This window comes from Plecotus auritus (genome assembly GCF_963455305.1).
Source record: "Plecotus auritus genome assembly, chromosome: 8".
NCBI classification, from domain to species: Eukaryota; Metazoa; Chordata; class Mammalia; order Chiroptera; family Vespertilionidae; genus Plecotus; species Plecotus auritus.
In genome coordinates this window covers 100,624,495-100,767,357 of record NC_137782.1, presented here as the reverse complement: position 1 = coordinate 100,767,357, position 142,863 = coordinate 100,624,495, and positions in this window count along the sequence as shown.

Genomic DNA, 142,863 nt, shown 5'->3' with positions numbered 1-142,863 from the left:
TAATCCAGGCCTCATGGAAACACAAGGATGTCTATAGGAGTGCTGGGGGCTTACTGCTGGCCACCATCCCACCGGGAAAGAGGCAGGCTGTGAGCAGAAGGTTACCTGGGGCTTTGGGTGTTAGGACCTTAAGCCAACTTCCAGAGATTTGGAAATCACCATAGTTCTTATGAGCTACGCGCCTCCCAGTGTGGCTCATTGTTGAGGTGAACCAGGGCCGAGGGAAAAACGGGAAATAGTCACATGAACAAGGATTCGGACTCGATAACCCGTTTAAACTGTTCATATCGGCAATAGGTATGTGCCAGGTGGACAGTCAGAAGGACTGAGGTGACTAAGGATATGGTCAGGCCCAGGTGAACAGCCTGAATTGCTCTGGTAATTAAAGGGCTGGGGATCAGGGACAGGCAGGAAGTGCTGACGTCCTCAAGGGGGAGGGGCCACCTGTAGATGCTTAAGTGCTCAGGTGGTTATGGTTCTGGTCCCAGGGGACAAGCTGGAAGTGCTCACATCACTAAGAGGGAGGGGCCACATCGAGAGGCTGAAGTAGTCAGGTGGTTATGGGATTGTGGCCCGGTTTCCAGCTGGAAGTGCTGACGTCATCATGGGCGGGAGCTACATGGACAGTCCCAGGTGATCTGGAGGTTAAGATTTTGGGGCCTAGGACCATCTGAGACTGCTGACATCATCAAGGTGTAGCGACATGTGGACAGACAGATGTGGTAACAAGGCCGATTGGTTGCGCTTCTCCCAGGAATTACCAGACATCCTCAGGTTGACCAGGTCTGCCTCCCATGTCAACAACTGAAAGTGTTCAAGTGTAAAGGCTTTTAGAGCCAAGAGAATACATTGGAGGATCCCTAGATGTTGGAAATTGCCGAACTTCTTGTGATCCAAACTCTGGAAGGCAGCGAGAAGGGAGCTCACCTCACAAAAAAACAGTTCACCAGGAATTAAGGAAAAGCGGGGCCTCAGTTAGGTACGAAATTTAATTGACTGTGGAGGGGGCTAGTCTATTCTTTCAGTTTAGAAAGGGTTTTTAGGGCCTCAACACTGCTGTTTTCCGGATTTCAATACCCATATGCAGGGCTGTCAGAGTCGCAGGTTACTGCAGGGTGAGATGCCCCCATGTTGGTGAGCATGGATAATCCAGGTCTCATGGAAACACAAGGATGTCTATAGGAGTGCTGGGGGCTTACTGCTGGCCACCATCCCACCGGGAAAGAGGCAGGCTGTGAGCAGAAAGTTACCTGGGGCTGTGGTTGTTAGTCCCTTAAACCAACTTCCAGAGATTTGGAAATCACCATAGTTCTTATGAGCTCCGCGCCTCCCAGTATGGCTCATTGGTGAGGTGAACCAGGGCCGAGGGAAAAAAGGGAAATAGTCACATGAACAAGGATTCGGACCCGGTAACCCGTTTAAAGTGTTCATATCGGCAATAGCGAGGTGCCAGGTGGACAGACAGAAGGGCTGAGGTGACCAAGGATATGGTCAGGCCCAGGTGAACAGCCTGAAGAGGTCTGGTAATTAAAGGGCTGGGGATCAGGGACAGGCAGGAAGTGCTGACGTCCTCACGGGGGAGGGGCCACGTGTAGATGTTTAAGTGTTCAGGTGGTTATCGTTTTCGGCCTGGGGGACATGCGGAAGTGCTGAAGTCACTAAGAGGGAGGGCCACATCGAGAGGCTGAAGTGGTTAGGTGGTTATGGCATTGGGGTCAGGTTACCAGCTGGAATTGCTGATGTCATCAGGGCGGGGGCTACGTGGACAGCCCCAGGTGATCTGGAGGTTAAGGTTTTGGGTCCTAGGACCAGCTGAGACTGCTGACGTCATCAAGGGGTGGCGACATGTGGACAGACAGAAGTGGTAACCAGGCCGGTTGGTTGGGCTTTTTTAAGGAAATACCAGAAATTTTCAGGTTGACCAGGTCTGCCTCCCATGTCAACAAGTGGAAGTGGTCAAGTGTAAAGGCTTTTAGAGCCAGTAGAATATATTGGAGGATCCCAAGAAGTCGGAAAGTGCCGAACTTCTTGTGGTCCATACTCTGGAAGGCAGCGAGAAGGTAGCTCTCCTCACGGAAAGACAGTTCCCCAGGAATTAAGCAAAAAGCTGGCCCTCAGTTCGCTACGAAATTTAAGTGACCGTGGAGGGAGCTGGTCTATTCTCCCAGTTTGGAAAGAGTTTTCAGGGCCTCAACACTGCTGTTTTCTGGATTTCAAACCCCATATGCAGGGCTGTCAGTGTCGCAGGTTACTGCATGGTGAGTTGCCCCCATGTTGGTGAGCATGGATAATCCAGGCCTCATGGAAACACAAGGATGTCTATAGGAGTGCTGGGGGCTTACTGCTGGCCACCATCCCACCGGGAAAGAGGCAGGCTGTGAGCAGAAGGTTACCTGGGGCTTTGGGTGTTAGGCCCTTAAGCCAACTTCCAGAGATTTGGAAATCACCATAGTTCTTATGAGCTACGCGCCTCCCAGTGTGGCTCATTGTTGAGGTGAACCAGGGCCGAGGGAAAAACGGGAAATAGTCACATGAACAAGGATTCGGACTCGATAACCCGTTTAAACTGTTCATATCGGCAATAGGTATGTGCCAGGTGGACAGTCAGAAGGACTGAGGTGACTAAGGATATGGTCAGGCCCAGGTGAACAGCCTGAATTGCTCTGGTAATTAAAGGGCTGTGGATCAGGGACAGGCAGGAAGTGCTGACGTCCTCAAGGGGGAGGGGCCACCTGTAGATGCTTAAGTGCTCAGGTGGTTATGGTTCTGGTCCCAGGGGACAAGCTGGAAGTGCTCACATCACTAAGAGGGAGGGGCCACATCGAGAGGCTGAAGTAGTCAGGTGGTTATGGGATTGTGGCCCGGTTTCCAGCTGGAAGTGCTGACGTCATCATGGGCGGGGGCTACATGGACAGTCCCAGGTGATCTGGAGGTTAAGATTTTGGGGCCTAGGACCAGCTGAGACTGCTGACATCATCAAGGTGTAGCGACATGTGGACAGACAGAAGTGGTAACAAGGCCGATTGGTTGCGCTTCTCCCAGGAATTACCAGAAATCCTCAGGTTGACCAGGTCTGCCTCCCATGTCAACAACTGAAAGTGTTCAAGTGTAAAGGCTTTTAGAGCCAAGAGAATACATTGGAGGATCCCTAGATGTTGGAAATTGCCGAACTTCTTGTTGTCCAAACTCTGGAAGGCAGCGAGAAGGGAGCTCACCTCACAAAAAAACAGTTCACCAGGAATTAAGGAAAAGCGGGGCCTCAGTTAGGTACGAAATTTAATTGACTGTGGAGGGGGCTAGTCTATTCTTTCAGTTTAGAAAGGGTTTTTAGGGCCTCAACACTGCTGTTTTCCGGATTTCAAACCCCATATGCAGGGCTGTCAGAGTCGCAGGTTACTTCAGGGTGAGATGCCCCCATGTTGGTGAGCATGGATAATCCAGGTCTCATGGAAACACAAGGATGTCTATAGCAGTGCTGGGGGCTTACTGCTGGCCACCATCCCACCGGGAAAGAGGCAGGCTGTGAGCAGAAGGTTACCTGGGGCTGTGGTTGTTAGTCCCTTAAGCCAACTTCCAGAGATTTGGAAATCACCATAGTTCTTATGAGCTATGCGCCTCCCAGGATGGCTCATTGGTGAGGTGAACCAGGGCCGAGGGAAAAAAGGGAAATAGTCACATGAACAAGGATTCCGACCCGGTAACCCGTTTAAAGTGTTCATATCGGCAATAGCGAGGTGCCAGGTGGACAGACAGAAGGGCTGAGGTGACCAAGGATATGGTCAGGCCCAGGTGAACAGCCTGAAGAGGTCTGGTAATTAAAGGGCTGGGGATCAGGGACAGGCAGGAAGTGATGAAGTCCTCACGGGGGAGGGGCCACGTGTAGATGTTTAAGTGTTCAGGTGGTTATCGTTTTCGGCCTGGGGGACATGCGGAAGTGCTGAAGTCACTAAGAGGGAGGGCCACATCGAGAGGCTGAATGGTTAGGTGGTTATGGCATTGGGGTCAGGTTACCAGCTGGAATTGCTGACGTCATCAGGGCGGGGGCTACGTGGACAGCCCCAGGTGATCTGGAGGTTAAGGTTTTGGGTCCTAGGACCAGCTGAGACTGCTGACGTCATCAAGGGGTGGCGACATGTGGACAGACAGAAGTGGTAACCAGGCCGGTTGGTTGGGCTTTTTTAAGGAAATACCAGAAATTTTCAGGTTGACCAGGTCTGCCTCCCATGTCAACAAGTGGAAGTGGTCAAGTGTAAAGGCTTTTAGAGCCAGTAGAATATATTGGAGGATCCCAAGAAGTCGGAAAGTTCCGAACTTCTTGTGGTCCATACTCTGGAAGGCAGCGAGAAGGTAGCTCTCCTCACGGAAAGACAGTTCCCCAGGAATTAAGCAAAAAGCTGGCCCTCAGTTCGCTACGAAATTTAAGTGACCGTGGAGGGAGCTGGTCTATTCTCCCAGTTTGGAAAGAGTTTTCAGGGCCTCAACACTGCTGTTTTCTGGATTTCAAACCCCATTTGCAGGGCTGTCAGTGTCGCAGGTTACTGCATGGTGAGTTGCCCCCATGTTGGTGAGCATGGATAATCCAGGCCTCATGGAAACACAAGGATGTCTATAGGAGTGCTGGGGGCTTACTGCTGGCCACCATCCCACCGGGAAAGAGGCAGGCTGTGAGCAGAAGGTTACCTGGGGCTTTGGGTGTTAGGCCCTTAAGCCAACTTCCAGAGATTTGGAAATCACCATAGTTCTTATGAGCTACGCGCCTCCCAGTGTGGCTCATTGTTGAGGTGAACCAGGGCCGAGGGAAAAACGGGAAATAGTCACATGAACAAGGATTCGGACTCGATAACCCGTTTAAACTGTTCATATCGGCAATAGGTATGTGCCAGGTGGACAGTCAGAAGGACTGAGGTGACTAAGGATATGGTCAGGCCCAGGTGAACAGCCTGAATTGCTCTGGTAATTAAAGGGCTGGGGATCAGGGACAGGCAGGAAGTGCTGACGTCCTCAAGGGGGAGGGGCCACCTGTAGATGCTTAAGTGCTCAGGTGGTTATGGTTCTGGTCTCAGGGGACAAGCTGGAAGTGCTCACATCACTAAGAGGGAGGGGCCACATCGAGAGGCTGAAGTAGTCAGGTGGTTATGGGATTGTGGCCCGGTTTCCAGCTGGAAGTGCTGACGTCATCATGGGCGGGGGCTACATGGACAGTCCCAGGTGATCTGGAGGTTAAGATTTTGGGGCCTAGGACCAGCTGAGACTGCTGACATCATCAAGGTGTAGCGACATGTGGACAGACAGAAGTGGTAACAAGGCCGATTGGTTGCGCTTCTCCCAGGAATTACCAGAAATCCTCAGGTTGACCAGGTCTGCCTCCCATGTCAACAACTGAAAGTGTTCAAGTGTAAAGGCTTTTAGAGCCAAGAGAATACATTGGAGGATCCCTAGATGTTGGAAATTGCCGAACTTCTTGTGGTCCAAACTCTGGAAGGCAGCGAGAAGGGAGCTCACCTCACAAAAAAACAGTTCACCAGGAATTAAGGAAAAGCGGGGCCTCAGTTAGGTACGAAATTTAATTGACTGTGGAGGGGGCTAGTCTATTCTTTCAGTTTAGAAAGGGTTTTTAGGGCCTCAACACTGCTGTTTTCCGGATTTCAAACCCCATATGCAGGGCTGTCAGAGTCGCAGGTTACTGCAGGGTGAGATGCCCCCATGTTGGTGAGCATGGATAATCCAGGTCTCATGGAAACACAAGGATGTCTATAGGAGTGCTGGGGGCTTACTGCTGGCCACCATCCCACCGGGAAAGAGGCAGGCTGTAAGCAGAAGGTTACCTGGGGCTGTGGTTGTTAGTCCCTTAAGCCAACTTCCAGAGATTTGGAAATCACCATAGTTCTTATGAGCTACGCGCCTCCCAGGATGGCTCATTGGTGAGGTGAACCAGGGCCGAGGGAAAAAAGGGAAATAGTCACATGAACAAGGATTCCGACCCGGTAACCCGTTTAAAGTGTTCATATCGGCAATAGCGAGGTGCCAGGTGGACAGACAGAAGGGCTGAGGTGACCAAGGATATGGTCAGGCCCAGGTGAACAGCCTGAAGAGGTCTGGTAATTAAAGGGCTGGGGATCAGGGACAGGCCGGAAGTGCTGACGTCCTCACGGGGGAGGGGCCACGTGTAGATGTTTAAGTGTTCAGGTGGTTATCGTTTTCGGCCTGGGGGACATGCGGAAGTGCTGAAGTCACTAAGAGGGAGGGCCACATCGAGAGGCTGAAGTGGTTAGGTGGTTATGGCATTGGGGTCAGGTTACCAGCTGGAATTGCTGACGTCATCAGGGCGGGGGCTACGTGGACAGCCCCAGGTGATCTGGAGGTTAAGGTTTTGGGTCCTAGGACCAGCTGAGACTGCTGACGTCATCAAGGGGTGGCGACATGTGGACAGACAGAAGTGGTAACCAGGCCGGTTAGTTGGGCTTTTTTAAGGAAATACCAGAAATTTTCAGGTTGACCAGGTCTGCCTCCCATGTCAACAAGTGGAAGTGGTCAAGTGTAAAGGCTTTTAGAGCCAGTAGAATATATTGGAGGATCCCAAGAAGTCGGAAAGTTCCGAACTTCTTGTGGTCGATACTCTGGAAGGCAGCGAGAAGGTAGCTCTCCTCACGGAAAGACAGTTCCCCAGGAATTAAGCAAAAAGCTGGCCCTCAGTTCGCTACGAAATTTAAGTGACCGTGGAGGGAGCTAGTCTATTCTCCCAGTTTGGAAAGAGTTTTCAGGGCCTCAACACTGCTGTTTTCTGGATTTCAAACCCCATATGCAGGGCTGTCCGTGTCGCAGGTTACTGCATGGTGAGTTGCCCCCATGTTGGTGAGCATGGATAATCCAGGCCTCATGGAAACACAAGGATGTCTATAGGAGTGCTGGTGGCTTACTGCTGGCCACCATCACACCGGGAAAGAGGCAGGCTGTGAGCAGAAGGTTACCTGGGGCTTTGGGTGTTAGGCCCTTAAGCCAACTTCCAGAGATTTGGAAATCACCATAGTTCTTATGAGCTACGTGCCTCCCAGTGTGGCTCATTGTTGAGGTGAACCAGGGCCGAGGGAAAAACGGGAAATAGTCACATGAACAAGGATTCGGACTCGATAACCCGTTTAAACTGTTCATATCGGCAATAGGTATGTGCCAGGTGGACAGTCAGAAGGACTGAGGTGACTAAGGATATGGTCAGGCCCAGGTGAACAGCCTGAATTGCTCTGGTAATTAAAGGGCTGGGGATCAGGGACAGGCAGGAAGTGCTGACGTCCTCAAGGGGGAGGGGCCACCTGTAGATGCTTAAGTGCTCAGGTGGTTATGGTTCTGGTCCCAGGGGACAAGCTGGAAGTGCTCACATCACTAAGAGGGAGGGGCCACATCGAGAGGCTGAAGTAGTCAGGTGGTTATGGGATTGTGGCCCGGTTTCCAGCTGGAAGTGCTGACGTCATCATGGGCGGGGGCTACATGGACAGTCCCAGGTGATCTGGAGGTTAAGATTTTGGGGCCTAGGACCAGCTGAGACTGCTGACATCATCAAGGTGTAGCGACATGTGGACAGACAGAAGTGGTAACAAGGCCGATTGGTTGCGCTTCTCCCAGGAATTACCAGAAATCCTCAGGTTGACCAGGTCTGCCTCCCATGTCAACAACTGAAAGTGTTCAAGTGTAAAGGCTTTTAGAGCCAAGAGAATACATTGGAGGATCCCTAGATGTTGGAAATTGCTGAACTTCTTGTGGTCCAAACTCTGGAAGGCAGCGAGAAGGGAGCTCACCTCACAAAAAAACAGTTCACCAGGAATTAAGGAAAAGCGGGGCCTCAGTTAGGTACGAAATTTAATTGACTGTGGAGGGGGCTAGTCTATTCTTTCAGTTTAGAAAGGGTTTTTAGGGCCTCAACACTGCTGTTTTCCGGATTTCAAACCCCATATGCAGGGCTGTCAGAGTCGCAGGTTACTGCAGGGTGAGATGCCCCCATGTTGGTGAGCATGGATAATCCAGGTCTCATGGAAACAATAAGGATGTCTATAGGAGTGCTGGGGGCTTACTGCTGGCCACCATCCCACCGGGAAAGAGGCAGGCTGTGAGCAGAAGGTTACCTGGGGCTGTGGTTGTTAGTCCCTTAAGCCAACTTCCAGAGATTTGGAAATCACCATAGTTCTTATGAGCTACGCGCCTCCCAGTATGGCTCATTGGTGAGGTGAACCAGGGCCGAGGGAAAAAAGGGAAATAGTCACATGAACAAGGATTCGGACCCGGTAACCCGTTTAAAGTTTTCATATCAGCAATAGCATGGTGCCAGGTGGACAGACAGAAGGGCTGAGGTGACCAAGGATATGGTCAGGCCCAGGTGAACAGCCTGAAGAGGTCTGGTAATTAAAGGGCTGGGGATCAGGGACAGGCAGGAAGTGCTGACGTCCTCACGGGGGAGGGGCCACGTGTAGATGTTTAAGTGTTCAGGTGGTTATCGTTTTCGGCCTGGGGGACATGCGGAAGTGCTGAAGTCACTAAGAGGGAGGGCCTCATCGAGAGGCTGAAGTGGTTAGGTGGTTATGGCATTGGGTTCAGGTTACCAGCTGGAATTGCTGACGTCATCAGGGCGGGGGCTACGTGGACAGCCCCAGGTGATCTGGAGGTTAAGGTTTTGGGTCCTAGGACCAGCTGAGACTGCTGACGTCATCAAGGGGTGGCGACATGTGGACAGACAGAAGTGGTAACCAGGCCGGTTGGTTGGGCTTTTTTAAGGAAATACCAGAAATTTTCAGGTTGACCAGGTCTGCCTCCCATGTCAACAAGTGGAAGTGGTCAAGTGTAAAGGCTTTTAGAGCCAGTAGAATATATTGGAGGATCCCAAGAAGTCGGAAAGTTCCGAACTTCTTGTGGTCCATACTCTGGAAGGCAGCGAGAAGGTAGATCTCCTCACGGAAAGACAGTTCCCCAGGAATGAAGCAAAAAGCTGGCCCTCAGTTCGCTACGAAATTTAAGTGACCGTGGAGGGAGCTGGTCTATTCTCCCAGTTTGGAAAGAGTTTTCAGGGCCTCAACACTGCTGTTTTCTGGATTTCAAACCCCATATGCAGGGCTGTCAGTGTCACAGGTTACTGCATGGTGAGTTGCCCCCATGTTGGTGAGCATGGATAATCCAGGCCTCATGGAAACACAAGGATGTCTATAGGAGTGCTGGGGGCTTACTGCTGGCCACCATCCCACCGGGAAAGAGGCAGGCTGTGAGCAGAAGGTTACCTGGGGCTTTGGGTGTTAGGCCCTTAAGCCAACATCCAGAGATTTGGAAATCACCATAGTTCTTATGAGCTACGCGCCTCCCAGTGTGGCTCATTGTTGAGGTGAACCAGGGCCGAGGGAAAAACGGGAAATAGTCACATGAACAAGGATTCGGACTCGATAACCCGTTTAAACTGTTCATATCGGCAATAGGTATGTGCCAGGTGGACAGTCAGAAGGACTGAGGTGACTAAGGATATGGTCAGGCCCAGGTGAACAGCCTGAATTGCTCTGGTAATTAAAGGGCTGGGGATCAGGGACAGGCAGGAAGTGCTGACGTCCTCAAGGGGGAGGGGCCACCTGTAGATGCTTAAGTGCTCAGGTGGTTATGGTTCTGGTCCCAGGGGACAAGCTGGAAGTGCTCACGTCACTAAGAGGGAGGGGCCACATCGAGAGGCTGAAGTAGTCAGGTGGTTATGGGATTGTGGCCCGGTTTCCAGCTGGAAGTGCTGACGTCATCAAGGGCGGGGGCTACATGGACAGTCCCAGGTGATCTGGAGGTTAAGGTTTTGGGGCCTAGGACCAGCTGAGACTGCTGACATCATCAAGGGGTAGCGACATGTGGACAGACAGAAGTGGTAACGAGGCCGATTGGTTGTGCTTCTCCCAGGAATTACCAGAAATCCTCAGGTTGACCAGGTCTGCCTCACATGTCAACAACTGAAAGTGTTCAAGTGTAAAGGCTTTTAGAGCCAAGAGAATACATTGGAGGATCCCTAGATGTCGGAAATTGCTGAACTTCTTGTGGTCCAAACTCTGGAAGGCAGCGAGAAGGTAGCTCACCTCACAAAAAAAAAGTTCACCAGGAATTAAGGAAAAGCGGGGCCTCAGTTAGCTACGAAATTTAAGTGACCGTGGAGGGGGCTAGTGTATTCTTTCAGTTTAGAAATGGTTTTCAGGGCCTCAACACTGCTGTTTTCCGGATTTCAAACCCCATATGCAGGGCTGTGAGAGTCGCAGGTTACTGCAGGGTGAGATGCCCCCATGTTGGTGAGCATGGATAATCCAGGTCTCATGGAAACACAAGGATGTCTATAGGAGTGCTGGGGGCTTACTGCTGGCCACCATCCCACCGGGAAAGAGGTAGGCTGTGAGCAGAAGGTTACCTGGGGCTATGGGTGTTAGGCCCTTAAGCCAACTTCCAGAGATTTGGAAATCACCATAGTTCTTATGAGCTACGCGCCTCCCAGTATGGCTCATTGGTGAGGTGAACCAGGGCCAAGGGAAAAAAGGGAAATAGTCACATGAACAAGGATTCGAACCCGGTAACCCGTTTAAAGTGTTCATATCGGCAATAGCGAGGTGCCAGGTGGACAGACAGAAGGGCTGAGGTGACCAAGGATATGGTCAGGCCCAGGTGAACATCCTGAAGAGGTCTGGTAATTAAAGGGCTGGGGATCAGGGACAGGCAGGAAGTGCTGACGTCCTCACGGGGGAGGGGCCACGTGTAGATGTTTAAGTGTTCAGGTGGTTATCGTTTTCGGCCTGGGGGACATGCGGAAGTGCTGAAGTCACTAAGAGGGAGGGCCACATCGAGAGGCTGAAGTGGTTAGGTGGTTATGGCATTGGGGTCAGGTTACCAGCTGGAATTGCTGACGTCATCAGGGCGGGGGCTACGTGGACAGCCCCAGGTGATCTGGAGGTTAAGGTTTTGGGTCCTAGGACCAGCTGAGACTGCTGACGTCATCAAGGGGTGGCGACATGTGGACAGACAGAAGTGGTAACCAGGCCGGTTGGTTGGGCTTTTTTAAGGAAATACCAGAAATTTTCAGGTTGACCAGGTCTGCCTCCCATGTCAACAAGTGGAAGTGGTCAAGTGTAAAGGCTTTTAGAGCCAGTAGAATATATTGGAGGATCCCAAGAAGTCGGAAAGTTCCGAACTTCTTGTGGTCCATACTCTGGAAGGCAGCGAGAAGGTAGCTCTCCTCACGGAAAGACAGTTCCCCAGGAATTAAGCAAAAAGCTGGCCCTCAGTTCGCTACGAAATTTAAGTGACCGTGGAGGGAGCTGGTCTATTCTCCCAGTTTGGAAAGAGTTTTCAGGGCCTCAACACTGCTGTTTTCTGGATTTCAAACCCCATATGCAGGGCTGTCCGTGTCGCAGGTTACTGCATGGTGAGTTGCCCCCATGTTGGTGAGCATGGATAATCCAGGCCTCATGGAAACACAAGGATGTCTATAGGAGTGCTGGGAGCTTACTGCTGGCCACCATCACACCGGGAAAGAGGCAGGCTGTGAGCAGAAGGTTACCTGGGGCTTTGGGTGTTAGGCCCTTAAGCCAACTTCCAGAGATTTGGAAATCACCATAGTTCTTATGAGCTACGCGCCTCCCAGTGTGGCTCATTGTTGAGGTGAACCAGGGCCGAGGGAAAAACGGGAAATAGTCACATGAACAAGGATTCGGACTCGATAACCCGTTTAAACTGTTCATATCGGCAATAGGTATGTGCCAGGTGGACAGTCAGAAGGACTGAGGTGACTAAGGATATGGTCAGGCCCAGGTGAACAGCCTGAATTGCTCTGGTAATTAAAGGGCTGGGGATCAGGGACAGGCAGGAAGTGCTGACGTCCTCAAGGGGGAGGGGCCACCTGTAGATGCTTAAGTGCTCAGGTGGTTATGGTTCTGGTCCCCGGGGACAAGCTGGAAGTGCTCACATCACTAAGAGGGAGGGGCCACATCGAGAGGCTGAAGTAGTCAGGTGGTTATGGGATTGTGGCCCGGTTTCCAGCTGGAAGTGCTGACGTCATCAAGGGCGGGGGCTACATGGACAGTCCCAGGTGATCTGGAGGTTAAGATTTTGGGGCCTAGGACCAGCTGAGACTGCTGACATCATCAAGGTGTAGCGACATGTGGACAGACAGAAGTGGTAACAAGGCCGATTGGTTGCGCTTCTCCCAGGAATTACCAGAAATCCTCAGGTTGACCAGGTCTGCCTCCCATGTCAACAACTGAAAGTGTTCAAGTGTAAAGGCTTTTAGAGCCAAGAGAATACATTGGAGGATCCCTAGATGTTGGAAATTGCCGAACTTCTTGTGGTCCAAACTCTGGAAGGCAGCGAGAAGGGAGCTCACCTCACAAAAAAACAGTTCACCAGGAATTAAGGAAAAGCGGGGCCTCAGTTAGGTACGAAATTTAATTGACTGTGGAGGGGGCTAGTCTATTCTTTCAGTTTAGAAAGGGTTTTTAGGGCCTCAACACTGCTGTTTTCCGGATTTCAAACCCCATATGCAGGGCTGTCAGAGTCGCAGGTTACTGCAGGGTGAGATGCCCCCATGTTGGTGAGCATGGATAATCCAGGTCTCATGGAAACACAAGGATGTCTATAGGAGTGCTGGGGGCTTACTGCTGGCCACCATCCCACCGGGAAAGAGGCAGGCTGTGAGCAGAAGGTTACCTGGGGCTGTGGTTGTTAGTCCCTTAAGCCAACTTCCAGAGATTTGGAAATCACCATAGTTCTTATGAGCTACGCGCCTCCCAGTATGGCTCATTGGTGAGGTGAACCAGGGCCAAGGGAAAAAAGGGAAATAGTCACATGAACAAGGATTCGGACCCGGTAACCCGTTTAAAGTTTTCATATCGGCAATAGCATGGTGCCAGGTGGACAGACAGAAGGGCTGAGGTGACCAAGGATATGGTCAGGCCCAGGTGAACAGCCTGAAGAGGTCTGGTAATTAAAGGGCTGGGGATCAGGGACAGGCAGGAAGTGCTGACGTCCTCACGGGGGAGGGGCCACGTGTAGATGTTTAAGTGTTCAGGTGGTTATCGTTTTCGGCCTGGGGGACATGCGGAAGTGCTGAAGTCACTAAGAGGGAGGGCCTCATCGAGAGGCTGAAGTGGTTAGGTGGTTATGGCATTGGGGTCAGGTTACCAGCTGGAATTGCTGATGTCATCAGGGCGGGGGCTACGTGGACAGCCCCAGGTGATCTGGAGGTTAAGGTTTTGGGTCCTAGGACCAGCTGAGACTGCTGACGTCATCAAGGGGTGGCGACATGTGGACAGACAGAAGTGGTAACCAGGCCGGTTGGTTGGGCTTTTTTAAGGAAATACCAGAAATTTTCAGGTTGACCAGGTCTGCCTCCCATGTCAACAAGTGGAAGTGGTCAAGTGTAAAGGCTTTTAGAGCCAGTAGAATATATTGGAGGATCCCAAGAAGTCGGAAAGTTCCGAACTTCTTGTGGTCCATACTCTGGAAGGCAGCGAGAAGGTAGCTCTCCTCACGGAAAGACAGTTCCCCAGGAATGAAGCAAAAAGCTGGCCCTCAGTTCGCTACGAAATTTAAGTGACCGTGGAGGGAGCTGGTCTATTCTCCCAGTTTGGAAAGAGTTTTCAGGGCCTCAACACTGCTGTTTTCTGGATTTCAAACCCCATATGCAGGGCTGTCAGTGTCGCAGGTTACTGCATGGTGAGTTGCCCCCATGTTGGTGAGCATGGATAATCCAGGCCTCATGGAAACACAAGGATGTCTATAGGAGTGCTGGGGGCTTACTGCTGGCCACCATCCCACCGGGAAAGAGGCAGGCTGTGAGCAGAAGGTTACCTGGGGCTTTGGGTGTTAGGCCCTTAAGCCAACATCCAGAGATTTGGAAATCACCATAGTTCTTATGAGCTACGCGCCTCCCAGTGTGGCTCATTGTTGAGGTGAACGAGGGCCGAGGGAAAAACGGGAAATAGTCACATGAACAAGGATTCGGACTCGATAACCCGTTTAAACTGTTCATATCGGCAATAGGTATGTGCCAGGTGGACAGTCAGAAGGACTGAGGTGACTAAGGATATGGTCAGGCCCAGGTGAACAGCCTGAATTGCTCTGGTAATTAAAGGGCTGGGGATCAGGGACAGGCAGGAAGTGCTGACGTCCTCAAGGGGGAGGGGCCACCTGTAGATGCTTAAGTGCTCAGGTGGTTATGGTTCTGGTCCCAGGGGACAAGCTGGAAGTGCTCACATCACTAAGAGGGAGGGGCCACATCGAGAGGCTGAAGTAGTCAGGTGGTTATGGGATTGTGGCCCGGTTTCCAGCTGGAAGTGCTGACGTCATCAAGGGCGGGGGCTACATGGACAGTCCCAGGTGATCTGGAGGTTAAGATTTTGGGGCCTAGGACCAGCTAAGACTGCTGACATCATCAAGGTGTAGCGACATGTGGACAGACAGAAGTGGTAACAAGGCCGATTGGTTGCGCTTCTCCCAGGAATTACCAGAAATCCTCAGGTTGACCAGGTCTGCCTCCCATGTCAACATCTGAAAGTGTTCAAGTGTAAAGGCTTTTAGAGCCAAGAGAATACATTGGAGGATCCCTAGATGTTGGAAATTGCCGAACTTCTTGTGGTCCAAACTCTGGAAGGCAGCGAGAAGGGAGCTCACCTCACAAAAAAACAGTTCACAAGGAATTAAGGAAAAGCGGGGCCTCAGTTAGGTACGAAATTTAATTGACTGTGGAGGGGGCTAGTCTATTCTTTCAGTTTAGAAAGGGTTTTTAGGGCCTCAACACTGCTGTTTTCCGGATTTCAAACCCCATATGCAGGGCTGTCAGAGTCGCAGGTTACTGCAGGGTGAGATGCCCCCATGTTGGTGAGCATGGATAATCCAGGTCTCATGGAAACACAAGGATGTCTATAGGAGTGCTGGGGGCTTACTGCTGGCCACCATCCCACCGGGAAAGAGGCAGGCTGTGAGCAGAAGGTTACCTGGGGCTGTGGTTGTTAGTCCCTTAAGCCAACTTCCAGAGATTTGGAAATCACCATAGTTCTTATGAGCTACGCGCCTCCCAGTATGGCTCATTGGTGAGGTGAACCAGGGCCGAGGGAAAAAAGGGAAATAGTCACATGAACAAGGATTCGGACCCGGTAACCCGTTTAAAGTTTTCATATCGGCAATAGCATGGTGCCAGGTGGACAGACAGAAGGGCTGAGGTGACCAAGGATATGGTCAGGCCCAGGTGAACAGCCTGAAGAGGTCTGGTAATTAAAGGGCTGGGGATCAGGGACAGGCAGGAAGTGCTGACGTCCTCACGGGGGAGGGGCCACGTGTAGATGTTTAAGTGTTCAGGTGGTTACCGTTTTCGGCCTGGGGGACATGCGGAAGTGCTGAAGTCACTAAGAGGGAGGGCCTCATCGAGAGGCTGAAGTGGTTAGGTGGTTATGGCATTGGGGTCAGGTTACCAGCTGGAATTGCTGACGTCATCAGGGCGGGGGCTACGTGGACAGCCCCAGGTGATCTGGAGGTTAAGGTTTTGGGTCCTAGGACCAGCTGAGACTGCTGACGTCATCAAGGGGTGGCGACATGTGGACAGACAGAAGTGGTAACCAGGCCGGTTGGTTGGGCTTTTTTAAGGAAATACCAGAAATTTTCAGGTTGACCAGGTCTGCCTCCCATGTCAACAAGTGGAAGTGGTCAAGTGTAAAGGCTTTTAGAGCCAGTAGAATATATTGGAGGATCCCAAGAAGTCGGAAAGTTCCGAACTTCTTGTGGTCCATACTCTGGAAGGCAGCGAGAAGGTAGCTCTCCTCACGGAAAGACAGTTCCCCAGGAATGAAGCAAAAAGCTGGCCCTCAGTTCGCTACGAAATTTAAGTGACCGTGGAGGGAGCTGGTCTATTCTCCCAGTTTGGAAAGAGTTTTCAGGGCCTCAACACTGCTGTTTTCTGGATTTCAAACCCCATATGCAGGGCTGTCAGTGTCGCAGGTTACTGCATGGTGAGTTGCCCCCATGTTGGTGAGCATGGATAATCCAGGCCTCATGGAAACACAAGGATGTCTATAGGAGTGCTGGGGGCTTACTGCTGGCCACCATCCCACCGGGAAAGAGGCAGGCTGTGAGCAGAAGGTTACCTGGGGCTTTGGGTGTTAGGCCCTTAAGCCAACATCCAGAGATTTGGAAATCACCATAGTTCTTATGAGCTACGCGCCTCCCAGTGTGGCTCATTGTTGAGGTGAACGAGGGCCGAGGGAAAAACGGGAAATAGTCACATGAACAAGGATTCAGACTCGATAACCCGTTTAAACTGTTCATATCGGCAATAGGTATGTGCCAGGTGGACAGTCAGAAGGACTGAGGTGACTAAGGATATGGTCAGGCCCAGGTGAACAGCCTGAATTGCTCTGGTAATTAAAGGGCTGGGGATCAGGGACAGGCAGGAAGTGCTGACGTCCTCAAGGGGGAGGGGCCACCTGTAGATGCTTAAGTGCTCAGGTGGTTATGGTTCTGGTCCCAGGGGACAAGCTGGAAGTGCTCACATCACTAAGAGGGAGGGGCCACATCGAGAGGCTGAAGTAGTCAGGTGGTTATGGGATTAGGGCCCGGTTTCCAGCTGGAAGTGCTGACGTCATCAAGGGCGGGGGCTACATGGACAGTCCCAGGTGATCTGGAGGTTAAGATTTTGGGGCCTAGGACCAGCTGAGACTGCTGACATCATCAAGGTGTAGCGATATGTGGACAGACAGAAGTGGTAACAAGGCCGATTGGTTGCGCTTCTCCCAGGAATTACCAGAAATCCTCAGGTTGAACAGGTCTGCCTCCCATGTCAACAACTGAAAGTGTTCAAGTGTAAAGGCTTTTAGAGCCAAGAGAATACATTGGAGGATCCCTAGATGTTGGAAATTGCCGAACTTCTTGTGGTCCAAACTCTGGAAGGCAGCGAGAAGGGAGCTCACCTCACAAAAAAACAGTTCACCAGGAATTAAGGAAAAGCGGGGCCTCAGTTAGCTACCTAATTTAATTGACCGTGGAGGGGGCTAGTCTATTCTTTCAGTTTAGAAAGGGTTTTTAGGGCCTCAACACTGCTGTTTTCCGGATTTCAAACCCCATATGCAGGGCTGTCAGAGTCGCAGGTTACTGCAGGGTGAGATGCCCCCATGTTGGTGAGCATGGATAATCCAGGTCTCATGGAAACACAAGGATGTCTATAGGAGTGCTGGGGGCTTACTGCTGGCCACCATCCCACCGGGAAAGAGGCAGGCTGTGAGCAGAAGGTTACCTGGGGCTGTGGTTGTTAGTCCCTTAAGCCAACTTCCAGAGATTTGGAAATCACCATAGTTCTTATGAGCTACGCGCCTCCCAGTATGGCTCATTGGTGAGGTGAACCAGGGCCGAGGGAAAAAAGGGAAATAGTCACATGAACAAGGATTCGGACCCGGTAACCCGTTTAAAGTGTTCATATCGGCAATAGCGAGGTGCCAGGTGGACAGACAGAAGGGCTGAGGTGACCAAGGATATGGTCAGGCCCAGGTGAACAGCCTGAAGAGGTCTGGTAATTAAAGGGCTGGGGATCAGGGACAGGCAGGAAGTGCTGATGTCCTCACGGGGGAGGGGCCACGTGTAGATGTTTAAGTGTTCAGGTGGTTATCTTTTTCGGCCTGGGGGACATGCGGAAGTGCTGAAGTCACTAAGAGGGAGGGCCTCATCGAGAGGCTGAAGTGGTTAGGTGGTTATGGCATTGGGTTCAGGTTACCAGCTGGAATTGCTGACGTCATCAGGGCGGGGGCTACGTGGACAGCCCCAGGTGATCTGGAGGTTAAGGTTTTGGGTCCTAGGACCAGCTGAGACTGCTGACGTCATCAAGGGGTGGCGACATGTGGACAGACAGAAGTGGTAACCAGGCCGGTTGGTTGGGCTTTTTTAAGGAAATACCAGAAATTTTCAGGTTGAACAGGTCTGCCTCCCATGTCAACAAGTGGAAGTGGTCAAGTGTAAAGGCTTTTAGAGCCAGTAGAATATATTGGAGGATCCCAAGAAGTCGGAAAGTTCCGAACTTCTTGTGGTCCATACTCTGGAAGGCAGCGAGAAGGTAGATCTCCTCACGGAAAGACAGTTCCCCAGGAATTAAGCAAAAAGCTGGCCCTCAGTTCGCTACGAAATTTAAGTGACCGTGGAGGGAGCTGGTCTATTCTCCCAGTTTGGAAAGAGTTTTCAGGGCCTCAACACTGCTGTTTTCTGGATTTCAAACCCCATATGCAGGGCTGTCAGTGTCGCAGGTTACTGCATGGTGAGTTGCCCCCATGTTGGTGAGCATGGATAATCCAGGCCTCATGGAAACACAAGGATGTCTATAGGAGTGCTGGGGGCTTACTGCTGGCCACCATCACACCGGGAAAGAGGCAGGCTGTGAGCAGAAGGTTACCTGGGGCTTTGGGTGTTAGGCCCTTAAGCCAACTTCCAGAGATTTGGAAATCACCATAGTTCTTATGAGCTACGCGCCTCCCAGTGTGGCTCATTGTTGAGGTGAACCAGGGCCGAGGGAAAAACGGGAAATAGTCACATGAACAAGGATTCGGACTCGATAACCCGTTTAAACTGTTCATATCGGCAATAGGTATGTGCCAGGTGGACAGTCAGAAGGACTGAGGTGACTAAGGATATGGTCAGGCCCAGGTGAACAGCCTGAATTGCTCTGGTAATTAAAGGGCTGGGGATCAGGGACAGGCAGGAAGTGCTGACGTCCTCAAGGGGGAGGGGCCACCTGTAGATGCTTAAGTGCTCAGGTGGTTATGGTTCTGGTCCCAGGGGACAAGCTGGAAGTGCTCACATCACTAAGAGGGAGGGGCCACATCGAGAGGCTGAAGTAGTCAGGTGGTTATGGGATTGTGGCCCGGTTTCCAGCTGGAAGTGCTGACGTCATCAAGGGCGGGGGCTACATGGACAGTCCCAGGTGATCTGGAGGTTAAGATTTTGGGGCCTAGGACCAGCTGAGACTGCTGACATCATCAAGGTGTAGCGACATGTGGACAGACAGAAGTGGTAACGAGGCCGATTGGTTGTGCTTCTCCCAGGAATTACCAGAAATCCTCAGGTTGACCAGGTCTGCCTCCCATGTCAACAACTGAAAGTGTTCAAGTGTAAAGGCTTTTAGAGCCAAGAGAATACATTGGAGGATCCCTAGATGATGGAAATTGCCGAACTTCTTGTGGTCCAAACTCTGGAAGGCAGCGAGAAGGGAGCTCACCTCACAAAAAAACAGTTCACAAGGAATTAAGGAAAAGCGGGGCCTCAGTTAGGTACGAAATTTAATTGACTGTGGAGGGGGCTAGTCTATTCTTTCAGTTTAGAAAGGGTTTTTAGGGCCTCAACACTGCTGTTTTCCGGATTTCAAACCCCATATGCAGGGCTGTCAGAGTCGCAGGTTACTGCAGGGTGAGATGCCCCCATGTTGGTGAGCATGGATAATCCAGGTCTCATGGAAACACAAGGATGTCTATAGGAGTGCTGGGGGCTTACTGCTGGCCACCATCCCACCGGGAAAGAGGCAGGCTGTGAGCAGAAGGTTACCTGGGGCTGTGGTTGTTAGTCCCTTAAGCCAACTTCCAGAGATTTGGAAATCACCATAGTTCTTATGAGCTACGCGCCTCCCAGTATGGCTCATTGGTGAGGTGAACCAGGGCCGAGGGAAAAAAGGGAAATAGTCACATGAACAAGGATTCGGACCCGGTAACCCGTTTAAAGTTTTCATATCGGCAATAGCATGGTGCCAGGTGGACAGACAGAAGGGCTGAGGTGACCAAGGATATGGTCAGGCCCAGGTGAACAGCCTGAAGAGGTCTGGTAATTAAAGGGCTGGGGATCAGGGACAGGCAGGAAGTGCTGATGTCCTCACGGGGGAGGGGCCACGTGTAGATGTTTAAGTGTTCAGGTGGTTATCGTTTTCGGCCTGGGGGACATGCGGAAGTGCTGAAGTCACTAAGAGGGAGGGCCTCATCGAGAGGCTGAAGTGGTTAGGTGGTTATGGCATTGGGGTCAGGTTACCAGCTGGAATTGCTGATGTCATCAGGGAGGGGGCTACGTGGACAGCCCCAGGTGATCTGGAGGTTAAGGTTTTGGGTCCTAGGACCAGCTGAGACTGCTGACGTCATCAAGGGGTGGCGACATGTGGACAGACAGAAGTGGTAACCAGGCCGGTTGGTTGGGCTTTTTTAAGGAAATACCAGAAATTTTCAGGTTGACCAGGTCTGCCTCCCATGTCAACAAGTGGAAGTGGTCAAGTGTAAAGGCTTTTAGAGCCAGTAGAATATATTGGAGGATCCCAAGAAGTCGGAAAGTTCCGAACTTCTTGTGGTCCATACTCTGGAAGGCAGCGAGAAGGTAGCTCTCCTCACGGAAAGACAGTTCCCCAGGAATGAAGCAAAAAGCTGGCCCTCAGTTCGCTACGAAATTTAAGTGACCGTGGAGGGAGCTGGTCTATTCTCCCAGTTTGGAAAGAGTTTTCAGGGCCTCAACACTGCTGTTTTCTGGATTTCAAACCCCATATGCAGGGCTGTCAGTGTCGCAGGTTACTGCATGGTGAGTTCCCCCATGTTGGTGAGCATGGATAATCCAGGCCTCATGGAAACACAAGGATGTCTATAGGAGTGCTGGGGGCTTACTGCTGGCCACCATCACACCGGGAAAGAGGCAGGCTGTGAGCAGAAGGTTACCTGGGGCTTTGGGTGTTAGGCCCTTAAGCCAACTTCCAGAGATTTGGAAATCACCATAGTTCTTATGAGCTACGCGCCTCCCAGTGTGGCTCATTGTTGAGGTGAACCAGGGCCGAGGGAAAAACGGGAAATAGTCACATGAACAAGGATTCGGACTCGATAACCCGTTTAAACTGTTCATATCGGCAATAGGTATGTGCCAGGTGGACAGTCAGAAGGACTGAGGTGACTAAGGATATGGTCAGGCCCAGGTGAACAGCCTGAATTGCTCTGGTAATTAAAGGGCTGGGGATCAGGGACAGGCAGGAAGTGCTGACGTCCTCAAGGGGGAGGGGCCACCTGTAGATGCTTAAGTGCTCAGGTGGTTATGGTTCTGGTCCCAGGGGACAAGCTGGAAGTGCTCACATCACTAAGAGGGAGGGGCCACATCGAGAGGCTGAAGTAGTCAGGTGGTTATGGGATTGTGGCCCGGTTTCCAGCTGGAAGTGCTGACGTCATCAAGGGCGGGGGCTACATGGACAGTCCCAGGTGATCTGGAGGTTAAGATTTTGGGGCCTAGGACCAGCTGAGACTGCTGACATCATCAAGGTGTAGCGACATGTGGACAGACAGAAGTGGTAACAAGGCCGATTGGTTGCGCTTCTCCCAGGAATTACCAGAAATCCTCAGGTTGACCAGGTCTGCCTCCCATGTCAACAACTGAAAGTGTTCAAGTGTAAAGGCTTTTAGAGCCAAGAGAATACATTGGAGGATCCCTAGATGTTGGAAATTGCCGAACTTCTTGTGGTCCAAACTCTGGAAGGCAGCGAGAAGGGAGCTCACCTCACAAAAAAACAGTTCACAAGGAATTAAGGAAAAGCGGGGCCTCAGTTAGGTACGAAATTTAATTGACCGTGGAGGGGGCTAGTCTATTCTTTCAGTTTAGAAAGGGTTTTTAGGGCCTCAACACTGCTGTTTTCCGGATTTCAAACCCCATATGCAGGGCTGTCAGAGTCGCAGGTTACTGCAGGGTGAGATGCCCCCATGTTGGTGAGCATGGATAATCCAGGTCTCATGGAAACACAAGGATGTCTATAGGAGTGCTGGGGGCTTACTGCTGGCCACCATCCCACCGGGAAAGAGGCAGGCTGTGAGCAGAAGGTTACCTGGGGCTGTGGTTGTTAGTCCCTTAAGCCAACTTCCAGAGATTTGGAAATCACCATAGTTCTTATGAGCTACGCGCCTCCCAGTATGGCTCATTGGTGAGGTGAACCAGGGCCGAGGGAAAAAAGGGAAATAGTCACATGAACAAGGATTCGGACCCGGTAATCCGTTTAAAGTTTTCATATCGGCAATAGCATGGTGCCAGGTGGACAGACAGAAGGGCTGAGGTGACCAAGGATATGGTCAGGCCCAGGTGAACAGCCTGAAGAGGTCTGGTAATTAAAGGGCTGGGGATCAGGGACAGGCAGGAAGTGCTGACGTCCTCACGGGGGAGGGGCCACGTGTAGATGTTTAAGTGTTCAGGTGGTTATCGTTTTCGGCCTGGGGGACATGCGGAAGTGCTGAAGTCACTAAGAGGGAGGGCCTCATCGAGAGGCTGAAGTGGTTAGGTGGTTATGGCATTGGGGTCAGGTTACCAGCTGGAATTGCTGATGTCATCAGGGCGGGGGCTACGTGGACAGCCCCAGGTGATCTGGAGGTTAAGGTTTTGGGTCCTAGGACCAGCTGAGACTGCTGACGTCATCAAGGGGTGGCGACATGTGGACAGACAGAAGTGGTAACCAGGCCGGTTGGTTGGGCTTTTTTAAGGAAATACCAGAAATTTTCAGGTTGACCAGGTCTGCCTCCCATGTCAACAAGTGGAAGTGGTCAAGTGTAAAGGCTTTTAGAGCCAGTAGAATATATTGGAGGATCCCAAGAAGTCGGAAAGTTCCGAACTTCTTGTGGTCCATACTCTGGAAGGCAGCGAGAAGGTAGCTCTCCTCACGGAAAGACAGTTCCCCAGGAATGAAGCAAAAAGCTGGCCCTCAGTTCGCTACGAAATTTAAGTGACCGTGGAGGGAGCTGGTCTATTCTCCCAGTTTGGAAAGAGTTTTCAGGGCCTCAACACTGCTGTTTTCTGGATTTCAAACCCCATATGCAGGGCTGTCAGTGTCGCAGGTTACTGCATGGTGAGTTGCCCCCATGTTGGTGAGCATGGATAATCCAGGCCTCATGGAAACACAAGGATGTCTATAGGAGTGCTGGGGGCTTACTGCTGGCCACCATCCCACCGGGAAAGAGGCAGGCTGTGAGCAGAAGGTTACCTGGGGCTTTGGGTGTTAGGCCCTTAAGCCAACATCCAGAGATTTGGAAATCACCATAGTTCTTATGAGCTACGCGCCTCCCAGTGTGGCTCATTGTTGAGGTGAACGAGGGCCGAGGGAAAAACGGGAAATAGTCACATGAACAAGGATTCGGACTCGATAACCCGTTTAAACTGTTCATATCGGCAATAGGTATTTGCCAGGTGGACAGTCAGAAGGACTGAGGTGACTAAGGATATGGTCAGGCCCAGGTGAACAGCCTGAATTGCTCTGGTAATTAAAGGGCTGGGGATCAGGGACAGGCAGGAAGTGCTGACGTCCTCAAGGGGGAGGGGCCACCTGTAGATGCTTAAGTGCTCAGGTGGTTATGGTTCTGGTCCCAGGGGACAAGCTGGAAGTGCTCACATCACTAAGAGGGAGGGGCCACATCGAGAGGCTGAAGTAGTCAGGTGGTTATGGGATTAGGGCCCGGTTTCCAGCTGGAAGTGCTGACGTCATCAAGGGCGGGGGCTACATGGACAGTCCCAGGTGATCTGGAGGTTAAGATTTTGGGGCCTAGGACCAGCTGAGACTGCTGACATCATCAAGGTGTAGCGATATGTGGACAGACAGAAGTGGTAACAAGGCCGATTGGTTGCGCTTCTCCCAGGAATTACCAGAAATCCTCAGGTTGACCAGGTCTGCCTCCCATGTCAACAACTGAAAGTGTTCAAGTGTAAAGGCTTTTAGAGCCAAGAGAATACATTGGAGGATCCCTAGATGTTGGAAATTGCCGAACTTCTTGTGGTCCAAACTCTGGAAGGCAGCGAGAAGGGAGCTCACCTCACAAAAAAACAGTTCACCAGGAATTAAGGAAAAGCGGGGCCTCAGTTAGGTACGAAATTTAATTGACTGTGGAGGGGGCTAGTCTATTCTTTCAGTTTGGAAAGGGTTTTTAGGGCCTCAACACTGCTGTTTTCCGGATTTCAAACCCCATATGCAGGGCTGTCAGAGTCGCAGGTTACTGCAGGGTGAGATGCCCCCATGTTGGTGAGCATGGATAATCCAGGTCTCATGGAAACACAAGGATGTCTATAGGAGTGCTGGGGGCTTACTGCTGGCCACCATCCCACCGGGAAAGAGGCAGGCTGTGAGCAGAAGGTTACCTGGGGCTGTGGTTGTTAGTCCCTTAAGCCAACTTCCAGAGATTTGGAAATCACCATAGTTCTTATGAGCTACGCGCCTCCCAGTATGGCTCATTGGTGAGGTGAACCAGGGCCGAGGGAAAAAAGGGAAATAGTCACATGAACAAGGATTCGGACCCGGTAACCCGTTTAAAGTGTTCATATCGGCAATAGCGAGCTGCCAGGTGGACAGACAGAAGGGCTGAGGTGACCAAGGATATGGTCAGGCCCAGGTGAACAGCCTGAAGAGGTCTGGTAATTAAAGGGCTGGGGATCAGGGACAGGCAGGAAGTGCTGACGTCCTCACGGGGGAGGGGCCACGTGTAGATGTTTAAGTGTTCAGGTGGTTATAGTTTTCGGCCTGGGGGACATGCGGAAGTGCTGAATTCACTAAGAGAGAGGGCCACATCGAGAGGCTGAAGTGGTTAGGTGGTTATGGCATTGGGGTCAGGTTACCAGCTGGAATTGCTGACGTCATCAGGGCCTGGGCTACGTGGACAGCCCCAGGTGATATGGAGGTTAAGGTTGTGGGGCCTAGGACCAGCTGAGACTGCTGACTTCATCAAGGGGTGGCGACATGTGGACAGACAGAAGTGGTAACCAGGCCGGTTGGTTGGGCTTTTTTAAGGAAATACCAGAAATTTTCAGGTTGACCAGGTCTGCCTCCCATGTCAACAAGTGGAAGTGGTCAAGTGTAAAGGCTTTTAGAGCCAGTAGAATATATTGGAGGATCCCAAGAAGTCGGAAAGTTCCGAACTTCTTGTGGTCCATACTCTGGAAGGCAGCGAGAAGGTAGCTCTCCTCACGGAAAGACAGTTCCCCAGGAATTAAGCAAAAAGCTGGCCCTCAGTTCGCTACGAAATTTAAGTGACCGTGGAGGGAGCTGGTCTATTCTCCCAGTTTGGAAAGAGTTTTCAGGGCCTCAACACTGCTGTTTTCTGGATTTCAAACCCCATATGCAGGGCTGTCAGTGTCGCAGGTTACTGCATGGTGAGTTGCCCCCATGTTGGTGAGCATGGATAATCCAGGCCTCATGGAAACACAAGGATGTCTATAGGAGTGCTGGGGGCTTACTGCTGGCCACCATCCCACCGGGTAAGAGGCAGGCTGTGAGCAGAAGGTTACCTGGGGCTTTGGGTGTTAGGCCCTTAAGCCAACTTCCAGAGATTTGGAAATCACCATAGTTCTTATGAGCTACGCGCCTCCCAGTGTGGCTCATTGTTGAGGTGAACCAGGGCCGAGGGAAAAACGGGAAATAGTCACATGAACAAGGATTCGGACTCGATAAACCGTTTAAACTGTTCATATCGGCAATAGGTATGTGCCAGGTGGACAGTCAGAAGGACTGAGGTGACTAAGGATATGGTCAGGCCCAGGTGAACAGCCTGAATTTCTCTGGTAATTAAAGGGTTGGGGATCAGGGACAGGCAGGAAGTGCTGACGTCCTCAAGGGGGAGGGGCCACCTGTAGATGCTTAAGTGCTCAGGTGGTTATGGTTCTGGTCCCAGGGGACAAGCTGGAAGTGCTCACATCACTAAGAGGGAGGGGCCACATCTAGAGGCTGAATTACTCAGGTGGTTATGGGATTGTGGCCCGGTTTCCAGCTGGAAGTGCTGACGTCATCATGGGCGGGGGCTACATGGACAGTCCCAGGTGATCTGGAGGTTAAGATTTTGGGGCCTAGGACCAGCTGAGACTGCTGACATCATCAAGGTGTAGCGACATGTGGACAGACAGAAGTGGTAACAAGGCCTTTTGGTTGCGCTTCTCCCAGGAATTACCAGAAATCCTCAGGTTGACCAGGTCTGCCTCCCATGTCAACAACTGAAAGTGTTCAAGTGTAAAGGCTTTTAGAGCCAAGAGAATACATTGGAGGATCCCTAGATGTTGGAAATTGCCGAACTTCTTGTGGTCCAAACTCTGGAAGGCAGCGAGAAGGTAGCTCACCTCACAAAAAAAAAGTTCACCAGGAATTAAGGAAAAGCGGGGCCTCAGTTAGCTACCTAATTTAATTGACCGTGGAGGGGGCTAGTCTATTCTTTCAGTTTAGAAATGGTTTTCAGGGCCTCAACACTGCTGTTTTCCGGATTTCAAACCCCATATGCAGGGCTGTCAGAGTCGCAGGTTACTGCAGGGTGAGATGCCCCCATGTTGGTGAGCATGGAAAATCCACGTCTCATGGAAACACAAGGATGTCTATAGGAGTGCTAGGGGCTTACTGCTGGCCACCATCCCACCGGGAAAGCGGCAGGCTGTGAGCAGAAGGTTACCTGGGGCTGTGGGTGTTAGGCCCTTAAGCCAACTTCCAGAGATTTGGAAATCACCATAGTTCTTATGAGCTATGCGCCTCCCAGTATGGCTCATTGGTGAGGTGAACCAGGGCCAAGGGAAAAAAGGGAAATAGTCACCTGAACAAGGATTCGAACCCGGTAACCCGTTTAAAGTGTTCATATCGGCAATAGGTATGTGCCAGGTGGACAGTCAGAAGGACTGAGGTGACTAAGGATATGGTCAGGCCCAGGTGAACAGCCTGAATTGCTCTGGTAATTAAAGGGCTGGGGATCAGGGACAGGCAGGAAGTGCTGACGTCCTCAAGGGGGAGGGGCCACCTGTAGATGCTTAAGTGCTCAGGTGGTTATGGTTCTGGTCCCAGGGGACAAGCTGGAAGTGCTCACATCACTAAGAGGGAGGGGCCACATCGAGAGGCTGAAGTAGTCAGGTGGTTATGGGATTGTGGCCCGGTTTCCAGCTGGAAGTGCTGACGTCATCAAGGGCGGGGGCTACATGGACAGTCCCAGGTGATCTGGAGGTTAAGATTTTGGGGCCTAGGACCAGCTGAGACTGCTGACATCATCAAGGTGTAGCGACATGTGGACAGACAGAAGTGGTAACGAGGCCGATTGGTTGTGCTTCTCCCAGGAATTACCAGAAATCCTCAGGTTGACCAGGTCTGCCTCCCATGTCAACAACTGAAAGTGTTCAAGTGTAAAGGCTTTTAGAGCCAAGAGAATACATTGGAGGATCCCTAGATGATGGAAATTGCCGAACTTCTTGTGGTCCAAACTCTGGAAGGCAGCGAGAAGGGAGCTCACCTCACAAAAAAACAGTTCACAAGGAATTAAGGAAAAGCGGGGCCTCAGTTAGGTACGAAATTTAATTGACTGTGGAGGGGGCTAGTCTATTCTTTCAGTTTAGAAAGGGTTTTTAGGGCCTCAACACTGCTGTTTTCCGGATTTCAAACCCCATATGCAGGGCTGTCAGAGTCGCAGGTTACTGCAGGGTGAGATGCCCCCATGTTGGTGAGCATGGATAATCCAGGTCTCATGGAAACACAAGGATGTCTATAGGAGTGCTGGGGGCTTACTGCTGGCCACCATCCCACCGGGAAAGAGGCAGGCTGTGAGCAGAAGGTTACCTGGGGCTGTGGTTGTTAGTCCCTTAAGCCAACTTCCAGAGATTTGGAAATCACCATAGTTCTTATGAGCTACGCGCCTCCCAGTATGGCTCATTGGTGAGGTGAACCAGGGCCGAGGGAAAAAAGGGAAATAGTCACATGAACAAGGATTCGGACCCGGTAACCCGTTTAAAGTTTTCATATCGGCAATAGCATGGTGCCAGGTGGACAGACAGAAGGGCTGAGGTGACCAAGGATATGGTCAGGCCCAGGTGAACAGCCTGAAGAGGTCTGGTAATTAAAGGGCTGGGGATCAGGGACAGGCAGGAAGTGCTGATGTCCTCATGGGGGAGGGGCCACGTGTAGATGTTTAAGTGTTCAGGTGGTTATCGTTTTCGGCCTGGGGGACATGCGGAAGTGCTGAAGTCACTAAGAGGGAGGGCCTCATCGAGAGGCTGAAGTGGTTAGGTGGTTATGGCATTGGGGTCAGGTTACCAGCTGGAATTGCTGATGTCATCAGGGAGGGGGCTACGTGGACAGCCCCAGGTGATCTGGAGGTTAAGGTTTTGGGTCCTAGGACCAGCTGAGACTGCTGACGTCATCAAGGGGTGGCGACATGTGGACAGACAGAAGTGGTAACCAGGCCGGTTGGTTGGGCTTTTTTAAGGAAATACCAGAAATTTTCAGGTTGACCAGGTCTGCCTCCCATGTCAACAAGTGGAAGTGGTCAAGTGTAAAGGCTTTTAGAGCCAGTAGAATATATTGGAGGATCCCAAGAAGTCGGAAAGTTCCGAACTTCTTGTGGTCCATACTCTGGAAGGCAGCGAGAAGGTAGCTCTCCTCACGGAAAGACAGTTCCCCAGGAATGAAGCAAAAAGCTGGCCCTCAGTTCGCTACGAAATTTAAGTGACCGTGGAGGGAGCTGGTCTATTCTCCCAGTTTGGAAAGAGTTTTCAGGGCCTCAACACTGCTGTTTTCTGGATTTCAAACCCCATATGCAGGGCTGTCAGTGTCGCAGGTTACTGCATGGTGAGTTGCCCCCATGTTGGTGAGCATGGATAATCCAGGCCTCATGGAAACACAAGGATGTCTATAGGAGTGCTGGGGGCTTACTGCTGGCCACCATCACACCAGGAAAGAGGCAGGCTGTGAGCAGAAGGTTACCTGGGGCTTTGGGTGTTAGGCCCTTAAGCCAACTTCCAGAGATTTGGAAATCACCATAGTTCTTATGAGCTACGCGCCTCCCAGTGTGGCTCATTGTTGAGGTGAACCAGGGCCGAGGGAAAAACGGGAAATAGTCACATGAACAAGGATTCGGACTCGATAACCCGTTTAAACTGTTCATATCGGCAATAGGTATGTGCCAGGTGGACAGTCAGAAGGACTGAGGTGACTAAGGATATGGTCAGGCCCAGGTGAACAGCCTGAATTGCTCTGGTAATTAAAGGGCTGGGGATCAGGGACAGGCAGGAAGTGCTGACGTCCTCAAGGGGGAGGGGCCACCTGTAGATGCTTAAGTGCTCAGGTGGTTATGGTTCTGGTCCCAGGGGACAAGCTGGAAGTGCTCACATCACTAAGAGGGAGGGGCCACATCGAGAGGCTGAAGTAGTCAGGTGGTTATGGGATTGTGGCCCGGTTTCCAGCTGGAAGTGCTGACGTCATCAAGGGCGGGGGCTACATGGACAGTCCCAGGTGATCTGGAGGTTAAGATTTTGGGGCCTAGGACCAGCTGAGACTGCTGACATCATCAAGGTGTAGCGACATGTGGACAGACAGAAGTGGTAACAAGGCCGATTGGTTGCGCTTCTCCCAGGAATTACCAGAAATCCTCAGGTTGACCAGGTCTGCCTCCCATGTCAACAACTGAAAGTGTTCAAGTGTAAAGGCTTTTAGAGCCAAGAGAATACATTGGAGGATCCCTAGATGTTGGAAATTGCCGAACTTCTTGTGGTCCAAACTCTGGAAGGCAGCGAGAAGGGAGCTCACCTCACAAAAAAACAGTTCACAAGGAATTAAGGAAAAGCGGGGCCTCAGTTAGGTACGAAATTTAATTGACTGTGGAGGGGGCTAGTCTATTCTTTCAGTTTAGAAAGGGTTTTTAGGGCCTCAACACTGCTGTTTTCCGGATTTCAAACCCCATATGCAGGGCTGTCAGAGTCGCAGGTTACTGCAGGGTGAGATGCCCCCATGTTGGTGAGCATGGATAATCCAGGTCTCATGGAAACACAAGGATGTCTATAGGAGTGCTGGGGGCTTACTGCTGGCCACCATCCCACCGGGAAAGAGGCAGGCTGTGAGCAGAAGGTTACCTGGGGCTGTGGTTGTTAGTCCCTTAAGCCAACTTCCAGAGATTTGGAAATCACCATAGTTCTTATGAGCTACGCGCCTCCCAGTATGGCTCATTGGTGAGGTGAACCAGGGCCGAGGGAAAAAAGGGAAATAGTCACATGAACAAGGATTCGGACCCGGTAATCCGTTTAAAGTTTTCATATCGGCAATAGCATGGTGCCAGGTGGACAGACAGAAGGGCTGAGGTGACCAAGGATATGGTCAGGCCCAGGTGAACAGCCTGAAGAGGTCTGGTAATTAAAGGGCTGGGGATCAGGGACAGGCAGGAAGTGCTGACGTCCTCACAGGGGAGGGGCCACGTGTAGATGTTTAAGTGTTCAGGTGGTTATCGTTTTCGGCCTGGGGGACATGCGGAAGTGCTGAAGTCACTAAGAGGGAGGGCCTCATCGAGAGGCTGAAGTGGTTAGGTGGTTATGGCATTGGGGTCAGGTTACCAGCTGGAATTGCTGATGTCATCAGGGCGGGGGCTACGTGGACAGCCCCAGGTGATCTGGAGGTTAAGGTTTTGGGTCCTAGGACCAGCTGAGACTGCTGACGTCATCAAGGGGTGGCGACATGTGGACAGACAGAAGTGGTAACCAGGCCGGTTGGTTGGGCTTTTTTAAGGAAATACCAGAAATTTTCAGGTTGACCAGGTCTGCCTCCCATGTCAACAAGTGGAAGTGGTCAAGTGTAAAGGCTTTTAGAGCCAGTAGAATATATTGGAGGATCCCAAGAAGTCGGAAAGTTCCGAACTTCTTGTGGTCCATACTCTGGAAGGCAGCGAGAAGGTAGCTCTCCTCACGGAAAGACAGTTCCCCAGGAATGAAGCAAAAAGCTGGCCCTCAGTTCGCTACGAAATTTAAGTGACCGTGGAGGGAGCTGGTCTATTCTCCCAGTTTGGAAAGAGTTTTCAGGGCCTCAACACTGCTGTTTTCTGGATTTCAAACCCCATATGCAGGGCTGTCAGTGTCGCAGGTTACTGCATGGTGAGTTGCCCCCATGTTGGTGAGCATGGATAATCCAGGCCTCATGGAAACACAAGGATGTCTATAGGAGTGCTGGGGGCTTACTGCTGGCCACCATCCCACCGGGAAAGAGGCAGGCTGTGAGCAGAAGGTTACCTGGGGCTTTGGGTGTTAGGCCCTTAAGCCAACATCCAGAGATTTGGAAATCACCATAGTTCTTATGAGCTACGCGCCTCCCAGTGTGGCTCATTGTTGAGGTGAACGAGGGCCGAGGGAAAAACGGGAAATAGTCACATGAACAAGGATTCGGACTCGATAACCCGTTTAAACTGTTCATATCGGCAATAGGTATTTGCCAGGTGGACAGTCAGAAGGACTGAGGTGACTAAGGATATGGTCAGGCCCAGGTGAACAGCCTGAATTGCTCTGGTAATTAAAGGGCTGGGGATCAGGGACAGGCAGGAAGTGCTGACGTCCTCAAGGGGGAGGGGCCACCTGTAGATGCTTAAGTGCTCAGGTGGTTATGGTTCTGGTCCCAGGGGACAAGCTGGAAGTGCTCACATCACTTAGAGGGAGGGGCCACATCGAGAGGCTGAAGTAGTCAGGTGGTTATGGGATTAGGGCCCGGTTTCCAGCTGGAAGTGCTGACGTCATCAAGGGCGGGGGCTACATGGACAGTCCCAGGTGATCTGGAGGTTAAGATTTTGGGGCCTAGGACCAGCTGAGACTGCTGACATCATCAAGGTGTAGCGATATGTGGACAGACAGAAGTGGTAACAAGGCCGATTGGTTGCGCTTCTCCCAGGAATTACCAGAAATCCTCAGGTTGACCAGGTCTGCCTCCCATGTCAACAACTGAAAGTGTTCAAGTGTAAAGGCTTTTAGAGCCAAGAGAATACATTGGAGGATCCCTAGATGTTGGAAATTGCCGAACTTCTTGTGGTCCAAACTCTGGAAGGCAGCGAGAAGGGAGCTCACCTCACAAAAAAACAGTTCACCAGGAATTAAGGAAAAGCGGGGCCTCAGTTAGGTACGAAATTTAATTGACTGTGGAGGGGGCTAGTCTATTCTTTCAGTTTGGAAAGGGTTTTTAGGGCCTCAACACTGCTGTTTTCCGGATTTCAAACCCCATATGCAGGGCTGTCAGAGTCGCAGGTTACTGCAGGGTGAGATGCCCCCATGTTGGTGAGCATGGATAATCCAGGTCTCATGGAAACACAAGGATGTCTATAGGAGTGCTGGGGGCTTACTGCTGGCCACCATCCCACCGGGAAAGAGGCAGGCTGTGAGCAGAAGGTTACCTGGGGCTGTGGTTGTTAGTCCCTTAAGCCAACTTCCAGAGATTTGGAAATCACCATAGTTCTTATGAGCTACGCGCCTCCCAGTATGGCTCATTGGTGAGGTGAACCAGGGCCGAGGGAAAAAAGGGAAATAGTCACATGAACAAGGATTCGGACCCGGTAACCCGTTTAAAGTGTTCATATCGGCAATAGCGAGCTGCCAGGTGGACAGACAGAAGGGCTGAGGTGACCAAGGATATGGTCAGGCCCAGGTGAACAGCCTGAAGAGGTCTGGTAATTAAAGGGCTGGGGATCAGGGACAGGCAGGAAGTGCTGACGTCCTCACGGGGGAGGGGCCACGTGTAGATGTTTAAGTGTTCAGGTGGTTATCGTTTTCGGCCTGGGGGACATGCGGAAGTGCTGAATTCACTAAGAGAGAGGGCCACATCGAGAGGCTGAAGTGGTTAGGTGGTTATGGCATTGGGGTCAGGTTACCAGCTGGAATTGCTGACGTCATCAGGGCCTGGGCTACGTGGACAGCCCCAGGTGATATGGAGGTTAAGGTTGTGGGGCCTAGGACCAGCTGAGACTGCTGACGTCATCAAGGGGTGGCGACATGTGGACAGACAGAAGTGGTAACCAGGCCGGTTGGTTGGGCTTTTTTAAGGAAATACCAGAAATTTTCAGGTTGACCAGGTCTGCCTCCCATGTCAACAAGTGGAAGTGGTCAAGTGTAAAGGCTTTTAGAGCCAGTAGAATATATTGGAGGATCCCAAGAAGTCGGAAAGTTCCGAACTTCTTGTGGTCCATACTCTGGAAGGCAGCGAGAAGGTAGCTCTCCTCACGGAAAGACAGTTCCCCAGGAATTAAGCAAAAAGCTGGCCCTCAGTTCGCTACGAAATTTAAGTGACCGTGGAGGGAGCTGGTCTATTCTCCCAGTTTGGAAAGAGTTTTCAGGGCCTCAACACTGCTGTTTTCTGGATTTCAAACCCCATATGCAGGGCTGTCAGTGTCGCAGGTTACTGCATGGTGAGTTGCCCCCATGTTGGTGAGCATGGATAATCCAGGCCTCATGGAAACACAAGGATGTCTATAGGAGTGCTGGGGGCTTACTGCTGGCCACCATCCCACCGGGTAAGAGGCAGGCTGTGAGCAGAAGGTTACCTGGGGCTTTGGGTGTTAGGCCCTTAAGCCAACTTCCAGAGATTTGGAAATCACCATAGTTCTTATGAGCTACGCGCCTCCCAGTGTGGCTCATTGTTGAGGTGAACCAGGGCCGAGGGAAAAACGGGAAATAGTCACATGAACAAGGATTCGGACTCGATAAACCGTTTAAACTGTTCATATCGGCAATAGGTATGTGCCAGGTGGACAGTCAGAAGGACTGAGGTGACTAAGGATATGGTCAGGCCCAGGTGAACAGCCTGAATTTCTCTGGTAATTAAAGGGCTGGGGATCAGGGACAGGCAGGAAGTGCTGACGTCCTCAAGGGGGAGGGGCCACCTGTAGATGCTTAAGTGCTCAGGTGGTTATGGTTCTGGTCCCAGGGGACAAGCTGGAAGTGCTCACATCACTAAGAGGGAGGGGCCACATCTAGAGGCTGAATTACTCAGGTGGTTATGGGATTGTGGCCCGGTTTCCAGCTGGAAGTGCTGACGTCATCATGGGCGGGGGCTACATGGACAGTCCCAGGTGATCTGGAGGTTAAGATTTTGGGGCCTAGGACCAGCTGAGACTGCTGACATCATCAAGGTGTAGCGACATGTGGACAGACAGAAGTGGTAACAAGGCCTTTTGGTTGCGCTTCTCCCAGGAATTACCAGAAATCCTCAGGTTGACCAGGTCTGCCTCCCATGTCAACAACTGAAAGTGTTCAAGTGTAAAGGCTTTTAGAGCCAAGAGAATACATTGGAGGATCCCTAGATGTTGGAAATTGCCGAACTTCTTGTGGTCCAAACTCTGGAAGGCAGCGAGAAGGTAGCTCACCTCACAAAAAAAAAGTTCACCAGGAATTAAGGAAAAGCGGGGCCTCAGTTAGCTACCTAATTTAATTGACCGTGGAGGGGGCTAGTCTATTCTTTCAGTTTAGAAATGGTTTTCAGGGCCTCAACACTGCTGTTTTCCGGATTTCAAACCCCATATGCAGGGCTGTCAGAGTCGCAGGTTACTGCAGGGTGAGATGCCCCCATGTTGGTGAGCATGGAAAATCCACGTCTCATGGAAACACAAGGATGTCTATAGGAGTGCTGGGGGCTTACTGCTGGCCACCATCCCACCGGGAAAGCGGCAGGCTGTGAGCAGAAGGTTACCTGGGGCTGTGGGTGTTAGGCCCTTAAGCCAACTTCCAGAGATTTGGAAATCACCATAGTTCTTATGAGCTATGCGCCTCCCAGTATGGCTCATTGGTGAGGTGAACCAGGGCCAAGGGAAAAAAGGGAAATAGTCACCTGAACAAGGATTCGAACCCGGTAACCCGTTTAAAGTGTTCATATCGGCAATAGCGAGGTGCCAGGTGGACAGATAGAAGGGCTGAGGTGACCAAGGATATGGTCAGGCCCAGGTGAACAGCCTGAAGAGGTCTGGTAATTAAAGGGCTGGGGATCGGGGACAGGCAGGAAGTGCTGACGTCCTCACGGGGGAGGGGCCACGTGTAGATGTTTAAGTGTTCAGGTGGTTATCGTTTTCGGCCTGGGAGACATGCGGAAGTGCTGAAGTCACTAAGAGGGAGGGCCACATCCAGAGGCTGAAGTGGTTAGGTGGTTATGGCATTGGGGTCAGGTTACCAGCTGGAATTGCTGACGTCATTAGGGCGGGGGCTACGTGGACAGCCCCAGGTGATCTGGAGGTTAAGGTTTTGGGTCCTAGGACCAGCTGAGACTGCTGACGTCATCAAGGGGTGGCGACATGTGGACAGTCAGAAGTGGTAACCAGGCCGGTTGGTTGGGCTTTTTTAAGGAAATACCAGAAATTTTCAGGTTGACCAGGTCTGCCTCCCATGTCAACAAGTGGAAATGGTCAAGTGTAAAGGCTTTTAGAGCCAGTAGAATATATTGGAGGATCCCAAGAAGTCGGAAAGTTCCGAACTTCTTGTGGTCCATACTCTGGAAGGCAGCGAGAAGGTAGCTCTCCTCACGGAAAGACAGTTCCCCAGGAATTAAGCAAAAAGCTGGCCCTCAGTTCGCTACGAAATTTAAGTGACCGTGGAGGGAGCTGGTCTATTCTCCCAGTTTGGAAAGAGTTTTCAGGGCCTCAACACTGCTGTTTTCTGGATTTCAAACCCCATATGCAGGGCTGTCAGTGTCGCAGGTTACTGCAGGGTGAGTTGCCCCCATGTTGGTGAGCATGGATAATCCAGGCCTCATGGAAACACAAGGATGTCTATAGGAGTGCTGGGGGCTTACTGCTGGCCACCATCCCACCGGGAAAGAGGTAGGCTGTGAGCAGAAGGTTACCTGGGGCTGTGTGTGTTAGGCCCTTAAGCCAACTTCCAGAGTTTTGGAAATCACCATAGTTCTTATGAGCGACGCGCCTCCCAGAATGGCTCAATAGTGAGGTGATCCAGGGCCGAGGGAAAAACGGGAATTATTCACATGAACAAGGATGCGGACCCGGTAACCCTTTTTAAAGTGTTCATATAGGCAATATGGAGGTGCCAGGTGGACAGTCAGAAGGGCTGAGGTGACCAAGGAATTGGTCAGACCCAGGTGAACAGCCTGAAGTGCTCTGGTAATTAAAGGGCTGGTGATCAGGACAGGCAAGAACTACTGACATCCTCCAGCATAGGGGCCACGTGTAGAGGCTTAAGTGCTCCTGTGGTTATGGTTTTTGCCCGGGGGACACTCCGGAAGTGCTGATGTCACTAACAGGAAGGGGCCACATGGAAAGTCTGAAGTGGTCAGGTGTTTATGGGATTGGGGCCCGTTTACCGGCCAGAAGTGCTGACGTCATTAAGGGCGGGGGCTATGTGGACAGTCCCAGGTGTTCTGGTGGTTAAGATTTTGGTCCCTATTACCAGCTGAGTCTCATGACGTCATCAAGGGGTGCCAACATGTGCACAAACATAAGTGGTAACGAGGCCGATTGGTTGGGCTTCTCCCAGCAAATACCAGAAATCCTCAGATTGAGCAGGTCTGCCTCCCATGTCAACAACTGGAATTGGTCAAGTGTAAAGGCTTTCAGAGCCAGGAGAATACATTGGAGGATCCCAAGAAGTCGGAAACTGCTGAAATTCTTGTGGTCCATACTCTGGAAGGCAGCGAGAAGTTGCTCTGCTCACTGAAAGAAAGTTACCCAGGAATTACGCAAAAAGCTAACCCTCAGTTCGCTACGAAATTTAAGTGACCGTGGAGGGAGCTGGTCTATTCTCCCAGTTTGGAAAGGGTTTTCAGGGCATCAACACTGCTGTTTTCCGGATTTCAAACCTCATATGCAGAACTGTCAGAATCGCTGGTCACTGCAGGGTGAGATTCCCCCATGTTGGTGAGCATGGATAATCCCGGTCTCATGGAAACACAAGGATGTCTATAGGAGTGCTGGGGGCTTACTGCTGGCCACCATCCCACCGGGAAAGAGGCAGGCTGTGAGCAGAAGGTTACCTGGGGCTGTGGGTGTTAGGCCCATTAAGCCAACTTCCAGAGATTTGGAAATCACCATAGTTTTTATGAGCTACGCGCCTCCCAGTATGGCTCATTGGTGTGGTGAACCAGGGCCGAGTGAAAAAAGGGAAATAGTCACATGAACAAGGATTCGGACCTGGTAACCCGTTTAAAGTGTTCATATCGGCAATAGCGAGGTGCCAGGTGCACAGACAGAAGGGCTGAGGTGACTAAGGATATGGTCAGGCCCAGATGTACAGCCTGAAGAGGTCTGGTAATTAAAGGGCTGGGGATCAGGGACAGGCAGGAAGTGCTGATGTCCTCAAGGGGGAGGGGCCACCTGTAGATGCTTAAGTGCTCAGGTGGTTATGGTTCTGGTCCCAGGGGACAAGCTGGAAGTGCTCACATCACTAAGAGGGAGGGGCCACATCAAGAGGCTGAAGTAGTCAGGTGGTTATGGGATTGTGGCCCGGTTTCCAGCTGGAAGTTCTGACGTCATCAAGGGCGGGGGCTACATGGACAGTCCCAGGTGATCTGGAGGTTAAGATTTTGGGGCCTAGGACCAGCTGAGACTGCTGACATCATCAAGGGGTGGCGACATGTGGACAGACAGAAGTGGTAACGAGGCCGATTGGTTGCGCTTCTCCAAGGAATTACCAGAAATCCTCAGGTTGACCAGGTCTGCCTCCCATGTCAACAACTGAAAGTGTTCATGTGTAAAGGCTTTTAGAGCCAAGAGAATACATTGGAGGATCCCTAGATGTCGGAAATTGCCGAACTTCTTGTGGTCCAAACTCTGGAAGGCAGCGAGAAGGTAGCTCACCTCACAAAAAAAAGTTCACCAGGAATTAAGGAAAAGCGGGGCCTCAGTTAGCTACGAAATTTAATTGACCGTGGAGGGGGCTAGTCTATTCTTTCAGTTTAGAAAGGGTTTTAAGGGCCTAAACACTGCTGTTTTCCGGATTTCAAACCCCATATGCAGGGCTGTTAGAGTCGCAGGTTACTGCAGGTTGAGATGCCCCCATGTTGGTGAGCATGGATAATCCAGGTCTCATGGAAACACAAGGATGTCTATAGGAGTGCTGGGGGCTTACTGCTGGCCACCATCCCACCGGGAAAGAGGCAGGCTGTGAGCAGAAAGTTACCTGGGGCTGTGGGTGTTAGGCCCTTAAGCCAACTTCCAGAGATTTGGAAATCACCATAGTTCTTATGAGCTACGCGCCTCCCAGCATGCTTCATTGGTGAGGTGAACGAGGGCCAAGGGAAAAAAGGGAAATAGTCACCTGAACAAGGATTCGGACCCAGTAACGCATTTAAAGTGTTCATATAGGCAATAGCGAGGTGCCAGGTGGACAGACAGAAGGGCTGAGGTGACCAAGGATATGTTCAGGCCCAGGTGAACAGCCTGAATTGCTCTGGTAATTAAAGGGCTGGGGATCAGGGACAGGCAGGAAGTGCTGACGTTCTCACGGAGGAGGGGCCACGTGTAGATGCTTAAGTGCTCAGGTGGTTATGGTTCTGGTCCCAGGGGACAAGCTGGAAGTGCTCACATCACTAAGAGGGAGGGGCCACATGGAAAGGCTGAAGTGGTCAGGTGGTTATGGGATTAGGGCCCCGTTTCCAGCTGGAAGTGCTGACATCATCAAGGGCGGCGGCTACATGGACAGTCCCAGGTGATCTGGAGGTTAAGATTTTCGGGCCTAGGACCAGCTGAGACTGCTGACATCATCAAGGGGTAGCGACATGTGGACAGACAGAAGTGGTAACGAGGCCGATTGGTTGCGCTTCTCCCAGGAATTACCAGAAATCCTCAGGTTGACCAGGTCTGCCTCCCATGTCAACAAGTGGAAGTGGTCAAGTGTAAAGGCTTTTAGAGCCAGTAGAATATATTGGAGGATCCCAAGAAGTCGGAAAGTTCCGAACTTCTTGTGGTCCATACTCTGGAAGGCAGCGAGAAGGTAGCTCTCCTCACGGAAAGACAGTTCCCCAGGAATTAAGCAAAACCTGGCCCTCAGTTCGCTACGAAATTTACGTGACCGTGGAGGGAGCTGGTCTATTCTCCCAGTTTGGAAAGCGTTTTCAGGGCCTCAACACTGCTGTTTTCCTGATTTCAAACCCCATATGCAGGGCTGTCAGTGTCGCAGGTTACTGCATGGTGAGTTGCCCCCATGTTGGTGAGCATGGATAATCCAGGCCTCATGGAAACACAAGGATGTCTATAGGAGTGCTGGGGGCTTACTGCTGGCCACCATCCCACCGGGAAAGAGGCAGGCTGTGAGCAGAAGGTTACCTGGGGCTGTGGGTTTTAGGCCCTTAAGCCAACTTCCAGAGATTTGGAAATCACCATAGTTCTTATGAGCTACGCGCCTCCCAGTGTTGCTCATTGTTGAAGTGAACCAGGGCCAAGAGAAAAATGGGAAAATATCACATGCACAAGGATTCGGACTCGATAACCCGTTTAAACTGTTCATATCGGCAATAGGGATGTGCCAGGTGGACAGTCAGAAAGCCTGATGTGACTAAGGATATGGTCAGGCCCAGGTGAACAGCCTGAATTGCTCTGGTAATTAAAGGGCTGGGGATCAGGGACAGGCAGGAAGTGCTGACGTCCTCAAGGGGGAGGGGCCACCTGTAGATGCTTAAGTGCTCAGGTGGTTATGGTTCTGGTCCCAGGGGACAAGCTGGAAGTGCTCACATCACTAAGAGGGAGGGGCCACATCGAGAGGCTGAAGTAGTCAGGTGGTTATGGGATTGTGGCCCGGTTTCCAGCTGGAAGTGCTGACGTCATCAAGGGCGGGGGCTACATGGACAGTCCCAGGTGATCTGGAGTTTAAGATTTTGGGGCCTAGGACCAGCTGAGACTGCTGACATCATCAAGGTGTAGCGACATGTGGACAGACAGAAGTGGTAACAAGGCCGATTGGTTGCGCTTCTCCCAGGAATTACCAGAAATCCTCAGGTTGACCAGGTCTGCCTCCCATGTCAACAACTGAAAGTGTTCAAGTGTAAAGGCTTTTAGAGCCAAGAGAATACATTGGAGGATCCCTAGATGTTGGAAATTGCCGAACTTCTTGTGGTCCAAACTCTGGAAGGCAGCGAGAAGGTAGCTCACCTCACAAAAAAAAAGTTCACCAGGAATTAAGGAAAAGCGGGGCCTCAGTTAGCTACGAAATTTAATTGACCGTGTAGGGGGCTAGTCTATTCTTTCAGTTTAGAAATGGTTTTCAGGGCCTCAACACTGCTGTTTTCCGTATTTCAAACCCCATATGCAGGGCTGTCAGAGTCGCAGGTTACTGCAGGGTGAGATGCCCCCATGTTGGTGAGCATGGATAATCCACGTCTCATGGAAACACAAGGATGTCTATAGGAGTGCTGGGGGCTTACTGCTGGCCACCATCCCACCGGGAAAGAGGCAGGCTGTGAGCAGAAGGTTACCTGGGGCTATGGGTGTTAGGCCCTTAAGCCAACTTCCAGAGATTTGGAAATCACCATAGTTCTTATGAGCTATGCGCCTCCCAGTATGGCTCATTGGTGAGGTGAACCAGGGCCGAGGGAAAAAAGGGAAATAGTCACATGAACAAGGATTCGAACCCGGTAACCCGTTTAAAGTGTTCATATCGGCAATAGCGAGGTGCCAGGTGGACAGACAGAAGGGCTGAGGTGATCAAGGATATGGTCAGGCCCAGGTGAACAGCCTGAAGAGGTCTGGTAATTAAAGGGCTGGGGATCAGGGACAGGCAGGAAGTGCTGACGTCCTCACGGGGGAGGGGCCACGTGTAGATGTTTAAGTGTTCAGGTGGTTATCGTTTTGGGCCTGGGGGACATGCGGAAGTGCTGAAGTCACTAAGAGGGAGGGCCACATCCAGAGGCTGAAGTGGTTAGGTGGTTATGGCATTGGGGTCAGGTTACCAGCTGGAATTGCTGACGTCATCAGGGCGGGGGCTACGTGGACAGCCCCAGGTGATCTGGAGGTTAAGGTTTTGGGTCCTAGGACCAGCTGAGACTGCTGACGTCATCAAGGGGTGGCGACATGTGAACAGACAGAAGTGGTAACCAGGCCGGTTGGTTGGGCTTTTTTAAGGAAATACCAGAAATTTTCAGGTTGACCAGGTCTGCCTCCCATGTCAACAAGTGGAAGTGGTCAAGTGTAAAGGCTTTTAGAGCCAGTAGAATATATTGGAGGATCCCAAGAAGTCGGAAAGTTCCGAACTTCTTGTGGTCCATACTCTGGAAGGCAGCGAGAAGGTAGCTCTCCTCACGGAAAGACAGTTCCCCAGGAATTAAGCAAAAAGCTGGCCCTCAGTTCGCTACGAAATTTAAGTGACCGTGGAGGGAGCTGGTCTATTCTCCCAGTTTGGAAAGAGTTTTCAGGGCCTCAGCACTGCTGTTTTCTGGATTTCAAACCCCATATGCAGGGCTGTCAGTGTCGCAGGTTACTGCATGGTGAGTTGCCCCCATGTTGGTGAGCATAAATAATCCAGGCCTCATGGAAACACAAGGATGTCTATAGGAGTGCTGGGGGCTTACTGCTGGCCACCATCCCACCGGGAAAGAGGCAGGCTGTGAGCAGAAGGTTACCTGGGGCTTTGGGTGTTAGGCCCTTAAGCCAACTTCCAGAGATTTGGAAATCACCATAGTTCTTATGAGCTACGCGCCTCCCAGTGTGGCTCATTGTTGAGGTGAACCAGGGCCGAGGGAAAAACGGGAAATAGTCACATGAACAAGGATTCGGACTCGATAACCCGTTTAAACTGTTCATATCGGCAATAGGTATGTGCCAGGTGGACAGTCAGAAGGACTGAGGTGACTAAGGATATGGTCAGGCCCAGGTGAACAGCCTGAATTGCTCTGGTAATTAAAGGGCTGGGGATCAGGGACAGGCAGGAAGTGCTGACGTCCTCAAGGGGGAGGGGCCACCTGTAGATGCTTAAGTGCTCAGGTGGTTATGGTTCTGGTCCCAGGGGACAAGCTGGAAGTGCTCACATCACTAAGAGGGAGGGGCCACATCGAGAGGCTGAAGTAGTCAGGTGGTTATGGGATTGTGGCCCGGTTTCCAGCTGGAAGTGCTGACGTCATCAAGGGCGGGGGCTACATGGACAGTCCCAGGTGATCTGGAGGTTAAGATTTTGGGGCCTAGGACCAGCTGAGACTGCTGACATCATCAAGGTGTAGCGACATGTGGACAGACAGAAGTGGTAACAAGGCCGATTGGTTGCGCTTCTCCCAGGAATTACCAGAAATCCTCAGGTTGACCAGGTCTGCCTCCCATGTCAACAACTGAAAGTGTTCAAGTGTAAAGGCTTTTAGAGCCAAGAGAATACATTGGAGGATCCCTAGATGTTGGAAATTGCCGAACTTCTTGTGGTCCAAACTCTGGAAGGCAGCGAGAAGGGAGCTCACCTCACAAAAAAACAGTTCACCAGGAATTAAGGAAAAGCGGGGCCTCAGTTAGGTACGAAATTTAATTGACTGTGGAGGGGGCTAGTCTATTCTTTCAGTTTAGAAAGGGTTTTTAGGGCCTCAACACTGCTGTTTTCCGGATTTCAAACCCCATATGCAGGGCTGTCAGAGTCGCAGGTTACTGCAGGGTGAGATGCCCCCATGTTGGTGAGCATGGATAATCCAGGTCTCATGGAAACACAAGGATGTCTATAGGAGTGCTGGGGGCTTACTGCTGGCCACCATCCCAACGGGAAAGAGGCAGGCTGTGAGCAGAAGGTTACCTGGGGCTGTGGTTGTTAGTCCCTTAAGCCAACTTCCAGAGATTTGGAAATCACCATAGTTCTTATGAGCTACGCGCCTCCCAGTATGGCTCATTGGTGAGGTGAACCAGGGCCGAGGGAAAAAAGGGAAATAGTCACATGAACAAGGATTCGGACCCGGTAACCCGTTTAAAGTGTTCATATCGGCAATAGCGAGGTGCCAGGTGGACAGACAGAAGGGCTGAGGTGACCAAGGATATGGTCAGGCCCAGGTGAACAGCCTGAAGAGGTCTGGTAATTGAAGGGCTGGGGATCAGGGACAGGCAGGAAGTGCTGACGTCCTCACGGGGGAGGGGCCACGTGTAGATGTTTAAGTGTTCAGGTGGTTATCGTTTTCGGCCTGGGGGACATGCGGAAGTGCTGAAGTCACTAAGAGGGAGGGCCACATCGAGAGGCTGAAGTGGTTAGGTGGTTATGGCATTGGGGTCAGGTTACCAGCTGGAATTGCTGACGTCATCAGGGCGGGGGCTACGTGGACAGCCCCAGGTGATCTGGAGGTTAAGGTTTTGGGTCCTAGGACCAGCTGAGACTGCTGACGTCATCAAGGGGTGGCGACATGTGGACAGACAGAAGTGGTAACCAGGCCGGTTGGTTGGGCTTTTTTAAGGAAATACCAGAAATTTTCAGGTTGACCAGGTCTGCCTCCCATGTCAACAAGTGGAAGTGGTCAAGTGTAAAGGCTTTTAGAGCCAGTAGAATATATTGGAGGATCCCAAGAAGTCGGAAAGTTCCGAACTTCTTGTGGTCCATACTCTGGAAGGCAGCGAGAAGGTAGCTCTCCTCACGGAAAGACAGTTCCCCAGGAATTAAGCAAAAAGCTGGCCCTCAGTTCGCTACGAAATTTAAGTGACCGTGGAGGGAGCTGGTCTATTCTCCCAGTTTGGAAAGAGTTTTCAGGGCCTCAACACTGCTGTTTTCTGGATTTCAAACCCCATATGCAGGGCTGTCAGTGTCGCAGGTTACTGCATGGTGAGTTGCCCCCATGTTGGTGAGCATGGATAATCCAGGCCTCATGGAAACACAAGGATGTCTATAGGAGTGCTGGGGGCTTACTGCTGGCCACCATCCCACCGGGAAAGAGGCAGGCTGTGAGCAGAAGGTTACCTGGGGCTTTGGGTGTTAGGCCCTTAAGCCAACTTCCAGAGATTTGGAAATCACCATAGTTCTTATGAGCTACGCGCCTCCCAGTGTGGCTCATTGTTGAGGTGAACCAGGGCCGAGGGAAAAACGGGAAATAGTCACATGAACAAGGATTCGGACTCGATAACCCGTTTAAACTGTTCATATCGGCAATAGGTATGTGCCAGGTGGACAGTCAGAAGGACTGAGGTGACTAAGGATATGGTCAGGCCCAGGTGAACAGCCTGAATTGCTCTGGTAATTAAAGGGCTGGGGATCAGGGACAGGCAGGAAGTGCTGACGTCCTCAAGGGGGAGGGGCCACCTGTAGATGCTTAAGTGCTCAGGTGGTTATGGTTCTGGTCCCAGGGGACAAGCTGGAAGTGCTCACATCACTAAGAGGGAGGGGCCACATCGAGAGGCTGAAGTAGTCAGGTGGTTATGGGATTGTGGCCCGGTTTCCAGCTGGAAGTGCTGACGTCATCATGGGCGGGGGCTACATGGACAGTCCCAGGTGATCTGGAGGTTAAGATTTTGGGGCCTAGGACCAGCTGAGACTGCTGACATCATCAAGGTGTAGCGACATGTGGACAGACAGAAGTGGTAACAAGGCCGATTGGTTGCGCTTCTCCCAGGAATTACCAGAAATCCTCAGGTTGACCAGGTCTGCCTCCCATGTCAACAACTGAAAGTGTTCAAGTGTAAAGGCTTTTAGAGCCAAGAGAATACATTGGAGGATCCCTAGATGTTGGAAATTGCCGAACTTCTTGTGGTCCAAACTCTGGAAGGCAGCGAGAAGGGAGCTCACCTCACAAAAAAACAGTTCACCAGGAATTAAGGAAAAGCGGGGCCTCAGTTAGGTACGAAATTTAATTGACTGTGGAGGGGGCTAGTCTATTCTTTCAGTTTAGAAAGGGTTTTTAGGGCCTCAACACTGCTGTTTTCCGGATTTCAAACCCCATATGCAGGGCTGTCAGAGTCGCAGGTTACTGCAGGGTGAGATGCCCCCATGTTGGTGAGCATGGATAATCCAGGTCTCATGGAAACACAAGGATGTCTATAGGAGTGCTGGGGGCTTACTGCTGGCCACCATCCCACCGGGAAAGAGGCAGGCTGTGAGCAGAAGGTTACCTGGGGCTGTGGTTGTTAGTCCCATAAGCCAACTTCCAGAGATTTGGAAATCACCATAGTTCTTATGAGCTACGCGCCTCCCAGTATGGCTCATTGGTGAGGTGAACCAGGGCCGAGGGAAAAAAGGGAAATAGTCACATGAACAAGGATTCGGACCCGGTAACCCGTTTAAAGTGTTCATATCGGCAATAGCGAGGTGCCAGGTGGACAGACAGAAGGGCTGAGGTGACCAAGGATATGGTCAGGCCCAGGTGAACAGCCTGAAGAGGTCTGGTAATTGAAGGGCTGGGGATCAGGGACAGGCAGGAAGTGCTGACGTCCTCACGGGGGAGGGGCCACGTGTAGATGTTTAAGTGTTCAGGTGGTTATCGTTTTCGGCCTGGGGGACATGCGGAAGTGCTGAAGTCACTAAGAGGGAGGGCTACATGGAGAGGCTGAAGTGGTTAGGTGGTTATGGCATTGGGGTCAGGTTACCAGCTGGAATTGCTGACGTCATCAGGGCGGGGGCTACGTGGACAGCCCCAGGTGATCTGGAGGTTAAGGTTTTGGGTCCTAGGACCAGCTGAGACTGCTGACGTCATCAAGGGGTGGCGACATGTGGACAGACAGAAGTGGTAACCAGGCCGGTTGGTTGGGCTTTTTTAAGGAAATACCAGAAATTTTCAGGTTGACCAGGTCTGCCTCCCATGTCAACAAGTGGAAGTGGTCAAGTGTAAAGGCTTTTAGAGCCAGTAGAATATATTGGAGGATCCCAAGAAGTCGGAAAGTTCCGAACTTCTTGTGGTCCATACTCTGGAAGGCAGCGAGAAGGTAGCTCTCCTCACGGAAAGACAGTTCCCCAGGAATTAAGCAAAAAGCTGGCCCTCAGTTCGCTACGAAATTTAAGTGACCGTGGAGGGAGCTGGTCTATTCTCCCAGTTTGGAAAGAGTTTTCAGGGCCTCAACACTGCTGTTTTCTGGATTTCAAACCCCATATGCAGGGCTGTCAGTGTCGCAGGTTACTGCATGGTGAGTTACCCCCATGTTGGTGAGCATGGATAATCCAGGCCTCATGGAAACACAAGGATGTCTATAGGAGTGCTGGGGGCTTACTGCTGGCCACCATCCCACCGGGAAAGAGGCAGGCTGTGAGCAGAAGGTTACCTGGGGCTTTGGGTGTTAGGCCCTTAAGCCAACTTCCAGAGATTTGGAAATCACCATAGTTCTTATGAGCTACGCACCTCCCAGTGTGGCTCATTGTTGAGGTGAACCAGGGCCGAGGGAAAAACGGGAAATAGTCACATGAACAAGGATTCGGACTCGATAACCCGTTTAAACTGTTCATATCGGCAATAGGTATGTGCCAGGTGGACAGTCAGAAGGACTGAGGTGACTAAGGATATGGTCAGGCCCAGGTGAACAGCCTGAATTGCTCTGGTAATTAAAGGGCTGGGGATCAGGGACAGGCAGGAAGTGCTGACGTCCTCAAGGGGGAGGGGCCACCTGTAGATGCTTAAGTGCTCAGGTGGTTATGGTTCTGGTCCCAGGGGACAAGCTGGAAGTGCTCACATCACTAAGAGGGAGGGGCCACATCGAGAGGCTGAAGTAGTCAGGTGGTTATGGGATTGTGGCCCGGTTTCCAGCTGGAAGTGCTGACGTCATCATGGGCGGGGGCTACATGGACAGTCCCAGGTGATCTGGAGGTTAAGATTTTGGGGCCTAGGACCAGCTGAGACTGCTGACATCATCAAGGTGTAGCGACATGTGGACAGACAGAAGTGGTAACAAGGCCGATTGGTTGCGCTTCTCCCAGGAATTACCAGAAATCCTCAGGTTGACCAGGTCTGCCTCCCATGTCAACAACTGAAAGTGTTCAAGTGTAAAGGCTTTTAGAGCCAAGAGAATACATTGGAGGATCCCTAGATGTTGGAAATTGCCGAACTTCTTGTGGTCCAAACTCTGGAAGGCAGCGAGAAGGGAGCTCACCTCACAAAAAAACAGTTCACCAGGAATTAAGGAAAAGCGGGGCCTCAGTTAGGTACGAAATTTAATTGACTGTGGAGGGGGCTAGTCTATTCTTTCAGTTTAGAAAGGGTTTTTAGGGCCTCAACACTGCTGTTTTCCGGATTTCAAACCCCATATGCAGGGCTGTCAGAGTCGCAGGTTACTGCAGGGTGAGATGCCCCCATGTTGGTGAGCATGGATAATCCAGGTCTCATGGAAACACAAGGATGTCTATAGGAGTGCTGGGGGCTTACTGCTGGCCACCATCCCACCGGGAAAGGGGCAGGCTGTGAGCAGAAGGTTACCTGGGGCTGTGGTTGTTAGTCCCTTAAGCCAACTTCCAGAGATTTGGAAATCACCATAGTTCTTATGAGCTACGCGCCTCCCAGTATGGCTCATTGGTGAGGTGAACCAGGGCCGAGGGAAAAAAGGGAAATAGTCACATGAACAAGGATTCGGACCCGGTAACCCGTTTAAAGTGTTCATATCGGCAATAGCGAGGTGCCAGGTGGACAGACAGAAGGGCTGATGTGACTAAGGATATGGTCAGGCCCAGGTGAACAGCCTGAAGAGGTCTGGTAATTAAAGGGCTGGGGATCAGGGACAGGCAGGAAGTGCTGATGTCCTCACGGGGGAGGGGCCACGTGTAGATGTTTAAGTGTTCAGGTGGTTATCGTTTTCGGCCTTGGGGACATGCGGAAGTGCTGAAGTCACTAAGAGGGAGGGCCACATCGAGAGGCTGAAGTGGTTAGGTGGTTATGGCATTGGGTTCAGGTTACCAGCTGGAATTGCTGACGTCATCAGGGCGGGGGCTACGTGGACAGCCCCAGGTGATCTGGAGGTTAAGGTTTTGGGTCCTAGGACCAGCTGAGACTGCTGACGTCATAAAGGGGTGGCGACATGTGGACAGACAGAAGTGGTAACCAGGCCGGTTGGTTGGGCTTTTTTAAGGAAATACCAGAAATTTTCAGGTTGACCAGGTCTGCCTCCCATGTCAACAAGTGGAAGTGGTCAAGTGTAAAGGCTTTTAGAGCCAGTAGAATATATTGGAGGATCCCAAGAAGTCGGAAAGTTCCGAACTTCTTGTGGTCCATACTCTGGAAGGCAGCGAGAAGGTAGCTCTCCTCACGGAAAGACAGTTCCCCAGGAATTAAGCAAAAAGCTGGCCCTCAGTTCGCTACGAAATTTAAGTGACCGTGGAGGGAGCTGGTCTATTCTCCCAGTTTGGAAAGAGTTTTCAGGGCCTCAACACTGCTGTTTTCTGGATTTCAAACCCCATATGCAGGGCTGTCAGTGTCGCAGGTTACTGCATGGTGAGTTGCCCCCATGTTGGTGAGCATGGATAATCCAGGCCTCATGGAAACACAAGGATGTCTATAGGAGTGCTGGGGGCTTACTGCTGGCCACCATCCCACCGGGAAAGAGGCAGGCTGTGAGCAGAAGGTTACCTGGGGCTTTGGGTGTTAGGCCCTTAAGCCAACTTCCAGAGATTTGGAAATCACCATAGTTCTTATGAGCTACGCACCTCCCAGTGTGGTTCATTGTTGAGGTGAACCAGGTCCGAGGGAAAAACGGGAAATAGTCACATGAACAAGGATTCGGACTCGATAACCCGTTTAAACTGTTCATATCGGCAATAGGTATGTGCCAGGTGGACAGTCAGAAGGACTGAGGTGACTAAGGATATGGTCAGGCCCAGGTGAACAGCCTGAATTGCTCTGGTAATTAAAGGGCTGGGGATCAGGGACAGGCAGGAAGTGCTGACGTCCTCAAGGGGGAGGGGCCACCTGTAGATGCTTAAGTGCTCAGGTGGTTATGGTTCTGGTCCCAGGGGACAAGCTGGAAGTGCTCACATCACTAAGAGGGAGGGGCCACATCTAGAGGCTGAAGTAGTCAGGTGGTTATGGGATTGTGGCCCGGTTTCCAGCTGGAAGTGCTGACGTCATCATGGGCGGGGGCTACATGGACAGTCCCAGGTGATCTGGAGGTTAAGATTTTGGGGCCTAGGACCAGCTGAGACTGCTGACATCATCAAGGGGTAGCGACATGTGGACAGACAGAAGTGGTAACGAGGCCGATTGGTTGCGCTTCTCCAAGGAATTACCAGAAATCCTCAGGTTGACCAGGTCTGCCTCCCATGTCAACAACTGAAAGTGTTCATGTGTAAAGGCTTTTAGAGCCAAGAGAATACATTGGAGGATCCCTAGATGTCGGAAATTGCCGAACTTCTTGTGGTCCAAACTCTGGAAGGCAGCGAGAAGGTAGCTCACCTCACAAAAAAAAGTTCACCAGGAATTAAGGAAAAGCGGGGCCTCAGTTAGCTACGAAATTTAATTGACCGTGGAGGGGGCTAGTCTATTCTTTCAGTTTAGAAAGGGTTTTAAGGGCCTAAACACTGCTGTTTTCCGGATTTCAAACCCCATATGCAGGGCTGTTAGAGTCGCAGGTTACTGCAGGGTGAGATGCCCCCATGTTGGTGAGCATGGATAATCCAGGTCTCATGGAAACACAAGGATGTCTATAGGAGTGCTGGGGGCTTACTGCTGGCCACCATCCCACCGGGAAAGAGGCAGGCTGTGAGCAGAAAGTTACCTGGGGCTGTGGGTGTTAGGCCCTTAAGCCAACTTCCAGAGATTTGGAAATCACCATAGTTCTTATGAGCTACGCGCCTCCCAGCATGCTTCATTGGTGAGGTGAACGAGGGCCAAGGGAAAAAAGGGAAATAGTCACCTGAACAAGGATTCGGACCCAGTAACGCATTTAAAGTGTTCATATAGGCAATAGCGAGGTGCCAGGTGGACAGACAGAAGGGCTGAGGTGACCAAGGATATGTTCAGGCCCAGGTGAACAGCCTGAATTGCTCTGGTAATTAAAGGGCTGGGGATCAGGGACAGGCAGGAAGTGCTGACGTTCTCACGGAGGAGGGGCCACGTGTAGATGCTTAAGTGCTCAGGTGGTTATGGTTCTGGTCCCAGGGGACAAGCTGGAAGTGCTCACATCACTAAGAGGGAGGGGCCACATGGAAAGGCTGAAGTGGTCAGGTGGTTATGGGATTAGGGCCCCGTTTCCAGCTGGAAGTGCTGACATCATCAAGGGCGGCGGCTACATGGACAGTCCCAGGTGATCTGGAGGTTAAGATTTTGGGGCCTAGGACCAGCTGAGACTGCTGACATCATCAAGGGGTAGCGACATGTGGACAGACAGAAGTGGTAACGAGGCCGATTGGTTGCGCTTCTCCCAGGAATTACCAGAAATCCTCAGGTTGACCAGGTCTGCCTCCCATGTCAACAAGTGGAAGTGGTCAAGTGTAAAGGCTTTTAGAGCCAGTAGAATATATTGGAGGATCCCAAGAAGTCGGAAAGTTCCGAACTTCTTGTGGTCCATACTCTGGAAGGCAGCGAGAAGGTAGCTCTCCTCACGGAAAGACAGTTCCCCAGGAATTAAGCAAAACCTGGCCCTCAGTTCGCTACGAAATTTACGTGACCGTGGAGGGAGCTGGTCTATTCTCCCAGTTTGGAAAGCGTTTTCAGGGCCTCAACACTGCTGTTTTCCTGATTTCAAACCCCATATGCAGGGCTGTCAGTGTCGCAGGTTACTGCATGGTGAGTTGCCCCCATGTTGGTGAGCATGGATAATCCAGGCCTCATGGAAACACAAGGATGTCTATAGGAGTGCTGGGGGCTTACTGCTGGCCACCATCCCACCGGGAAAGAGGCAGGCTGTGAGCAGAAGGTTACCTGGGGCTGTGGGTTTTAGGCCCTTAAGCCAACTTCCAGAGATTTGGAAATCACCATAGTTCTTATGAGCTACGCGCCTCCCAGTGTTGCTCATTGTTGAAGTGAACCAGGGCCAAGAGAAAAATGGGAAAATATCACATGCACAAGGAATCGGACTCGATAACCCGTTTAAACTGTTCATATCGGCAATAGGGATGTGCCAGGTGGACAGTCAGAAAGCCTGATGTGACTAAGGATATGGTCAGGCCCAGGTGAACAGCCTGAATTGCTCTGGTAATTAAAGGGCTGGGGATCAGGGACAGGCAGGAAGTGCTGACGTCCTCAAGGGGGAGGGGCCACCTGTAGATGCTTAAGTGCTCAGGTGGTTATGGTTCTGGTCCCAGGGGACAAGCTGGAAGTGCTCACATCACTAAGAGGGAGGGGCCACATCGAGAGGCTGAAGTAGTCAGGTGGTTATGGGATTGTGGCCCGGTTTCCAGCTGGAAGTGCTGACGTCATCAAGGGCGGGGGCTACATGGACAGTCCCAGGTGATCTGGAGTTTAAGATTTTGGGGCCTAGGACCAGCTGAGACTGCTGACATCATCAAGGTGTAGCGACATGTGGACAGACAGAAGTGGTAACAAGGCCGATTGGTTGCGCTTCTCCCAGGAATTACCAGAAATCCTCAGGTTGACCAGGTCTGCCTCCCATGTCAACAACTGAAAGTGTTCAAGTGTAAAGGCTTTTAGAGCCAAGAGAATACATTGGAGGATCCCTAGATGTTGGAAATTGCCGAACTTCTTGTGGTCCAAACTCTGGAAGGCAGCGAGAAGGTAGCTCACCTCACAAAAAAAAAGTTCACCAGGAATTAAGGAAAAGCGGGGCCTCAGTTAGCTACGAAATTTAATTGACCGTGTAGGGGGCTAGTCTATTCTTTCAGTTTAGAAATGGTTTTCAGGGCCTCAACACTGCTGTTTTCCGTATTTCAAACCCCATATGCAGGGCTGTCAGAGTCGCAGGTTACTGCAGGGTGAGATGCCCCCATGTTGGTGAGCATGGATAATCCACGTCTCATGGAAACACAAGGATGTCTATAGGAGTGCTGGGGGCTTACTGCTGGCCACCATCCCACCGGGAAAGAGGCAGGCTGTGAGCAGAAGGTTACCTGGGGCTATGGGTGTTAGGCCCTTAAGCCAACTTCCAGAGATTTGGAAATCACCATAGTTCTTATGAGCTATGCGCCTCCCAGTATGGCTCATTGGTGAGGTGAACCAGGGCCGAGGGAAAAAAGGGAAATAGTCACATGAACAAGGATTCGAACCCGGTAACCCGTTTAAAGTGTTCATATCGGCAATAGCGAGGTGCCAGGTGGACAGACAGAAGGGCTGAGGTGATCAAGGATATGGTCAGGCCCAGGTGAACAGCCTGAAGAGGTCTGGTAATTAAAGGGCTGGGGATCAGGGACAGGCAGGAAGTGCTGACGTCCTCACGGGGGAGGGGCCACGTGTAGATGTTTAAGTGTTCAGGTGGTTATCGTTTTGGGCCTGGGGGACATGCGGAAGTGCTGAAGTCACTAAGAGGGAGGGCCACATCCAGAGGCTGAAGTGGTTAGGTGGTTATGGCATTGGGGTCAGGTTACCAGCTGGAATTGCTGACGTCATCAGGGCGGGGGCTACGTGGACAGCCCCAGGTGATCTGGAGGTTAAGGTTTTGGGTCCTAGGACCAGCTGAGACTGCTGACGTCATCAAGGGGTGGCGACATGTGAACAGACAGAAGTGGTAACCAGGCCGGTTGGTTGGGCTTTTTTAAGGAAATACCAGAAATTTTCAGGTTGACCAGGTCTGCCTCCCATGTCAACAAGTGGAAGTGGTCAAGTGTAAAGGCTTTTAGAGCCAGTAGAATATATTGGAGGATCCCAAGAAGTCGGAAAGTTCCGAACTTCTTGTGGTCCATACTCTGGAAGGCAGCGAGAAGGTAGCTCTCCTCACGGAAAGACAGTTCCCCAGGAATTAAGCAAAAAGCTGGCCCTCAGTTCGCTACGAAATTTAAGTGACCGTGGAGGGAGCTGGTCTATTCTCCCAGTTTGGAAAGAGTTTTCAGGGCCTCAGCACTGCTGTTTTCTGGATTTCAAACCCCATATGCAGGGCTGTCAGTGTCGCAGGTTACTGCATGGTGAGTTGCCCCCATGTTGGTGAGCATAAATAATCCAGGCCTCATGGAAACACAAGGATGTCTATAGGAGTGCTGGGGGCTTACTGCTGGCCACCATCCCACCGGGAAAGAGGCAGGCTGTGAGCAGAAGGTTACCTGGGGCTTTGGGTGTTAGGCCCTTAAGCCAACTTCCAGAGATTTGGAAATCACCATAGTTCTTATGAGCTACGCGCCTCCCAGTGTGGCTCATTGTTGAGGTGAACCAGGGCCGAGGGAAAAACGGGAAATAGTCACATGAACAAGGATTCGGACTCGATAACCCGTTTAAACTGTTCATATCGGCAATAGGTATGTGCCAGGTGGACAGTCAGAAGGACTGAGGTGACTAAGGATATGGTCAGGCCCAGGTGAACAGCCTGAATTGCTCTGGTAATTAAAGGGCTGGGGATCAGGGACAGGCAGGAAGTGCTGACGTCCTCAAGGGGGAGGGGCCACCTGTAGATGCTTAAGTGCTCAGGTGGTTATGGTTCTGGTCCCAGGGGACAAGCTGGAAGTGCTCACATCACTAAGAGGGAGGGGCCACATCGAGAGGCTGAAGTAGTCAGGTGGTTATGGGATTGTGGCCCGGTTTCCAGCTGGAAGTGCTGACGTCATCAAGGGCGGGGGCTACATGGACAGTCCCAGGTGATCTGGAGGTTAAGATTTTGGGGCCTAGGACCAGCTGAGACTGCTGACATCATCAAGGTGTAGCGACATGTGGACAGACAGAAGTGGTAACAAGGCCGATTGGTTGCGCTTCTCCCAGGAATTACCAGAAATCCTCAGGTTGACCAGGTCTGCCTCCCATGTCAACAACTGAAAGTGTTCAAGTGTAAAGGCTTTTAGAGCCAAGAGAATACATTGGAGGATCCCTAGATGTTGGAAATTGCCGAACTTCTTGTGGTCCAAACTCTGGAAGGCAGCGAGAAGGGAGCTCACCTCACAAAAAAACAGTTCACCAGGAATTAAGGAAAAGCGGGGCCTCAGTTAGGTACGAAATTTAATTGACTGTGGAGGGGGCTAGTCTATTCTTTCAGTTTAGAAAGGGTTTTTAGGGCCTCAACACTGCTGTTTTCCGGATTTCAAACCCCATATGCAGGGCTGTCAGAGTCGCAGGTTACTGCAGGGTGAGATGCCCCCATGTTGGTGAGCATGGATAATCCAGGTCTCATGGAAACACAAGGATGTCTATAGGAGTGCTGGGGGCTTACTGCTGGCCACCATCCCAACGGGAAAGAGGCAGGCTGTGAGCAGAAGGTTACCTGGGGCTGTGGTTGTTAGTCCCTTAAGCCAACTTCCAGAGATTTGGAAATCACCATAGTTCTTATGAGCTACGCGCCTCCCAGTATGGCTCATTGGTGAGGTGAACCAGGGCCGAGGGAAAAAAGGGAAATAGTCACATGAACAAGGATTCGGACCCGGTAACCCGTTTAAAGTGTTCATATCGGCAATAGCGAGGTGCCAGGTGGACAGACAGAAGGGCTGAGGTGACCAAGGATATGGTCAGGCCCAGGTGAACAGCCTGAAGAGGTCTGGTAATTGAAGGGCTGGGGATCAGGGACAGGCAGGAAGTGCTGACGTCCTCACGGGGGAGGGGCCACGTGTAGATGTTTAAGTGTTCAGGTGGTTATCGTTTTCGGCCTGGGGGACATGCGGAAGTGCTGAAGTCACTAAGAGGGAGGGCCACATCGAGAGGCTGAAGTGGTTAGGTGGTTATGGCATTGGGGTCAGGTTACCAGCTGGAATTGCTGACGTCATCAGGGCGGGGGCTACGTGGACAGCCCCAGGTGATCTGGAGGTTAAGGTTTTGGGTCCTAGGACCAGCTGAGACTGCTGACGTCATCAAGGGGTGGCGACATGTGGACAGACAGAAGTGGTAACCAGGCCGGTTGGTTGGGCTTTTTTAAGGAAATACCAGAAATTTTCAGGTTGACCAGGTCTGCCTCCCATGTCAACAAGTGGAAGTGGTCAAGTGTAAAGGCTTTTAGAGCCAGTAGAATATATTGGAGGATCCCAAGAAGTCGGAAAGTTCCGAACTTCTTGTGGTCCATACTCTGGAAGGCAGCGAGAAGGTAGCTCTCCTCACGGAAAGACAGTTCCCCAGGAATTAAGCAAAAAGCTGGCCCTCAGTTCGCTACGAAATTTAAGTGACCGTGGAGGGAGCTGGTCTATTCTCCCAGTTTGGAAAGAGTTTTCAGGGCCTCAGCACTGCTGTTTTCTGGATTTCAAACCCCATATGCAGGGCTGTCAGTGTCGCAGGTTACTGCATGGTGAGTTGCCCCCATGTTGGTGAGCATAAATAATCCAGGCCTCATGGAAACACAAGGATGTCTATAGGAGTGCTGGGGGCTTACTGCTGGCCACCATCCCACCGGGAAAGAGGCAGGCTGTGAGCAGAAGGTTACCTGGGGCTTTGGGTGTTAGGCCCTTAAGCCAACTTCCAGAGATTTGGAAATCACCATAGTTCTTATGAGCTACGCGCCTCCCAGTGTGGCTCATTGTTGAGGTGAACCAGGGCCGAGGGAAAAACGGGAAATAGTCACATGAACAAGGATTCGGACTCGATAACCCGTTTAAACTGTTCATATCGGCAATAGGTATGTGCCAGGTGGACAGTCAGAAGGACTGAGGTGACTAAGGATATGGTCAGGCCCAGGTGAACAGCCTGAATTGCTCTGGTAATTAAAGGGCTGGGGATCAGGGACAGGCAGGAAGTGCTGACGTCCTCAAGGGGGAGGGGCCACCTGTAGATGCTTAAGTGCTCAGGTGGTTATGGTTCTGGTCCCAGGGGACAAGCTGGAAGTGCTCACATCACTAAGAGGGAGGGGCCACATCGAGAGGCTGAAGTAGTCAGGTGGTTATGGGATTGTGGCCCGGTTTCCAGCTGGAAGTGCTGACGTCATCAAGGGCGGGGGCTACATGGACAGTCCCAGGTGATCTGGAGGTTAAGATTTTGGGGCCTAGGACCAGCTGAGACTGCTGACATCATCAAGGTGTAGCGACATGTGGACAGACAGAAGTGGTAACAAGGCCGATTGGTTGCGCTTCTCCCAGGAATTACCAGAAATCCTCAGGTTGACCAGGTCTGCCTCCCATGTCAACAACTGAAAGTGTTCAAGTGTAAAGGCTTTTAGAGCCAAGAGAATACATTGGAGGATCCCTAGATGTTGGAAATTGCCGAACTTCTTGTGGTCCAAACTCTGGAAGGCAGCGAGAAGGGAGCTCACCTCACAAAAAAACAGTTCACCAGGAATTAAGGAAAAGCGGGGCCTCAGTTAGGTACGAAATTTAATTGACTGTGGAGGGGGCTAGTCTATTCTTTCAGTTTAGAAAGGGTTTTTAGGGCCTCAACACTGCTGTTTTCCGGATTTCAAACCCCATATGCAGGGCTGTCAGAGTCGCAGGTTACTGCAGGGTGAGATGCCCCCATGTTGGTGAGCATGGATAATCCAGGTCTCATGGAAACACAAGGATGTCTATAGGAGTGCTGGGGGCTTACTGCTGGCCACCATCCCAACGGGAAAGAGGCAGGCTGTGAGCAGAAGGTTACCTGGGGCTGTGGTTGTTAGTCCCTTAAGCCAACTTCCAGAGATTTGGAAATCACCATAGTTCTTATGAGCTACGCGCCTCCCAGTATGGCTCATTGGTGAGGTGAACCAGGGCCGAGGGAAAAAAGGGAAATAGTCACATGAACAAGGATTCGGACCCGGTAACCCGTTTAAAGTGTTCATATCGGCAATAGCGAGGTGCCAGGTGGACAGACAGAAGGGCTGAGGTGACCAAGGATATGGTCAGGCCCAGGTGAACAGCCTGAAGAGGTCTGGTAATTGAAGGGCTGGGGATCAGGGACAGGCAGGAAGTGCTGACGTCCTCACGGGGGAGGGGCCACGTGTAGATGTTTAAGTGTTCAGGTGGTTATCGTTTTCGGCCTGGGGGACATGCGGAAGTGCTGAAGTCACTAAGAGGGAGGGCCACATCGAGAGGCTGAAGTGGTTAGGTGGTTATGGCATTGGGGTCAGGTTACCAGCTGGAATTGCTGACGTCATCAGGGCGGGGGCTACGTGGACAGCCCCAGGTGATCTGGAGGTTAAGGTTTTGGGTCCTAGGACCAGCTGAGACTGCTGACGTCATCAAGGGGTGGCGACATGTGGACAGACAGAAGTGGTAACCAGGCCGGTTGGTTGGGCTTTTTTAAGGAAATACCAGAAATTTTCAGGTTGACCAGGTCTGCCTCCCATGTCAACAAGTGGAAGTGGTCAAGTGTAAAGGCTTTTAGAGCCAGTAGAATATATTGGAGGATCCCAAGAAGTCGGAAAGTTCCGAACTTCTTGTGGTCCATACTCTGGAAGGCAGCGAGAAGGTAGCTCTCCTCACGGAAAGACAGTTCCCCAGGAATTAAGCAAAAAGCTGGCCCTCAGTTCGCTACGAAATTTAAGTGACCGTGGAGGGAGCTGGTCTATTCTCCCAGTTTGGAAAGAGTTTTCAGGGCCTCAACACTGCTGTTTTCTGGATTTCAAACCCCATATGCAGGGCTGTCAGTGTCGCAGGTTACTGCATGGTGAGTTGCCCCCATGTTGGTGAGCATGGATAATCCAGGCCTCATGGAAACACAAGGATGTCTATAGGAGTGCTGGGGGCTTACTGCTGGCCACCATCCCACCGGGAAAGAGGCAGGCTGTGAGCAGAAGGTTACCTGGGGCTTTGGGTGTTAGGCCCTTAAGCCAACTTCCAGAGATTTGGAAATCACCATAGTTCTTATGAGCTACGCGCCTCCCTGTGTGGCTCATTGTTGAGGTGAACCAGGGCCGAGGGAAAAACGGGAAATAGTCACATGAACAAGGATTCGGACTCGATAACCCGTTTAAACTGTTCATATCGGCAATAGGTATGTGCCAGGTGGACAGTCAGAAGGACTGAGGTGACTAAGGATATGGTCAGGCCCAGGTGAACAGCCTGAATTGCTCTGGTAATTAAAGGGCTGGGGATCAGGGACAGGCAGGAAGTGCTGACGTCCTCAAGGGGGAGGGGCCACCTGTAGATGCTTAAGTGCTCAGGTGGTTATGGTTCTGGTCCCAGGGGACAAGCTGGAAGTGCTCACATCACTAAGAGGGAGGGGCCACATCGAGAGGCTGAAGTAGTCAGGTGGTTATGGGATTGTGGCCCGGTTTCCAGCTGGAAGTGCTGACGTCATCATGGGCGGGGGCTACATGGACAGTCCCAGGTGATCTGGAGGTTAAGATTTTGGGGCCTAGGACCAGCTGAGACTGCTGACATCATCAAGGTGTAGCGACATGTGGACAGACAGAAGTGGTAACAAGGCCGATTGGTTGCGCTTCTCCCAGGAATTACCAGAAATCCTCAGGTTGACCAGGTCTGCCTCCCATGTCAACAACTGAAAGTGTTCAAGTGTAAAGGCTTTTAGAGCCAAGAGAATACATTGGAGGATCCCTAGATGTTGGAAATTGCCGAACTTCTTGTGGTCCAAACTCTGGAAGGCAGCGAGAAGGGAGCTCACCTCACAAAAAAACAGTTCACCAGGAATTAAGGAAAAGCGGGGCCTCAGTTAGGTACGAAATTTAATTGACTGTGGAGGGGGCTAGTCTATTCTTTCAGTTTAGAAAGGGTTTTTAGGGCCTCAACACTGCTGTTTTCCGGATTTCAAACCCCATATGCAGGGCTGTCAGAGTCGCAGGTTACTGCAGGGTGAGATGCCCCCATGTTGGTGAGCATGGATAATCCAGGTCTCATGGAAACACAAGGATGTCTATAGGAGTGCTGGGGGCTTACTGCTGGCCACCATCCCACCGGGAAAGAGGCAGGCTGTGAGCAGAAGGTTACCTGGGGCTGTGGTTGTTAGTCCCATAAGCCAACTTCCAGAGATTTGGAAATCACCATAGTTCTTATGAGCTACGCGCCTCCCAGTATGGCTCATTGGTGAGGTGAACCAGGGCCGAGGGAAAAAAGGGAAATAGTCACATGAACAAGGATTCGGACCCGGTAACCCGTTTAAAGTGTTCATATCGGCAATAGCGAGGTGCCAGGTGGACAGACAGAAGGGCTGAGGTGACCAAGGATATGGTCAGGCCCAGGTGAACAGCCTGAAGAGGTCTGGTAATTGAAGGGCTGGGGATCAGGGACAGGCAGGAAGTGCTGACGTCCTCACGGGGGAGGGGCCACGTGTAGATGTTTAAGTGTTCAGGTGGTTATCGTTTTCGGCCTGGGGGACATGCGGAAGTGCTGAAGTCACTAAGAGGGAGGGCTACATGGAGAGGCTGAAGTGGTTAGGTGGTTATGGCATTGGGGTCAGGTTACCAGCTGGAATTGCTGACGTCATCAGGGCGGGGGCTACGTGGACAGCCCCAGGTGATCTGGAGGTTAAGGTTTTGGGTCCTAGGACCAGCTGAGACTGCTGACGTCATCAAGGGGTGGCGACATGTGGACAGACAGAAGTGGTAACCAGGCCGGTTGGTTGGGCTTTTTTAAGGAAATACCAGAAATTTTCAGGTTGACCAGGTCTGCCTCCCATGTCAACAAGTGGAAGTGGTCAAGTGTAAAGGCTTTTAGAGCCAGTAGAATATATTGGAGGATCCCAAGAAGTCGGAAAGTTCCGAACTTCTTGTGGTCCATACTCTGGAAGGCAGCGAGAAGGTAGCTCTCCTCACGGAAAGACAGTTCCCCAGGAATTAAGCAAAAAGCTGGCCCTCAGTTCGCTACGAAATTTAAGTGACCGTGGAGGGAGCTGGTCTATTCTCCCAGTTTGGAAAGAGTTTTCAGGGCCTCAACACTGCTGTTTTCTGGATTTCAAACCCCATATGCAGGGCTGTCAGTGTCGCAGGTTACTGCATGGTGAGTTACCCCCATGTTGGTGAGCATGGATAATCCAGGCCTCATGGAAACACAAGGATGTCTATAGGAGTGCTGGGGGCTTACTGCTGGCCACCATCCCACCGGGAAAGAGGCAGGCTGTGAGCAGAAGGTTACCTGGGGCTTTGGGTGTTAGGCCCTTAAGCCAACTTCCAGAGATTTGGAAATCACCATAGTTCTTATGAGCTACGCACCTCCCAGTGTGGCTCATTGTTGAGGTGAACCAGGGCCGAGGGAAAAACGGGAAATAGTCACATGAACAAGGATTCGGACTCGATAACCCGTTTAAACTGTTCATATCGGCAATAGGTATGTGCCAGGTGGACAGTCAGAAGGACTGAGGTGACTAAGGATATGGTCAGGCCCAGGTGAACAGCCTGAATTGCTCTGGTAATTAAAGGGCTGGGGATCAGGGACAGGCAGGAAGTGCTGACGTCCTCAAGGGGGAGGGGCCACCTGTAGATGCTTAAGTGCTCAGGTGGTTATGGTTCTGGTCCCAGGGGACAAGCTGGAAGTGCTCACATCACTAAGAGGGAGGGGCCACATCGAGAGGCTGAAGTAGTCAGGTGGTTATGGGATTGTGGCCCGGTTTCCAGCTGGAAGTGCTGACGTCATCATGGGCGGGGGCTACATGGACAGTCCCAGGTGATCTGGAGGTTAAGATTTTGGGGCCTAGGACCAGCTGAGACTGCTGACATCATCAAGGTGTAGCGACATGTGGACAGACAGAAGTGGTAACAAGGCCGATTGGTTGCGCTTCTCCCAGGAATTACCAGAAATCCTCAGGTTGACCAGGTCTGCCTCCCATGTCAACAACTGAAAGTGTTCAAGTGTAAAGGCTTTTAGAGCCAAGAGAATACATTGGAGGATCCCTAGATGTTGGAAATTGCCGAACTTCTTGTGGTCCAAACTCTGGAAGGCAGCGAGAAGGGAGCTCACCTCACAAAAAAACAGTTCACCAGGAATTAAGGAAAAGCGGGGCCTCAGTTAGGTACGAAATTTAATTGACTGTGGAGGGGGCTAGTCTATTCTTTCAGTTTAGAAAGGGTTTTTAGGGCCTCAACACTGCTGTTTTCCGGATTTCAAACCCCATATGCAGGGCTGTCAGAGTCGCAGGTTACTGCAGGGTGAGATGCCCCCATGTTGGTGAGCATGGATAATCCAGGTCTCATGGAAACACAAGGATGTCTATAGGAGTGCTGGGGGCTTACTGCTGGCCACCATCCCACCGGGAAAGGGGCAGGCTGTGAGCAGAAGGTTACCTGGGGCTGTGGTTGTTAGTCCCTTAAGCCAACTTCCAGAGATTTGGAAATCACCATAGTTCTTATGAGCTACGCGCCTCCCAGTATGGCTCATTGGTGAGGTGAACCAGGGCCGAGGGAAAAAAGGGAAATAGTCACATGAACAAGGATTCGGACCCGGTAACCCGTTTAAAGTGTTCATATCGGCAATAGCGAGGTGCCAGGTGGACAGACAGAAGGGCTGAGGTGACCAAGGATATGGTCAGGCCCAGGTGAACAGCCTGAAGAGGTCTGGTAATTAAAGGGCTGGGGATCAGGGACAGGCAGGAAGTGCTGATGTCCTCACGGGGGAGGGGCCACGTGTAGATGTTTAAGTGTTCAGGTGGTTATCGTTTTCGGCCTTGGGGACATGCGGAAGTGCTGAAGTCACTAAGAGGGAGGGCCACATCGAGAGGCTGAAGTGGTTAGGTGGTTATGGCATTGGGGTCAGGTTACCAGCTGGAATTGCTGACGTCATCAGGGCGGGGGCTACGTGGACAGCCCCAGGTGATCTGGAGGTTAAGGTTTTGGGTCCTAGGACCAGCTGAGACTGCTGACGTCATAAAGGGGTGGCGACATGTGGACAGACAGAAGTGGTAACCAGGCCGGTTGGTTGGGCTTTTTTAAGGAAATACCAGAAATTTTCAGGTTGACCAGGTCTGCCTCCCATGTCAACAAGTGGAAGTGGTCAAGTGTAAAGGCTTTTAGAGCCAGTAGAATATATTGGAGGATCCCAAGAAGTCGGAAAGTTCCGAACTTCTTGTGGTCCATACTCTGGAAGGCAGCGAGAAGGTAGCTCTCCTCACGGAAAGACAGTTCCCCAGGAATTAAGCAAAAAGCTGGCCCTCAGTTCGCTACGAAATTTAAGTGACCGTGGAGGGAGCTGGTCTATTCTCCCAGTTTGGAAAGAGTTTTCAGGGCCTCAACACTGCTGTTTTCTGGATTTCAAACCCCATATGCAGGGCTGTCAGTGTCGCAGGTTACTGCATGGTGAGTTGCCCCCATGTTGGTGAGCATGGATAATCCAGGCCTCATGGAAACACAAGGATGTCTATAGGAGTGCTGGGGGCTTACTGCTGGCCACCATCCCACCGGGAAAGAGGCAGGCTGTGAGCAGAAGGTTACCTGGGGCTTTGGGTGTTAGGCCCTTAAGCCAACTTCCAGAGATTTGGAAATCACCATAGTTCTTATGAGCTACGCACCTCCCAGTGTGGTTCATTGTTGAGGTGAACCAGGTCCGAGGGAAAAACGGGAAATAGTCACATGAACAAGGATTCGGACTCGATAACCCGTTTAAACTGTTCATATCGGCAATAGGTATGTGCCAGGTGGACAGTCAGAAGGACTGAGGTGACTAAGGATATGGTCAGGCCCAGGTGAACAGCCTGAATTGCTCTGGTAATTAAAGGGCTGGGGATCAGGGACAGGCAGGAAGTGCTGACGTCCTCAAGGGGGAGGGGCCACCTGTAGATGCTTAAGTGCTCAGGTGGTTATGGTTCTGGTCCCAGGGGACAAGCTGGAAGTGCTCACATCACTAAGAGGGAGGGGCCACATCTAGAGGCTGAAGTAGTCAGGTGGTTATGGGATTGTGGCCCGGTTTCCAGCTGGAAGTGCTGACGTCATCATGGGCGGGGGCTACATGGACAGTCCCAGGTGATCTGGAGGTTAAGATTTTGGGGCCTAGGACCAGCTGAGACTGCTGACATCATCAAGGGGTAGCGACATGTGGACAGACAGAAGTGGTAACGAGGCCGATTGGTTGCGCTTCTCCAAGGAATTACCAGAAATCCTCAGGTTGACCAGGTCTGCCTCCCATGTCAACAACTGAAAGTGTTCATGTGTAAAGGCTTTTAGAGCCAAGAGAATACATTGGAGGATCCCTAGATGTCGGAAATTGCCGAACTTCTTGTGGTCCAAACTCTGGAAGGCAGCGAGAAGGTAGCTCACCTCACAAAAAAAAGTTCACCAGGAATTAAGGAAAAGCGGGGCCTCAGTTAGCTACGAAATTTAATTGACCGTGGAGGGGGCTAGTCTATTCTTTCAGTTTAGAAAGGGTTTTAAGGGCCTAAACACTGCTGTTTTCCGGATTTCAAACCCCATATGCAGGGCTGTTAGAGTCGCAGGTTACTGCAGGGTGAGATGCCCCCATGTTGGTGAGCATGGATAATCCAGGTCTCATGGAAACACAAGGATGTCTATAGGAGTGCTGGGGGCTTACTGCTGGCCACCATCCCACCGGGAAAGAGGCAGGCTGTGAGCAGAAAGTTACCTGGGGCTGTGGGTGTTAGGCCCTTAAGCCAACTTCCAGAGATTTGGAAATCACCATAGTTCTTATGAGCTACGCGCCTCCCAGCATGCTTCATTGGTGAGGTGAACGAGGGCCAAGGGAAAAAAGGGAAATAGTCACCTGAACAAGGATTCGGACCCAGTAACGCATTTAAAGTGTTCATATAGGCAATAGCGAGGTGCCAGGTGGACAGACAGAAGGGCTGAGGTGACCAAGGATATGTTCAGGCCCAGGTGAACAGCCTGAATTGCTCTGGTAATTAAAGGGCTGGGGATCAGGGACAGGCAGGAAGTGCTGACGTTCTCACGGAGGAGGGGCCACGTGTAGATGCTTAAGTGCTCAGGTGGTTATGGTTCTGGTCCCAGGGGACAAGCTGGAAGTGCTCACATCACTAAGAGGGAGGGGCCACATGGAAAGGCTGAAGTGGTCAGGTGGTTATGGGATTAGGGCCCCGTTTCCAGCTGGAAGTGCTGACATCATCAAGGGCGGCGGCTACATGGACAGTCCCAGGTGATCTGGAGGTTAAGATTTTGGGGCCTAGGACCAGCTGAGACTGCTGACATCATCAAGGGGTAGCGACATGTGGACAGACAGAAGTGGTAACGAGGCCGATTGGTTGCGCTTCTCCCAGGAATTACCAGAAATCCTCAGGTTGACCAGGTCTGCCTCCCATGTCAACAAGTGGAAGTGGTCAAGTGTAAAGGCTTTTAGAGCCAGTAGAATATATTGGAGGATCCCAAGAAGTCGGAAAGTTCCGAACTTCTTGTGGTCCATACTCTGGAAGGCAGCGAGAAGGTAGCTCTCCTCACGGAAAGACAGTTCCCCAGGAATTAAGCAAAACCTGGCCCTCAGTTCGCTACGAAATTTACGTGACCGTGGAGGGAGCTGGTCTATTCTCCCAGTTTGGAAAGCGTTTTCAGGGCCTCAACACTGCTGTTTTCCTGATTTCAAACCCCATATACAGGGCTGTCAGTGTCGCAGGTTACTGCATGGTGAGTTGCCCCCATGTTGGTGAGCATGGATAATCCAGGCCTCATGGAAACACAAGGATGTCTATAGGAGTGCTGGGGGCTTACTGCTGGCCACCATCCCACCGGGAAAGAGGCAGGCTGTGAGCAGAAGGTTACCTGGGGCTGTGGGTTTTAGGCCCTTAAGCCAACTTCCAGAGATTTGGAAATCACCATAGTTCTTATGAGCTACGCGCCTCCCAGTGTTGCTCATTGTTGAAGTGAACCAGGGCCAAGAGAAAAATGGGAAAATATCACATGCACAAGGATTCGGACTCGATAACCCGTTTAAACTGTTCATATCGGCAATAGGGATGTGCCAGGTGGACAGTCAGAAAGCCTGATGTGACTAAGGATATGGTCAGGCCCAGGTGAACAGCCTGAATTGCTCTGGTAATTAAAGGGCTGGGGATCAGGGACAGGCAGGAAGTGCTGACGTCCTCAAGGGGGAGGGGCCACCTGTAGATGCTTAAGTGCTCAGGTGGTTATGGTTCTGGTCCCAGGGGACAAGCTGGAAGTGCTCACATCACTAAGAGGGAGGGGCCACATCGAGAGGCTGAAGTAGTCAGGTGGTTATGGGATTGTGGCCCGGTTTCCAGCTGGAAGTGCTGACGTCATCAAGGGCGGGGGCTACATGGACAGTCCCAGGTGATCTGGAGTTTAAGATTTTGGGGCCTAGGACCAGCTGAGACTGCTGACATCATCAAGGTGTAGCGACATGTGGACAGACAGAAGTGGTAACAAGGCCGATTGGTTGCGCTTCTCCCAGGAATTACCAGAAATCCTCAGGTTGACCAGGTCTGCCTCCCATGTCAACAACTGAAAGTGTTCAAGTGTAAAGGCTTTTAGAGCCAAGAGAATACATTGGAGGATCCCTAGATGTTGGAAATTGCCGAACTTCTTGTGGTCCAAACTCTGGAAGGCAGCGAGAAGGTAGCTCACCTCACAAAAAAAAAGTTCACCAGGAATTAAGGAAAAGCGGGGCCTCAGTTAGCTACGAAATTTAATTGACCGTGTAGGGGGCTAGTCTATTCTTTCAGTTTAGAAATGGTTTTCAGGGCCTCAACACTGCTGTTTTCCGTATTTCAAACCCCATATGCAGGGCTGTCAGAGTCGCAGGTTACTGCAGGGTGAGATGCCCCCATGTTGGTGAGCATGGATAATCCACGTCTCATGGAAACACAAGGATGTCTATAGGAGTGCTGGGGGCTTACTGCTGGCCACCATCCCACCGGGAAAGAGGCAGGCTGTGAGCAGAAGGTTACCTGGGGCTATGGGTGTTAGGCCCTTAAGCCAACTTCCAGAGATTTGGAAATCACCATAGTTCTTATGAGCTATGCGCCTCCCAGTATGGCTCATTGGTGAGGTGAACCAGGGCAGAGGGAAAAAAGGGAAATAGTCACATGAACAAGGATTCGAACCCGGTAACCCGTTTAAAGTGTTCATATCGGCAATAGCGAGGTGCCAGGTGGACAGACAGAAGGGCTGAGGTGATCAAGGATATGGTCAGGCCCAGGTGAACAGCCTGAAGAGGTCTGGTAATTAAAGGGCTGGGGATCAGGGACAGGCAGGAAGTGCTGACGTCCTCACGGGGGAGGGGCCACGTGTAGATGTTTAAGTGTTCAGGTGGTTATCGTTTTGGGCCTGGGGGACATGCGGAAGTGCTGAAGTCACTAAGGGGGAGGGCCACATCCAGAGGCTGAAGTGGTTAGGTGGTTATGGCATTGGGGTCAGGTTACCAGCTGGAATTGCTGACGTCATCAGGGCGGGGGCTACGTGGACAGCCCCAGGTGATCTGGAGGTTAAGGTTTTGGGTCCTAGGACCAGCTGAGACTGCTGACGTCATCAAGGGGTGGCGACATGTGAACAGACAGAAGTGGTAACCAGGCCGGTTGGTTGGGCTTTTTTAAGGAAATACCAGAAATTTTCAGGTTGACCAGGTCTGCCTCCCATGTCAACAAGTGGAAGTGGTCAAGTGTAAAGGCTTTTAGAGCCAGTAGAATATATTGGAGGATCCCAAGAAGTCGGAAAGTTCCGAACTTCTTGTGGTCCATACTCTGGAAGGCAGCGAGAAGGTAGCTCTCCTCACGGAAAGACAGTTCCCCAGGAATTAAGCAAAAAGCTGGCCCTCAGTTCGCTACGAAATTTAAGTGACCGTGGAGGGAGCTGGTCTATTCTCCCAGTTTGGAAAGAGTTTTCAGGGCCTCAGCACTGCTGTTTTCTGGATTTCAAACCCCATATGCAGGGCTGTCAGTGTCGCAGGTTACTGCATGGTGAGTTGCCCCCATGTTGGTGAGCATAAATAATCCAGGCCTCATGGAAACACAAGGATGTCTATAGGAGTGCTGGGGGCTTACTGCTGGCCACCATCCCACCGGGAAAGAGGCAGGCTGTGAGCAGAAGGTTACCTGGGGCTTTGGGTGTTAGGCCCTTAAGCCAACTTCCAGAGATTTGGAAATCACCATAGTTCTTATGAGCTACGCGCCTCCCAGTGTGGCTCATTGTTGAGGTGAACCAGGGCCGAGGGAAAAACGGGAAATAGTCACATGAACAAGGATTCGGACTCGATAACCCGTTTAAACTGTTCATATCGGCAATAGGTATGTGCCAGGTGGACAGTCAGAAGGACTGAGGTGACTAAGGATATGGTCAGGCCCAGGTGAACAGCCTGAATTGCTCTGGTAATTAAAGGGCTGGGGATCAGGGACAGGCAGGAAGTGCTGACGTCCTCAAGGGGGAGGGGCCACCTGTAGATGCTTAAGTGCTCAGGTGGTTATGGTTCTGGTCCCAGGGGACAAGCTGGAAGTGCTCACATCACTAAGAGGGAGGGGCCACATCGAGAGGCTGAAGTAGTCAGGTGGTTATGGGATTGTGGCCCGGTTTCCAGCTGGAAGTGCTGACGTCATCAAGGGCGGGGGCTACATGGACAGTCCCAGGTGATCTGGAGGTTAAGATTTTGGGGCCTAGGACCAGCTGAGACTGCTGACATCATCAAGGTGTAGCGACATGTGGACAGACAGAAGTGGTAACAAGGCCGATTGGTTGCGCTTCTCCCAGGAATTACCAGAAATCCTCAGGTTGACCAGGTCTGCCTCCCATGTCAACAACTGAAAGTGTTCAAGTGTAAAGGCTTTTAGAGCCAAGAGAATACATTGGAGGATCCCTAGATGTTGGAAATTGCCGAACTTCTTGTGGTCCAAACTCTGGAAGGCAGCGAGAAGGGAGCTCACCTCACAAAAAAACAGTTCACCAGGAATTAAGGAAAAGCGGGGCCTCAGTTAGGTACGAAATTTAATTGACTGTGGAGGGGGCTAGTCTATTCTTTCAGTTTAGAAAGGGTTTTTAGGGCCTCAACACTGCTGTTTTCCGGATTTCAAACCCCATATGCAGGGCTGTCAGAGTCGCAGGTTACTGCAGGGTGAGATGCCCCCATGTTGGTGAGCATGGATAATCCAGGTCTCATGGAAACACAAGGATGTCTATAGGAGTGCTGGGGGCTTACTGCTGGCCACCATCCCAACGGGAAAGAGGCAGGCTGTGAGCAGAAGGTTACCTGGGGCTGTGGTTGTTAGTCCCTTAAGCCAACTTCCAGAGATTTGGAAATCACCATAGTTCTTATGAGCTACGCGCCTCCCAGTATGGCTCATTGGTGAGGTGAACCAGGGCCGAGGGAAAAAAGGGAAATAGTCACATGAACAAGGATTCGGACCCGGTAACCCGTTTAAAGTGTTCATATCGGCAATAGCGAGGTGCCAGGTGGACAGACAGAAGGGCTGAGGTGACCAAGGATATGGTCAGGCCCAGGTGAACAGCCTGAAGAGGTCTGGTAATTGAAGGGCTGGGGATCAGGGACAGGCAGGAAGTGCTGACGTCCTCACGGGGGAGGGGCCACGTGTAGATGTTTAAGTGTTCAGGTGGTTATCGTTTTGGGCCTGGGGGACATGCGGAAGTGCTGAAGTCACTAAGAGGGAGGGCCACATCGAGAGGCTGAAGTGGTTAGGTGGTTATGGCATTGGGGTCAGGTTACCAGCTGGAATTGCTGACGTCATCAGGGCGGGGGCTACGTGGACAGCCCCAGGTGATCTGGAGGTTAAGGTTTTGGGTCCTAGGACCAGCTGAGACTGCTGACGTCATCAAGGGGTGGCGACATGTGGACAGACAGAAGTGGTAACCAGGCCGGTTGGTTGGGCTTTTTTAAGGAAATACCAGAAATTTTCAGGTTGACCAGGTCTGCCTCCCATGTCAACAAGTGGAAGTGGTCAAGTGTAAAGGCTTTTAGAGCCAGTAGAATATATTGGAGGATCCCAAGAAGTCGGAAAGTTCCGAACTTCTTGTGGTCCATACTCTGGAAGGCAGCGAGAAGGTAGCTCTCCTCACGGAAAGACAGTTCCCCAGGAATTAAGCAAAAAGCTGGCCCTCAGTTCGCTACGAAATTTAAGTGACCGTGGAGGGAGCTGGTCTATTCTCCCAGTTTGGAAAGAGTTTTCAGGGCCTCAACACTGCTGTTTTCTGGATTTCAAACCCCATATGCAGGGCTGTCAGTGTCGCAGGTTACTGCATGGTGAGTTGCCCCCATGTTGGTGAGCATGGATAATCCAGGCCTCATGGAAACACAAGGATGTCTATAGGAGTGCTGGGGGCTTACTGCTGGCCACCATCCCACCGGGAAAGAGGCAGGCTGTGAGCAGAAGGTTACCTGGGGCTTTGGGTGTTAGGCCCTTAAGCCAACTTCCAGAGATTTGGAAATCACCATAGTTCTTATGAGCTACGCGCCTCCCAGTGTGGCTCATTGTTGAGGTGAACCAGGGCCGAGGGAAAAACGGGAAATAGTCACATGAACAAGGATTCGGACTCGATAACCCGTTTAAACTGTTCATATCGGCAATAGGTATGTGCCAGGTGGACAGTCAGAAGGACTGAGGTGACTAAGGATATGGTCAGGCCCAGGTGAACAGCCTGAATTGCTCTGGTAATTAAAGGGCTGGGGATCAGGGACAGGCAGGAAGTGCTGACGTCCTCAAGGGGGAGGGGCCACCTGTAGATGCTTAAGTGCTCAGGTGGTTATGGTTCTGGTCCCAGGGGACAAGCTGGAAGTGCTCACATCACTAAGAGGGAGGGGCCACATCGAGAGGCTGAAGTAGTCAGGTGGTTATGGGATTGTGGCCCGGTTTCCAGCTGGAAGTGCTGACGTCATCATGGGCGGGGGCTACATGGACAGTCCCAGGTGATCTGGAGGTTAAGATTTTGGGGCCTAGGACCAGCTGAGACTGCTGACATCATCAAGGTGTAGCGACATGTGGACAGACAGAAGTGGTAACAAGGCCGATTGGTTGCGCTTCTCCCAGGAATTACCAGAAATCCTCAGGTTGACCAGGTCTGCCTCCCATGTCAACAACTGAAAGTGTTCAAGTGTAAAGGCTTTTAGAGCCAAGAGAATACATTGGAGGATCCCTAGATGTTGGAAATTGCCGAACTTCTTGTGGTCCAAACTCTGGAAGGCAGCGAGAAGGGAGCTCACCTCACAAAAAAACAGTTCACCAGGAATTAAGGAAAAGCGGGGCCTCAGTTAGGTACGAAATTTAATTGACTGTGGAGGGGGCTAGTCTATTCTTTCAGTTTAGAAAGGGTTTTTAGGGCCTCAACACTGCTGTTTTCCGGATTTCAAACCCCATATGCAGGGCTGTCAGAGTCGCAGGTTACTGCAGGGTGAGATGCCCCCATGTTGGTGAGCATGGATAATCCAGGTCTCATGGAAACACAAGGATGTCTATAGGAGTGCTGGGGGCTTACTGCTGGCCACCATCCCACCGGGAAAGAGGCAGGCTGTGAGCAGAAGGTTACCTGGGGCTGTGGTTGTTAGTCCCATAAGCCAACTTCCAGAGATTTGGAAATCACCATAGTTCTTATGAGCTACGCGCCTCCCAGTATGGCTCATTGGTGAGGTGAACCAGGGCCGAGGGAAAAAAGGGAAATAGTCACATGAACAAGGATTCGGACCCGGTAACCCGTTTAAAGTGTTCATATCGGCAATAGCGAGGTGCCAGGTGGACAGACAGAAGGGCTGAGGTGACCAAGGATATGGTCAGGCCCAGGTGAACAGCCTGAAGAGGTCTGGTAATTGAAGGGCTGGGGATCAGGGACAGGCAGGAAGTGCTGACGTCCTCACGGGGGAGGGGCCACGTGTAGATGTTTAAGTGTTCAGGTGGTTATCGTTTTCGGCCTGGGGGACATGCGGAAGTGCTGAAGTCACTAAGAGGGAGGGCTACATGGAGAGGCTGAAGTGGTTAGGTGGTTATGGCATTGGGGTCAGGTTACCAGCTGGAATTGCTGACGTCATCAGGGCGGGGGCTACGTGGACAGCCCCAGGTGATCTGGAGGTTAAGGTTTTGGGTCCTAGGACCAGCTGAGACTGCTGACGTCATCAAGGGGTGGCGACATGTGGACAGACAGAAGTGGTAACCAGGCCGGTTGGTTGGGCTTTTTTAAGGAAATACCAGAAATTTTCAGGTTGACCAGGTCTGCCTCCCATGTCAACAAGTGGAAGTGGTCAAGTGTAAAGGCTTTTAGAGCCAGTAGAATATATTGGAGGATCCCAAGAAGTCGGAAAGTTCCGAACTTCTTGTGGTCCATACTCTGGAAGGCAGCGAGAAGGTAGCTCTCCTCACGGAAAGACAGTTCCCCAGGAATTAAGCAAAAAGCTGGCCCTCAGTTCGCTACGAAATTTAAGTGACCGTGGAGGGAGCTGGTCTATTCTCCCAGTTTGGAAAGAGTTTTCAGGGCCTCAACACTGCTGTTTTCTGGATTTCAAACCCCATATGCAGGGCTGTCAGTGTCGCAGGTTACTGCATGGTGAGTTACCCCCATGTTGGTGAGCATGGATAATCCAGGCCTCATGGAAACACAAGGATGTCTATAGGAGTGCTGGGGGCTTACTGCTGGCCACCATCCCACCGGGAAAGAGGCAGGCTGTGAGCAGAAGGTTACCTGGGGCTTTGGGTGTTAGGCCCTTAAGCCAACTTCCAGAGATTTGGAAATCACCATAGTTCTTATGAGCTACGCACCTCCCAGTGTGGCTCATTGTTGAGGTGAACCAGGGCCGAGGGAAAAACGGGAAATAGTCACATGAACAAGGATTTGGACTCGATAACCCGTTTAAACTGTTCATATCGGCAATAGGTATGTGCCAGGTGGACAGTCAGAAGGACTGAGGTGACTAAGGATATGGTCAGGCCCAGGTGAACAGCCTGAATTGCTCTGGTAATTAAAGGGCTGGGGATCAGGGACAGGCAGGAAGTGCTGACGTCCTCAAGGGGGAGGGGCCACCTGTAGATGCTTAAGTGCTCAGGTGGTTATGGTTCTGGTCCCAGGGGACAAGCTGGAAGTGCTCACATCACTAAGAGGGAGGGGCCACATCGAGAGGCTGAAGTAGTCAGGTGGTTATGGGATTGTGGCCCGGTTTCCAGCTGGAAGTGCTGACGTCATCATGGGCGGGGGCTACATGGACAGTCCCAGGTGATCTGGAGGTTAAGATTTTGGGGCCTAGGACCAGCTGAGACTGCTGACATCATCAAGGTGTAGCGACATGTGGACAGACAGAAGTGGTAACAAGGCCGATTGGTTGCGCTTCTCCCAGGAATTACCAGAAATCCTCAGGTTGACCAGGTCTGCCTCCCATGTCAACAACTGAAAGTGTTCAAGTGTAAAGGCTTTTAGAGCCAAGAGAATACATTGGAGGATCCCTAGATGTTGGAAATTGCCGAACTTCTTGTGGTCCAAACTCTGGAAGGCAGCGAGAAGGGAGCTCACCTCACAAAAAAACAGTTCACCAGGAATTAAGGAAAAGCGGGGCCTCAGTTAGGTACGAAATTTAATTGACTGTGGAGGGGGCTAGTCTATTCTTTCAGTTTAGAAAGGGTTTTTAGGGCCTCAACACTGCTGTTTTCCGGATTTCAAACCCCATATGCAGGGCTGTCAGAGTCGCAGGTTACTGCAGGGTGAGATGCCCCCATGTTGGTGAGCATGGATAATCCAGGTCTCATGGAAACACAAGGATGTCTATAGGAGTGCTGGGGGCTTACTGCTGGCCACCATCCCACCGGGAAAGGGGCAGGCTGTGAGCAGAAGGTTACCTGGGGCTGTGGTTGTTAGTCCCTTAAGCCAACTTCCAGAGATTTGGAAATCACCATAGTTCTTATGAGCTACGCGCCTCCCAGTATGGCTCATTGGTGAGGTGAACCAGGGCCGAGGGAAAAAAGGGAAATAGTCACATGAACAAGGATTCGGACCCGGTAACCCGTTTAAAGTGTTCATATCGGCAATAGCGAGGTGCCAGGTGGACAGACAGAAGGGCTGAGGTGACCAAGGATATGGTCAGGCCCAGGTGAACAGCCTGAAGAGGTCTGGTAATTAAAGGGCTGGGGATCAGGGACAGGCAGGAAGTGCTGATGTCCTCACGGGGGAGGGGCCACGTGTAGATGTTTAAGTGTTCAGGTGGTTATCGTTTTCGGCCTTGGGGACATGCGGAAGTGCTGAAGTCACTAAGAGGGAGGGCCACATCGAGAGGCTGAAGTGGTTAGGTGGTTATGGCATTGGGGTCAGGTTACCAGCTGGAATTGCTGACGTCATCAGGGCGGGGGCTACGTGGACAGCCCCAGGTGATCTGGAGGTTAAGGTTTTGGGTCCTAGGACCAGCTGAGACTGCTGACGTCATAAAGGGGTGGCGACATGTGGACAGACAGAAGTGGTAACCAGGCCGGTTGGTTGGGCTTTTTTAAGGAAATACCAGAAATTTTCAGGTTGACCAGGTCTGCCTCCCATGTCAACAAGTGGAAGTGGTCAAGTGTAAAGGCTTTTAGAGCCAGTAGAATATATTGGAGGATCCCAAGAAGTCGGAAAGTTCCGAACTTCTTGTGGTCCATACTCTGGAAGGCAGCGAGAAGGTAGCTCTCCTCACGGAAAGACAGTTCCCCAGGAATTAAGCAAAAAGCTGGCCCTCAGTTCGCTACGAAATTTAAGTGACCGTGGAGGGAGCTGGTCTATTCTCCCAGTTTGGAAAGAGTTTTCAGGGCCTCAACACTGCTGTTTTCTGGATTTCAAACCCCATATGCAGGGCTGTCAGTGTCGCAGGTTACTGCATGGTGAGTTGCCCCCATGTTGGTGAGCATGGATAATCCAGGCCTCATGGAAACACAAGGATGTCTATAGGAGTGCTGGGGGCTTACTGCTGGCCACCATCCCACCGGGAAAGAGGCAGGCTGTGAGCAGAAGGTTACCTGGGGCTTTGGGTGTTAGGCCCTTAAGCCAACTTCCAGAGATTTGGAAATCACCATAGTTCTTATGAGCTACGCACCTCCCAGTGTGGTTCATTGTTGAGGTGAACCAGGTCCGAGGGAAAAACGGGAAATAGTCACATGAACAAGGATTCGGACTCGATAACCCGTTTAAACTGTTCATATCGGCAATAGGTATGTGCCAGGTGGACAGTCAGAAGGACTGAGGTGACTAAGGATATGGTCAGGCCCAGGTGAACAGCCTGAATTGCTCTGGTAATTAAAGGGCTGGGGATCAGGGACAGGCAGGAAGTGCTGACGTCCTCAAGGGGGAGGGGCCACCTGTAGATGCTTAAGTGCTCAGGTGGTTATGGTTCTGGTCCCAGGGGACAAGCTGGAAGTGCTCACATCACTAAGAGGGAGGGGCCACATCTAGAGGCTGAAGTAGTCAGGTGGTTATGGGATTGTGGCCCGGTTTCCAGCTGGAAGTGCTGACGTCATCATGGGCGGGGGCTACATGGACAGTCCCAGGTGATCTGGAGGTTAAGATTTTGGGGCCTAGGACCAGCTGAGACTGCTGACATCATCAAGGGGTAGCGACATGTGGACAGACAGAAGTGGTAACGAGGCCGATTGGTTGCGCTTCTCCAAGGAATTACCAGAAATCCTCAGGTTGACCAGGTCTGCCTCCCATGTCAACAACTGAAAGTGTTCATGTGTAAAGGCTTTTAGAGCCAAGAGAATACATTGGAGGATCCCTAGATGTCGGAAATTGCCGAACTTCTTGTGGTCCAAACTCTGGAAGGCAGCGAGAAGGTAGCTCACCTCACAAAAAAAAGTTCACCAGGAATTAAGGGAAAGCGGGGCCTCAGTTAGCTACGAAATTTAATTGACCGTGGAGGGGGCTAGTCTATTCTTTCAGTTTAGAAAGGGTTTTAAGGGCCTAAACACTGCTGTTTTCCGGATTTCAAACCCCATATGCAGGGCTGTTAGAGTCGCAGGTTACTGCAGGGTGAGATGCCCCCATGTTGGTGAGCATGGATAATCCAGGTCTCATGGAAACACAAGGATGTCTATAGGAGTGCTGGGGGCTTACTGCTGGCCACCATCCCACCGGGAAAGAGGCAGGCTGTGAGCAGAAAGTTACCTGGGGCTGTGGGTGTTAGGCCCTTAAGCCAACTTCCAGAGATTTGGAAATCACCATAGTTCTTATGAGCTACGCGCCTCCCAGCATGCTTCATTGGTGAGGTGAACGAGGGCCAAGGGAAAAAAGGGAAATAGTCACCTGAACAAGGATTCGGACCCAGTAACGCATTTAAAGTGTTCATATAGGCAATAGCGAGGTGCCAGGTGGACAGACAGAAGGGCTGAGGTGACCAAGGATATGTTCAGGCCCAGGTGAACAGCCTGAATTGCTCTGGTAATTAAAGGGCTGGGGATCAGGGACAGGCAGGAAGTGCTGACGTTCTCACGGAGGAGGGGCCACGTGTAGATGCTTAAGTGCTCAGGTGGTTATGGTTCTGGTCCCAGGGGACAAGCTGGAAGTGCTCACATCACTAAGAGGGAGGGGCCACATGGAAAGGCTGAAGTGGTCAGGTGGTTATGGGATTAGGGCCCCGTTTCCAGCTGGAAGTGCTGACATCATCAAGGGCGGCGGCTACATGGACAGTCCCAGGTGATCTGGAGGTTAAGATTTTGGGGCCTAGGACCAGCTGAGACTGCTGACATCATCAAGGGGTAGCGACATGTGGACAGACAGAAGTGGTAACGAGGCCGATTGGTTGCGCTTCTCCCAGGAATTACCAGAAATCCTCAGGTTGACCAGGTCTGCCTCCCATGTCAACAAGTGGAAGTGGTCAAGTGTAAAGGCTTTTAGAGCCAGTAGAATATATTGGAGGATCCCAAGAAGTCGGAAAGTTCCGAACTTCTTGTGGTCCATACTCTGGAAGGCAGCGAGAAGGTAGCTCTCCTCACGGAAAGACAGTTCCCCAGGAATTAAGCAAAACCTGGCCCTCAGTTCGCTACGAAATTTACGTGACCGTGGAGGGAGCTGGTCTATTCTCCCAGTTTGGAAAGCGTTTTCAGGGCCTCAACACTGCTGTTTTCCTGATTTCAAACCCCATATGCAGGGCTGTCAGTGTCGCAGGTTACTGCATGGTGAGTTGCCCCCATGTTGGTGAGCATGGATAATCCAGGCCTCATGGAAACACAAGGATGTCTATAGGAGTGCTGGGGGCTTACTGCTGGCCACCATCCCACCGGGAAAGAGGCAGGCTGTGAGCAGAAGGTTACCTGGGGCTGTGGGTTTTAGGCCCTTAAGCCAACTTCCAGAGATTTGGAAATCACCATAGTTCATATGAGCTACGCGCCTCCCAGTGTTGCTCATTGTTGAAGTGAACCAGGGCCAAGAGAAAAATGGGAAAATATCACATGCACAAGGATTCGGACTCGATAACCCGTTTAAACTGTTCATATCGGCAATAGGGATGTGCCAGGTGGACAGTCAGAAAGCCTGATGTGACTAAGGATATGGTCAGGCCCAGGTGAACAGCCTGAATTGCTCTGGTAATTAAAGGGCTGGGGATCAGGGACAGGCAGGAAGTGCTGACGTCCTCAAGGGGGAGGGGCCACCTGTAGATGCTTAAGTGCTCAGGTGGTTATGGTTCTGGTCCCAGGGGACAAGCTGGAAGTGCTCACATCACTAAGAGGGAGGGGCCACATCGAGAGGCTGAAGTAGTCAGGTGGTTATGGGATTGTGGCCCGGTTTCCAGCTGGAAGTGCTGACGTCATCAAGGGCGGGGGCTACATGGACAGTCCCAGGTGATCTGGAGGTTAAGATTTTGGGGCCTAGGACCAGCTGAGACTGCTGACATCATCAAGGTGTAGCGACATGTGGACAGACAGAAGTGGTAACAAGGCCGATTGGTTGCGCTTCTCCCAGGAATTACCAGAAATCCTCAGGTTGACCAGGTCTGCCTCCCATGTCAACAACTGAAAGTGTTCAAGTGTAAAGGCTTTTAGAGCCAAGAGAATACATTGGAGGATCCCTAGATGTTGGAAATTGCCGAACTTCTTGTGGTCCAAACTCTGGAAGGCAGCGAGAAGGTAGCTCACCTCACAAAAAAAAAGTTCACCAGGAATTAAGGAAAAGCGGGGCCTCAGTTAGCTACGAAATTTAATTGACCGTGTAGGGGGCTAGTCTATTCTTTCAGTTTAGAAATGGTTTTCAGGGCCTCAACACTGCTGTTTTCCGTATTTCAAACCCCATATGCAGGGCTGTCAGAGTCGCAGGTTACTGCAGGGTGAGATGCCCCCATGTTGGTGAGCATGGATAATCCACGTCTCATGGAAACACAAGGATGTCTATAGGAGTGCTGGGGGCTTACTGCTGGCCACCATCCCACCGGGAAAGAGGCAGGCTGTGAGCAGAAGGTTACCTGGGGCTATGGGTGTTAGGCCCTTAAGCCAACTTCCAGAGATTTGGAAATCACCATAGTTCTTATGAGCTATGCGCCTCCCAGTATGGCTCATTGGTGAGGTGAACCAGGGCCGAGGGAAAAAAGGGAAATAGTCACATGAACAAGGATTCGAACCCGGTAACCCGTTTAAAGTGTTCATATCGGCAATAGCGAGGTGCCAGGTGGACAGACAGAAGGGCTGAGGTGATCAAGGATATGGTCAGGCCCAGGTGAACAGCCTGAAGAGGTCTGGTAATTAAAGGGCTGGGGATCAGGGACAGGCAGGAAGTGCTGACGTCCTCACGGGGGAGGGGCCACGTGTAGATGTTTAAGTGTTCAGGTGGTTATCGTTTTGGGCCTGGGGGACATGCGGAAGTGCTGAAGTCACTAAGAGGGAGGGCCACATCCAGAGGCTGAAGTGGTTAGGTGGTTATGGCATTGGGGTCAGGTTACCAGCTGGAATTGCTGACGTCATCAGGGCGGGGGCTACGTGGACAGCCCCAGGTGATCTGGAGGTTAAGGTTTTGGGTCCTAGGACCAGCTGAGACTGCTGACGTCATCAAGGGGTGGCGACATGTGAACAGACAGAAGTGGTAACCAGGCCGGTTGGTTGGGCTTTTTTAAGGAAATACCAGAAATTTTCAGGTTGACCAGGTCTGCCTCCCATGTCAACAAGTGGAAGTGGTCAAGTGTAAAGGCTTTTAGAGCCAGTAGAATATATTGGAGGATCCCAAGAAGTCGGAAAGTTCCGAACTTCTTGTGGTCCATACTCTGGAAGGCAGCGAGAAGGTAGCTCTCCTCACGGAAAGACAGTTCCCCAGGAATTAAGCAAAAAGCTGGCCCTCAGTTCGCTACGAAATTTAAGTGACCGTGGAGGGAGCTGGTCTATTCTCCCAGTTTGGAAAGAGTTTTCAGGGCCTCAGCACTGCTGTTTTCTGGATTTCAAACCCCATATGCAGGGCTGTCAGTGTCGCAGGTTACTGCATGGTGAGTTGCCCCCATGTTGGTGAGCATAAATAATCCAGGCCTCATGGAAACACAAGGATGTCTATAGGAGTGCTGGGGGCTTACTGCTGGCCACCATCCCACCGGGAAAGAGGCAGGCTGTGAGCAGAAGGTTACCTGGGGCTTTGGGTGTTAGGCCCTTAAGCCAACTTCCAGAGATTTGGAAATCACCATAGTTCTTATGAGCTACGCGCCTCCCAGTGTGGCTCATTGTTGAGGTGAACCAGGGCCGAGGGAAAAACGGGAAATAGTCACATGAACAAGGATTCGGACTCGATAACCCGTTTAAACTGTTCATATCGGCAATAGGTATGTGCCAGGTGGACAGTCAGAAGGACTGAGGTGACTAAGGATATGGTCAGGCCCAGGTGAACAGCCTGAATTGCTCTGGTAATTAAAGGGCTGGGGATCAGGGACAGGCAGGAAGTGCTGACGTCCTCAAGGGGGAGGGGCCACCTGTAGATGCTTAAGTGCTCAGGTGGTTATGGTTCTGGTCCCAGGGGACAAGCTGGAAGTGCTCACATCACTAAGAGGGAGGGGCCACATCGAGAGGCTGAAGTAGTCAGGTGGTTATGGGATTGTGGCCCGGTTTCCAGCTGGAAGTGCTGACGTCATCAAGGGCGGGGGCTACATGGACAGTCCCAGGTGATCTGGAGGTTAAGATTTTGGGGCCTAGGACCAGCTGAGACTGCTGACATCATCAAGGTGTAGCGACATGTGGACAGACAGAAGTGGTAACAAGGCCGATTGGTTGCGCTTCTCCCAGGAATTACCAGAAATCCTCAGGTTGACCAGGTCTGCCTCCCATGTCAACAACTGAAAGTGTTCAAGTGTAAAGGCTTTTAGAGCCAAGAGAATACATTGGAGGATCCCTAGATGTTGGAAATTGCCGAACTTCTTGTGGTCCAAACTCTGGAAGGCAGCGAGAAGGGAGCTCACCTCACAAAAAAACAGTTCACCAGGAATTAAGGAAAAGCGGGGCCTCAGTTAGGTACGAAATTTAATTGACTGTGGAGGGGGCTAGTCTATTCTTTCAGTTTAGAAAGGGTTTTTAGGGCCTCAACACTGCTGTTTTCCGGATTTCAAACCCCATATGCAGGGCTGTCAGAGTCGCAGGTTACTGCAGGGTGAGATGCCCCCATGTTGGTGAGCATGGATAATCCAGGTCTCATGGAAACACAAGGATGTCTATAGGAGTGCTGGGGGCTTACTGCTGGCCACCATCCCAACGGGAAAGAGGCAGGCTGTGAGCAGAAGGTTACCTGGGGCTGTGGTTGTTAGTCCCTTAAGCCAACTTCCAGAGATTTGGAAATCACCATAGTTCTTATGAGCTACGCGCCTCCCAGTATGGCTCATTGGTGAGGTGAACCAGGGCCGAGGGAAAAAAGGGAAATAGTCACATGAACAAGGATTCGGACCCGGTAACCCGTTTAAAGTGTTCATATCGGCAATAGCGAGGTGCCAGGTGGACAGACAGAAGGGCTGAGGTGACCAAGGATATGGTCAGGCCCAGGTGAACAGCCTGAAGAGGTCTGGTAATTGAAGGGCTGGGGATCAGGGACAGGCAGGAAGTGCTGACGTCCTCACGGGGGAGGGGCCACGTGTAGATGTTTAAGTGTTCAGGTGGTTATCGTTTTCGGCCTGGGGGACATGCGGAAGTGCTGAAGTCACTAAGAGGGAGGGCCACATCGAGAGGCTGAAGTGGTTAGGTGGTTATGGCATTGGGGTCAGGTTACCAGCTGGAATTGCTGACGTCATCAGGGCGGGGGCTACGTGGACAGCCCCAGGTGATCTGGAGGTTAAGGTTTTGGGTCCTAGGACCAGCTGAGACTGCTGACGTCATCAAGGGGTGGCGACATGTGGACAGACAGAAGTGGTAACCAGGCCGGTTGGTTGGGCTTTTTTAAGGAAATACCAGAAATTTTCAGGTTGACCAGGTCTGCCTCCCATGTCAACAAGTGGAAGTGGTCAAGTGTAAAGGCTTTTAGAGCCAGTAGAATATATTGGAGGATCCCAAGAAGTCGGAAAGTTCCGAACTTCTTGTGGTCCATACTCTGGAAGGCAGCGAGAAGGTAGCTCTCCTCACGGAAAGACAGTTCCCCAGGAATTAAGCAAAAAGCTGGCCCTCAGTTCGCTACGAAATTTAAGTGACCGTGGAGGGAGCTGGTCTATTCTCCCAGTTTGGAAAGAGTTTTCAGGGCCTCAACACTGCTGTTTTCTGGATTTCAAACCCCATATGCAGGGCTGTCAGTGTCGCAGGTTACTGCATGGTGAGTTGCCCCCATGTTGGTGAGCATGGATAATCCAGGCCTCATGGAAACACAAGGATGTCTATAGGAGTGCTGGGGGCTTACTGCTGGCCACCATCCCACCGGGAAAGAGGCAGGCTGTGAGCAGAAGGTTACCTGGGGCTTTGGGTGTTAGGCCCTTAAGCCAACTTCCAGAGATTTGGAAATCACCATAGTTCTTATGAGCTACGCGCCTCCCAGTGTGGCTCATTGTTGAGGTGAACCAGGGCCGAGGGAAAAACGGGAAATAGTCACATGAACAAGGATTCGGACTCGATAACCCGTTTAAACTGTTCATATCGGCAATAGGTATGTGCCAGGTGGACAGTCAGAAGGACTGAGGTGACTAAGGATATGGTCAGGCCCAGGTGAACAGCCTGAATTGCTCTGGTAATTAAAGGGCTGGGGATCAGGGACAGGCAGGAAGTGCTGACGTCCTCAAGGGGGAGGGGCCACCTGTAGATGCTTAAGTGCTCAGGTGGTTATGGTTCTGGTCCCAGGGGACAAGCTGGAAGTGCTCACATCACTAAGAGGGAGGGGCCACATCGAGAGGCTGAAGTAGTCAGGTGGTTATGGGATTGTGGCCCGGTTTCCAGCTGGAAGTGCTGACGTCATCATGGGCGGGGGCTACATGGACAGTCCCAGGTGATCTGGAGGTTAAGATTTTGGGGCCTAGGACCAGCTGAGACTGCTGACATCATCAAGGTGTAGCGACATGTGGACAGACAGAAGTGGTAACAAGGCCGATTGGTTGCGCTTCTCCCAGGAATTACCAGAAATCCTCAGGTTGACCAGGTCTGCCTCCCATGTCAACAACTGAAAGTGTTCAAGTGTAAAGGCTTTTAGAGCCAAGAGAATACATTGGAGGATCCCTAGATGTTGGAAATTGCCGAACTTCTTGTGGTCCAAACTCTGGAAGGCAGCGAGAAGGGAGCTCACCTCACAAAAAAACAGTTCACCAGGAATTAAGGAAAAGCGGGGCCTCAGTTAGGTACGAAATTTAATTGACTGTGGAGGGGGCTAGTCTATTCTTTCAGTTTAGAAAGGGTTTTTAGGGCCTCAACACTGCTGTTTTCCGGATTTCAAACCCCATATGCAGGGCTGTCAGAGTCGCAGGTTACTGCAGGGTGAGATGCCCCCATGTTGGTGAGCATGGATAATCCAGGTCTCATGGAAACACAAGGATGTCTATAGGAGTGCTGGGGGCTTACTGCTGGCCACCATCCCACCGGGAAAGAGGCAGGCTGTGAGCAGAAGGTTACCTGGGGCTGTGGTTGTTAGTCCCATAAGCCAACTTCCAGAGATTTGGAAATCACCATAGTTCTTATGAGCTACGCGCCTCCCAGTATGGCTCATTGGTGAGGTGAACCAGGGCCGAGGGAAAAAAGGGAAATAGTCACATGAACAAGGATTCGGACCCGGTAACCCGTTTAAAGTGTTCATATCGGCAATAGCGAGGTGCCAGGTGGACAGACAGAAGGGCTGAGGTGACCAAGGATATGGTCAGGCCCAGGTGAACAGCCTGAAGAGGTCTGGTAATTGAAGGGCTGGGGATCAGGGACAGGCAGGAAGTGCTGACGTCCTCACGGGGGAGGGGCCACGTGTAGATGTTTAAGTGTTCAGGTGGTTATCGTTTTCGGCCTGGGGGACATGCGGAAGTGCTGAAGTCACTAAGAGGGAGGGCTACATGGAGAGGCTGAAGTGGTTAGGTGGTTATGGCATTGGGGTCAGGTTACCAGCTGGAATTGCTGACGTCATCAGGGCGGGGGCTACGTGGACAGCCCCAGGTGATCTGGAGGTTAAGGTTTTGGGTCCTAGGACCAGCTGAGACTGCTGACGTCATCAAGGGGTGGCGACATGTGGACAGACAGAAGTGGTAACCAGGCCGGTTGGTTGGGCTTTTTTAAGGAAATACCAGAAATTTTCAGGTTGACCAGGTCTGCCTCCCATGTCAACAAGTGGAAGTGGTCAAGTGTAAAGGCTTTTAGAGCCAGTAGAATATATTGGAGGATCCCAAGAAGTCGGAAAGTTCCGAACTTCTTGTGGTCCATACTCTGGAAGGCAGCGAGAAGGTAGCTCTCCTCACGGAAAGACAGTTCCCCAGGAATTAAGCAAAAAGCTGGCCCTCAGTTCGCTACGAAATTTAAGTGACCGTGGAGGGAGCTGGTCTATTCTCCCAGTTTGGAAAGAGTTTTCAGGGCCTCAACACTGCTGTTTTCTGGATTTCAAACCCCATATGCAGGGCTGTCAGTGTCGCAGGTTACTGCATGGTGAGTTACCCCCATGTTGGTGAGCATGGATAATCCAGGCCTCATGGAAACACAAGGATGTCTATAGGAGTGCTGGGGGCTTACTGCTGGCCACCATCCCACCGGGAAAGAGGCAGGCTGTGAGCAGAAGGTTACCTGGGGCTTTGGGTGTTAGGCCCTTAAGCCAACTTCCAGAGATTTGGAAATCACCATAGTTCTTATGAGCTACGCGCCTCCCAGTGTGGCTCATTGTTGAGGTGAACCAGGGCCGAGGGAAAAACGGGAAATAGTCACATGAACAAGGATTCGGACTCGATAACCCGTTTAAACTGTTCATATCGGCAATAGGTATGTGCCAGGTGGACAGTCAGAAGGACTGAGGTGACTAAGGATATGGTCAGGCCCAGGTGAACATCCTGAATTGCTCTGGTAATTAAAGGGCTGGGGATCAGGGACAGGCAGGAAGTGTTGACGTCCTCAAGGGGGAGGGGCCACCTGTAGATGCTTAAGTGCTCAGGTGGTTATGGTTCTGGTCCCAGGGGACAAGCTGGAAGTGCTCACATCACTAAGAGGGAGGGGCCACATCGAGAGGCTGAAGTAGTCAGGTGGTTATGGGATTGTGGCCCGGTTTCCAGCTGGAAGTGCTGACGTCATCATGGGCGGGGGCTACATGGACAGTCCCAGGTGATCTGGAGGTTAAGATTTTGGGGCCTAGGACCAGCTGAGACTGCTGACATCATCAAGGTGTAGCGACATGTGGACAGACAGAAGTGGTAACAAGGCCGATTGGTTGCGCTTCTCCCAGGAATTACCAGAAATCCTCAGGTTGACCAGGTCTGCCTCCCATGTCAACAACTGAAAGTGTTCAAGTGTAAAGGCTTTTAGAGCCAAGAGAATACATTGGAGGATCCCTAGATGTTGGAAATTGCCGAACTTCTTGTGGTCCAAACTCTGGAAGGCAGCGAGAAGGTAGCTCACCTCACAAAAAAAAAGTTCACCAGGAATTAAGGAAAAGCGGGGCCTCAGTTAGCTACCTAATTTAATTGACCGTGGAGGGGGCTAGTCTATTCTTTCAGTTTAGAAATGGTTTTCAGGGCCTCAACACTGCTGTTTTCCGGATTTCAAACCCCATATGCAGGGCTGTCAGAGTCGCAGGTTACTGCAGGGTGAGATGCCCCCATGTTGGTGAGCATGGATAATCCACGTCTCATGGAAACACAAGGATGTCTATAGGAGTGCTGGGGGCTTACTGCTGGCCACCATCCCACCGGGAAAGAGGCAGGCTGTGAGCAGAAGGTTACCTGGGGCTGTGGGTGTTAGGCCCTTAAGCCAACTTCCAGAGATTTGGAAATCACCATAGTTCTTATGGGCTACGCGCCTCCCAGTATGGCTCATTGGTGAGGTGAACCAGGGCCAAGGGAAAAAAGGGAAATAGTCACCTGAACAAGGATTCGAACCCGGTAACCCGTTTAAAGTGTTCATATCGGCAATAGCGAGGTGCCAGGTGGACAGACAGAAGGGCTGAGGTGACCAAGGATATGGTCAGGCCCAGGTGAACAGCCTGAAGAGGTCTGGTAATTAAAGGGCTGGGGATCGGGGACAGGCAGGAAGTGCTGATGTCCTCAAGGGGGAGGGGCCACGTGAAGATGTTTAAGTGTTCAGGTGGTTATCGTTTTGGGCCTGGGGGACATGCGGAAGTGCTGAAGTCACTAAGAGGGAGGGCCACATCCAGAGGCTGAAGTGGTTAGGTGGTTATGGCATTGGGGTCAGGTTACCAGCTGGAATTGCTGACGTCATCAGGGCGTGGGCTACGTGGACAGCCCCAGGTGATCTGGAGGTTAAGGTTTTGGGTCCTAGGACGACCTGAGACTGCTGACGTCATCAAGGGGTGGCGACATGTGGACAGTCAGAAGTGGTAACCAGGCCGGTTGGTTGGGCTTTTTTAAGGAAATACCAGAAATTTTCAGGTTGACCAGGTCTGCCTCCCATGTCAACAAGTGGAAGTGGTCAAGTGTAAAGGCTTTTAGAGCCAGTAGAATATATTGGAGGATCCCAAGAAGTCGGAAAGTTCCGAACTTCTTGTGGTCCATACTCTGGAAGGCAGCGAGAAGGTAGCTCTCCTCACGGAAAGACAGTTCCCCAGGAATTAAGCAAAAAGCTGGCCCTCAGTTCGCTACGAAACTTAAGTGACCGTGGAGGGAGCTGGTCTATTCTCCCAGTTTGGAAAGAGTTTTCAGGGCCTCAACACTGCTGTTTTCTGGATTTCAAACCCCATATGCAGGGCTGTCAGTGTCGCAGGTTACTGCATGGTGAGTTGCCCCCATGTTGGTGAGCATGGATAATCCAGGCCTCATGGAAACACAAGGATGTCTATAGGAGTGCTGGGGGCTTACTGCTGGCCACCATCCCACCGGGAAAGAGGCAGGCTGTAAGCAGAAGGTTACCTGGGGCTGTGGTTGTTAGTCCCTTAAGCCAACTTCCAGAGATTTGGAAATCACCATAGTTCTTATGAGCTACGCGCCTCCCAGTATGGCTCATTGGTGAGGTGAACCAGGGCCGAGGGAAAAAAGGGAAATAGTCACATGAACAAGGATTCGGACCCGGTAACCCGTTTAAAGTGTTCATATCGGCAATAGCGAGGTGCCAGGTGGACAGACAGAAGGGCTGAGGTGACCAAGGATATGGTCAGGTCCAGGTGAACAGCCTGAAGAGGTCTGGTAATTAAAGGGCTGGGGATCAGGGACAGGCAGGAAGTGCTGACGTCCTCAAGGGGGAGGGGCCACCTGTAGATGCTTAAGTGCTCAGGTGGTTATGGTTCTGGTCCCAGGGGACAAGCTGGAAGTGCTCACATCACTAAGAGGGAGGGGCCACATCAAGAGGCTGAATTACTCAGGTGGTTATGGGATTGTGGCCCGGTTTCCAGCTGGAAGTGCTGACGTCATCATGGGCTGGCCACCATCCCACCGGGAAAGAGGTAGGCTGTGAGCAGAAGGTTACCTGGGGCTGTGTGTGTTAGGCCCTTAAGCCAACTTCCAGAGTTTTGGAAATCACCATAGTTCTTATGAGCGACGCGCCTCCCAGAATGGCTCAATAGTGAGGTGATCCAGGGCCGAGGGAAAAACGGGAATTATTCACATGAACAAGGATGCGGACCCGGTAACCCTTTTTAAAGTGTTCATATAGGCAATATGGAGGTGCCAGCTGGACAGTCAGAAGGGCTGAGGTGACCAAGGAATTGGTCAGACCCAGGTGAACAGCCTGAAGTGCTCTGGTAATTAAAGGGCTGGTGATCAGGACAGGCAAGAACTACTGACATCCTCCAGCATAGGGGCCACGTGTAGAGGCTTAAGTGCTCCTGTGGTTATGGTTTTTGCCCGGGGGACACTCCGGAAGTGCTGATGTCACTAACAGGAAGGGGCCACATGGAAAGTCTGAAGTGGTCAGGTGGTTATGGGATTGGGGCCCGTTTACCGGCCAGAAGTGCTGACGTCATTAAGGGCGGGGGCTATGTGGACAGTCCCAGGTGTTCTGGTGGTTAAGATTTTGGTCCCTATGACCAGCTGAGTCTCATGACGTCATCAAGGGGTGCCAACATGTGGACAAACATAAATGGTAACGAGGCCGATTGGTTGGGCTTCTCCAAGCAAATACCAGAAATCCTCAGATTGAGCAGGTCTGCCTCCCATGTCAACAACTGGAATTGGTCAAGTGTAAAGGCTTTCAGAGCCAGGAGAATACATTAGAGGATCCCAAGAAGTCGGAAACTGCTGAAATTCTTGTGGTCCATACTCTGGAAGGCAGCGAGAAGTTGCTCTGCTCACTGAAAGAAAGTTACCCAGGAATTACGCAAAAAGCTAGCCCTCAGTTCGCTACGAAATTTAAGTGACCGTGGAGGGAGCTGGTCTATTCTCCCAGTTTGGAAAGGGTTTTCAGGGCATCAACACTGCTGTTTTCCGGATTTCAAACCTCATATGCAGAACTGTCAGAATCGCTGGTCACTGCAGGGTGAGATTCCCCCATGTTGGTGAGCATGGATAATCCCGGTCTCATGGAAACACAAGGATGTCTATAGGAGTGCTGGGGGCTTACTGCTGGCCACCATCCCACCGGGAAAGAGGCAGGCTGTGAGCAGAAGGTTACCTGGGGCTTTGGGTGTTAGGCCCTTAAGCCAACTTCCAGAGATTTGGAAATCACCATAGTTCTTATGAGCTACGCTCCTCCCAGTGTGGCTCATTGTTGAGGTGAACCAGGGCCGAGGGAAAAACGGGAAATAGTCACATGAACAAGGATTCGGACTCGATAACCCGTTTAAACTGTTCATATCGGCAATAGGTATGTGCCAGGTGGACAGTCAGAAGGGCTGAGGTGACTAAGGATATGGTCAGGCCCAGGTGTACAGCCTGAAGAGGTCTGGTAATTAAAGGGCTGGGGATCAGGGACAGGCAGGAAGTGCTGACGTCCTCAAGGGGGAGGGGCCACCTGTAGATGCTTAAGTGCTCAGGTGGTTATGGTTCTGGTCCCAGGGGACAAGCTGGAAGTGCTCACATCACTAAGAGGGAGGGGCCACATCGAGAGGCTGAATTACTCAGGTGGTTATGGGATTGTGACCCGGTTTCCAGCTGGAAGTGCTGACGTCATCATGGGCTGGCCACCATCCCACCGGGAATGAGGTAGGCTGTGAGCAGAAGGTTACCTGGGGCTGTGTGTGTTAGGCCCTTAAGCCAACTTCCAGAGTTTTGGAAATCACCATAGTTCTTATGAGCGACGCGCCTCCCAGAATGGCTCAATAGTGAGGTGATCCAGGGCCGAGGGAAAAACGGGAATTATTCACATGAACAAGGATGCGGACCCGGTAACCCTTTTTAAAGTGTTCATATAGGCAATACGGAGGTGCCAGCTGGACAGTCAGAAGGGCTGAGGTGACCAAGGAATTGGTCAGACCCAGGTGAACAGCCTGAAGTGCTCTGGTAATTAAAGGGCTGGTGATCAGGACAGGCAAGAACTACTGACATCCTCCAGCATAGGGGCCACGTGTAGAGGCTTAAGTGCTCCTGTGGTTATGGTTTTTGCCCGGGGGACACTCCGGAAGTGCTGATGTCACTAACAGGAAGGGGCCACATGGAAAGTCTGAAGTGGTCAGGTGGTTATGGGATTGGGGCCCGTTTACCGGCCAGAAGTGCTGACGTCATTAAGGGCGGGGGCTATGTGGACAGTCCCAGGTGTTCTGGTGGTTAAGATTTTGGTCCCTATGACCAGCTGAGTCTCATGACGTCATCAAGGGGTGCCAACATGTGGACAAACATAAGTGGTAACGAGGCCGATTGGTTGGGCTTCTCCCAGCAAATACCAGAAATCCTCAGATTGAGCAGGTCTGCCTCCCATGTCAACAACTGGAATTGGTCAAGTGTAAAGGCTTTCAGAGCCAGGAGAATACATTGGAGGATCCCAAGAAGTCGGAAACTGCTGAAATTCTTGTGGTCCATACTCTGGAAGGCAGCGAGAAGTTGCTCTGCTCACTGAAAGAAAGTTACCCAGGAATTACGCAAAAAGCTAGCCCTCAGTTCGCTACGAAATTTAAGTGACCGTGGAGGGAGCTGGTCTATTCTCCCAGTTTGGAAAGGGTTTTCAGGGCATCAACACTGCTGTTTTCCGGATTTCAAACCTCATATGCAGAACTGTCAGAATCGCTGGTCACTGCAGGCTGAGATTCCCCCATGTTGGTGAGCATGGATAATCCCGGTCTCATGGAAACACAAGGATGTCTATAGGAGTGCTGGGGGCTTACTGCTGGCCACCATACCAGCGGGAAAGAGGAAGGCTGTGAACAGAAGGTTACCTGGGGCTGTGGGTGTTAGGCCCCTTAAGCCAACTTCCAGAGATTTGGAAATCACCATAGTTTTTATGAGCTACGCGCCTCCCAGTATGGCTCATTGGTGTGGTGAACCAGGGCCAAGGGAAAAAAGGAAAATAGTCACATGAACAAGGATTCGGACCTGGTAACCCGTTTAAAGTGTTCATATCGGCAATAGCGAGGTGCCAGGTGCACAGACAGAAGGGCTGAGGTGACTAAGGATATGGTCAGGCCCAGGTGTACAGCCTGAAGAGGTCTGGTAATTAAAGGGCTGGGGATCAGGGACAGGCAGGAAGTGCTGATGTCCTCAAGGGGGAGGGGCCACCTGTAGATGCTTAAGTGCTCAGGTGGTTATGGTTCTGGTCCCAGGGGACAAGCTGGAAGTGCTCACATCACTAAGAGGGAGGGGCCACATCGAGAGGCTGAAGTAGTCAGGTGGTTATGGGATTGTGGCCCGGTTTCCAGCTGGAAGTTCTGACGTCATCAAGGGCGGGGGCTACATGTACAGTCCCAGGTGATCTGGAGGTTAAGATTTTGGGGCCTAGGACCAGCTGAGACTGCTGACATCATCAAGGGGTAGCGACATGTGGACAGACAGAAGTGGTAACGAGGCCGATTGGTTGCGCTTCTCCCAGGAATTACCAGAAATCCTCAGGTTGACCAGGTCTGCCTCCCATGTCAACAACTGAAAGTGTTCAAGTGTAAAGGCTTTTAGAGCCAAGAGAATACATTGGAGGATCCCTAGATGTCGGAAATTGCCGAACTTCTTGTGGTCCAAACTCTGGAAGGCAGCGAGAAGGTAGCTCACCTCACAAAAAAAAGTTCACCAGGAATTAAGGAAAAGCGGGGCCTCAGTTAGCTACGAAATTTAATTGACCGTGGAGGGGGCTAGTCTATTCTTTCAGTTTAGAAAGGGTTTTCAGGGCCTAAACACTGCTGTTTTCCGGATTTCAAACCCCATATACAGGGCTGTTAGAGTCGCAGGTTACTGCAGGGTGAGATGCCCCCATGTTGGTGAGCATGGATAATCCAGGTCTCATGGAAACACAAGGATGTCTATAGGAGTGCTGGGGGCTTACTGCTGGCCACCATCCCACCGGGAAAGAGGCAGGCTGTGAGCAGAAGGTTACCTGGGGCTGTGGGTGTTAGGCCCTTAAGCCAACTTCCAGAGATTTGGAAATCACCATAGTTCTTATGAGCAACGCGCCTCCCAGCATGGTTCATTGGTGAGGTGAACGAGGGCCAAGGGAAAAAAGGGAAATAGTCACCTGAACAAGGATTCGGACCCAGTAACCCATTTAAAGTGTTCATATCGGCAATAGCGAGGTGCCAGGTGGACAGACAGAAGGGCTGAGGTGACCAAGGATATGTTCAGGCCCAGGTGAACAGCCTGAATTGCTCTGGTAATTAAAGGGCTGGGGATCAGGGACAGGCAGGAAGTGCTGACGTTCTCATGGAGGAGGGGCCACGTGTAGATGCTTAAGTGCTCAGGTGGTTATGGTTCTGGTCCCAGGGGACAAGCTGGAAGTGCTCACATCACTAAGAGGGAGGGGCCACATGGAAAGGCTGAAGTGGTCAGGTGGTTATGGGATTAGGGCCCCGTTTCCAGCTGGAAGTGCTGACGTCATCAAGGGCGGGGGCTACATGGACAGTCCCAGGTGATCTGGAGGTTAAGATTTTGGGGCCTAGGACCAGCTGAGACTGCTGACATCATCAAGGGGTAGCGACATGTGGACAGACAGAAGTGGTAACAAGGCCGATTGGTTGCGCTTCTCCCAGGAATTACCAGAAATCCTCAGGTTGACCAGGTCTGCCTCCCATGTCAACAAGTGGAAGTGGTCAAGTGTAAAGGCTTTTAGAGCCAGTAGAATATATTGGAGGATCCCAAGAAGTCCGAAAGTTCCGAACTTCTTGTGGTCCATACTCTGGAAGGCAGCGAGAAGGTAGCTCTCCTCACGGAAAGACAGTTCCCCAGGAATTAAGCAAAACCTGGCCCTCAGTTCGCTATGAAATTTACGTGACCGTGGAGGGAGCTGGTCTATTCTCCCAGTTTGGAAAGCGTTTTCAGGGCCTCAACACTGCTGTTTTCCTGATTTCAAACCCCATATGCAGGGCTGTCAGTGTCGCAGGTTACTGCATGGTGAGTTGCCCCCATGTTGGTGAGCATGGATAATCCAGGCCTCATGGAAACACAAGGATGTCTATAGGAGTGCTGGGGGCTTACTGCTGGCCACCATCCCACCGGGAAAGAGGCAGGCTGTGAGCAGAAGGTTACCTGGGGCTGTGGGTTTTAGGCCCTTAAGCCAACTTCCAGAGATTTGGAAATCACCATAGTTCTTATGAGCTACGCGCCTCCCAGTGTCGCTCATTGTTGAGGTGAACCAGGGCGAAGAGAAAAATGGGAAAATATCACATGCACAAGGATTCGGACTCGATAACCCGTTTAAACTGTTCATATCGGCAATAGGGATGTGCCAGGTGGACAGTCAGAAAGCCTGATGTGACTAAGGATATGGTCAGGCCCAGGTGAACAGCCTGAATTGCTCTGGTAATTAAAGGGCTGGGGATCAGGGACAGGCAGGAAGTGCTGACGTCCTCAAGGGGGAGGGGCCACCTGTAGATGCTTAAGTTCTCAGGTGGTTATGGTTCTTGTCCCAGGGGACAAGCTGGAAGTGCTCACGTCACTAAGAGGGAGGGGCCACATCGAGAGGCTGAAGTAGTCAGGTGGTTATGGGATTGTGGCCCGGTTTCCAGCTGGAAGTGCTGACGTCATCAAGGGCGGGGGCTACATGGACAGTCCCAGGTGATCTGGAGGTTAAGATTTTGGGGCCTGGGACAAGCTGAGACTGCTGACATCATCAAGGTGTAGCGACATGTGGACAGACAGAAGTGGTAACAAGGCCGATTGGTTGCGCTTCTCCCAGGAATTACCAGAAATCCTCAGGTTGACCAGGTCTGCCTCCCATGTCAACAACTGAAAGTGTTCAAGTGTAAAGGCTTTTAGAGCCAAGAGAATACATTGGAGGATCCCTAGATGTTGGAAATTGCCGAACTTCTTGTGGTCCAAACTCTGGAAGGCAGCGAGAAGGTAGCTCACCTCACAAAAAAAAAGTTCACCAGGAATTAAGGAAAAGCGGGGCCTCAGTTAGCTACGAAATTTAATTGACCGTGGAGGGGGCTAGTCTATTCTTTCAGTTTAGAAGTGGTTTTCAGGGACTCAACACTGCTGTTTTCCGGATTTCAAACCCCATATGCAGGGCAGTCAGAGTCGCAGGTTACTGCAGGGTGAGATGCCGCCATGTTGGTGAGCATGGATAATCCACGTCTCATGGAAACACAAGGATGTCTATAGGAGTGCTGGGGGCTTACTGCTGGCCACCATCCCACCGGGAAAGAGGCAGGCTGTGAGCAGAAGGTTACCTGGGGCTGTGGGTGTTAGGCCCTTAAGCCAACTTCCAGAGATTTGGAAATCACCATAGTTCTTATGAGCTACGCGCCTCCCAGTATAGCTCATTGGTGAGGTGAACCAGGGCCAAGGGAAAAAAGGGAAATAGTCACCTGAACAAGGATTCGAACCCGGTAACCCGTTTAAAGTATTCATATCGGCAATAGCGAGGTGCCAGGTGGACAGACAGAAGGGCTGAGGTGACCAAGGATATGGTCAGGCCCAGGTGAACAGCCTGAAGAGGTCTGGTAATTAAAGGGCTGGGGATCAGGGACAGGCAGGAAGTGCTGACGTCCTCACGGGGGAGGGGCCACGTGTAGATGTTTAAGTGTTCAGGTGGTTATCGTTTTGGGCCTGGGGGACATGCGGAAGTGCTGAAGTCACTAAGAGGGAGGGCCACATCCAGAGGCTGAAGTGGTTAGGTGGTTATGGCATTGGGGTCAGGTTACCAGCTGGAATTGCTGACGTCATCAGGGCGGGGGCTACGTGGACAGCCCCAGGTGATCTGGAGGTTAAGGTTTTGGGTCCTAGGACCAGCTGAGACTGCTGACGTCATCAAGGGGTGGCGACATGTGGACAGACAGAAGTGGTAACCAGGCCGGTTGGTTGGGCTTTTTTAAGGAAATACCAGAAATTTTCAGGTTGACCAGGTCTGCCTCCCATGTCAACAAGTGGAAGTGGTCAAGTGTAAAGGCTTTTAGAGCCAGTAGAATATATTGGAGGATCCCAAGAAGTCGGAAAGTTCCGAACTTCTTGTGGTCCATACTCTGGAAGGCAGCGAGAAGGTAGCTCTCCTCACGGAAAGACAGTTCCCCAGGAATTAAGCAAAAAGCTGGCCCTCAGTTCGCTACGAAATTTAAGTGACCGTGGAGGGAGCTGGTCTATTCTCCCAGTTTGGAAAGAGTTTTCAGGGCCTCAACACTGCTGTTTTCTGGATTTCAAACCCCATATGCAGGGCTGTCAGTGTCGCAGGTTACTGCATGGTGAGTTGCCCCCATGTTGGTGAGCATGGATAATCCAGGCCTCATGGAAACACAAGGATGTCTATAGGAGTGCTGGGGGCTTACTGCTGGCCACCATCCCACCGGGAAAGAGGCAGGCTGTGAGCAGAATGTTACCTGGGGCTGTGGTTGTTAGTCCCTTAAGCCAACTTCCAGAGATTTGGAAATCACCATAGTTCTTATGAGCTACGCGCCTCCCAGTATGGCTCATTGGTGAGGTGAACCAGGGCCGAGGGAAAAAAGGGAAATAGTCACATGAACAAGGATTCGGACCCGGTAACCCGTTTAAAGTGTTCATATCGGCAATAGCGAGGTGCCAGTTGGACAGACAGAAGGGCTGAGGTGACCAAGGATATGGTCAGGCCCAGGTGAACAGCCTGAAGAGGTCTGGTAATTAAAGGGCTGGGGATCAGGGACAGGAAGGAAGTGCTGACGTCCTCATGGGTGAGGGGCCACATATAGATGTTTAAGTGTTCAGGTGGTTATCGTTTTGGGCCTGGGGGACATGCGGAAGTGCTGAAGTCACTAAGAGGGAGGGCCACATCGAGAGGCTGAAGTGGTTAGGTGGTTATGGCATTGGGGTCAGGTTACCAGCTGGAATTGCTGACGTCATCAGGGCCTGGGCTACGTGGACAGCCCCAGGTGATCTGGAGGTTAAGGTTGTGGGGCCTAGGACCAGCTGAGACTGCTGACGTCATCAAGTGGTGGCGACATGTGGACAGACAGAAGTGGTAACCAGGCCGGTTGGTTGGGCTTTTTTAAGGAAATACCAGAAATTTTCAGGTTGACCAGGTCTGCCTCCCATGTCAACAAGTGGAAGTGGTCAAGTGTAAAGGCTTTTAGAGCCAGTAGAATATATTGGAGGATCCCAAGAAGTCGGAAAGTGCCGAACTTCTTGTGGTCCATACTCTGGAAGGCATTGAGAAGGTAGCTCACCTCACAAAAAAAAGTTCACCAGGAATTAAGGAAAAGCGGGGCCTCAGTTAGCTACGAAATTTAATTGACCGTGGAGGGAGCTGGTCTATTCTCCCAGTTTGGAAAGAGTTTTCAGGGCCTCAACACTGCTGTTTTCTGGATTTCAAACCCCATATGCAGGGCTGTCAGTGTCGCAGGTTACTGCATGTTGAGTTGCCCCCATGTTGGTGAGCATGGATAATCCAGGCCTCATGGAAACACAAGGATGTCTATAGGAGTGCTGGGGGCTTACTGCTGGCCACCATCCCACCGGGAAAGAGGCAGGCTGTGAGCAGAAGGTTACCTGGGGCTGTGGGTGTTAGGCCCTTAAGCCAACTTCCAGAGATTTGGAAATCACCATAGTTCTTATGAGCTACGCGCCTCCCAGTGTGGCTCATTGTTGAGGTAAACCAGGGCCGAGGGAAAAATGGGAAATAGTCACATGAACAAGGATTCGGACTCGATAACCCGTTTAAACTGTTCATATCGGCAATAGGTATGTGCCAGGTGGACAGTCAGAAGGACTGAGGTGACTAAGGATATGGTCAGGCCCAGGTGAACAGCCTGAATTGCTCTGGTAATTAAAGGGCTGGGGATCAGAGACAGGCAGGAAGTGCTGACGTCCTCAAGGGGGAGGGGCCACCTGTAGATGCATAAGTGCTCAGGTGGTTATGGTTCTGGTCCCAGGGGACAAGTTGGAAGTGCTCACATCACTAAGAGGGAGGGGCCACATCGAGAGGCTGAAGTAGTCAGGTGGTTATGGGATTGTGGCCCGGTTTCCAGCTGGAAGTGCTGACGTCATCAAGGGTGGGGGCTACATGGACAGTCCCAGGTGATCTGGAGGTTAAGATTTTGGGGCCTAGGACCAGCTGAGACTGCTGACATCATCAAGGGGTAGCGACATGTGGACAGACAGAAGGGGTAACGAGGCCGATTGGTTGCGCTTCTCCCAGGAATTACCAGAAATCCTCAGGTTGACCAGGTCTGCCTCCCATGTCAACAACTGAAAGTGTTCAAGTGTAAAGGCTTTTAGAGCCAAGAGAATACATTGGAGGATCCCTAGATGTAGGAAATTGCCGAACTTCTTGTGGTCCAAACTCTGGAAGGCAGCGAGAAGGGAGCTCACCTCACAAAAAAAAAGTTCACCAGGAATTAAGGAAAAGCGGGGCCTCAGTTAGCTACGAAATTTAATTGACCGTGAAGGGGGCTAGTCTATTCTTTCAGTTTAGAAAGGGTTTTCAGGGCCTAAACACTGCTGTTTTCCTGATTTCAAACCCCATATGCAGGGCTGTCAGAGTCGCAGGTTACTGCAGGGTGAGATGCCCCCATGTTGGTGAGCATGGATAATCCAGGTCATATGTAAACACAAGGATGACTATAGGAGTGCTGGGGGCTTACTGCTGGCCACCATCCCACCGGGAAAGAGGCAGGCTGTGAGCAGAAGGTTACCTGGGGCTGTGTGTGTTAGGCCCTTACTGGAAATCACCATAGTTCTTATGAGCGACACGCCTCCCAGAGTGGCTCAATGGTTAGGTGATCCAGGGCCGAGGGAAAAACGGGAATTAGTCACATGAACAAGGATGTGGACCCGGTAACCCTTTTTAAAGTGTTCATATCGGCAATAGGGAGGTGCCAGGTGGACAGTCAGAAGGGCTGAGGTGACCAAGGAATTGGTCAGGCCCAGGTGAACAGCCTGAAGTGCTCTGGTAATTAACGGCTGGTGATCAGGGACAGGCAAGAAGTACTGACATCCTCCAGCATAGGGGCCACGTGTAGAGGCTTAAGTGCTCCTGTGGTTATGGTTTTTGCCCAGGGGACACTCCAGAAGTGCTGACGTCACTAACAGGAAGGGGCCACATGGAAAGGCTGAAGTGGTCAGGTGGTTATGGGATTGGGGCCCGTTTACTGGCCGGAAGTGCTGACGTCATTAAGGGCGGGGGCTACGTGGACAGTCCCAGGTGTTCTGGTGGTTAAGATTTTGGTCCCTATGACCAGCTGAGACTGATGACGTCATCAAGGGGTGGCAACATGTGGACAAACATAAGTGGTAACGAGGCCGATTGGTTGGGCATGTCCCAGCAAATACCAGAAATCCTCAGATTGAGCAGGTCTGCCTCCCATGTCAACAACTGGAAGTGGTCAAGTGTAAAGGCTTTCAGAGCCAGGAGAATACATTGGAGGATCCCAAGAAGTCGGAAACTGCCGAAATTCTTGTGGTCCATACTCTGGAAGGCAGCGAGAAGTTGCTCTGCTCACTGAAAGAAAGTTACCCAGGAATTACGCAAAAAGCTAGCCCTCAGTTCGCTACGAAATTTAAGTGACCGTGGAGGGAGCTGGTCTATTCTCCAAGTTTGGAAAGGGTTTTCAGAGCATCAACTCTACTGTTTTCCGGATTTCAAACCCCATATGCAGAACTGTCAGAATCGCTGGTCACTGCAGGGTGAGATGCCCCCATGTTGGTGAGCATGAATAATCCCGGTCTCATGGAAACACAAGGATGTCCATAGGAGTGCTGGGGGCTTACTGCTGGCCACCATCCCACCGGGAAAGAGGTAGGCTGTGAGCAGAAGGTTACCTGGGGCTGTGGGTATTAGGCCCTTAAGCAAACTTCCAGAGATTTGGAAATCACCATAGTTCTTATGAGCTACGCGCCTCCCAGTATGGCTCATTGGTGAGGTGAACCAGGGCCGAGGGAAAACAGGGAAATTGTCACATGAACAAGGATTCAGACCCGGTAACCCGGTTAAAGTGTTCATATCGGCAATAGCGAGGTGCCAGGTGGACAGACAGAAGGGCTGAGGTGACCAAGGATATGGTCAGGCCCAGGTGAACAGCCTGAAGAGGTCTGGTAATTAAAGGTCTGGGGATCAGGGACAGGCAGGAAGTGCTGACGTCATCACGGGGGAGGGGCCACGTGTAGATGTTTAAGTGTTCAGGTGGTTATCGTTTTTGGCCTGGGGGACATGCGGAAGTGCTGAAGTCACTAAGAGGGAGGGCCACATCGAGAGGCTGAAGTGTTTAGGTGGTTATGGCATTGGGGTCAGGTTACCAGTTGGAATTGCTGCCGTCATCAGGGCGGGGGCTATGTGGACAGCCCCAGGTGATCTGGAGGTTAAGGTTTTGGGTCCTAGGACCAGCTGAGACTGCTGACGTCATCAATGGGTGGCGACATGTTGACAGACAGAAGTGGTAACCAGGCCGGTTGGTTGGGCTTTTTTAAGGAAATACCAGAAATTTTCAGGTTGACCAGGTCTGCCTCCCATGTCAACAAGTGGAAGTGGTCAAGTGTAAAGGCTTTTAGAGCCAGTAGAATATATTGGAGTATCCCAAGAAGTCGGAAAGTGCCGAACTTCTTGTGGTCCATACTCTGGAAGGCAGCGAGATGGTAGCTCACCTCACAAAAAAAAGTTCACCAGGAATTAAGGAAATGCGGGGCCTCAGTTAGCTACGAAATTTAATTTACCGTGGAGGGGGCTAGTCTATTCTTTCAGTTTAGAAAGGGTTTTCAGGGCCTCAACAATGCTGTTTTCCGGATTTCAAACCCCATATGCAGGGCTGTCAGAGTCGCAGGTTTCTGCAGGGTGAGATGCCCCCATGTTGTTGAGCATAGATAATCCAGGTCTCATGGAAACACAAGGATGTCTATAGGAGTGCTGGGGGCTTACTGCTGGCCACCATCCCACCGGGAAAGAGGTAGGCTGTGAGCAGAAGGTTACCTGGGGCTGTGTGTGTTAGGCCCTTAAGCCAACTTCCAGAGATTTGGAAATCACCATAGTTCTTATGAGCGACGGGCCTCCCAGAGTGGCTCAATGGTGAGGTGATCCAGGGCCGAGGGAAAAACGGGAATTAGTCACATGAACAAGGATGCGGACCCGGTAACCCTTTTTAAAGTGTTCATATCGGCAATAGGGAGGTGCCAGGAGGACAGTCAGAAGGGCTGAGGTGACCAAGGAATTGGTCAGGCCCAGGTGAACAGCCTGAAGTGCTCTGGTAATTAAAGGGCTGGTGATCAGGACAGGCAAGAAGTACTGACATCATCCAGCATAGGGGCCACGTGTAGAGGCTTAAGTGCTCCTGTGGTTATGGTTTTTGCCGGGGGACACTCCGGAAGTGCTGATGTCAGGAACAGGTAGGGGCCACATGGAAAGGCTGAAGTGGTCAGGTGGTTATGGGATTGGGGCCCGTTTACCGGCCGGAAGTGCTGACGTCATTAAGGGCGGGGGCTACGTGGACAGTCCCAGGTGTTCTGGTGGTTAAGATTTTGGTCCCTATGACCAGCTGAGACTGATGACGTCATCAAGGGGTGGCAACATGTGGACAAACATAAGTGGTAACGAGGCCGATTGGTTGGGCTTGTCCCAGCAAATACCAGAAATCCTCAGATTGAGCAGGTCTGCCTCCCATGTCAACAACTGGAAGTGGTCAAGTGTAAAGGCTTTCAGAGCCAGGAGAATACATTGGAGGATCCCAAGAAGTCGGAAACTGCCGAAATTCTTGTGGTCCATACTCTGGAAGGCAGCGAGAAGTTGCTCTGCTCACTGAAAGAAAGTTACCCAGGAATTACGCAAAAAGCTAGCCCTCAGTTCGCTACGAAATTTAAGTGACCGTGGAGGGATCTGGTCTATTCTCACAGTTTGGAAAGGGTTTTCAGGGCATCAACACTGCTGTATTCCGGATTTCAAACCTCATATGCAAAACTGTCAGAATCGCTGGTCACTGCAGGGTGAGATGCCCCCATGTTGGTGATCATGGATAATCCCGGTCTCATGGAAACACAAGGATGTCTATAGGAGTGCTGGGCCTTACTGCTGGCCACCATCCCACCGGGAAAGAGGCAGGCTGTGAGCAGAAGGTTACCTGGGGCTGTGGGTGTTAGGTCCTTAAGCCCACTACCAGAGATTGGGAAATCACCTCTGTTCTTATGAGCTAAGTGCCCGCCGGTGTGGCTCATTGGTGAGGTGATCCAGGGCCAGGGGAACAACGGTATATAGTCACATGATGAAGTGTTTGGACCCGGTAACCCGTTTAAAGTGTTCATATCCTCAATGGGGATGTGCCAGTTGGACAGTCAGAAGGGCTGAGGCGACCAAGGATATGTTCAGGCCCAGGTAAACAGCCGGAAGAGCTCTGATAAATAAAGGGCTGGGCATCAGGGACAGGCTGGAAGTGCTAACGTCCTCATGGGGGAGGGGCCACGTGTAGAGGCTGAAGTGCTCAGGTGGTTATAGGTTTGGGGCCCGGGGACAAGCCAGAAGTGCTGACATCATTAAGGGGGACGGGCCACATCGCGAGGCTGAAGTGCTCAGGCGTTTATGGGATTGGGGCCAAGGTACCGGCCGGAAGTGGTGACGTCATCAAGAGGGAGGAGCCACGCGGACAGCTCGAGGTTTCCAGGTGTTTAAGATTTTGGGGCCTAGGACCAGCTAAGACTGCTGAGGTCATCAAGGGGTGGGGCCACGTGTACAGCCAGAAGTGGTAATGAGGACGATTGGTTGGGCTTCTCCAAGTGAACAACCAGAAATCCTCAGATAGACCAGGGCTTCCTGCCAGGTCAACAGCTGGAAGTGGTCAAGTGTAAAGTCTTGTAGAGCCAGGTGAATGCATTGGAGGATTCCAAGAGGTCGGAAAATCCCCAAATTCCTGTGGTTTATACTCTGGAAGGCAGCAAGAATGTACCTGTCCTCATGGAAGGACAGATCCCCAGGAATTAAGCAAAAAGCTGGCCCTAAGTTCGCTACAAAATTTGAGTGATCATGGAGGGGTCAGGTCTTTGCTCCCATTTTGGAAACCGTTTTCAGGGCCTCAACACTGCTGTTTCCTGAATTTCAAGCCCATATGCAGGGCTGTTATAGTCGCAGGTCACTGCAGGGTGTGATGCCCCCAGGTTGGGGAGCATGGGGGATCCCAAGTCATGGACACCCAGGGTTGTCTTAAAGGAGTCCTTGGGGTGCGCTGCTGGCCACCATCCCACCTGGGAATAAGAAGTCGGTGAGCATAAGTTTACCTGGGGCTGTGGGTGTTAAGCCCTTAAGCCAACTCCAGAGATTGGGAAATCACCCCTGTTCTTAGGAGCTATAAGACAGCCAGTGTGGCTCATTTGTGAGGTGAACAAGGGCCAGGGGAACAACGGGAATAGTCACATGATCAAGGGTACGGAACTGGTAACTAGTTTAAAGTGTTCATATCCTCAATGGGGATGTACCAGTTGGACAGTCAGAAGGGCTGAGGTGACCAAGGATATGGTCAGGCCCAGGTGAACAGCCAGAAGAGCTCTGGTAAATAAAGGGCTGGATCAGCGACAGGCAGGAAGTGCTCATGTCTTCACGGGGGAGGGGCCACATGTAGAGGCTGAAGTGCTCAGGTGGTTATGGGTTTGGGTCCCGGGGACACACTGGAAGTGCTGAAGTCACTAAGGGTGACGGGCCACATCGAGAGGCTGAAGTGGTCAGGTGGTTATGGGATTGGGGTCCGGATACTGGCCGGAAGTGCTGAAGTCATCAAGGGGGAGGGGCCACGTGGACAGCCCGAGGTGTTCAGGTGGTTAAGGTTTTGGGGCCTAGGACCAGCTGAGACTGCTGACGTCATCAAGGGGTGGGTACACGTGGCCAGGCAGAAGTGGTAAGGAGGCTGATTGGTTGGCTTGTCCCAGTGAACAACCAGAAATCCTCAGGTAGACCAAGGCTGCCTCCCAGGTCAACATCTGGAAGTGGTCAAGTGTAAAGGCTTGTAGAGCCAGAAGAATACTTTGGAGGATCCCAAGAGGTGGAAAACTTCCAAAATTCCTGTCATCCATAATCTGGAAGGCAGTGAGAAGGTAGCTCTCCTCACAGAAGGACAGTTCCCCAGAAGTTAAGCAAAAAGCTGGCCCTCAGTTCGCTACAACATTTGAGTGATCATGGAGGGGTCAGGTCTTTGCTCCCAGTTTGGAAGGGTTTTCAGGGCCTCAACACTGCTGTTTCCCGGATTTCAAAGCCCACATGCAGGGCTTTCAGAGTCGCAGGTCACTGCAGGGTGAGATGCCCTCATTTTGGGAGCATGGGGATCCCTGGCATCATGGTTATCCAGGGTTGTCTTAAAGGAGTGCTTGGGGGGCGTTGCTGGCCACCATCCCACCAGGTTAGAAGGATTCTGTGAGCACAAGGTTACCTGGGGCTGCGGGTGTTAGGCCCTTAAGCCAACTCCAGAGATTGGGAAATCACCCCCTTTCTTAGGAGCTAAAAGACAGCCACTATGGCTCATTTGTGAAGCGAACAAGGGCCTGGGGTACAGGGGGAAATAGTCAAATGAACAAGGGTAAGGAACCGGTAACCAGTTTAAAGTGTTCATATCATCAATGTGGAAGTGCCAGGTGGACAGTCAGAATGGCTGTGGTGACCAAGGATATGTTCTGGTCCTGGTGAACAGCCGGAAGTGCTCTGGTGGAAAAAGCGTTGGGGATCACGGACAGGCAGGAAGTGCTGATGTCCTCACAGGGGAGGGGCCACGTGTAGAGGCTGAAGTACTCAGGTGGTTATTGCTTTGGGGCCCGTGTACCGGCTGGAAGTGCTGAAGTCATCAAGGGGAGGGGCCCGGTGGACAGCCAAAAGTGATAACAAGGCCAAGTGGTTGGGCTTGTCCCAGTAAACAGCCAGAAATCCTCGGGTAGACCAGGGCTATGTGGAGGTCAACAGCTGGAAATGGTCAATTGTAAAGGTTGGTGGAGCCAGGTAAATACATTGGAGGATCCCAAGAGTTCGGAAACTGCCGAACGTCCTGTGGTTTATACTCTGCAAGGCAGCAAGAAGGTACCTGTCCTCACAGAAGAACAGTTCCCCAGGAATTAAGCAAAAAGCTGGCCCTCAGTTCGCTATGAAATTTACGTGACCATGGAGGGGAACGGTCTTTGCTCCCAGTTTGGAAAGTGTTTTCAGGGCCTCAACACTGCCTTTTCCGGGATTTCAAAGGCCATATGCAGGGCTGTCAGAGTCGCAGGTCACTGTAGGGTGAGATGCCCCCGTGTTGGGGAGCATGGCGGATCCCTGGCCTCATGGACACACAGGGTTGTCTTAAAGGATGCTGGGGGCACGCTGATGGCCACCATCACACCGGACAAGTGTGAGTCTGTGAGCAGAAGGTTACCTGGGGCTTTGGATGTTAGGCCCTTAAGCAAACTCCAGAGATTGGAAAATCACCCTTGTTCTTAGGAGCTAAGCGCCAGTCAGTGTGGCTCATTGGTGAGGCTAACAAGGGCCTGGGTTGCTGGGGGAAATAGTCACATGAACGAGGGTTGGGACCCATAACCAGTTTAAAATGTTCATATCTTCACTAGGGAGGTGCCAGGTGGACCGTCAGAAGGGCTGAGGTGACCAAGGATATAGTCATGCCCAGGTGAACATCCGGATGTGCTCTGGTGGATAAAGGGTTGGGAATCTGGGACCTGCACGAAATGCAGAGGTCATCACCGGGGAGGGGCCACGTGTAGAGGCTGAAGTGCTCAGGTGGTTATGGGTTTGAGTCCCCGGGACCCACGGGAAGTCCTGATGTTATCAAGAAAGAGGGGCCACATGGAGATGCTGAAGTGCTCAGGTTGTTATGAGATTGCAGCCCAGGAACTAGCAGGAAGTGCTGACATCATCAAGGGTAGAGGCCACGTGGACAGCCAGAAGTTGTAACAAGGCCTAGTGGTTGGGCTTGTCCCAGAGACCAGCCAGAAATCCTCAGGTAGACGAGGGCTTCCTGCCAGGTCAACAGCTGGACGTGGTCAAGTGGAAAGGCTGTTGGATCCAAGTGAATGCATTGGAGGTACCCAAAAGGTCAGAAATTCCCCAACTTCCTGTGTTTTATACTCTGGAAGGCAGCGAGAAGGTACCTGTCCTCAGGGAAGGACAGTTCCCCAGGAATTAAGCAAAAAGCTGGCCCTCAGTTCGCTTCGAAATTTAAGTGAACATGGAGGGGTCAGCTCTTTGCTCCCAGTTTGGAAAGGGTTTTCAGGGCCTCAACACTGCTGTTTCCCGGATTTCAATGCCCGTATGCAAGGCTGTCAGAGTCGCAGGTCACTGCAGGTTGAGATGCCCCCATGTTGGGGAGCATGGGGGATCCCGGCCTCATGGACACCCAGGGTTTTCTTAAAGGAGTGCTGGGGGCGCACTTCTGGCCACCATCCCATCAGGAAAGAGGCATTTGTGAGCAGAAGGTCACCTGGGGCTGTGGGTGTTAGGCCCTTAAGCCCACTTCCAGAGATTGGGAAATCACCCTTTCTTATGAGCTAAGCGCCAGCCAGCGTGGCTCATGGTGAGGTGAACCAGGCCCGGGGGAACAACTGGAAATAGTCACATGAACAAGGGTTGGGACACGGTAACCAGTTTAAAGTGTTCATATCCTCAATGGGACGTGCCAGTTGGACAGTCAGAAGGGCTGAGGCGACCAAGGATCTGGTCAGGCCCAGGTGAACAGCCGGAAGAGCTCTGGTAAATAAAGGGCTGGGCATCAGGGACAGGGAGGAAATGCTGACGTCCTCATGGGGGAGGGGCCACATGTAGAGGCTGAAGTGCTCAGGTGCTTATGGGTTTGGGGCCCTGGGATCCGCTGGAAGTGTTGATGTCATCAATGGGGAGGGTCCACATCAAGAGGCTGAAGTGCTCTTGTGGTTATGGGATTGGGGCCCGGGTACCAGCAGGAAGTGCTGATGTCAACAAGGGGGAGGGGCCATGTGGACAGTCAGAAGTGGTAATGAGGCCAAGTGGTTAGGCTTGTCCCAGAGAACAGCCAGAAATCCTCAGGTAGACCAGGGCTGCCTCCCAGGTCAACAGCTGGAAGTGGTCAATTGTAAAGGTGGGTCTAGGCAGGTGAATGCACTGGAGGATCCCAAGAGGTCGGAAACTTCTCAGCTTCCTGTGTTTTATACTCTGGAAGGCAGCAAGAAGGTACCTGTCCTCAAGGAAGGACAGTTCCCCAGGAATTAAGCAAAAAGCTGGCCCTCAGTTCGCTTCGAAATTTAAGTGACCATGGAGGGGTCAAGTCTTTATTCCCAGTTTGGAAATGGTTTTCAGGGCCTCAACATTGCTGTTTCCCAGATTTCAAAGGCCATATGCAGGGCTGTCAGAGTCGCAGGTCACTGCAGGGTGACATGCCCCTGTGATGGGGAGCATGAATGATTCCTCGCCTCATGGACACCCAAGGGTGTCTTAAAGGAGTGCTTGTGGCGCACTGCTGGCCAATATATCACCGGGGAAGAGGGAGTCTGTGATCAGTAGGTTACCTGGGGCTTTTTGTGGTAGGCCCTTAAGACAACTCCAGAGATTGGAAAATCACCCCTCTTCTTAGGAGGTAAGAGCCAGACAGTGTGGCACATTGGTGAGGCGAACAAGGGCCTGGGGTACAGGGGGAAATAGTCACATGAACAAGGGTTGGGACCCGGTAACCATATCATCAATGGGGAGGTGCCAGGTGCACAGTCAGAAGGGCAGAAGTGACCAAGGATATGGTCAGGCCCAGGTGAACAGCTGTAAGTTTTCTGGTGGATAAGGGATTGGGGACCAGAGACCTACTGAATTGCTGACGTCATCATGGGGGAGGTGCAACGTGTAAAGGCTGAAGTCCTCAGGTGCTTATGTGTTTTGGGCCTGGGAATTGGCCGGAAATGCTGACATCATCTAGGGAGAAGGGCCACGTGGACAGCCTGAAGTGTTCTGGTGGTTAAGATTTTGGGGCCTTGGACCAGATGTGACTGCTGACGTCATCAAGGAGAGGGGCCATGTGGACAGCCAGAAGTGGAATCGAGGCTGAGTGGTTGGGCTTGTCCCAGTAAGCAGCCAGAAGTCCTCAGGTAGACCAGGGCTTTCTGCCAGGTAAACAGCTGCATGTGGTCAATTGTAAAGGCTAGTGGAGCCAGGTGAATTCATTGTAGGATCCCAAGAGGTCGGAAACTCCCCAACTTCCTGTGGTGATACCCTGGAAGGCAGGGAGAAGGTACCTGTTCTCTCAGAAGGAAAGTTCCCCAGGAATTAAGCAAAAAGCTGGCCCTCTGTTCGCTAAGAAATTTAAGTAACCATGGGGGGCTCAGGTCTTTGCTCCCACTTTGAAAAGGGACTTCAGGGCTTCAACACTGCTATTTCGCAGATTTCAAAGCCCATATGCAGGTTTGTCAGAGTCACAGGTCACTGCAGGTTGAGATGCCCCCCAGTTGGGGAGCATGGGGTATCCCTGGACTTATGGACACACAGGGTTGTCTGAAAGGAGTGCTGGGGGCACCCTGATGACCACCATTCCACCGGGGAAGAGGCAGTCTGTAAGCAGAAGGTTACCTGAGGTTGTTGGTGTTACGCCCTTAAGCCAACTTCCAGAGATTGGGAAATCACCCCTGTTCTTATGAGCTAAGTGCCAGCCAGTGTGGTTCATTGGTGAGGCGAACGAGGGCCAGGGGAACAGCAAGAAATAGTCACATGAACAAGTGTTGAGACCCGGTAACCAGTTTAAAGTGTTCGTATCATCAATGAGGAGGCGCCAGGTGGACAGTCAGAAGTGCTGAGGTGACCAAGGAAATGGTCAGGTCCAGGTGAACAGTCTGAAGTGCTCTGGTGGATAAAAGCTTGGGGACCAGGTACTAGCAGGAAGTGCTGATGTCCTCACGGAGGAGGCGCCACATCGAGAGGCTGAAGTGCTCAGGTGGTTATGGGATTGGGGCCCGGGTACCGGCCGGAACTACTGACGTCATCAAGGGGGAGGGGCCACGTGGACAGCCCCAGGTGTTCAGGTGGTTAAGATTTTTGGGCATAGGACCAGATGAGACTGCTGACCTCATCAAAGGGTGGGGCCACGTAGACAGCCAGAAGTGGTAAGGAGGCCCATTGGTTGGACATTTCCCAGTGAACAAGCAGAAATCATCAGGTAGACCAGGACTTCCTCCCAGGTCAACACCTGGAAGTAGTCAAGTGTAAAAGCTTGTAAAGCTAGGAGATTGTAGGATCACAAGAGGTGGGAAACTGCGGAATGTCCTGTGGTCCATACTCTGGAAGGAAGCGAGAAGGTAGCTCTCCTCAGGGAAGGACAGTTCCCCAGGAATTAAGCAAAACCTGGCCCTCAGTTCACTAAGAAATTTAATTGACGTTGGAGGGGACTGGTCTTTTCTCCCAGTTTGGAAAGGGTTTTCAGGGACTTAACACTGCTATTTCCAGTTTTCAAACCCCAAAGTCAGGGCTGTCATATCTGCAGGTCACTGCAGGGTGAGATGCCCCCATGTTGCAGAGCATGGGCGATCCCTGGCCTCATGGACGCCCAGAGTTGTCTTAAAGGAGTGCTGGCGGCTCCCTTCTTGCCACCCTCCCACCAGGGAAGAGGTAGTCTATGATCAGAAGGTGACCTGGGCTGTGGGTGTTAGGCCCTTAAGCCAACTTCCAGAGATTGGGAAGTCACCCCTCTTCTTAGGAGATAAGTAGCCAGCCAGTGTGGCTCATTGGTGAGGTGAACAAGGGCCTGGGGAACAGCGGGAAATAGTCACATGAACAAGGGTAGGGGCCCGGTAACCAGTTTAAAGTGTTCATATCATCAGTGGAGAGGAGTCAGGTGGAGAGTCGGAAGTGCTGAGGTGACCAAGGATGCGGTCTGGCCCAGGTGAACCACGGGAATTACTCTAGAAGACAAGGGCTTGGGAACTGGGGACCGGCAGAAAATGCTGAGGTCATCAAGGGTGAGGGGCCACGTGGAGAGGCTGAAGTGCTCATGTGGGTAAGGGTTTGGGGACCGGGGACCACCTGAGACTGCTGACGTCATCAAAGGGAGAGGCCACGTGGACAGCCAGAAGTGGTAACAAGTCCCAGTGGTTAGGCTTGTCCCAGTGAACAGCCAGAAATCCTCAGGTAGACCAGGGCTTCCTGCCTGGTCAACAGCTCGAAGTTGCTAGTGTAAAGGCTCGTAGAGCCAGGTGAATGCATTGGAGGATCCCAGGAGGTCGGCAACTCCCCAAATTTCTGAGTTCCATACTCTGGAAGGCACAGAGAAGGTACCTAGCCTCAGGGAAGGGCGTTCCCCATGAATTAAGCAAAAAGCTGGCCCTCAGGGCTCCGGGAACTGTATGTTACCCTGGAGTGTCAGGAGTTTGCTCCCAGTATGGAAAGGGTTTTCTGGGCCTCAACACTGCTTTTTCCCAGATTTCAAAGTCCAGAGACAGGGCTGTCTGCGGCGCAGGTTAGTCCAGAATGAGATGTTCCTATGATGGGGATCATGGGGCGTCCCTATGGTCATGTACGACCATGATTGTCTTAAAGGAGTGCTGGCGGCCCCATGCTTGCCACCCTCTCCACTGGTGATTAGGAAGTCTGTGAGCAGAAGGTGACCTGGGGCTCTGGGTGTTAGGCGCTTAAGCCAAATTGCAGAGATAGGGAAGTCACCCAACTTCTTAGGAGCTAAGTAGCCAGCCAGTGTTGCTCATTGGTGAGACGAATAAGGGCCTGGGGAACAGTGGGAAATAGTCACATGAACAAGGGTTGGGGCCCGTTAACCAACTGAAAGTGTTCATATCATCAATGGGGAGGGGCCAGGTGGAGAGTCTGAAGTGCTGAGATGACCAAGGATATGGTCTGGCCCGGTGTATAGACGGAAGTGCTCTGGTGGATAAATGGTTGAGGATTGGGGACAGGCAGGAAGTGCTGACGTCATCACTGGGAAGGGGCCACGTGTAGAGGCTGAAGTGCTCAGGTGGTTATGGGTTTTGGGGCCTGGGGACCTGCTGGATGTGCTGAAGTCATGAAGGGGGAGGGGCCACATCAAGAGGCAGAAGTGGTCAGGTGGTAATGGGATTGGGACCCGGGTACTGACCGGAAATGCTGACATCGTCAAGGGGGAGGGGCCACGTTATAGCCCCAGGTGTTCGGGTGGTTAAGATTTCGGGGCCCAGGACCAGATAAGACTGCTAGTGTCATCAGGGGAGGGACCACGTGGACAGACAGAAGTGGAAATGAGAAGCCAAGTGGTTGGGCTTGTCCCAGTGAACAGCCAGAAATCCTCAGGCAGACCAGGGCTTGCTTCCAGGTCAACAGCTGGAAGTGTTCAAGTGTAAAGAGCCAGAAGAATGCATTGGAGGATCCCAAGAGGTCGGAAACTGCCGAACTTCGTGTGGTTTATAATCTGGAAGGAAGCGAGAAGGTACCTGTCCTCACGAAGGACGTTTCCCAGGAAGTAAACAAAAACCTAGCCCTCAGTTTGCTACAAAATTTAAGTGACCATGGAGGGGGCAGGTCTTTTCTCCCAGTTTGGAAAGGATTTTCAGGACCTCAACACTGCTGTTTCCCAGATTTCAAAGCCCAAAGGCAGGACTGTCATAGTTGCAGGTCACTCCAGGGTCAGATGCCCCCATGTTGCAAAGCATGGGTGATCCCTGGCCTCATGGACGCCCAGGGTTGTCTTAAAGGAGTGCTGGCGGCTCCCTTCTTGCTACCCTCCCACCAGGGAAGAGGTAGTCTATGATCAGAAGGTGACCTGGGCTGTGGGTGTTAGGCCCTTAAGCCAACTTCCAGAGATTGGGAAGTCACCCCTCTTCTTAGGAGATAAGTAGCCAGCCAGTGTGGCTCATTGGTGAGGTGAACAAGGGCCTGGGGAACAGCGGGAAATAGTCACATGAACAAGGGTAGGGGCCCGGTAACCAGTTTAAAGTGTTCATATCATCAGTGGAGAGGAGTCAGGTGGAGAGTCGGAAGTGCTGAGGTGACCAAGGATGCGGTCTGGCCCAGGTGAACCACGGGAATTACTCTAGAAGACAAGGGCTTGGGAACTGGGGACCGGCAGAAAATGCTGAGGTCATCAAGGGTGAGGGGCCACGTGGAGAGGCTGAAGTGCTCATGTGGGTAAGGGTTTGGGGACCGGGGACCACCTGAGACTGCTGACGTCATCAAAGGGAGAGGCCACGTGGACAGCCAGAAGTGGTAACAAGTCCCAGTGGTTAGGCTTGTCCCAGTGAACAGCCAGAAATCCTCAGGTAGACCAGGGCTTCCTGCCTGGTCAACAGCTCGAAGTTGCTAGTGTAAAGGCTCGTAGAGCCAGGTGAATGCATTGGAGGATCCCAGGAGGTCGGCAACTCCCCAAATTTCTGAGTTCCATACTCTGGAAGGCACAGAGAAGGTACCTAGCCTCAGGGAAGGGCGTTCCCCACGAATTAAGCAAAAAGCTGGCCCTCAGGGCTCCGGGAACTGTAAATTACCCTGGAGTGTCAGGAGTTTGCTCCCAGTATGGAAAGGGTTTTCTGGGCCTCAACACTGCTTTTTCCCAAATTTCAAAGTCCAGAGACAGGGCAGTCTGCGTCGCAGGTTAGTTCAGAATGAGATGTTCCTATGATTGGGAGTATGGGGCGTCCCTATGCTCATGTACACCCATGATTGTCTTAAAGTAATGCTGGCGGCCCCCTGCTTGCAATCCTCTCCACTGGAGATTAGGCAGTCTGTGAGCATAAGGTGACCTGGGGCTCTTGGTGTTAGGTTCTTAAGCCAAGAGATTGCAAAGTTACCCCTTATCTTAGCCTGAAAATGTGGCTCATTGGTCAGGCGAACAAGGGCCTAGGGTACAGCCAGAAATAGTCACGTGAACTAAGGTTTGGGCCGGATTACCAGATTAAAGTGTTCATATCATCAATGGGGAGGGCCCAGGTGAACAGGTGGAATTGCTCTGGTGGACAAGTGGGTGGGGACCTGGGATTGGCCGGAAGTGCTGACATCATAAGGGGGAGGGGCCACGTGAACAGCCCAAAGTGCTAAGGTGGTTATGATTTTGGGGAACAGGACTGGCTGAGGCTGCTGACTTCAGTGAGGGTGAAGGGCCACCTGGACAGCCAGAAGTGTTAAGAGGCCTAGTGGTTGGGCTTGTCCCAGTGAACAGCCAGAAATCCTCAGGTAGACCAGGGCTTGCTTCCAGGTGAACAGCTGGAAGTGGTCAAGTGTAAAGCCTGGTAGAGCCAGGTGAATGTATTGGAGGATCCCAAGAGGTCAGAAACTCCCGAACTACCTGTGTTCTATAATCTTGATCTCAGTTAGAATGTACCAGTCCTCTCAGAAGGATGTTCCCCAGGAAGTAAGCAAATACCTGGCCCTCAGTTCGCTACGAAATTTAAGTGACCATGGAGGGGTCAGGTCTTTGCTCCCAATATGGAAGGGGTTTTCAGGTCCTCAACACTGCTGTTTCCCACATTTCAAAGCCCTTAGGCAGGGCTGTCAGAGTCTCAGTTTTCTCCAGGTTGAGATGCCCTCATGTTGGGCAGCATGGGGGATTCCCTGGCCTCATGGACGCCAAGTGTTGTCTTAATGGAGTGCTGGCGGCTCCCTGTTGGCCACCCTCCCATCGGATAAGAGGCAGTCCTTGAGGAGAAGGTGACTTGGGACTGTGAGTGTTAGGCCATTAAGCCAACTTACAAGATTTGGAAGTCACCCCTCTTCTTGGACCTAAGTAGCCAGCCAGTGTGGCTCATGGGTGAGGAGAACAAGGTTCTGGGGAATTGCGGGAAATAGTGACATGAACAAGGGTTGGGGCCCCTTAACCAGTTTAAAGTGTTCATATCATCAATGCAGAGAGGTCATGTAGAGAGGCGGAAGTGCTGAGGTGACCAAGGATGCGGTCTGGCCAGGTGAACCGCGGGAAGTACTCTAGAAGACAAGGGCTTGGGAACTGGGGACAGGCCGAAAATACTGAGGTCATCAAGGGGGAGGGGCCAGGTGGAGAGGCTGAAGTGCTCATGTGGGTAAGGGTTTGGGGACCGGGGACAACCTGAGACTGCTGACGTCATCAAGGGGAGGGGCCAGGTGGACAGCCAGAAGTGGTAACAAGGCCCAGCGGTTAAGCTTGTCCCAGTGAACAGCCAGAAATCCTCACTGGAAATGGTCAATTGTAAAGGCAGGTGGAACCAGGTGAATGCATTGGAGGATCCCAAGAGGTCAGAAACTCCCCAACTTCCTGTGGTTTATACTCTGGAAGGCAGCAAGAAGGTGCCTGTACTCACAGAAGGACAGTTCCCCAGGAATTAAGCAAAAAGCTGGCACTCAGTTCGCTACGAAATTTAAGTGACCATGGACGGGGTCAGGTCTTTGCTCCCATTTGGAAAGGGTTTTCAGGGCCTTAACACTGCTGTTTCCCGAAATTCAAAACCCATATGCAAGGCTGTCAGAGTCCCAGGTAACTGAAGGGTGAGATGCCCCCGTGTTGGGGAGCATGGGGGATCCCGGTCTCATGGACACACAGGGTTGTCTTAAAGGAGTGCTGGGGGCGCACTATTGGACACCATCCCACTGAGAAAGAGGGAGTCTGTGAGCAAAAGGTTACCTGGGGCTTTGTGTGTTAAGCACTTAAGCCAACTCCAGAGATTGCAAAATCTCCCCTATTCTTAGGAGCTAAAAGGCAGCCAGTGTGGCTCATTAATGAGGCCTACAAGGGCCTGGGGTACAGGGGTTAATAGTCACATAAAAAAAGGTTGAGACCCGGTAACCAGTTTAAAGTGTTCATAACATCAATGGGGATGTACCAGGTGGACAGTCAGAAGGGCTAAAGTGACCAAGGATATGGTCAGGCCCAGGTGAACAGATGGAAGTGCTCTGGTGAATAAAGGGTTGGGGATCAGGAACCAGCAGGAAGTGCTCATGTTATCACAGGGGAGGGGCCTCGTGTAGAAGCAAAAGTGCTTAGGTGGTTTTGTGTTTGGGCCCTGGGACCCTCTGGAAGTGCTAATGTCATCAAGGGGGAGGGGCCACATTGGGTGGCTGAAGTGCTCATGTGGTTATGGGATTGGAGCCTGGGTACTGGCAGGAAGTGTTGACGTCATCAAGGAGGAGGGGCCACGTGGACAGCCCGAGGTGTTCGGGTAGTTCAGATTTTGGGGCCTAGGACTAGCTCAGACTGCTGACCTCATCAAGGGGTCAGGCCACATGGACAGCCAGAAGTGGTAATGAGGCGCATTGGTTGGGATTGTCCCAGAAGACAACCAGAAATCCTCAGGTAAACCAGGGCTGCCTCCCAGGTCAACAACTGGAAGTGGTCAAGTATAAATTCTTGTAGAGCCAGGAGAATACATTGGAGGATCCCAAGAGGTCGGAAACTGCCGAACTTCCTGTAGTCCATACTCTGGAAGGCAGCGAGAAGGTAGCTCTCCTCTCAGAAGGACAGTTCCCCAGGAATTAAGCAAAAAGCTGGCCCTCAGTTCGCTACAAAATTTAAGTGACCGTGGAGGGGTCTGATCTTTTCTCCCAGTTAGAAAAGGGATTTCAGGTCCTCAACCCTGCTGTTTCCCAGATTTCAAAGCCCATATGCAGGGCTGTCAGAGTCGCAGGTCACTGCAGGGTGAGATGCCCCCATGTTGAGTAACATGGGGAATCCCGGCCTCATGGACAACCAGGGTTGTCTTAAAGGAGTTCTGGGGGTGCACTGGTGGCCACCATCCCACCGGGAAAGAGGCAGTTTGTGAGCAGAAGGTTATCTGGGGCTGTGGCTGTTAGGCACTTAAGCCAACTTCCAGAGATTGGGAAATCACCCTTGTTCTTACTATTTCCCATTTTTCCCCCGGCCGTGGTTCACCTCACCAATGAGCCACACTCCCTGGCGCTTAGCTAAGAACACATGAACAAGGGTTGGGACCAGGTAACCAGTTTAAAGTGTTCATATCCTCAATAGGGAGGTGCCAGGTGGACAGTCAGATGGGCTGAGGTGACCAAGGATATGGTCAGGCCCAGGTGAACAGCTGCAAGAGCTCTGGTAAATAAATGCTGAGGATGAGGGACAGGCAGGAAGTGCTAACGTCCTCAACGTGGAGGGGCCAAGTGTAGAGGCTGAAGTGCTCAGGTGGTTATGGTTTTGGGGCCCGGGGACACTCCAGTAGTGCTAATGTCACTAAGGGGGAGGAGCCGCATTGAGAGGCTGAAGTGGTCAGGTGGTTATGAGATTGGGGCCGAGTACTGGCCGGAAGTGCTGACGTCATCTAGATGGGGGGACCATGTAGACAGCCCAAGGTATTCAGGTGTTTAAGATTTTGGGGCCTAGAATCAGCTGAGACTTCTGAGATCATCAAGGGGTGAGGACATGTGGACAGCCAGAAGTGGTGACGCCGCCGATTGATTCAGCTTGTCCCAGGAACAACCAGAAATCCTCAGGTAGACCAGGTCTGACTCCCAGGTCAACAACTGGAAGTGGTCAAGTGTAAAGGCTTGTAGAGCCAGGAGAATACATTGGAGGATCCCAAGAAGTCGGAAACTAACGAACGTCCTGTGGTCCATACTCTGGAAGGCAGCAAGAAGGTAGCTCTCCTCACTGAAAGACAGTTCCCCAGGAATTAAGCAAAAAGCTGGTCCTCAGTTCGCTACGAAATTTAAGTGATTGTGGAGGGGGCTGGTCTTTTTCTGCCAGTTTGGAAAGGGTTTTCAGGGCATCAACACTGGTGTTACTCGGATTTCAAAGCCCATATGCAGGGCTGTCAGAGTCGGAGGTCACTGCAGGGTGAGATGCCCCCATGTTTGGGAGCATGGGGGATCCCGGCCTCATGGACACCCAGGGTTGTCTTAAAGGAGTGATGGGCGCTCACTGCTGGACACCATCCCACCGGGATAGAGGCAGTCTGTGAGAAGAAGGTTACCTGGGACTGTGGGTGTTAGGTCCTTAAGCCAACTTCCAGAGATTGGGAAATCACCCTTGTTCTTATGAGCAAAGCGCCAGCCAGTTTGGCTCATTGGTGAGGTGAACCAGGGCCAGGGGAACAACAGGAAATAGTCACATGAACAAGGGGTGGGACCAGTTAACCAGTTTAAAGTGTTCATATCTGCAATGGGGAGGTGCCAGGTGGACAGTCAGAAGGGCTGAGGTGACCAAGGATATGGTCAGGCACAGGTGAAGAGCCAGAAGAACTCTGGTAAATAAAGGGCTGGGGATCAAGGACAGGCAGGAAGTGCTGACGTCCTCACAGGGGAGGGGCCACGTGTAGATGCTTAAGTGCTCAGGTGGTTATGGTTTTGGGGCCCAGGGACACGCTGGAAGTGCTGATGTCACTAAGAGAGAGGGGCCACATCGAGAGGCTGAAGTGGTCAGGTGGTTATGAGATTGGGGCCCTGGACCTGGCCGGAAGTGCTGACGTCATCAAGGCAGGGGGCTACGTGGACAGCCCGAGGTGTTCAGGTGGTTAAGATTTTGGGGCGTAGACCAGCTGAGACTGCTGATATCATCAAGGGGAGGGGACACGTGAACATCCAGAAGTGGTAATGAGGCCGATTGTTTGGGATTGTCCCAATGAACAATCAGAAATCCTCAGGTAGACAAGGCCTGCCTCCCAGGTCAACAACTGGAAGTGGTCAAGTGGAAACGCTTCTAGAGACAGGAGAATATATAGGAGGATTCCAAGAGGTCGGAAACTGCTGAACGTCCTTGGTCCATACTCTGGAAGGCAGCGAGAAGGTAGCTCTCATCTCAGAAGGACAGTTCCCCAGGAATTAAGCAAAAAGCTGTCCCTCAGTTCGCCACCAAATTTAAGTTACCGTGGAGGGGGCTGGTCTTTTTTCCCAGTTTGGAAAGGGTTTTCAAGGCCTCAACACTGCTGTTTCCCGGATTTCAAACCCCATATGCAGGGCTGTCAGAGTCGCAGGTCACTGCAGGGTGAGATGCCCCCATGTTGGGGAGCATGGGGATCGCGGCCCCATGGACACCCATGGTTGTCTTACAGGAGTGCTGGGGGCCCACTGCTGGCCACCATCCCACCGGGAATAAGGCAGTCTGTGAGCAGAAGGTTACCTGGGGCTGTCGGTGTTAGGCCCTTAAGCCAACTTCCAGAGTTTGGGAAATCACCCCTGTTCTTATGAGCTAAGCGCCATCCAGTATGGTTCATTGGTGAAAAGAAACAGGGCCGGGGGAACAATGGAAAATAGTCACATGACCAAGGGTTGGAGCGCTGTAACCTTTTTAAAGTATTCCTATCTGCAATGGGGAGGTGCCAGGAGGACAGTCAGAAGGGCTGAGGTGACCAAGGATATGGTAAGGCCCCGGTGTACAGCCGGAAGAGCTCTGGTAAATAAAGGGCTGAGGATCAGGGACAGGCAGGAAGTGCTGATGTCCTCAGGGGGGAGTGGCCACAAGTAGAGGCTGAGGTGCTCAGGTGGTTATGGGTTTGGGGCCCTGGGACATGCCGGAAGAGCTGACGTCATTAAGAGAGAGGGGCCACATCGAGAGGCTGAAGTTGTCCGGTGGTTATTGGATTGGGGCCCGGGTACTGGCTGGAAATGCTGATGTCATCAAGGTGGGGGGCCATGAAGACAGCTCGAGGGTTTCAGGTGGTTAAGATTTTGGAGACCAGGACCAGCTGAGAATGCTGACATCATCAAGGGGTGGGGACTCGTGGTCAGCCAGAAGTGGTAACTAGGTCGATTGTTTGGGCTTGTGCCAATGAACAACCAGAAATCCTTAGGTAGAACAGGTCTGCCTCGCAGGTCAACAACTGGAAGAGGTCAAGTGTGAAGTCTTGTAGAGCCAGGCGAATACATTGGAGGATCCCAAGAGGTCGGAAACTGCCGAACTTCCTGTAGTCCATACTCTGGAAGGCAGCGAGAAGGTAGCTTTCCTCTCAGAAGGACAGTACCCCAGGAATTAAGCAAAAAGCTGGCCCTCAGTTCGCTACAAAATTTAAATGACCATGGAGGGGTCTGGTCTTTTCTATCAGTTTGAAAAGTGTTTTCAAGTCCTCAACACTGTTGTTTTCCAGATTTCAAAGCCCATATGCAGGGCTGTCATAGTCGCAGGTCACTGCAGGTTGAGATGCCCCCATGTTGAGTAGCATGGGGGATCCCTGCCTCATGGACAACCAGGATTGCCTTAAAGGAGTCCTGGGGGCTTTCTGCTCACCACCATCCCACTGGGAAAGAGTCAGTCTGTGAGCAGAAGGTTACCTGGGCCGTGGGTGTTAGGCCCTTAAACCAACTTCCAAAGATTGGTAAATCACCATAGTTCTTGTGACCTAAGCGCCACCCGGTGTGGCTCATTGGTGTGGTGAAGCAGGGCTGAGGGAACAGCGGGAAATAGTCACATGAACAAGGGTTAGTACCCGGTAACCAGTTTAAAGTTTTCATATCCGCAAAGGGGAGGTGCCAGGTGGACAGTCAGAAGGGCTGAGGTGACCAAGGATATGGTCAGGCCCCGGAGAACAGCCCCAAGAGCTCTGGTAAATAAATGCTGAGGATCAGGGACAGGCAGGAAGTGCTAATGTCCTCACCGTGGAGGGGCCATATGTAGAGGCTGAAGTGCTCAGGTGGTTATGATTTCGGGGCCCAGGGACACGCCAGAAGTGCTGATGTCACTAAGGGGGAGGAGCCACAACGAGAGGCTGAAGTGGTCAGGTGGTTATGGGATTGGGGCCGGATACTGGCCGGAATTGCTGACGTCATCTTGCGGGGGGAGCCACGTTGACAGCCCTAGGTGTTCAGGTGGTTAAGATTTTGGGGCCTAGGAGCAGCTGAGACTACTGATGTCATCAAGGGGTGGGGACATGTGGTCAGCCAGAAGTGGTGACGAGGCCGATTGATTCAGCTTGTCCCAGGAACAACCAGAAATCCTCAGGTTGACCAGGGCTGCCTCCCAGGTCAACAACTGAAGTGGTCAAGTGTGAAGTCTTGTAGAGCCAGGAGAATACATTGGAGGATCCCAAGAGTTCGGAAACTGCCGAACATCCTGTAGACCATACTCTGGAAGGCAGTGAGAAGGTAGCTCTCCTCTCAGAAGGACAGTTTCCCAGGAATTACTCAAAAAGCTGGCCCTCTGTCGCTATGAATTTAAGTGATCGTGGAGGGGTCTGGTCTTTTCTACCAGTTTGAAAAGGATTTTCAAGTCCTCAACACTGCTGTTTCCCAGATTTCAAAGCCCATATGCAGGGCTGTCAGAGTCGCAGGTCACTGCAGGGTGAGATGCCCCCATGTTGAGTACCATGGGTGATGCCGGCATCATGGACAACCAGGATTGTCTTAAGGGAGTGCTGGGGGCGCACGGCTGGCCACCATCCCACTGGGAAAGAGGCAGTCTGTGAGCAGAAGGTTACCTGGGGCTGTGGGTGTTAGGCCCTTAATCCAACTTCCAGAGATTGGAAAATCACCCCTATTCTTATAAGCTAAGCACCAGCCAGTGTGGCTCATTGGTGAGGTGAACCAGGGCCGGGGGAACAATGGGAAATAGTCAAACAAAGGTTTGGCCCGGGTAACCAGTTTAAAGTGTTCATATCCTCAATGGGTACGAGCCAGGTGGACAGTCAGAAGGGCTGTGGTGACCAAGGATATGGTCAGGCTCAGGTGAACAGCCGGAAGTGCTCTGGTGGATAAAGTCTTGGGGACCTGGTACCAGCAGGAAGTGCTGACGTCATCACCGGGGAGTAGCCACGTCTAGAAGCTGTATTGCTCAGGTGATTATGGGTTTTTGGCCCGGTGACCTGCCAGAAGCGCTGACGTCATCAAGGGGGAGGTGCCACGTGGACAGCCCAAGGTGTTCAGGTGGTTAAGATTTTGGGGCCAGGACCAGAGGAGACTGCTGACCTCATCAAGGGGAGGGGCAACGTGGACAGCCAGAAATGGTAATGAGGCCGAGTGGTTGGGCTTGTCCCAGTGAACAGCCAGAAATCCTCAGGTTGACCAGAGCTTGCTGCCAGGTCAACAGCTGGATGTGTTCAAGTGTAAAGAGCCAGAAGAATGCATTGGAGGATCCCAAGAGGTTGGAAACTGTTGAACTTCCTGTGGTTTATATTCTGGAAGGCAGCGAGAAGGTATCCGTGCTCACGGAAGGACAGTTCCCCAGGAATTAAGCAAAAAGCTGGCCCTCAGTTCGCTACGAAATTTAAGTGACCGTGGAGGGGGCAGGTCTTTGCTAGCAGTTTGGAAAGGGTTTTCAGGGCCTCAATACTGCTGTTTCCTGGATTTCAAAGCCCATAGGCAGTGCTGTCAGAGTCGCAGTTCTCTCTAGGGTGAGACGCCTCCATGTTGGGCAGCATGGGGGATCCCTGGCCTCATGGACGCCAGGTGTTGTCTTTAAGGATTGCTGGCTGCTTCCTGCTGGCCACCCTCCCACCGGGGAAGAGGCAGTATGTGAGCAAAAGTTGACTTTGGGCTGTGGGTGTTAGGCCCTTAAGCCAACTTCCAGAGATTGGGAAGTCACCCCTCTTCTTAGGAGCTAAGTAGCTATCCAGGTTCGCTCATTGGTAAAGTGAACAAGGGCCTGGGAAAAAGCAGGAAATAGTCACATGAACAAGGGTTGAGACCTGGTAACCAGTTTAAAGTGTTCATATCTTCAATGGGGAGGGTCCAGGTGGAGAGTCAGAAGTGCTTAGGTGACCAAGGATATTGTGTGGCCTAGGTGAACATCCGGAAGTGCTCTGGTGGATAAGTGCTTGGGGACCACAGACTGGCCAGAAATGCTGATGTCATCAAGGGGGAGGGGCTACATGGTCAGCCCAAAGTGCTAAGGTGGGTAAGGGTTTGGGGCGTGGAAACCTGCAGGGAGTGCTGACATCATCAGGGGGTAAGGGCCTCGTGGACAGCCCGAAGTGTTCAGGTGGTTAAGATTTTGTGGCCCGGGACCAACTGAGACTTCTGACGTGATCAAGGGAGGGGCCACCTGGACAGCCAAAAGTGGTAATGAGGCCGAGTGGTTGGGCTTCTCTCAATGAACAGCTAGAAATCCTCAGGTAGACCAGGGCTTGCTGCCAGGTCAACAGCTGGAAGTGGTCAAGTGTAAATGCTTGTAGAGCCTGATGAATTCATTGGAGGATCCCAAGAGGTTAGAAACTCCCCATCTTCCTGTGCACCATACTCTGGAAGGCAGCGAGTAGGTAGTTTTCCTCACTGAAGGTTGATCCCCAGGAATTAAGCAAAAAGCTGGCCCTCAGTTCGCTACGAAATTTAAGTGACCATGGAGGGGGCAGGTCTTTGCTCCCAGTTTGGAAAGGGTTTTCAGGGCCTCAACACTGCTGTTTCCCGGATTTCAAAGCCCATAGGCAGGGCTGTCATAGTCGCAGGTCACTCCAGGGTGAGATGCCCACATGTTGAGCCGTATGGGGGATCCCTGTCCTCATGGACACCCAGGGTTGTCTTAAAGGAGTGCTGCTGGCTCCCTTCTTGCCATCTTCCCACCAGGGAAGAGGCAATCCGTGAGCACAAGGTGACCTGGGGCTGTGGTTGTTAGGCCCTGAAGCAAACTTAGAGATTGGGAAGTCAACCCTCTTCTTAGTAACTAAGTAGCCAGACAGTGTGGTTCATTGGTGAGGCAAACAAGGGCCTGGGAAACTGGGAAATAGTCACATGAACAAGAGTTGGGGCCGGTAACCAGTTTAAAGTGTTCATATCATCAATGGGGAGGGGCCAGGTGGAGAGTCGGAAGTGCTAAGGTGACCATGGATATTTGCTGGCCCAGGTGAACAGCCGGAAGTGCTCTGGTGGACAAGGGCTTGGGGACCAGGACAGGATGGAAGTGCTGATGTCATCAAGGGGACCGGCCACGTGGACAGCCAGAAGTGGTGACGAAGCCAAGTGGTTGGGCCTGTCCCAGTGAACACCTAGAAATGCTCAGGTAAACAAAGGTTTGCTGCCAGGTCAACAGCTGGAAGTGGTCAAGTGTAAAGTCTGTTAGAGCCAGGAGAATGCATTGGAGGATCCTAAGAGTTCGCAAACGCCCCAGCTTCCTGTGGTCCACACACAAGAAGGCAGTGGGAATGTACCTTTCCTCACGGAAAGACATTTCCTAGGTATTAAGTAAATAGCTGGCCTTCAGTTGGCAGCGAAATTTTAATGACCATTGAGGGGCCAGGTCTTTGCTCCCAGTATGGAACTAGTTTTCAGGGCTTCAACACTGCTTTTCCCGGAATTCATAGTCCAGAGGCAGGGCTGTCTGTGTCGCAGGTCACACCAGAATGAGATGCTCCTATGTTGGGGAGCATGGGGTGTCCCTGTGTTCATGTATGCCCATGATTGTCTTAAAGGAGTTCTGGCGGCCCCCTGCTTGCCACCCTCCACACCGGGGATTAGGCAGTCTGTGAGCCTAAGGTGACCTGGGGCTGTGGGTGTTAGGCCGTTCAGCCAACTTCCAGATATTGGGAAGTCACCCCTTTTCTTAGGAGGTAAGTAGCCGGCCAGTGTGTCTCATTGGTCAGGCGAACAAGGGCCTGGGGAACGGCCGGAAATAGTCACATGAACAAGGGTTGGGCCCAGGTGACCAGCTCAAACTGGTCATATCATCACGGGGGATTGGTCAGGTTGACAGCCGGAAGTGCTGAGGTGACCAAGGATATGGTCTGGCCCAGGTGAGCAGCCAGAATTGCTCTGGTAGACATCGGCTTGAGGTTCGATGACCAGCCTGAAGTGCTGATGTCATCAAGGGGGAGATGCCACGTGGACAGCCAGAAACGCTAAGGTGGATAAGGGCTTGGTGCCCGATGTTGGCCCAGAAGTGCTACAGTCAACGAGGGGGAGGGGCCACTGGGAGAGCCAGAAGTGCTCAGGTGGATAAGGGTTGGGGTCCATGGACCAGCAGGAAGTGTTTATGTCATCAATGGGGTGGGGCCAGGTGGACAGCCGGAAATGCTGAGGTGACCATGGATATGGTCTGGCCCAGGTGAGCATCCAGAAATGCTCTGGTGGACAAGGGCTTGAGGTTCGGTGACAGGCCTGAAGTGCTGATGTCATCAACGGGAAGAGGCCCACATGGACAGCCAGAAATGCTCAGGTGGATAAGGGCTTGGTGCCCGATGTTGGGCCAGAAATGCTGCCATCCTCAAGGGGGAGGGGCCACTTCGATAGCCAGAAGTGCTCAGGTGGATAAGGGTTTGGGGCCCAAGGGCCAGCAGGAAGTGTTCACGTCATCAAGGGGGCGGGGGCACGTGGACAGCCAAAAGTGCTCAAGTGGATAAGGACTTGGCCCAGGGACCAGCCGGAAGTGGTGACGTCATCAAGGGGTGGGGCCACATGGACAGCCTGAACTGCTCTAGTGGACAAGGGTTTGGGGCCTGGGGACTGGCCAGAAATGCCGACGTCATCAATTGGAGGGGCCACGTGGAAAGCCAGAAGTGGTGACGAACGCTAGTGGTTGGGCTTGGCCCAGTGAACAGCTAACAGTGCTCAGGTGGCCAAAGGCTTGCTGCCAGGTCAACAGGTGGAATTTGAATTCACTCACCTCATGCGGCTTTCTTTCTGATGACTCATCAAGAATGTAGCGGCATGTCAGGTGTCCCTTGTCTGGCTATGAAGACCACCAAGAAGTGTCTCCAGGGCCCTGGTACTTCATCAGGTGGTACCTCCCCTTAGAGATCTTCATGGCCTGGTAGCCAGGCGGGCAAGTCCGTCCATCCAGGCATCTGAGACCAGGTGCCGACAGGCACCTGTCTCTTATCTTGCTGGGGCCTCCAAATGTTGGATCATAAATCAGCGAGCTAGACAAGCACCGTAATGGGTCAGTTAGTTAGGAGTCATCTTTATTTCACACAGGTTCCGAGCAGAATACCTCTGTCAAATTCTGAACAATCACAGGAAGGAGTATTCTCTTTTTATATCATTCTAGGTCTTTGTGTAAGTTTTTTTTTGCAGACAGTTTGTAACCTTGAGTATATATCATATCTAACAAACACCTGTCATATCTATACAGACAACTTGTAACCTTGAGTACATATCATATCTATACAGACACCTGGTATGGGAGTACATATCAGTATCATTGTTTCAGCCCCTTACATTGGATGGCTAGCCTAGAAGGTCAGGCAGTTAAGTTTATCTTTCCTATTATTTAAGCTAAAAGCAAAGTTATTTTATAGAATAAGAGATCATCTAAAAATGACAGAGTTGACTTACAGAGCAAGGGACTATCTAAAAATATCAGAGAATTTCAAATAGCAGGTTTTCCAGAGGAGGAATTACTATTATGCTTCACTCTACCATGTCCCAAAGCGTTTTATATACCAAATGTTTCCTCATTGTTTTTCACATTCATTTGTACGTGAATTAATTGAACAGAATAGAAGGTTTAGTAAGTTACCAAAATCCGTCAGTAAATTTTGTAAGATAAAGATGTCTCCTTAGATCAGTTGTGAAAATGTGCCTTTTAAAATAAGTGGTGTTGGGACACTGGGCAAACAGCAGGTCACAGATACAGGACAACCAGCAGGATTTTTTCTGATTTGAGAGACGGGGTAGCCATTAGTGAGCATTTCCTGTGGGGACACTTTTCATGAGCATATACTGCAGGCTGAACACCAGAATTCTGGAGTGTACTGCTTACCTGAGCTGCGTGGTCCCATCTTACAGTCTCTCTGGAGGCAGAGCCAAGGTGCTGAGGCTTGGATTGTCAGCAATGAATGAACTACACTATAAAACAGGAGAATTTGGCCTGACTGGTGTTGCTCAGTGGTTAGAGGGTCAGCCCGCACTGGGAAGAGTTGCAGGTTTGATTCCCAGTCAAAGACATGTACCTGGGTTGCAGGTTTGATACCCCATGAGTACAGGAGGCAACCAATTGATGTGTCTCCCTCATATTGATTTTTCTCTCTTTTTCCTGCTCCCTCCCTCCCTTCCACTCTCTAAAAGATCAATGGAGAAAATATCCTCAGGTTGAGGATTAACCAAAAAAAGGGTTTTTTTTTTTTCCATGTTACAAAATGAAAACTTTGAGAAATCTGTTCTGTGTTAAAAAGAACATTGCTTGTGCCCTAACCGGTTTGGCTCAGTGGATAGAGTGTCGGCTTGCGGACCGAAGGGTCCTAGGTTCGATTCCGGTCAAGAGCATGTACCTTGGTTGCGGGCACATCCCCAGTAGGGGGTGTGCAGGAGGCAGCTGCTTGATGTTTCTCTCTCATAGATGTTTCTAACTCTATCCCTCTCCCTTCTTCTCTGTAAAAAATCAATAAAATATAAATTAAAAAAAAACACATTGCTTGTAAATCTTAGAACCAGGCTCAGGTAGATTCCAGGGACCCCAAGCTTTAGGGTTTCCCTTTCTCAGAACTGCTGGGATTGCACAGGAAGAGGTGCAGATTATGAAAGGAGCCACTTTGGGCTAAAAAATTAGGAAGATTTTTTATTCTCTTTAGTCTAAGAGAGCAGCCTTGGTGAGCAAAGGAAAAACTTGTTTTGCTATCACAACAGTCTATAAACTAGAGGCTCAGTGCATGAAATTCATGCATGGGGGCGGGGGGGTTCCCTCAGCTCAGCATGCTCCCTCTCGCAGTCCAGGAGCACTTAGGGGATGTCCGACTAAGGGACCTAAGCTGGAAGTTGGACATCCTTAGCACTGCTATGGAGGCAGGAGAGGCTCCCGCCAGCACTGCTGCACTGGCCAGTGGTGAGCCCAGCTACTGGCTGACGGGCTCTCCCACTGTGGGAGCACACGGACCCCCAGGGGGCAGCTCTTGCGTTGAGCATCTGCCCTCTGATGGTCAGTGCGCATCATAGCGACCAGTCGTTCTGCCATTCAGTTGATTTTCATATTAGCCTTTTATAATATAGGATAGGACTAGGGGGCCGGTACATGAAATTCGAGCACTGGGGGTTGAGGTGTTCCTCAGCCCAGCCTGCACCCTCTGCAATCTGGGACATCCCTCGCACAATCCGAGACTGCTGGCTCCCAACTGCTCACCTGCCTACCTGCCTGATTGCCCCTAACAGCTTCTGCCTGCCAGCCCGATCACCCCCAACTGCCCTCCCCTGCAGGCCCGGTCCCCCACAACTGCTCTCCCCTTCTGGCCATCTTGTGGCAGCCATCTTGTGACCACATGGGGGTGGCCATCTTGTGACCCCATGGGTGAGGCCATCTTGTGACCACATGGAGATGGCCATCTTGTGATGACATGGGCATGGCCAACTTATGACCACATTGGGCAGCCATCTTATGACCACATGGGGATGGCCATCTTGTGTGAGGGTGTGATGATCAATTTGCATATTATCTCTTTATTATCTAGGATTATCCCATGTTTTCCTCTAAAACATTTTTCCTAAAATGAAAATGGCTTTCTGTGTGCAGTTTACTTAAGCAATAAAATATGGAGTTAATTCAAAATTCTACCCAAGAGTTAAAAAAAACTGCTATCATTTTAAGTATATCTCCCTTCAGACATCTCTACGTGCACACATTTCCTTTCTTCTGTTTTATCTCTATATAATTTACTATTTTAGGTTCTTAATATGGATGCAAAACATGTAAATTTTCAACTTTTATTCCTAGTATGTGCATTTATGAGTGCACATTTTTTCATAAATTTTGGTATGTGGTATTATCATTTAGTTCAACTTATTTTCTAACTTGAATTGTGATGTATTGTTGGGGTTAGAAGTGTATTTGACAACTTTTAAATATAAGGATTTTCTAGGTACTTCCGTTCTTGATTTCTGGATTAACTACAATGACAACAAGAAACATATTGTGTATAATTTCAATTCTTTGAAGTTAGTTTACACCTGCTTCATAGTCCAGCAGGTTCACTTGAAAAATAATTGAAATGCTCCTCCACTGCCATCTTGTGTGCATCTTGGGAGTAGCACGTCAGTGCAGGTCAGCAGGACAAAGGGGTGGCTATAGTGGAGCATCTCTAAGAGCTGAATGAAATGCTGTTTAGGAGTGTATTTCAGAACTTTTAAAACTAAGAACTTTCCTATCATCAACCAATCAAGAAAAGACAAGTGCTGGCAAGGGTGTGGAGTAAAAGGAACCCTCGTGCACTGCTGGTGGGAATGCAGACTGGTGCAGCCACTGTGGAAAACAGTATAGAATTTCCTAAAAAAACTTAAATATGAAACTCCCATTTGACCCAGTAATCCCACTTCTAGTACTATATCCCAAGAAATCAGAAACACCAATGAGAAAAATTATATGCACCCCTATGTTCACACCAGCACAATTTACAATAGCTAAGATTTGGAAACAACCTAACAGCCCATCAACAGATGAGTGGATTAGAAAACTATGGTACATTTACAAAATGGAATACTATGTAGCTGTAAAAAAGAAAGAACTCTTACCATTCACAATAGAATGAATGGACCTGGAGAGCATTATGCTGAGCAAAATAAGCCTGTCAGGGAAAGATAAATATCACATGATCTTACTTATTTGTGGAATATAATGAACAAAATAAACTGATGAACAAAAATAAATCCAGAGACTTAGAAGCATCAAACAGACCGTCCAACCTCAGAGGGAAGGCAGGGGAGGGTGAGGGTAAGGGGAGAAATCAACCAAAGGAGTTGTATGCATGTGCAACTTGGGAATAATACCTTAGTGCCTTTCAGCAGGAAAGGTTGTTGGGTACAGTGGGTTATCTGATTGTTGAATGCAGTTTGCTGCTCAGGTTGTTGAAGTGTTTTACATCCTTACTGAAGTCTTTGTGTGAGGCTATTGGTTCTGAAAGAGGTATGCTCTGTCTCTGAATGAGAGAGGTGTGTTAAACTTATTACGATTACAAATGTATCTAGTTTCCCTTGTAGGTCTCTTCTATGTACTTTGATTTCATGTTATGAAGTGCTTGTGAATTTGGATATTCCTGGTAAAATGCAATTATTCATATGAAGTGCTCTTTATTTATAGTAATGCTTTTTGCCTTCAAGTCTCCTGTGTTATCATATACTTTTTATTTGGTTTATATTCGCTTAATATATTTTTTTCTGTTCTTTCACTTTTGATATCTTTGTGCCCTTAGGTTTTCGGTAGCTTTCAGTTTTTATATTAGTTATGAGTAAAATGAGTTAATTTTTGGTTCAATATTTTTCACCATTCAGTTGTTCCAACACTCTTTATTAATATAATGCATATTTTCCCACTGATCTAAGGAGATATTTTTATTTTACCAAATTTCCATATGTATTTGAGTCTATCACTGGACTTTGTTTTCCGTTCCATCAGTTTATCTATTCACAGGACATTATCCAAGTTTTTTAATTACTGTAGCATTATAACACAACTAGAGGCCTGATGCATGAAGATTCGTGCAAGAATGGGCCTTCCTTACCCTGGCTGCCAGCACTGCCTTAGCTCTGGAACTGCCTTTTTGCTCTGGCCTGGAGCCGCCTTTCTGCCTTGCCACACTGCCCGTCAGCCCTGCCCTTGCATGCGCGTCTCCAAACTTCTGGCTTCCATGGTTCCCGAGTTTCCACCTTACAGTCCAGATTTCCACCGTAAGAGAGTGGGTCCCCAGGGGCTTGCCCGGAACCAAGGTTCAGTGCAGTCAGAACTGGGGTTCAGTGCAGTCAGGAGCTTCCGACTCCCTTCCACTAGGGAAAGCCTGCGGCAACCTCCGCAGTCAGTCTTTTTACGCAATCGCGCATCCAGACCCCTGCCGCCATGGCTCCCCTGAGTCTCCGAGTCTCTGAGTCTCCGTGTGCCTTTCTCTCTAACTGACAGTCCAAACTCCCCCTGAATGAGCCTGGGTCCACAGGGTTTCGCCCGGAACTGAGGTTCAGTGCAGTCGGAACTGGGGTTCAGCACCGTCGGGGGCTTCCTTCCCCCTAACACTAGAGAAAGCCAGCCAGGCACTCCGCCGCCCTTCCTCTCTGCGTGCACGTGTCTCTGTACCTCAGCCCTTTTCCTCTCCTTCTCTGTGAGTTTTCCTCTTTCCTTCTAGTTGTAGAATTTCCACTCAGCCAGCTTTCCTGTGGTTCTGGATGGTGTCTGTTCTGTCTTTTAGTTATAGTTTTGAAATTGTTGTGTGGGTCAGCAGTTTAGGTGCTTACCTATGCTGCCATTTTGGTTTCTCCTCTTTTTAAGATTTTTACCAGATCATGTAACAGTTAGTAGGTTTGATGAGATTCCCAAGGCTCGGTTAGGTTAGTAGGAAACTAAGCGAAAGCCGGTTGTTTTAAAATCATGAGGGAATCCTTTTGGAATGTGAAATTAATACAATGGGATATTGTGCAGCCTGTGCATGACGCCTCATACAGATCACTTGTAATATTAAGGTGCATCTGGATGGGGCCTGAGAGGAGTAAAAACGGATCAAATACACAGGCGGTGGCAAATACTGTCTTATTGGGAGTTCCCCATAAGGTACGAATGGAATTATCTGAGCTATAGTTAAAACTATACTATTTAATAGGTGCAAGTGCAGCAGCTAATTTCCATTATGTATTTTTTAGGGGCCAATTGTCATGTTGAAATTGAGATCCAACAAATCCTCCTCCATGCCATGAAATGGAGTGATTAGCTTCAACATATGGATAGGATGCATTCCCCTTCCATTTTAGGGTGTGATTGTTACTATATGCAAAACCATACGGGCTCCAACCCACAAAGGAAAAACTGTTATTAAGTTTGCTGCTGGTGGGGTGGTCACTATAACAGTCTTGCCAATTAATTTCTTCCTCGGTAGGGTGCCATTCATAAGACTTTTTACATAACGGCTTAGTGTGGTGGGGTGTCTTAGTAAAGTTACATTTTCTGCACCTCTCCCCAGAGCAAGTAGTGATAGTAGATGTACTTCGGCTTTTGCTTCCCCCTTCTTTGGTGTCCATGTTAGTCAGAAGCCTCTTTTTTAATTTTACACACAAAGGAGCTGTGGTTTGGTTCTGTGTCATACAAAAGGGAAGCTAGGTGGTGATACCCATGTAATTATACTTTGCCCATATACTTCCTTGCCCCACCCGTGGTCCTCCTGGGTGACCAAGGTGTTTGGTGTTATTGGTGACTACATTAGGTGGGGGATCAGCCCACGTAAGGTGTCTTACCCATGGAGGATCAGGAACATAAGTCCAAAATACTTCCCCATTTGCCCCGGTAGCATTACCGCACAGCTGATGACTGCTAGCAGGGCAAGAAAGACGTTCTCAGGCATTCTTGGGGTTCTGGTCTCCTCACAAATTCTCTCAGCTTTCTGGACCATCTTCTTCACCATCTCGCAGGTGACCTCTGAGCTATTTGTCTCGTCCTCCTCCCATTCCTTATCTTCAGTGGGTTGCTTGGGGCTGCTGCTATCTGCGGCTGGGGTAGTCGATTGTCTGCAGCTGTTAAGACATGGCTCCAGGTACAAGGTCCTCATTAACCTGGCCAGTTCCTCCCTCGGATCCATGTTGAAGTTTAATATTTCTTGTGGGAATCCACATGCGCTTTGAGAAATTTTCTGGAAATATTCAAGTGTAGCCTTGACCAAATGTTAACAGGGGGTTGGGGCCCTTCCATAAACCAGACTCGGGATCTTTCCATTTAACCAGACCATTTTCCTTTGGCTTCTTCTGACACCAATTTATTTCCATGGGTGTCTTGCCATCGGCATCACAAGTGAAAAAATTTAAAGTAATTAAGGCTTAGTGTAGTCTACCTACAGGCGATTTCTCCATATTCCCTCTTTTCTGTTTTTCAAGTTGGGATTTTAGCCTATGATGCTGGCGTTCTATAATTGCCTGTCCCTGCAAATTATATGGTATTCATGTAATGTGCTGAATTTTCCACTTTTTTTTTTCTGCTTCCCCCTGTGCAACCTGCTTCAGTGCCTGCTGCCTATGGGCAGAGGCCGGGCAATGGTTCGAGGCCGCAGCTTGCTCTGGCACCGGGCATATGAGAGACCCAGGGGGATGTGAATTTTCCACTTTTTACAAAATTGCTGGAAATGACAGGTTGTGTAAGCTGGTCCATTGACAGTTTTAATGATTTTTGGAATTGCCTTGACGGCAAAAGCATCTAGGCAATGATTAATAATCTGTTTTGCCATTTCCTCTGAAGATGCAGTAGCCCATAGGCCCTTTGAAAAGGTATATACAGAGACATGCAATGCCCAAGGTGTCCAAAAGGAGTATAATGTGTTACATCCATTTGCCACATATGTTCCCTTATCAATCCTCAAGGGTTAATTCCTATATTAGACCCTTGAGGCAGATGTAATATGCAAGTGAGACATTCTCTGATAATCTGTTTTGTCTGTTGTCGAGTGATCGAGAATTGTTTGGACAACATTTTGGCAGGTTGATGAGATTCTGAGGCCTGTTTTAATAAAGCAACCAATTGATCAGCATATGCATTTCCTTTTGTTAGCCGGCCAGGTAATACACTGTGAGCCCTGATGTGAGTGTACAATCTGCTGAACTTGTTTAAATAGTAAAAAATAAACTTTGGTCACTGAGCCATTTTAACTGAGCAGTTTCAATTCTATTCACTAGGCCCACAGCATAAGAAGAGCCAGAGATAATATTAAGAAGCTCTTGGAAATCCTGCAATGCAGCCTTAATAGCCTCTAATTTAATTCTTTGTACAGAAGTATGACTGGTCATTATGACTCGGTCTGAATTCATTGTATGATAGGAAGCTTTACCATTCGATGATCCATCAGTAAAAACAGTTAATGCTCCAGGAATAGGTTCCTGCCTAGAATTTTTTGGTATAATAAGGAGGTATAATATAAAAATTGTAGTAATTTGTCTTTTAATAGGTGACAACTAAGTTCCCCTGAATATCCACTTAGTCCAATTTGCCAATTCAAATCAGTTTGAAATAGTATTTTTAATTGCTTCCCAGTGAGGGAAAGGTAAATGCATTGGGGTTCTTCTCCTCTAAGCTACCTGCACCACTTTCTAAGTTGAGGTATCAACTGAGCCATAAGTTCTACATATTAACTGCAGTTTTAGAGGATTGATGCCCTAGGTGGACCCATTCAATAATAGCAGGAGAGTTTTTTGGAAGATGACTCCAGTGGGACTATTTGCAGTAGGGTTAATCTGTCCCAATAAAGGCAATTCAGGCTCTACCCATGCTACTTGGGCTGAGGAGATTGCCTGCTCAATTCTTAGCAACTCCTTCCTAGCTTCATCTGTAAATGTTCAGGATGAGGAATTGTCATTTCTCCTGTAGAGATTTTAAGATAAGGTCTTAACCAGTTAATATACCCTAATACTTTTTGAAAATCAGTTAAACTTTTAAGGCAATCTTATTTCCACCTTTTGAGGCCTGATACGTTGCTTTTCAATTATGGTTTCCAGATATTTGAAAGGCGTTTCTTTCTGTACCTTTTCTGGAGCAATTTTTATATTGCCAAAGTCTGCTCTTCCCATAGACTTGCTAAGAGCAAGTCATCCATGTAACGAATAATGTAACATCGGGAATATTTGTCCCTTAAAGGCTGAACAGCTTGAGCTACATATTTTTGACACTAGGTGGGGCCATTGGCCATTCCTTGAGGCAAAACTTTCCATTGATATCTTTTCATGGGGTCTATATTATTAATAGCTGGCACTGAAAATGCAAATCTCTGTTTATCTTGAGGTGCCAAGGGAATGGTCAAGAAACAATCCTTAAGATCTACTACTATAAGAGACCAATCTAGAGGGATTTGCAAAGGCGCTGGGAATCCAGGCTGTAAAGCTTCCATAGTATGCATAGTAGTGTTAACCGCTCTAAGATCATGTAACTATTGCCATTTTCCTGCTGCCTTCTTAGGTATAGTAAATATAGGTGTATTCCAAGGAATATTAGAAGGATCTATGCTCTATTTGTTCCTGTATTAATTCATGAATATGACCTAATTTCTCCTTGGTTAATGGCCACAGATCCACTCATATAGGTCTATCATCTTCCCATTGTATAGGATCTGCATGAGGGTGAGGAGATTGAGCAATAACCACTCCTCAAAATGTTGATACCCTAATCTTCGTCTTTCTAGGTTTCCTTTGGCTTCGATGGGCTCTTTAATTCCCTGATTATTTTTTCCTAAGCTTTGACCAGTCTGATATCCCATCTGAGTTATTAACTGCTGTCCTTTGCCGGTAATAATACAAGCTTGTAAACCTTCTAAAACATCCCGGCCCCATAAGTTGATTGCAATCCCAGAGACTATGTAAGGCTGAAACCATCCTGTCTGTCCTTCTTCATCTTGCCACCTTAACACTGCAGCACTGCATTGTGTATTATCAGGAACTCTAACCCCCATGATAGAGCTTATAGCTTCTACCATGGACCAACTTGGAGGCCAGAATTCTTTGCTGATAATGCTGACATATGCTCCAGTGTCTCTTAAACCTTTAAACTGTTTTCTCTCTATTCTTAAATTAATCATAGGATGGGTTTTGCTAATTTCATGTATCCAATAGCGATCTGAGCTTACAAATCCTTGTGTTCCTCCTTTCCTATTTATAGCTTCACCTTGCTGAATAAAAGGTAGAAGTAGTATCTGAGCAATTCTTTGTCCTGAAGTAAGTTGCATAATATGATTATATTCTAATATTACCTTAATTTCTCCCTCATAGTCTGAATCTATGACTCCAGGCAGAACAGTTAGTCCTTTCAGAGTTTTTCCACTTCTCCCTAAGATTAATCCTAAAGTTCTTGATGGTACAGGTGCCCAGATTCCTGTAGGAACAGCTTGCCGAACCATATCAGGGGTCAAAGTGACCGCTATAGTACTGTTAAAAACTAGGCCTGCGCTCCCTGGAGTGGCTCAGATGAGGGAGTCCACTGTGGGCCTTGCAGGGCAAATTTCCCCTATTGATGATGGGGCTGGGGGGCCGTTTCCCTGTGGCTGTCCATTCCCTATGTCTTGATCTAATGGCTGTCCATTTTTATGAAATTTCGATCTACATTAACCAACCCAATGGTTTCCCTTCTGACTTCTAGGACACAGAGAGGTTTCATCTGTGTTGATTGAATTGGGAGGCAGAATGCTCACGCCTTTCCCTAGATTGCCACCTTGTGTCCTTCTTGGTTGCTTACATTCTTTTTTAAAATGTCTTGTTCTTCCACAATTATAACACCTTTTATTCCCCACCGTTATGGCGGCAGCGAGTAAGTTTGATTGAAAAGTGCCTCACCCCACATTCTGACATGCTCAAATCATTTCTGTAATGGTACTATTTTTTCTCAGAGGCGTCAGGCATTTCTTACAATCAGCATTGGCATTTTCATAAGCTAATGGCTGAATTAAAATGTCTCCTGCTGTTTCATGTTGAATCTGTCATATCACTGCTTGAGTGAGGCAAGCCATAAAGTCAAAAAATGACTCTGTAGGCCCCTGCATACATTTACTAAAAGCTCCCTCAGGGTCCCCTTTTGATGGTAAAGCCCACCAAGCTCTTCTTCCACAAAGTCTAATTTGCTCATATGCCTGTTGCACATAATTTAGCTGATTTTGCATGTCATTATATTGTCCCAGTCCTGTCAGCATTTCATAAGTTATTTGAGCATTCAGCCCGCAGTTTGCATGGGCTTGCTCCTGACATTTCTCCAAAAATTCTCCCTTCCATAGTAAATAATCTCCTCCGTGAGCCAGAGAATACCAATCATAAGAAGCTAAGAATGCTTCAGAAATATTAGTCATAATTTCTCCAGTAAAAGAGCTATAGGACCATTCTGGACAATGCTTTCACGCAAGGCCTTTATTATTTTAAAGTCAAATTTTTCATGCTATCTTATTATATGATTTAGGATCTGTGGGTCAGCTACTTGTATAATAGGAAAAGCGAGTTGGTCCTCCACCGTCATGTCCTTTAATCCTTCTCGGATAGCTCTTTGCATAAGTGATTCTATTAATGGTGAATTAAATGTTTCAGGATTAGGACATGGAGGTGGAGGGGACCATGAAGGCCATTCCTCCAATTTTTCTTTTTGCTCCTCTTTAGGAGCAGAAGGTGCAAGGGGAGGGGGTTTGTCCTGTTTTGTTTCTCTAGAAGGCTCTAGCAAATGCAATACCATGTTCCACAAGGAGAAACAATTTGGAGGCAAATTTTTCCCTGCTGCTGAGGTTTTTTCAAGTTATGACTAACTCTTTCCCAACATTCAACATCTAATGTACCTTCTTCAGGAAACCAGGGATTATGTTCTATAATAACATGCAAAAACTGTAAGAGAATACCTTCTGACACTTTAATCCCTTTATCCTTAAGCATGCAAACCAACAGTCTACAATAAAGCTTCTCCCCTTTTGACAAATTCTGCCCATTAGCCTGACTAAAAAAAGATGTTCCCACCCTACTTACAGATCTCGACTTCTGCAGCTGGCTGTGGGCTTTGCATGCGGTGAATTTCCCCACCTATCTGGTGAATTCTTTTTCCCCACCTCGCTGGTGAAACTTTGTTTTTCTGCTCCAGCATAAATCTTCTTTTCCAGATATCCATCATTCAAGGTGCCAGATGTGAGAGTTCATGTCCCAAATGGCTCAGGGTTTGGGATCTGGAGAAAGGCTGTGGTCAAATGATGAGACAAGACAAGAAATAATAATTTGGAAATAATGGGGGGCCAGGCAGAGAGTCCAATGCAAGGGCAAGGACTTCACTGGTGCCCAAGCCCTGACAGTCTTTTATTCAATTTTAGATACACATATTGCCCTTAGTCAGGCAGGCAATTCTGGTAACATAAAGACTATCTTAAAGGTCAGTAAATATTAGTAAAGATTTACTTTGAGTCTGTTTGGTCAGGAAATTGCTTGAGCCAGCATTGTCTCAACTAAACAATCAGTGCATAGTTTTGGCCCTTGCCAGAGCTCAAGGTTCATGAGCCTTCTGCATTCCTTGTTTACACTTTTCTGATAGGGAAGACAATGGCTAGCTTCCAACAGTATGAACCAGTGGAAATCAAGGTAGTGGAAAAAACACACAGAAAAGTGGCCTATGATTGCACAAGAACTTAGGGAGTGAAAACTTCTTGAATGAAGACATATGAAAAAGAAGCCTGAAGCAGATGCAGGACTACCTCTGACCAAAATGGTGCCCTCTCATACTGAAAGTATGGGCACAATACCTAGCAGAGTTTCCAGGGACAAGCATCCTTCTCCCAATGGTACTCACCTTCTTCATACTGAGAAGAAATTCAGACCCAGCACAGATAAGAAGAAATATTTAGGTTTGTTTTCATCCAAATCCATGCCAGGAGAGAGGACCAAAGTAAGATCTAGCAACTGCTCCTAAGCCTCACTTCGGAAGGACCATGACAGGCCTGTTGACAATGGGGCTGGAAAGACCCACTTGAGCACCTTTTCACCAAGTGTTCTAAAGACTTCTGCTAAAGGGACTCAGAAATCTGTTACTGAGCACACAGTCAAAAATCTCCTCTCTATCCTAGCCATTCCAGACCTGGACCTGTGGTCTCCCCACATAAGGCTAAGAGTCCAAGTGTCAGGCCATCAGGCAGCAGCTCCAGCCTAGCTCCTGGGCAGCCCATCACAGGGAGTCTTCAGCCTATGGTTAGTTCTGGCTCCGTGCCCAGGCACCAGAATGGCAGCTCCAGCTCAGAACCTGAGCGATCAATCAGTGGGACCAAGAGGCCAGCCAGTGACTTAAGTCCTCCTGGAAGGACAGTCAGCAGTACAGGTGGCTCTGGATGACCCATCAGTGGCCCAGGTGGTTCTAGGAAGTCAGTGGTCAGTTCTGGTGACTCTGGGTGGCCTGTGCACAATCCACATAACCGACGACCAATGAGTGGCTCAGTGCCCCCCAAGCGGTCAGTCAGTGGCTCTGGGCGATCAGTAAGTGGCACAGTTTCAGCTGGACAGACTGTCAGCAGTTCAGGCCCTAGAAGACCAGTGAGCACCTTGGGACCTGGGTGATTAGTTAGTAGCTTAGATCCCCCCATAAACCCAAATGCACTTTTGTCTCAGAAACAATATCTTCTAAGAATATCATTACCTGGCCCACCAATGGACAGATGAATGGAATGAAGCCTTCTTTAGCTGGTTACAGATCTGCCCAATGTTCTCAAGGGTTTCCCTTCCCTGGTGGTTACAAAAGACAATGAGAATATGAAAAGGAGGAAGATGAGAACTATGACTCCAAAATGGAAGATTTTATCAATGATGAAGGAGAATATCAGGAAGAAATATCTAAGCACATTCTTTGGCTATGACGAAAATAAATTACAAAGATGAAGAAGCAAAGTGTTTAAGACTAGGTATGCAACATGACTTAGAGGAAATGAGATGGGAGGAAGAAGCAACGAAATGCGGAGAGGTCAAGAAGCTGAAAAGATGTTAGCTGCTGCTTTTATTTATTTTTGTGAAACACTGGAGACACTCTACTGCAAAGAAGTCCTGCCTTTGGACTGAAGAAGCCCATTATCATGTTAGATTTACTAGTGGCCCAGTGCATGAAATTCGTGTACAGGGGTGGGGGGAAGGTGTCCCTCAGCCCAGCCTGCACTCTCTCCAATCTGGGACCCCTAGGGGGATGTACAGGATCAGGCCTACGCCGGCAGTTGGACATCCCTCTCACAATCCAGGACTGCTGGCTCGTAACCGCTTGCCTGCCTACCTGCCTGCCTGCCTGATTGCCCCTAACCACTTCTGCCTGCCAGCCTGATCACCCCCTAACCACTCCACTGCCGGCGTGATTGACACCCAACTGCTCCCCTGCTGGCCTGATTCCCCCCAACTGCCCTCCCCTGCCTCAACCTGCCTTCTCCAATGGGACACGCCTGCTCTTCGTGAGGCAGAGGAGATGCTGGGACCCCCAGGCCTCACCACACAAAGTTGCTGCTGGGCCCCGCCTCCTCTGTGCACTTGGCCATATTGTGGCAGCCATCTTGTGGAAGCCATCTTGTGGCAACGTCACATGCGAGGGCCACCTAGGTTTATATTAGTATAGATACTTGGATCCTCCAGGACAAGGAATGGATACTATACACTGAGTGGCCAGATTATTATGATCTCTGAACGCATAATTTTCTGGCCACGCAGTGCAAATTGAACGTACCTCCGCTATACCACAAGCCATGCCCACCAGCCAATAAAAAGCGAGTATGCAAATTAACCCAACCAAGATGGCTGCGGCCACAGTGAGAGCAGGAGGCTTGGGTTTCCACAGCAAAAAAGGAAGCCAAGCTTTCCGCCTGCCCTGGCTGGCCCAGGCCTCCACTCAAGACTACAAAGTTTCAATTATAGAAGATAAATAAATCCCCACAAAAATGGCGGCAGCCATGGAGCTGGAGAGAGCAGGAGGCTTGAGTTGCTCCTGACGATGGAGGAAGCCAAGTTTCTGCAGCCCTGGCCTGCCTTGGCCTCCACTCAAAGCTACAAAGTTTAAATTATAGAAGATAAATAAATCCCAACAAAAATGGGGGCGGCCACGGAGCGAGCAGGAGGCTTGGCTCCGCTCAAGGCTACAAAGTTTCAATTATAGAACATAAATAAATCCCAGATTCCAGGGCCTCCTCTTGGGTCACTGGGGGCCGTGGCCAGCCTGCAAACCACCATAGGCCCCTCACCCAGGTGGCCCCACACCCCAAGAGAACCTCCACCCTGATTCGAGACACCCTCAGGGCAAACCATCCAGCCCCCATCCGTGCACCGGGCCTCTAGCCTATCTAATCCTATCTAATGAAAGAATAATATGCAAATTGACCATCACTCTAACACAAAAGATGGCTTCCCCCATGTGGTCAAAGATGATTGCCCCCATGTGGACACAAGATGGCTGCCATAAGATGGCCAGCAGGGGAGGGCAGTTAGGGGTGATCAGGCCTGCAGAGCAGGGAAGTTAGGGGTGACGGGGTCAGCAGGGAATGGCAGTTGGGGGGGACCCAGGCCTGAAGGGAGAGCAGTTATGGGTGACCAGGCCTGCAGGGGAGGGCAGTGAGTGGCAAACAGGCTGGCAGGGGAGCCGTTAGGCATCAATCAGGCTGGCAGGGGACTGGTTAGGGGGTGATCAGGCTGGCAGGCAGAAGGGGTTAGGGACAATCAGGAAGGCAGGCAGGCGAGTAGTTGGGAGCCAGCAGTCCTGGATTGTGAGAGGGATGTCTGACTGCCCGTTTAGGCCCAGGGGCAGTCAGACATCCCTCGAGGGGTCCCAGATTGGAGAGGGTGCAGGCTGGGCTGAGGGACACCCCTCCCCCATGCAAGAATTTCATGCACCGGGCCTCTAGTATACACACACACACACACACACACACACACACACACACACTCATATATATATATATTAAAGGTCCAGTGAGTGCATGAATTTGTGCATGGTTGGGGTCCGGCCAGCCTGGCCAGGGGGAGGATATGGGTGGTTGGCCGGCCTGCCTGCTGGTCGAGGGGAAAATTTGCATATTAGCTTTTTATAATATAGGATATACACTGAGTGGCCAGATTATTATGCATTCAGAGATCATAATAATCTGGCCACTCAGTGTATATTTTGAGCATAAAGTATTTTCAAATACTTTCCACGGTGAAAGCTGTAATACAGATGACATAATGCCCAGTGAGTGCTCTTAGGAAGTTAACTGCTCACAGGTGCCAGCTTTGATCCTGATGAGCTATGCACTCTAATGTGGGGCCCACTCAACAGACAGCCAATCTTCTTTTGTTCCTTTGCTATTTTAAAAAGGAAAAAATATTGCCTCTTGACTTCCATAATTCTGTTGATGGGTGAGTAGAGCAATGGCCAGCTCCCAATCAAACTTATTTTGTCTTTTTATGAGGAATCTGGCCCTTCCATGAATGTTGTCAGTAATAAAGTGACCTGTTCTAATCTATATATTTGGATTGAAAACTTGAAAATGTAGAGTAGGCTTTATAATTATACTAGAGGCCCGGTGCACAAAATTCTTGCACGGGCGTGTGTATCCCTCAGTTCAGCCTGCACCCTCTGCAATCTGGGAACCCTTGAGGGATGTCCGACTGCCCGTTTAGGCCAGATCCTGGTAGAAACGGGCCTAAACGGGCAGTCGGACATCCCTCTCACAATCCAGGACTGCTGGCTCCCAACTGCTCGCCTGCCTGCCTTCCTGATTGCCCCTAACCCCTTCTGCCTGCCAGCCTGATCACCCCCTAACCAGTCCCCTGCCAGCCTGATTGATGCCTAACGGCTCCCCTGCCAGCCTGTTTACCCCTAACTGCCCTCCCCTGCAGGCCTGGTCACCCCTAACTGCTCTCCCCTGCAGGCTTGATCACCCCCAACTGCCCTCCCTTGCAGACCTGGTCCCTCCCGACTGCCCTCCCCTGCTGGCCATCTGTGGCGGCCATCTTGTGTCCACATGGGGGCAGCCATCTTTGACCACATGGGGGCAGCCATCTTGTGTGTTGGAGTGATGGTCAATTTGCACATTACTCTTTTATTATATAGGACAGAGGCCTGGTGCATGGGTGGGAGCCGGGTGGTTTGCCCTGAAGGGTGTTCCAGATCAGGGTGGGGGTTCTCTTGGGGTGTGGGGCAGCCTGGGTGAGGGGCCTATGGTGGTTTGCGGGCCGGCCATGTCCCCTGCAACCCAAGCGGAGGCCCTGGTATCTGGGATATATTTATGTTCTATAATTGAAACTTTGTAGCCTTGAGCAGAGCCAAGCCTCCTGCTTGCTCTGTGGCCACCGCCATTTTTGTTGGGATTGATTTATCTTCTATAACGGAAACTTTGTAGCCTTGAGCAGAGGCCTGGGCTGGCCAGGGTGTGCAGGAAAGCTTGGCTTCCTCCATTGCTGGGGCAACCCAAGCCTCCTGCTCTCTCTGTGGCCGTAGCCATCTTGTTTGGGTTAATTTGCATAATCACTCCTGATTGGGCTGGTGGGCGTGGCTTGTGGGTGTAGCGGAGGTACGGTCAATTTGCATATCACTCTTTTATTGGATAGGATGGATGTCATCTCTGTAACTTTGAAGCAAAATGTAGAATAAATTATATTGTATTCTATATTCATGGATTGGAAGCTGAGCATTCTTATTCACTGATTTAGGTGATTAGGCAATTAACAAAAAAATTTCAATTAAAAAAACAAGTTATGTTATATGGTGTAAGAATATTCTTTTCCATATTTTCCTTTCAGATTTATTGTAAAATAGACAATGTTACTGTGCTGATTTTTATCGAAAAAGTCATTTTATATTGTAGAAAAATATTTTATTCAAAGATTAGAATTGAAAGAGTAATAGTTTAAAAAATAAGCAAGTGACACGTGAGGTTCCCCTTACTTACACCCCCTTATAAAGATATTTTGGAATCCAAAGTGCCCTTGTGTCTCTTGATGTTAATGACTTTGTATTTTTATCTTAAAATTCCTTAGCAATCAATGGCAATAAAACAAAAGCTAAATTCATGTGTACCAAGAGAAAATAAATAAATAAATAAATAAAGTTTCAAAGAGTACCAAAATTTTGCATTGGATGTACTGATTTTAAGCTCATTGTTAAGAAATAAAAATTGTCTCCCATTCCTTTCTAAAAGATTTAGTTGGAAAACACTGGTGTTAGAAGAGAACTTTACCAGGGGTTTCTTTTAATTTTTTAAAATTCTTTATTGTTTGAAGAATTACATATGTCTCCATTTCCCCAATTGGCCTCTCCCTGGCAGCTCCCACCCCCTCAGCACATGCCCTCACTCCCTATTGTCTTTGTCCATTGGTTATGCTTATATGCATACATACAAGTCCTGTGGTTGATCTCTTACCTCACTCTCCCACCCTCCCCTGCCTTCCCTCTGAGGTTGGATGGTCTGTTTGATGCTTCTAAGTCTCTGGATCGATATTTGTTCATCAGTTTATGTTGTTCATTATATTTCACAAATGAGTGAGATAATGTGATATTTATCTTTCTCTCCAGGACCATCCATGCTGTTGCAAACGGTAGGCGTTCCTTCCTTTTTACAGCAGTATAGTATTCCATTGTGTAGATGTACCACAGTTTTTCAATCCACTTATCTGCTGATGGGCACTTAGGCTGTTTCCAAATCTTAGCTATTGTAAATTGTTCTGCTATGAACATAGGGGTGCATATATTCTTTCTGACTGATGATTCTAGTTTCTTGGAATATAGTCCTAGAAGGGGATCACTGGGTCAAATGGCAGTTCCACTTTTAGTTTTTTGAGGAAACTCCATACTGTTCTCCACAGTGGCTGCACCAGTCTGCATTATCACCAGCAGTGCATGAGGGTTCTTTTTTCTCTGCATCCTGCCAACACTTGTCATCTGTTGATTTGTTGATGATTGCCATTCTGACAGGTGTGAGATGGTACCTCATTGTCGTTTTGATTTGCATCTCTCGGATGATTAGTGACTTTGAGCATGTTTTCATATGTCTCTTGGCCTTCCTTCTGTCCTCCTATGAAAAATATCTATTTAGATCTGTAGCCCATTTTTTGATTGGGTTGTTTGTCTTCCTTTTGTTAATTTGTATGAGTTCCCTGTAAATGTTGGAGATTAAACTCTTATCGGTGATAACGTTGGTAAATATGTTCTTCCATGTAGTGGGCTTTCTTGTTGTTTTCTTGATGATTTCTTTTGCTGTGCAGAAGCTTTTTATTTTGATGTAGTCCCATTTGTTTATTTTCTCTTTAGTTTCTATTGCCCGAGGAGCTATATCGATGAAGATATTGCTTTGGCATATGTCTGAGATTTTGCTGCCTGTGGATTCCTCTAATATTTTTATGGTTTCCTATCTTACATTTAAGTCCTTTATGCATTTTGAGTTTATTTTTGTGTCTGATGTAAGTTGGTGGTCTAGTTTCATTTTATTGCATTTATCTGTCCAATTTCCCCAACACCATTTATTGAAGAGACTGTCTTGACTCCATTGTATGCTCTTGCCTCCTTTGTCAAATATTAATTGAACATAGTGGCTTGGGTCGATTTCTGGGTTCTCTGTTCTGTTCCATTGATCTACATGTCTGTTCTTGTGCCAGTTCCAGGGAATTTTGAGAGCAGTGAGTTTGTAATACAGCTTGATATCTGGTATTGAGATCCCTCCTACTTTTTTCTTCTTTCTCAGGATTGCTGCAACTATTTGGAGTCTTTTTTTTTTTTTTTTCATCCCAGATGAATTTTTGGAGAGTTCATTATAGGACTGTGAAATATGCCATTGGCATTTTAATGGGGAGTGCATTGAATCTATAGATTGCTTTGGGTACTATGGACATTTTAATGATGTTGATTCTATGGTATGTTCTTCCATCTGTTTATGTCTTCCTCTATCTCTTTTTTTCAGTGTCCTGTAGTTTTCTGAGTACAGGTCTTTTACCTCCTCAGTTAAGTTTATTCGTAGGTATCTTAATGTTTTTGGTGCAATGGTAAATGGGATTTTTTAAACCTTTCTTTCTGTAAGTTCACTATTGGTCTATAAAAATTCCATAGATTCCTTGCATTAATTTTGTATCCTGCTACATTGCCAAATTCATTTATTAAGTCTAATAATTTTTTATGGAGTGCTTGGGGTTTTTTTACGTACAGCATCATGTCACCTCTGAATAATTGCAGTTTTATGTATTCTTTTCCAATTTGGATATCTTTTATTTCTTCTTCTCGTCTAATTGCTATGACTAGCACTTCTGGTACTATGTGGAAAAGGAGTGGTGACAGTGCGCATCCCTGTCTTGTTCCTGTTCTTAGGGGAAATGGTTTTAGTTTTTGCCCATTAAGTATGCTGTTGGCTGAGGTTTGTCATATAAGGAAGGCTTTTATTATGTTGATGTATGATCCCTCTATTCCCACTTTGCTCAGGGTTCTTATCAAGAAATAATGTTAGATTTTGTCAAAAGCTTTTTCTGCATCAATTGACAGGACTATGTGATTTTTATCTCTTAATTTGTGTGATGTATTATGTTTATTGATTTGTGGATATTGTGCCATTCTTGCATCCCTGGGATAAATCCTACTTGTTCATGATATATGAATTTCTCTGATGTAATGCTGGATCTGATTTGTTACAATTTTGTAGAGGATTTTGGCATCTATATTCATGAGGGATATTGGCCTATAATTCTCTTTCTTTGTGGTGTCTTTATCTGGTTTTGGTATTAGGGTAATGTTGGCTTCATAGAATGAGCTTGGAAGTGTTGCTTCCTCTTTAATTTTTTGGAATAGTCTGAGGAGGATAAGTTTTAGTTCTTCTTTGAATGTTTGGTAAAACTCCCCTGTGAAGCCACTTGGACTTGGGCTTTTGTTTGCTGGAAGCTTTTTGATGACTGCTTTAATTTCCTCCATAGTTATCAGCCTATTGAGATTTTTAGATTCTTTCTGATTGAGTTTTGGAATCTTGTATTTTTCTAGGAATATGTCCGTTTCCTCTAGGTTGTCTAGTTTGTTGGAATAGAGTTGTTCATAGTATTTTTTTTTTACAACCAGTGGCCTGGTGCATGAAATTCATGCACATTAAAAGGGAATTAAGTAGAGGAAATATTTTAATATTGCTATTTGACCTTTCTCTATAATAGAAGTGTCAGAGATGAAAGAAAATTAGTAAAATGTATATGGAAATCTCAAATCTTCCTCCCATCAGTATCTGGGGCATGCCACAAGACCCAGAGTCAAGTCCCCACCCACCCGTGTGTGCTTTGAAATCACTCGGGACCCAGACCCGGCTGGCCCAACCCCTATCAAGCCCCACATTGGCTGGTGTTGCAGCCTCAGGTCCCCCGGCCTGGCACTGGGCAGGAGGCACAGACTAAAGTCCCCCATCAAGCCCCACTCGATGGGGGGCATGGACTCAGGTCCCCCGACTCAGCCTCAGGTCCTCTTTCCTGACCTCCAGTCCCCTAGCCTCGGCACTGGGGAAGAGGGGATGGCTTCAGGGCCCCCTGGCCTGGCCTCAGGTCCCCCAGCCCTGGTGTGACGGCGTGATGGCATGACCGCATGATGACCATTTGCATATTAGCTCTTTATTATATAGGATACTTTGTATTTCCGTGAGGGCTGTTGTTATTTCACCTCTTTCATTTCTGATTTTGTTTATTTGGGTCCTCTCTCTTTGCTTCTTGATGAGCCTGGCTGGAGGTTCATCCATTTTGTGTATACTTTCAAAGAAAGAGCTCTGCGTTTCATTGATCTTTTGTATTGTGTGTGTTGTCGTTATTTTGTCTCTAAGTCATTTATTTCTGCTCTGCTCTTTATTGTATCATTCCTTCTGCTCACTCTGGGATTTTCTTGTTCTAATTCTTTAAGTTGTAGAGTTAGATGATTTATTATCATTTTTTTCTTGTATTTTAAGGTAGGCCTATAGAGCTATAAACTTCCCTCTCAGAACTGCTTTCACGGTGTCCCATAGATTTTTGGATTGTTGTGTTTTCATTATCATTTTTTTCAGAATGTTTTTAATTTCTTCTTTATCTCTTTGGTAACCCAATCATTGTTTAATAGAATGCTATTCGGCTTCCAAGTGTTTGATTTTTTAATTGTTTTTATTGTAGTTTATTTCTAATATTATGCCATTGTGGTCTGAGAAGATGCTTGATATAATTTCAATCTTCTTGAATTTGAAGAGACTTTGCCTGTGACCCAATATGTGGTCTATCTTTGAATATGTCCCATGTGCACTTGATAAGAATGTATATTTACTGGCTTTGGGATGAAATGTTCTGCAGATGTCAATTAAGTCCATCTGATCTAGTGAGTCATTTAGGATTGCTGTTTCTTTACTGATTTTTGACTAGATGATTTTTCCAGTGATGTCAAAGGGGTATTACAATCCCCTACTATGATTGTATTGCTGTCAGTCTCT